Source organism: Paroedura picta, chromosome 12 (assembly GCF_049243985.1).
Source record: "Paroedura picta isolate Pp20150507F chromosome 12, Ppicta_v3.0, whole genome shotgun sequence".
NCBI classification, from domain to species: Eukaryota; Metazoa; Chordata; class Lepidosauria; order Squamata; family Gekkonidae; genus Paroedura; species Paroedura picta.
The window spans coordinates 24,612,953-24,715,088 of record NC_135380.1 but is presented as its reverse complement, the minus strand read 5'-3'; the positions used below and the strand labels follow the sequence as shown (position 1 = coordinate 24,715,088).

General features: G+C 42.3%; 1 protein-coding gene across 2 annotated transcripts; it reads left to right on the top strand.

The window, feature by feature from the left end:
• The first annotated feature begins 18,037 nt into the window (after positions 1-18,037).
• SLC23A2 (solute carrier family 23 member 2) lies at positions 18,038-95,020 on the top strand. 2 transcript variants are annotated; one of them, XM_077306796.1, is made up of 16 exons: positions 18,038-18,197; positions 51,569-51,824; positions 53,340-53,438; positions 58,703-58,819; positions 59,834-59,991; positions 64,263-64,351; positions 67,673-67,743; positions 68,943-69,124; positions 74,273-74,393; positions 77,225-77,381; positions 78,961-79,108; positions 80,514-80,619; positions 84,768-84,897; positions 86,083-86,220; positions 87,611-87,706; positions 88,634-95,020. In XM_077306796.1, the coding sequence occupies exons 2-16, from the start codon at positions 51,720-51,722 to the stop codon at positions 88,852-88,854; spliced, it is 1,938 nt and encodes a 645-aa protein (XP_077162911.1). In that variant the 5' UTR covers positions 18,038-18,197; positions 51,569-51,719; the 3' UTR covers positions 88,855-95,020. The 2 variants fall into 2 exon arrangements, with proteins under 2 accessions (XP_077162911.1, XP_077162912.1); XM_077306797.1 differs by lacking the exon at positions 18,038-18,197 and adding an exon at positions 28,341-28,385.
• The last annotated feature ends 7,116 nt before the right edge of the window (positions 95,021-102,136 follow it).

The window sequence follows — 102,136 nt, the reverse complement described above, 5'->3', positions numbered from 1 at the left end:
GGTGTGAAACACTCCCACCTGCTTTTAGATAACAGACCTTGATTATTAGAGGAGAAAGGATGCAAGCATTCCCACAATGGCTTTTCTGGCAGCCTGCCCCTAAAAATATGAATAACACAGCCCTATTCAGTAGGCAGTGCCAGTAGATAACCTTTTGGCTTGGTTTGGTTTTATTCATTTTATTGGCTTGGCTTGTTTTATTGACATTGTAGTGGCATGGTTGGTTTTTCTTGACTTGGCCGGTTGATTTTGTGTTAATTTTGGGAGCCGCCTAGAGAAAATACGGGGAGGGGGGCATGCATTTTCTAAATAAACAAATGTTCATTGATATCTGCAGGCATAGCACAGAACAGCCAAGCCGATGAGAGGGAGTTTCATTTATTTATTTGGAACCTTTATAACCCATTTTATCTCTTCAGACTCCAGCGTGGCTAACAGTGTAGCACCAGAGTGGAAGGACACAGCAGTGTCTGGCAGCAGTCTTGAGGCAACTAGCCATTAAAATTCAATACATAAAATATAAAACCAACTACACTTAAAACAATCATTTTAAAGAAAGACAAGCCCTGTCACTAAAACTTGGTGACAGATGAATCAAAGGAGTTTACCACCCAGGCTTAGATGGAGCGGGGGAGAGAAGGGGGCCCCAATTCCAGATGTCAACGAATGTTGGCCTTAGCTTCAACCATATGCTCAGTGGAAGAGTGCCATTTTACAGACTCATAAGAACATAGGAAGAGCCCTGCTCGATCAAACCAGTGGTCCATGTAGTCTAGCAGCCAATGAGGTCCTCTGAAGGTCTAACAACAGGGCATACAGGCTGATATCTTCTCCAGATGTTGCGCTGGAATTGAGAAGTTTGCTAACTCTGAATATGGAGGTCCCCTTTAGTGACACCAGTGAAATGATAATAATGAAGGCCCTAGAGAAGAAGGAGAAGAAGAAGAGTTCCCTAGGCTGGGAAGGGCATTTAAACCAGCACTTGGAACTGTGCTATTAAATAGAAATGAATTCAATGTCTCTATTTGTATGGGAGAGGCCAACTGAGCATGATGAGAAGGGAAGTTCTTTGATATTAAGGGCTAGGCTGGAAGCCTGTAGAGGCTAGACTGATCCCCTGGGCGAACAGTTGCTAGTCCTGGACAAATCCATGAAGATTGGTAACCAATGTTGGTCAGGATGCTCCCAAGCATCCATCCTAATTTGTAGGTTCTGTCTGCATGGTTGAGAAGAAGATATTTTCTGTGTGAATATGGAATCCGTTAACTTCCCGAGTGATCTGGGCCTGTTACTTAGAACAGTGGCTCCCAGCCTTGGTGCATGGTATGGTGACCCATGCAGTGTTTTGGTGCTTTAGTTGAATGATCTTAGCACCTATCTAGTCCATTTTTATGATGCCCAACCAGAGGCTTTTGAGAAAACAAACATTACAGAAAGGGTGCAGCTGCCCTCATTATGAACTCCAAGCAAATGGGGGCTCATCTCCCTCTCTGCCAGCTGGGCCAGAGCTGGAGCTTGAGGAAGGTGGCTTGGGGTGCACTGGGTTAAGGAGATCTGTGAAGATCGCAGATGGCAGTTGAAGAGGTTAGCGACAAGGTGCTTGGTGCAGTACATCTCCCCCAGCAGGTGGAGAGTGGTGAGGCACTGCTGGGAAAGGTTTGGGCTGCTTAAACAGCAGTGTCAAGACAGAGCCCACTTACACTTCTTTCTGTTCTCTTATATGCTGGACAGCTCCCACTTAGTCTCTAACCCCCCCCCCCCACACACACACCTTTCAGTTTCTACCATGACATTTCTAGTTATATGACTACCCTCTCCCTCCCTTTGTCGTCACAAAGCGGGAGGCAGAGATGAGAAACTGAAAAGTCAGTGAGGAGAAAGGAAAGAGAAGGAGGCAAACGGCATGAGCTGCCATTAGGGAAGGCTGGCTTGCAGCCCCCCTTTCAGGAGCTTCAAGACCCACAAACTGAGAAATACTGAGAGGGTGCCTGGATGGGGTGGAGAATCATCAACCAGCCCTAATGCAGCTGTCGTTGCAGTCTCCATGCTGCAGGATTGATGAAATAGGTGCAGTATTTCTGCTGCCTCAGTCTATGATTAGGAAGGAGAAACATGACGCAAGCCACCGCATCGCATTGACCTACTTTTCCCATTCATGCCTCTTTTCTTTTTCCCGTATCTGATCTCAGTGCTGGTTCCCAAATGCTTTTGCTTTATTGGCATGATGACTGCAAGTCATTGAGCAAAAAGCACTCCGGGGAGTGGAGCTGGCAAGGACAAGCAAGCAGCTGATCCATACTGCTGAGTCAGGGTCCCATCAGCATTTTCAGCCAAGCTGCACAACGTCCGCTTCATGAGAAGAAGTCTGTGGGGGGGGGGGGGAAGAGATTCTTAAATGGAAAAAACTGGGAATGGCCTATGAAAGAGCTTAATGTCATAACACTCCTACATTAAATAATGAACAAAAGAAGCCAGTGTAAACAGCATGCAACTCAGTTGCCAGCTTATTTATTCATTTGTACCCTGACTTTCTCCCCAGCAGGAACCCAAAGTAGTTTGCATCATTCTCCTTTCCTCTATTTTATCCTCACAACAACTTCTGTGAGTGAGGTAGGTTAGAGAGTGAATGTGATTGGCCCGTATTTACGCAGCAGGCTTCCACGGCAGAGTGGGGAGTTCAACTTGAGTCTTCCAGAAACTAGTCCAATGCTCTAGCCACTATACCACATGGGCTGCCTTTCCATGTCAATACTGGGAGCCTCCAAGGCCATTACTGGGTTAGGATAGTTTGACTTGCAATAAGCAAGCCCCACAACCTGCTATTTGTCCAGACTTTCTCACTGGAAATCTTGACTCTGAAGTGGCCAAGGGCCCCTCTAGACCAGGGGTGGTCAAACTGCCAGCAGGGGCTCATGGGAACTGTAGTCCATGGACATCTGGAGAGCCACAGTTTGGCCACTCTTGCTCTAGGTAGGAGAAGCAGACCTCAGAGAGATGACTCAGCCTTCACACTTGCAGCATCACTGCTGGGCAATGCTTAAAGTTATTGACCTTTAGGGGAAGTTATGACCGGAAACGCTGGTTTGGGGGTAGTAAGAGAGCTTGCTAATGGCAGAAAGTGAAGAGGAACTAAAGAGCCTGTTGATGCGGGTGAAGGAGGAGAGTGCAAAAGTTGGCTTGAAACTCAACATCAAGAAAACAAAGATCATGGCATCCGGCCCTCTCAATTCCTGGCAAATAGATGGGGAAGAAATGGAGATAGTGACAGATTTTATTTTCCTGGGCTCCAAGATCACTGCAGATGGGGACTGCAGCAAAGAAATTAAAAGACGCTTGCTCCTGGGGAGGAAAGCTATGACAAATCTAGACAGCATCCTAAAAAGCAGAGACATCACCCTGCCAACAAAAGTGCGTTTAGTCAAGGCTATGGTATTCCCAGTTGCAATGTATGGCTGCGAAAGTTGGACCATAAGGAAGGCCGAGCGTCAAAGAATTGAGGCTTTTGAACTCTGGTGCTGGAGAAGACTCTTGCGAGTCCCTTGGACTGCAAGGCGAACAAACCAGTCAGTCCTAGAGGAGATCAACCCTGACTGCTCTTTAGAAGGCCAGATCCTGAAGATGAAACTCAAATACTTTGGCCACCTCATGAGAAGGAAGGACTCCCTGGAGAAGAGCCTAATGCTGGGAGCGATCGAGGGCAAAAGAAGAAGGGGACGACAGAGAATGAGGTGGATGGATGGAGTCACTGAAGCAGTAGGTGCAAACTTAAATGGACTCCGGGGAATGGTAGAGGACAGGAAGGCCTGGAGGATCATTGTCCATGGGGTTGCGATGGGTCGGACACGACTTCGCACATAACAACAACAACAACGAAGAGAGCTTGCAAAAGAGGCTAAGTAATGTTTTCTCCCGGTATGAGCAGGAGAGATGTAGATAGTCAGGCTTCCAACCCTCGCAGCATGCTGGGAAGTAATGTAATAAAGACACAAAGAACTGGAGATTGGCCTCCTTGGGTTAAGGTATAGGCTGCAGAGCAAAAGTACAGATGAGAGAGGGGGAAAGAGTGAGGCACAGAGCCCTCTGTTTTCTCCTGGTCTTTTTGGACAAATGGGCTTTGGGCGTCAATCTCCTTCCAGGATTAACCCCAGTTGAAGAACAACATTATGGGATGTGGGCTGGTTAATGAAATGAAGGGTGTAAAATTAGCAGTGTCTCTAATCCATCAACTTCCACCAGTCCTAGCTAAGGGGAAAACACAGTACAAATCCACAGACTCTGATAATCTTTTACCCTTCATAAGTAGGACTCAAAATACAAACAGGCTTTATTGCACAAAGGGATAGGAAATCAAAGTACCTCAAATGTAGGCAATGCAATTTAAAGCTGAAATGACACAGACGATAAGAGTATTTTACTATCTGCTGCCTCAAGGAAGTATCTGATATTAGGCTCTTTCCTGCAGCTTGCCTGGCTGTCTGTGGTAGTGCTTCTGGTATTAATGCTCTCTAGGTGGTTGGTGTTGCTGTCAGCCTTCAGCAACACTCTTTTGCCTCCTTATCAGACTATGAAGCTCTCCACATACAGCACTGCCCTCACTCTCTGTAGTTAGGCTGCCTTGAGAGGATACTGGGCGGTGGGGCTTGTAGGGTTTGGGCCTAGTGGACCAGGTGATCCAGCAAGGCAGCTGTGGAAGCCTAAACCAAATAGACTGGGAGGTAAATAGGCTCAGCTGCATTGCTGGCATATGCTGAGCTCCTGTGGCTGCATGCTGTGCTTTGGCCATGATCCTGAGAAGAAGTGTTGCTTTCCCTGCGTGGCTCTGGGATAGGGTTGCATGCAGCCAATCTGGCACTTCTGCTACTGCCATTTTTGCAGAGTGGGAATGGCTTCTAGGGGGCTATGGGCCCCATGTTCACATCCTGCCCAGTAGAGGCCTGGTGAGTATTTGAGAGGCCAATGATGAAATTTCTCTTGCAGGCTCTGGAAGAGTGGCCTGTGGAGCTGCTGCTGAAGCATTATCAGCAGTCACCTCTGTATTGTTTGGACCCTCCTCCTTGGTTTCTGAGTCAGAGTCACTGGGCTGATCAGAAGTGGCTAGGAAGATGGGTGTTTCTCCTGTAGCTGGCTGGACATGCTTGTTCCCATATGAACCTTTCTGCTCTTTAAAGTTTGCTGGCAGCACATCTTCCAGGAGCAGGGCATTTTAGATAGTTACATGAAACTGCCTTATATTGATTCAGAACATTGGTCCATCAAGGTAACTGACATCTATTCCGTCTGGTAGTGACTCACTAACATCTCAGTCTTTCACATTGTCTGATCCTTTCAACTGGAGATGCCAGGGACTGAACCTTCTGCATGTAAAACTCTACCACTGAGCCACGGCCTTTCTCCAATATAGCCCCAATGCTGTGGAATATATTCCCTGGTGATGCTCACCTGTCCTTGGGTTCTCTCCACAGACTGTTCAAGACTCAGGACTTCAGACTGCTTGTGACCTACACTTGTGAGAATGATAGCTTTTTGCTGCTTATGTTCTCTGCGCTATTGCTGCTGCCTTGATTCTGTTTTAATATCTGTAATAGGTTGCAATGAAAGTATACCTTTATACTTTAAGGGTATCTGTGAATAAAATGTGGGTGAAGTTTTGTTTCAGCTATTATGGAAAGAACAAGCCACAAATGATAGGATTTTGAGGACAGGATGGAGTTGGCTCAACTGTATATGAAACAACTTTTCCAGGGAGGTGTCCCTAGCCCCCTCACCTTCAACCTTTAGGAGCCAGCAGAAGACCGCAGTATTGAAGCCTGCATTTAATTAAAGCAATCCTAAACCAATATTTTGATTTTTTTTAGAAAAAATGTTTGGGAGGTATTTTATTAATATCATGAGCTGCCTTCTAGCAAATATTTTACATAAATTAATGTTCCTGAGATCATTTCTCAAGGACACAGTGAAATGATCCAAAAGGGTCAGATTTCATATAACCCAACACACAGGATGCTGAGGGGCTCTTTCCACATGGTATGGTGCTGCTCCTAGGTAAGGGCAGTAACATTTCTAGACGCAGCTCTGAGAAAGCAAATGACTCAAAATCTAATCTAGAGAGTACATTTCTGGCACCCTTTACAAAAGTCTGAATGGAGGACCGCCTGTGTTTTATAGCTGGTGATTAGTCATATCTAGCTCTATTTGCCATCATGGGCTGAGAGCCTGGCAGCTATTTTTAAAGCCAGCATGGATTTTGCTCTGCATAAATAAGGACACAGAAACCTGGAGGACAGGAAAAGATGACTTGGCACTCCATCCTTGTCTCTTCTTGTTACATTTCAGGCCACCAGATTGTACTCTTTCCCCCTTTTTTGAGGTCCTTCTGAGAGCATCAAAAATAATAGTGCTTTCTGGAGCTTTTGTGGTTGTTTGGGAAGAGGTACTTGACAGACTAATAATATTAATGAAAGAGACAGCTGCAGAATCTGTTTCAGTTTTTTCTTTTATATATCTCTGCATTGACATTACTCACTCTTCCAATTTCCATCAGGTAACAGGGGAAGACTTAGCATGGGCTGCACAGAGAAGACTGCAACAAACAGCTTTTGCCCTTGAACATGTGAAAACTGCCCTGTACGGACTCAGTTATGTCTACTTTGATTGACAGGGGCTCTCAAGAGTTCGCCTCACCTACTTCATGATAATTTAAGTTGGAGGTGGTGAGGATCAAACCTGGGAGTTTTGGCATGCAAAACAGATGCCCCACCATTGAGCCATAGCCCCACAAGCAGTCTGCCACTGAGCCTCCTTGTTTCTCCTTGTTCTCTCTGAGTGGCCAGAAACAGAAGGGGTAGGGAGTTATAGACAGTTCCTGAAAAATAGGTTTTCATCTCAACACAATGTGCAGCAGTGTGGGCAGCTGTACAGATTTAGATCATCCAGGATATTTTCTTTCCAAGAAGACAGAGAGTAGGAGTTGTAGTTTTCAGGGGGTCATAATCATGCTGCAAATAAGATTATAGTGACTCAGTAAGAATGCAGGAATTGCCTTGATGGATCAGACTCAAAAGTCATTCATGTTCTTTCCAGCTCAGACCCAAAGCTCATAAACAGGCTATCCCCCTGCTGTTTAAAGACTTGGCACAATGTAAGAATGGTGGAACACTTAAAGGGGCAGTTGTACTCTGCCTTTGGAGTGACATCATGTACATCCTTTGCAGGGCCTGGGCTTCTTTTTGCTGTCAAGTTGCAGCTAACTTATGGCACCCTGTGGGGTTTTCAAGGCAAGAGACATTCAGAGGTGGCTTGCCATTGCCTGCCTCTGCACGGCAACCTGGGTATCCCTTGGCAGGATCCCATCCAAATACTAACCAGGGGCAACCCTGCTTAGCTTCTGAGATCTGACAGCATTGGGCAAACCTGAGCTAGCCAGAGGTCAGGGCCTTGGTTTCTATAGCATGTGCTAAAAACTATATGAATCTCAAAGCCAGCCTGACTTTCTTATATAGAGACAATTGTGGAGAGATCATAGCCTGCTTTCTCTGGCAAACTGGCTTCTGTCTACCTAGCATCACCAACGCCTCTGATTCTTCTGATAGTAAGAGGAGCTCTGGTGTGATTGCTGTCATGCAGATTCAAGGTTCCTTTCCCAAAGTTTACTATTTACACCCAACATTCTCAAAGTAGCGTCTGCGCATTTGTGAACATGCATGCAAGATAAATGGCAAGATGGGTCAGGAGCAATCTCTAGATGATATTTGAAGCAATCTTTAGTGAGTAGAACTTCAGCTGTGCACACAGATAAGGATGATAAGGGAACCCCTCCTTCCAGAAGATTATAGTTCCTTCCTCCAGGCCCAGAGATCTTCATTCACAGCAGTGGGCTGCAGACACATAGAATTGTTCACAGGGTCTTTCGAAATATATATTTGGAGGGATTGGAAAATACAATCCAAATTAGAAGGGGTGGACTTCAGAGTTCAAGAAGCTCTGGTTGCCTCTCTTGCTTGCTTGTAAAGTTTTTGGCACTGTTGACTCTCAGCACCTGATGGACTCCTCCATAAGACATAAGAGGTGACAGTTCTGTTGTATTGCTTTATTGGCTTTGGCAGACCATGCCACATCAGGCTGTGTTACTTTTAAGTCAGCTCGGCTGAGAAACCTTTTCCATCAAAAGGCAGCCAGCCAGTCTCTCAATTGCTTTGTTTGAACTACATGGAACTGGCCATGATTTATCACACTCTAGAAAAGCTGCATTTGGCTTTTTCCTCTCCCAGAATGAGAATAAGGGAAACTTGGGGGAAATAACTCCAGGGGACATACCAAATGATAAAATAAGGGAGTTTACCCTCAAGTGGCTATTAACCTCCCTCCTTCACTTTTCCTTATGTCAGAGATAGAGAACCCTATTTGCAGGTATATGAGTTCTGGTCCTTGAAATTAAAATTTTCTGCTGTTCTTGGTGTTTCTTCATATTCTTTCCCCTTCCTGCTTCACTTTGTTGCTTTCTGTCTCATCTCATTAAATAAAATATTAATCTTATCAATCTTCCAGTCCCTTGTGCTATTTCTGGTCTCCTTGGGAATGAACTCTTTACCTTTAAAAGAATGGAGGGTTGGTTTTTATACTCCGCTTTTCACTACCAGAAGTCTCAAAGCAGTTTACCCCACAACAGACACCCTGTGAGATAGGCGGGGCTGAGAGAGCTCTGACAAAAACAGATCTAATAGGACTTTGTCTAGCCCAAAGTCACCCAGCTGGCTGCATAAGGAGGAACCAAGAATTCAGCTCTCCAGATTAGAAACCACTACTCTTAACCACCACAAGCTGGCACTTAGACATTTGGCTGCTTCCTCTTTGTCTCATTTAAAGAAACCATTAAAATGAATTTCCTTTTCTTTCATGTCCTTCTAGAGGTTCTATTTAACTGCTATTGTATCGTGGCTAGCGGCAGGCAAGGCCTGGAAGAGCTGAATTCATATCTGTCAAGCTCCCTTGGTAAACTTGGCCCAGTCACTAGGGTTGCCAACATCCCCCCAGCACCTGGAGATCTCCCATTATTACCATTTCCCAACACAGAGCTGGCAATGCTACCAGACCTAACCTCTCTGTTTAACCCTGCCTCACATGGGTGTTGTGAGGATAAAATGGGGGAGAACAACATATGCCATCCTGAATTCCTTGGAGCGGGGTGGGAACAAAATGTACTATACAGGTAGGAAGATCTTGAGGGCCTTTCCTAGAGAACTGAAACCCACATTACATCTTGGGCTATTAAAATGTTCTCTCAGCCAGGTGGGAATGCCTTCTTGCCCAGTTATGGTCTCATTTAAAGGACCCAGATATACATCATAAGTTATGTCGGATCCAGACCAAGGGTGCATTTAGCACTCAGTTTGCAGCAATGGCCAACTAGCTGCCCACAGTAATAATAGTGGGAAGGTTAGTGGCAAGGTTTACAGCTGTAGAATTTCCACCCCCCCAGAAAAAACAATGTTTGTGTTGGATGTACTTTGAATTTTATTCATGGGTTGGTGTGTGCAGTTGATACTGGTTCTAGTTTGTTTATTTTGGTTGTAACCAACGGACAAAGCTACCTTCCTGCAATTATTTTTAGTGCTGATTTGCTAATCCTGTGAATTGTCTGGACTAGAAGAACTGGATTGATAGGATTTAAATAAATAAAACATAGTTGGCCCTTGAGGATTTGTTGGCAGTTGCCGAAGTGTCACTGAACATGGCAAAGGAAGGTCCTCAAGCACTTGACTCCAGTGGGCCAGAGGTTCTTCTGGATTCCTTTAGCTTTTAAAGCTTAGTTTAAGGAGCTGGTCTTGGCCTATAAAACCCAAAATAGCTTGGGTTCCTCGGTGCCCTTAAGAAATCCCCTCCTTCCACATGTTATTTCTGAAATATACTAGACATGTTTCATCCATGAAACATGATATCATATGGCTAGGATTTGTTTGGCCATAGTTACAAGTGTGTACTGGGTCCAGATAAAGGATCTGGTAGTTTACACTGAAATAGCCATACCTGCAGTGATATAGAAGATAAAGTGTTTGTTATTTTGGTTTAAATTTCCCTGTTTTTTTTAAACTTTCAGGCTGCATTATTGCAGTGCATTTACCATGGAGTAGTCTTCATTTATTGATTGATTTTTTTGATTTGATTTGATTTGTTTACCACCACTCCTGGACTAGTGGCTCATGGCAAGTTTACAAGGTGGTTTAAGATGCCTTGAAATCTTTAGTTAGTGCACAATGTCAATTAGGGGACACCAAGCCTTTGTTTCATAACCTCCTCTGGCTGCCTGTTTTCTTCTGGGCTCAAATAGTGCTGTCTTTGGTCTTTAATTCTCTACTTGGTGTGGGACCCACAGCCCTGAGAAACTATCTTGTTCTATACCAGCCTTGCTGCTAGTCAAAACAGGTGCTGCTTTAGTTGCTATCTACCACCTATATAATGCAAGAAATGGCCACAAGAATCAGGGCCTTTATAGCTTCAGCCCTGAAGGTGCCATATCATAAGTGAGGCTCAGAGATGTGTAGATTTTCAGCAGTAACATTTATTTTATGCTGTTTCATTTCATTGTAATATTGTGTGATTTGTGTATTTTACAGCCTTTGTATGGCTTTAGTCTAAATAAAATATTATAAACATCTGTTATGTCCACCACTTGTCATCTTTTTTAAAAAACTGAAAAGCCACAATTTCCTTAACCTTTTGTCATAGGGAAGGTATACCAATTCCTTGATTGTTTTGGCTCCACTTTTCTTTCCTGCACCTTTTCTAGTGACCAGAATAGTATTTTAAATGTCATTTATTATTATTATTATTATTATTAATTTGGATTTATATCCCACCATTCCCCTAAGGCTCGTGGCGGGTAACAGCATATAACCCCCCCCCGCTAAAAAACCCTAATACATGAAAACCATGCTAATACATAAACACATCAACCAACCCAATACGGCGACATTACCCAAGGAGGAGACCAGAGATAGCCTGAAAGGACTGCAGAAGAGGGGGACCCGATCTCATCAGGTGGCGCCGGTTTACAAAAGCAATATAATACAGTCTCTATTGTCATAAAATGTAGGATAAGGTTGACTTTTCTCACTGAATCAACATTCCATGGATGATCCTCTCCACGAGATCTTGCTCCTGGTTAGTCAATGCCTGCTCAGACATCATCATTTATCCCCCACTCACCTAATCGGAAGAGCCTCTTGTGGCGCAGAGTGGTAAGGCAGCCGCCTGAAAGCTTTGCCCATGAGGTTGGGAGTTCAATCCCAGCAGCCGGCTCAAGGTTGACTCAGCCTTCCATCCTTCCGAGGTCGGTAAAATGAGTACCAGCTTGCTGGGGAGTAAATGGTAATGACTGGGGAAGGCACTGGCAAACCACCCCGTATTGAGTCTGCCATGAAAACGCTGGAGGGCGTCACCCCAAGGGTCAGACATGACTCGGTGCTTGCACAGGGGGTACCTTTACCTTTACCTTTTACACCTAATCGGAAGAGATTGATTTGAAGCTATGCACAATCCATTTTGCTTTTCACCATCCAAAGTAACTGGTGTCATCCACAGTCTTGACTCCCTTGTTCTCTGCAGGCTCCAGATAATTTATAAACAAATTAAATATCACTGGTCCTAATGTAGATCCCTGGCAGACCCCAAAGTTGACTTCTGTTCTGAGAACTGTCCATTTATCCCTGCTCTCTGCTTCCTGTCATTTAACCCATGAGTCTTGAATCAATTAACTGTGCAAATTTTATTGCTGCTTGCTTTATTGAATTCTTTTTCCTGCATTGCCTGGTCCATAAGGTTAAGGCAGCGTCATCATAAAGGCCAGCTTCTGACGGAAGTGTCACGGTGACTCAGGGTGTTGTTTTTTAAATCCAAGCTGACTTTGTCAACCTGAAGCTTCTACTTGCAGCAGAAAGTGCTTTTCACAGTGGCCTTTTCCCCATGTCAAAAAGCTACTATAAGGGTGTTTGTCTTGAGGGAAATAAGCAGGGCATCTCCTGCCTAATCTCATTGTCTCCTATTTGGCAACTGCCACACTCTCTCCGTCTCCACTTATCTACCCGTAGACTGGAGATAACACATTTGGCTATCTCTTGATTGCTACCTAACTACTAGGAGACCTTTAGACACAAAATGTTCTTTTCAGGATGTCAAATTAACCATGAGCTAGGCTAGATTGACATGGGTATGAATACTACTAGTAGAATTCTGTAAAATGTTGCTGTAGTCTAATTAAGCTTAGACATGAATAACCCTGCAGAGGGGAACACTGCAAACCACAGTGACCTGCTGGTGTAGTTGACCCTAACAGAATGGCCTATGTAAGAAGGGCAAACGGACAGATCTGGAGACTTGGTGCAGGGGAGACAAAGCTTCTTCAAAGCATTTTGCTAGATTAGTCAGTTTTGCTTCATCAGGACAAAATTATGCCTGCAGAAGTTGAGGTGTCCCTTTCCAGTGAATGGATAGTTCCAGGTAACTGTCTTCCACTTTCTCCTCTGTGTTTCTGCTCCTCATCATCACCCCTGGAGAACAGGATTCCAACTAACTCGGCGGCTAATCATAGCACACCAACTGCAATGCAAGAGTCCTCATATGAGAACACAGTTCACCCATCTTGATAGATGCACTGCATGGAGATTACCACCACCAGCCCATCCAGGACTAAACACTATGGGCATACCAGTGAAAACTTTGGTGAAAGGATTCTTTGCACAAACAATGGATCTATTACTACATTTTCCCCCTTTTTATTGTACAGGCCATAAAAATTCTGATTCCTTTCATTGTACGATTTTTAAAAAATACCTACATATATGTTTATTATAATTTTTAGGATTTTCAGAATGCTCTCTCATCTCACTACAGTTAATTTGGTTCTGGATTTTTATCCTGCCCATTCCCCAAAGAGTTTAGAGTCTGGTGAATTGTTCTCGTCCATACACCACAGATTTCTTTCTTTAAAAACTGTAGATGTGCATGACTGGTATAAAACATCCTAGTGTAATTATTGGAAAGTGCAGTTGTATCACAATTAATGCCATCCTACCAACAGAAAGTGGCTTGAATTAGAAGATGACGGTTTTGATTAATTATTTTGCCACAAGCCCTGGCTGAGGTTAGTCCCTGTTGTTTTTGTTAAGCTGTTTTCATGGCTTTTTATTCCAGATCTACCATTTGATTCTGTGGAGTTGCTGTTTTGATTTGTTTGTTCGCTGCCTTAAATGAAGATGTGGAATATAAATATTTTAATACATGACAATGTGTTTTTATACAGAAGAACTGATGTGGTTTTGCATCCGTTTAATAAAACTCCTCCCAAGTTATGCAGTCCTCAGCAGATTTGCTTGAATAACTTTCACTTAAATTAATGATACTTACTTCCAAGTGAGTGCATGGAGAATAAGGAATAAATTTGAGCCCATTATTGCTTATCCCAATAAGTGTGGCCAAAGGTAACAGTTTCCAAAAATTAATCAAGTATAGAAACATTACAGTCTCCAAAACAAACCTATCATTATGGTCATTTATCTATTCAATTTCTTTGCTTATATCTACTGAGAAGAGAAACATCTGTTTCTATCTATCTATAAATCCAGCTGCATTCTAATTTATCCTGAGCAATATGGTCTACCTCTTCCTCCATATGGTAAAACTAAACCATTTTTTAAAAGCTTAAAAAACAGGATAACTTTGACAACTAAATAATAACCAAAATAAAACATAAAACCTGAAACATTGGAGTGTATTTTTACATTTTTCTACTGTACTTGTTAAGGTATAAAATTTTTACTATAATAATAAATAATGCTATAAAAGACAACATAACCATACACACTACCTTATTACCCCCACTCAAATGAATTAACTGAATTAAAAAGTAACAGATTATTCTGATGTTTTGGTTAATAATGTGGGTCAAAAATAGACCTGCATTTCCGGTTTTAGCTGATGGTGTTTGATGGGATACTAACCGATGGTAAGATTTTGAAATGATACTTGAAATATTTAGGGTGTTCTTGCTAATGAAAATTAACATTCTTTTCCTTAGAACAGACACACGCTAATGCAGTCCTCTGTTGAGGCACACACACACAAAGAGAACAAGCATTATAAAATCAGGCAATAACAGGGAAGTTTAAATGAATTTGATTTGAGCCGTCTAATATGTGATGATCAAGCTCAGAGTGCGTGGAAAGATTCTTATAATGTTGTAGAAATGGTAAGCAGTATTTTTATTTTTTTTGACTGCCAATTTTCCCACCTAGTAATCAAATCAGTCTTCAGTCCAGAAGAAATTGCTTTTGTTCTGTCAGTATGCAATCCCAACTGAATACTGGCAGTGCAGATGAGTTAGAATCTGCTATTTGCATTTTAACCCTGCAATATTTGGAGCAATATGCAATGCAGATACTCCTTTGATGATGTCTGCACAAATATATGCAGTGTGGATTATTCTTTGTTTTGATTTATAAAATAGTGTTCCCCCTGCAGATGTCACTTGCCCCATATCTCCTGTTCAACAGAGATGAGGAACATACTGCTTCTGATGACCTCATCGTCCATGGTCCGGACTCCCAACCTCTGGATACCCAGCAACTCAATTGTTTGTAAGAAGTGAATCCCTAATTATAGGCCTTGCAGATATTATTCTATGTACTGTTAAGCAGCCTTAGCGCCTGCAATTAACTGTACTGCACAACAGTTGATCACACTCGAGAATAAGATTGTTCCTCATATGACATCACATAAAGGTCCTTTTGTGTATACTTTGTGTGTTATCCAACTAGAGAGATTCTCTTCCTTTTCTGGGAGGAGGATATCCAGATAGCTATGGCCTCTGGTCACATCTGGCTCTCAAGCTGACCAGATCTGTCCATCTCTTTTTGCTATCTTCTCTCTCTCTGTCTGTTGTGAAGATTTTTATTCTCTGCCAACAGCAAGCCTTTAGCAATGGCTGAAAGATCAACTGAATGTTAGAATCAAATAACATTGTGGACTGAAACGAGTGTCACTGGCCTAGAGAGCATTTCTTATTTTGTTTCCTGAAGGCCATTTCAAATATCACAACTCCTTTGTAGAGACCATATCGAAGTATGAAAATTAGCATTGTTTGAACTGTGGTGCTTAATGAGCAGCCAACACAAAAGGCTGTTATGAAGTGCCATATCTATACCACTTGCATGGGAAAGAACACTTGAACTATGCTTCAGATTATATTATGTGTACTCTTCCTCAGTGATGAATCTGCCTCTGATTTAGTATCTAGTAAACACAGATAAGAGAACATCAAAGGGCAGATTCAGTGAAAGAGCTGAAGTCAATGAACTCAATAGCTTTAGAAGGGTGTAACTCTTTTAGGACGCCCCTGTTACGGAGTGCTCCAATCCTACGGTTATTTACTTGTAAGTAAGTCCCACTGGATGGAGTTAATTCAAAGCTAGTATATTTAGGACTGCAACCCTCATAGCTCAAATGGCTATGAAGAATATGAACCACATCTTCCATTGTGAACCCCAACCTTTCAGATAACTGACATGTTCACTTTTACCTTTACTCTGGCTGAATTGGAAAAGAAGGCAGCCCTAGCTTCTCCAACCCATTTTCTGCCACTTCTACCTTGTGTAAAAAAGAGGGCTTTGGGTGTGTTGTTGCAAGATGATGGCATGCAGCTCATGAGTGTGAGATATCACGGCTGCCTCACCTCCTAGCTCAACAGCAACAATGGGGTAGGTTCTGGCTTAATCAGGAGATACAACATACAGATTAAGACATTTGCTAAAGGGCACTCAGACATGGAATTCTCCAAACCTGTTTGGCTGGTCAGCCATATAGTAAGTCAAATATACCTTGGAAAACAACGCCTCAAGTGTGGCCTAGAGGAAATGATCAGTACTGAACTGGATTCTTTGAGAGTACTGCTAAACTGGGAAGGGCCAAATCAGAGGTTATCTTGGACTTTTCATTCTCTTGTGCAACTTGAAAGTATACTTTCGAGTATTTGGGACTGAATTGCCCTAAAAAGGACAATTTCTCACTTGCTTAGTGTGCAATACTATATTCTATAATCATATGGAATGCTCAGAAATGGTCATAGGAACATAAGGAGAACACCGCTGGATCAAGCTAGAGGTTCACCTAGTCCAGCATCCTATCTCACACAGTGGGCAACCAGTTCCTCTGGAGGAGATCCAAGAACAGGCCTTCCCTTGATGTTGCCTTCTGGCACCAGTATTTAGAGATTTACTGACTCTGAATGTGGAGTTTTCCTTTGGTCACCATGGTTAAACTCCATGAATCTGTGCTAGCCCCCTTTAAAGTTGTCAGTGCTGGTGGCCATTGCTCCATTCCTCTGGCAGTGATTTCCACATTTTGCTTGTTGTATAAAGAATGGTCTGTCTTGAATTTACAGTCGATCTGCTTCTTTGGATGATTTTGAGTTCTTTGGATGATTTTGAGTTCTAGTATTTTGAAGAAAAAAGTTCTATATGTCTGTTGTCTACCTCATGCATTATTTTATAAATCTGTATCCTATTCCCCTTAGTTGTCTCTTATCTAAATCAAACCCCCCACACTTCCCATAGGAAAGGTGCTCTAACCCTCTAATTATTTTGTTACCGCCTTTATTTATTTATTTATATTATATTATATTAACGTTGCAATGTTCTTTTTGAGATATGGTGATCAGAACCTCATTCCAAATGAGGTAACACTATAGATCTATAATGAGCATTATAATAGTGGCAACTTTATTTTCAATCCTTTTCCTAATAATCCCAAATGTAGAGTTTGTCTTTTTCATTGCTGGGGTACATTGGGCTGATACTTTCATTGAATTATCCATTGTGTGACCCCAAGGTTTCTTTCCTGTGGTCTCAGCATGTTCAGACCCCCTTGACACTGAAATGTCTTATTCCAACATACATCAGTTTACCACTCAATTAGCCCACTCACCCGATCTGAAAAATCTTCCTGAGCTCTTCATAGTTGGCCATGGTTTTCACCGTCCTGAAGAATGTTGCTCACCCCCAGATCATTCATGAACAAATTAAATAACAACAGTCCCGAGAATTATCCTTGTGGGATCCCGCTGCCTATTTTTTCTTCATTGCAAGGCTTCTTTTTTAAAGGGGGACGGGCTTAATATTATTTGTGCAGTACCTGCGTCTTGAACAAATGCAACCTAGGCTGGGAGACCTAAAGGTTGTGTAGGAATTCTGGGCCAGGTGAAGCTTGCAGACTTGAGGGAAGAATTTTGACAGGTGTTTCTCCACACGAGCCATGCCTTACCACAGCATGCATGTTGGATCTGTTAACATTTCGAGCCCAACCTTGAACATTGCTTCTGAGCTGTCACAGCTACTGGCCTCTTTTCTGGGAGGATGGCTACGGCAGATGTGCTACCACGAGATTCGACGGACCAAAAAGCTCGGACGACGCGACTTCCCGAGACTCCGCACTCTATTTAGCAAGGGGCGAAACTCTAGTTCGTCTCACAAGAAGTCGCATTTTCCGCCCCTTCGGCTCCCCCTCGCCTTCTAGCAAGCAGACATGCAAGCGGCCTCTGCTTCTCAGTGGGCTCGTGTGCTTGCTTCCGCGGCTGCTGAATTTCGGGCTGTCCACGATCACTCCGGCATCTTTCCAGGGAAAAATAACAGGCCTCGACTCTTTAAGCCTCGACGGAGGCAAATTTTAAGCTGCCGTCGCCTCGGCTGACCTGGGAATTCCCCCAACTAGCCGCGATTAAGACAAGAAAAACCCCACCCTCAGGCGCGCAAGTTCGAGCCTGAGGCCGGCGTCGCCTTTCCCTGCTGGAGCGCCAGCGGCGGCCGCCTGAGGGAAGAGAGGAAACGCGGCGAGAGAACCTCGCGACGGGCCAAACGCGCCGCCGCAGGTCACCATCACAAAGCGGAGCCCGGCCGAGCGCTCCCCCCGCCGCCTGAGGACCCGCGGCGGGCGCCATCTTGCGAGGGGCGGTGCTTGGCCGGCCTCCCTCCTCCCCCTCAGCATCACCACCGTCTGCCCTCCACGCCGCGGCCGCCAGAACCGCTCAGCTGCGCTCGCTCGCGCTCCCGCTCGCGCCGCCCCGGTCGCCGCCGCCGCCGTTTGAAGGAGCGCAGCGCCAGCCCGACGACAGGCCTCCCTCCGCCGCCATTTCCAGCCGCTTCCAGCCATGGCAGGTGAGAGACGCCGGGCAAGGAAAGGGCGCTGCGGGCGGAGAAGGGCAAGTGGCGGAGACTCCCCGCCCCTCCGCTCTTAGGAGCGCCCCCCGCTCACCTGCAGAAAGAGGGGAGACCTCCCCAGGTCCGGTCTTCCGCCGCTCCGCGTCCCTTCCCTGCCCCCGAGCATCACCCTGGCCTGCAGGACCTGGGCTATTGAGAGACCTTCGCGTCGTTTTCTGGATCAAGGTCCCTTCCTGCCCCCCGTCGCTCACAGTTCGTTCCTTTTTTTGTCTCCATCCTTCTAAGCCTTGCTTTGTCTTAGAATATTGCCCCCCGACCTTAATGCTGATTCCCCCCCTCCCCCGCGCGCAATTGTATATCTGCCCCGTATATTTGCACATTCCTTTCTTCCGCTGGTTCTTTCTGTTTCCTCTCCTGTTATTATCCTGGGAAATATCCACTTCCTCACCCCCATCTGAATGTGCATCGCTTGGTCCTCACCTGGGTCAGTAGTATGAATCTTGTGGGGGATAAAAGCTTCCGTAAGGGAAAAAAGAAGCCCTCCCCCACATCTGTTGGTGTGCTGCTAAACTTCATGCATGGATATGGCATTGCAGAGCTGTCCCACCCCTATTGAAATTGCTGTTCACAGGCTGGCTACGGACGCTTATTATCCCATCTCTCCTCCAAACCACGGGTGTCATGGCATCCCTCCTTCTGTCAGCAGGTTTTGAAAACGCCAGAGCGACTTATGCCAAATTATATATTTTTTTCTGGCACTACTTACTGCCCCATCACCCCCCCCCCCAAAAAAAAAGCAGTGTCTAGTTCCTTTTGCCACCTCCCCTACTGATTATAATTCTCGTTTTCTACTTTTACCAACCTGCCTCCTCTGCTGAGGGTCACTGGAGCATTTCTGTTTTATTTTATATTAACCCACAATGTTAACTACCAACAGAATCTAACCCCAAAACCTTTTGTCCTCTGGTAGGTTGCTTGCTTTTGCCTCTTCTCTCTTCCCTTTCCTGGCAAATATTTATATGCATACAGCATTGATTTTTAGTTTTCCATCAGATATTAGGCTCATTTTGCTCCTTTGTCGTTCGTAGGTTTAATAATAGCATCGTAGCCTTTCTCTGTGTGATATAAGAGCAAGCATCTAGCTAATTACTGTGGGGATGCTGCTTTCAAATTATCTGTTAGAAAGGATAAAGGGATTGAAATGAGTTAGTCCCAATGAGAACCTTCAGTTGAATTACGATTGAGATCCATTTTTAAAACATTGATGGATGTAACTTCTCTCACTCACTTGCATCTCTGCTTTTCTTTGGAACAAAATGGGTGTGTGAGTCTTGTAAATGTAGGCTAATGTATGAAGAGCTAGGCTGCTTTCCTTTTCTGATTCCTTTCGGGTGACATGATGAAACCTGATTTGTGATAGGTGTGGATTAAAAACAGTGTTCTCCTTCCAAAACATTGAAAACTTGATTCAATTAATATTTTTTTAATTTTCATTTTGAGGGCTAGGAATTAACGGTGTAAGATCTCTTTCTGACAGGAGCATGAAGATAATGTAGCCAACTTGTAGATCAGATGTATTCTGTTAAAGCTGATGCCTAGCGGTGTTATTTTATTAATATCCTTGCTTTTGAATAATGAGTGCACACATTTGTTTGCCTTTTATTCCTTTATTTTGAAACTGACATTGTAATCCCTCTGGTCTCCAAAGATAAGCGCTTCACACAACCTTGATCTGTTCCTAAGTCTTGTTTTTTTCATGGACAGAAGTACATAATTTCTGAGGCAAGTAGTTAGTGTACTGTAGAGGTTATAATTAGACTCTGTGGAAGATTCTTGGATAAAGCAACATTTTCAAATTGAACCAAGGTAGATCAGACCCTGGAGATTTAACACTTAAAAAAAATCAATGTTGGTGTTCTGTGTGTGCAATCATTTATGTCTGTTAATGCAGGACTAATTACCACATTCAATTTTCAAAGTTATTTGTGCAGTTCTCGCACAAGTGTGTCACTTTTTCATTGACCGTGCAGCCCTGTCTAGAAAAGAAAGGGTCTGGAAACTGAGTCTCCTAGGCACAGATTTGCCTTGAATGATGAATAATTGATTCCCTCTGTAAGACCCAATTGTATTGCCTGCCAGGGGTATTTGGATCTTATGCAGTTATTGCTTTGATCCCTCCCTTAAAACTGCAAGTTCAGGGGGACTCCCAAGGGCTAGGAACATTGTGAAGAAAACCAGAAGTTTAGTACAAACAGATTTGCATGTTCGGAGGTGGTGGTTCAAACAGCTGCATAGCCTTTATTCAGCTAAATATTTGTCTTCTCCTGTCTGACCATGCTTGGCCTTTGAGAAGGCTTACACAATCTGTAAAACAATACAACAGATTAGCAAAACAAAACACAAAATTTCTCCAAATCTTGTTCTGCTTCCAAAGTGATGACTTCATTTGTTAGCTCAGTACTGACTGGAAATATATGATGGGTAGCTTAGGAATTGATAGGTAGAATGCTACACTACCCTGAAATCCTGGTGACTTGTTTATATACAGTAGTGCCTTCAATGTCTACTCTACCCACTCTGCAGCAGTAGTAGGCTATTAGAGGAATCATAATCTATGACTTGTATACTGAAATGCACAGAAAAAGATCAGATTCCCTCAGGGTGCTTTCCAATATCACCAAGTATGCAAAGGACCATTTACTTATTGGAAGCTTAGTCTTTGAAACAAAACAAAAGATATTCCAAGGACAAGAATCAAGGGTTTCCATTTGGTTAACAAAGAGGCCTTCCATGAGACAAAGCTGGAGGACAAAAGCAGATAGTGCATGGATTTGTTTGGGCGATTCGTTTTTACTTATTTGCTAGTATCAGGTTGAATTTTTTCAAAGACAGAAGTTTCACAATTTTGGATTTATTTATGTAAACAGAGGATAATGGCAGGGAGACAGTGGCAGTATTTGAGAGCATAATGCAAAATGGTAGAAATATAGCACTCTTTCCTCAGTTGGTTGCCCTCCGTCTATTACTATCCTGTTGTATCGTTTTCCTTAAATCTTGGAATAGGTTCAGTTGTTACCAGGTAATCATGTCTGGAAGCTTCACCTTCTCTCTCAAGCAGATAAGCTGCTCCCCTTTAATCGCAGAAGCTCAGTTGTTGCCTTGCATCAGTTGTTTAAGAAACCATGGCTTTGCTTTTAAAATTAGGCAATGTAAAGTCTCATAAAAGGGCCTCTTGTGGCGTAGAGTGGTAAGGCAGCAGTCATGCAGTCTGAAAGCTCTGCCCATGAGGTTGGGAGTTCGATCCCAGCAGCCGGCTCAAGGTTGACTCAGCCTTCCATCTTTCCAAGGTCGGTAAAATGAGTACCCAGCTTGCTGGGGGATAAACGTTAATGACTGGGGCAAACCACCCCGTATTGAGTCTGCCATGAAAACGCTAGAGGGCGTCACCCCAAGGGTCAGACATGACCCGGTGCTTGCACAGGGGATACCTTTACCTTTTTAAATTCTCATATACATGATCAAATGACACCAGATCAAGTGATATATGAAGACAGTGGCTGAACAATTGACTATGGTAATACTATTGATAATGCCAGATGGGTAGCCAAATTAGCCTGTAGTAGTAAACTAAAGCTGAAGAGAATTTATTCCGCTATAAGCTTTTGTGTATCAGAGTTCATTTCATCAGATACACTGAAGCAGGGGTATTTTTCAGGTAACTTGTATAAGCTTCTGCTGCTGTAGGGTAGCTTGTGTATCCCTTTGAATATCCATGAAACAATCTGCTGTAATCTTTTAAAAAACTTTTAGTTCATAGGATTTTTCTCTTTGGTGCTTAGCTAATAGCTTTATTGGCGTTCTTCTAAGTCAGTAGTCTGTATCTATAACAGAACAAAGGTTAGTAACAGGCCAGGGAGAGAGGAAAGTAGTTTGGGATAATTTTAATTATTTCAATTCCATTTCCCCCCCTCCCCCCCCAAGTCACAGCTGTCTTATGGAGACCCTGTAGAGTTTCAAGGCAAGGGACATTCCAAGGTGGTCTGTCATTGCCTGCCTCTGCATTATGACCCTGGTATTTCGTGGAGGTCTCCCATCCAAATACTAGCCAGGGTCAACCCTGCTGAACTTCTGAGATCAGATAAGATCAGGCTAGCCTGGACTAACCAGGTTAGGGCTATTCATAGATTAAAGAAAAGGTTGGTGACTCTTGTGCACATCCTTAACACTATTTTGCTCCCTTATATATTTGGGAAGCAACCTCCTGGGATGAGACTGTCCGGGGCCCTGTCCATCCAGGTCCACCCTGATTGGCCCTCCCCCTTCAGTTCCCACCCTTCCTCCTTGCCTGCTAGAAGCCTTGTGGCTGCAGCCTCCATTGTCTCCCACAAGGAGAGAGGCAGCGACAGGGCTTTGCGGCCTGCAGGTACACTCCTGCTGGGAGGGAGCCAGGGTGGGGGGTGGGGAGTTTGCAGCCTCCCTGCGGGCCGCAAAGCCCTGTCACCGCCGGTGGGGGGGTCACTTTCCACTCCCTTTAGCCCACTTTGCGGCCCAAAGGGAACCGCAGCCATTCTCTCACTCCCTTCTTCCTGCCGCCCCTTTCAAAGCCCATTTTTTAAGGGAGGAAGGGAAGGGAGGAAAGTTATGAAGAGGGGCCATTTTAAAACAAGATTTAATCAAGCCACAGAGTAGGTGTGGACCATTTCCAGCTGTTGATAGATAGGCAAAGTGGAATTACTGTAAAAACTGATCTAATCAGTATAATGGATAGGCACCTCAATACGTTAGGTGAAGTGAGCTCTGACTGTCTGCCCCTGAGGTCTGCCATCCAAATGCTAACCAGGGCGACCTGACTCAGCTTACAAGATCTGACAAGATAGGCCTAGCCTGGGCTATCTGGGATGCATGTAGCTTATGCCAAAATACATCTTGTACATCTTTAACGTGCCACTGGTGAGTTAACATATTTTTGCTTGTGGCATTCTCTCACCCTCCTGTGGAAGGGCCGTGCTTGTCAGCATTCCTTCACCTGTATTACAAATGCAGTCTTGCTTGCATTATAAGAAAATGCTTACTATAAACCAGGGATGGCTAACTTTTGAGTATGAAGGCTCTTATCACTTTAACTGTAATGTAAATGGAGTCAACATCAGCAGATGCATGACCAGGTTTGAAAAGCTGTATTTATCAATGTTTGTGATTGTAATTCCATGTAAGTAACATTCCAACAACTACACAAACCAGTGAAATATATTGACATTCCTATTGGAAGTGAAGCCAACTTTCTGTCCGAAACTTTTTGACTAATATTCTTGAATAAAGAACCACACATGAAATGTTGTTTTAGGAGGTAATATGTACATTATGTTTGATTCACAGGATTGCCTGCTCTGGGTTGGGAAAATCCTTGGGCGTTTGGGGGTGGAGCCTTTGAAGGGAGGGGAGGAGCAAAGCCTTAGTAGGGTATAATGCCATAGTGTCCACACTCCAAAGCAGCTATTTTCTCAAGTGGAACTGATCTCTGTCACTTGGAGATTACTTCTAGTCTATCCAATCCACCCCCCCCCAAACCTGAAAAATACTTTACCTGTTTTTTTTCAAGTATTTTAAAAGCCAAATATAGATTAGAGATTCTGAATGGTCACCAGTACAGTTGATCCTAAAAATTGGAGCTTTTGGGTTATATTTGTCTATACCAAATGACTGCTGGTGGAGAGGTTTAAGAGGCTGCAGATCGACCTTCAGTTCTATCTCTTCTAGAGGTCTTTCCCACCTTTGCACTGGTTTGCAGGGCAACTGGAGTGAAGAGGGAGAGGCATCTGTGCAACCCAAAGGCAAAAGTATCTTAGGGGGCTAGAGCTAGCCATTGCAATGATTTTGCAAATGGCATGGCATTGCAGGTTTGTAACCTGCAAGGTTGTTGGCAGTTGTGGGAGAACTGTGTTCTTCATGTCTGCCGTCTAGACCTCAGCTCAGGTGCACAATGCGTATCTGTTGCTGTCTGTGAACTGGTGGTAACCCTTGTGGGGAAACTAGTATTAGGCATGGTGGGACCTGCTCGGGTGGCTATGTCCAGGTTATGCTCCTCACTGAAGTACTTGACAGGGTGCACAGAGTGGACATTAATTCAGCCACCATCGAAAAACAGTGGCATGGATAACCAGGGACCTCTCCATGGGCCTAATGGTAACTTATTATGGGATGAACATGGGGGCAGTGGCACAGACATTGGGCCTCCAGTGCATTTAACTGTGTGGCCCACCTTTTCTACCTGGTGATTAAGGATACTTTGGGTCTTGGTTCTTTTGAGAATCCAAGTTTGGATGCTGAGATATGTGAATTCAGCCATCTCCAGAAATGCTTCCTCTAGAAATCACAGGTCGCTTCTTTTGCAGTATGGCATCCATCTTCTGTGCAAAAAGCAAACAGTGACAGGCATGCCGTTGTACCATGTGATCATTGATGTTAGCATTTGGTAGAACTTCACCTGTGCCATGCTCAAGTGCTTGGTGAAGCAGAAGAGATTGCTGCCTGCCCTGATCTCTGAGATTGGGATAATTCAGGAAGACAGCTTACCTAGGAAGAATGGTTGAACATCTCTCAGACTGTTGAAGTTCTTGGGCCCTTTAAGAGCAACACAGAGATACTCTGGTTTCCCACATGATCCAAATGGCTCATAAGGTCTTGGTGAGGGAATAGCTTATGAAGCCTTACATGCAGGCCACCAGTCTACCAAGCTACTGGGCCTTGAAGGAGATGATTTTGCTGCTCTGCCATGACTCAGAGGCTCCTCTCATGCCCTCTGATGAGCGTGCACATTGAGCAATTCCCCCCCCCCCATTCAGGTGACATAGTCAGCTCATATTGCTCATGAAGGTCAACTTGCCACTGTTTGGCTACCCAGTCCTGGACTCTGAGGGTGACTGAAGTGAACACATACTTATATTTGCATCCTCTCTCAGTCTGTGCTAGAAAGCTGGGATAAAATGTTTCCAAAATTAAAATAAGACAAAAAAGAAATAGCAGGGCCATTAACTCATTGGACTGGCACATAAATGCTCCACTAATCTCCCCACTGCCATTCTGAATCCACCTGCACCAAAATATCTCTACAGAACCCTAGTAAGAGTGTTGCACAGGGTGATGTTGAAGGCCATGTGTTCAGGTTTATTCACTGATTCACCAGCCACCTGGAAGCAAAATTACATGCTGAAATTACAATACAAAAATTGTTCCTCTTGATGGAGATGAAAGGTTACAGTAGGATAGTGCAACCTGTGTGCCAAACAGAAAGCAGCAGAATCCACAGGAGCACCATGAATAATTAAGCTAATTTGCTATGAAGCATTTTTCTTTGCAGGGGTGGGAAGTGGGAAAGGGAGAGCCCATGATGGCCTTAAGGATGGTTGCTGTTTACTGGACACAACCCCCTTCTTCTTACTTTTTGAAGCTTCCCTGGGGAAATGGTGTATGGAAGAAAACAAAACGTCACTTGGCTTCTGTGTATTGGTCTGGCCTTGGTACAGGAGGGCTAGAAAAAGTGCTTGCCCTCCCTGCACTTTTGAGTGTTCTGCTGGACTTCTACAGCTCTTGCTTTGTTAAAACCACCAACAACACCAATAAAACACCCTACTGAGATTCTCTGATGTCACATTGGTTAGATCTGTTGGGTTTGTACTTGCCACATTAGAACTGTGTTGGGTTACTGGGTATTGTTGTACTGCTTCTGCTGTCCTTGCATTAGTACATTGTACTGGTATGGCTGGCCATGCATAAATACCCCCTCCCCCCACCCAGTTTCTACTTCAGATATTCTTAGAAATGATCTTAGTCCTGTTGGGGTTTAGCACAGTCACAGTGGCATTGGTTCTGCTGGTCACATTGCACTGGTTCTGCTGCTGGTTTTGCAAAAAGGTTCCCCACATTTCATTCTACTGCAGAGATTCTCTGGGATATTCTTTTGGGGTTGTATTGACTTGCGATTTCCCCCCATTAGAAACGATGGAGGATGGTGGCACCTTCTTTTGATGTCCATAGCATTTGAGCCCTTGAAACTTGGAGGTTCTTTTGAAGAGAAGCTCCAGAAACTATGCTGACAATTTGATGCTTGCACCCTGCCCCCCTCCCCAGGACCATTGAGTATGTCCCAGGATAGATTTGCCATTGACTTTAATAGTCCCCATAGGGTATGATAGACCCCCCCTCAAAATTAGGAATCCCAAATATTTACTGAATCTGAATAACATACCGGTACTGGGATTCAAGAGTATCAGGAAATATTAATATTTTTCAGGTCCGCTATATATCTGAATCAAATGGGAAGTTTTTTCCTTGCACATGTCTACTGATAACACTATTAATTCAGAATCTGCAATAAGGTAATATTAAGTTAGATAAGTACGGGGATGCATCTTTAAACGTCCCGCGGCGCCCATGGCGCCGCGGACTAAATAAAATAGTAAGGGCTGGTGGGGAGGAGTTAGGGCGGGACCCGTCCAGGATAAAAACTTGGAGGGGTCCAATCAGGAGCCGCAAAGCGGCTCCTGATTGGGCCCCTCCAAGTGCCACTCGAGGGCCAAGTGGCCAATTGGGAGGTGCGCGTAGCGTGCCTCCCTATTGGCCACTTGGCCCGCCCTGGACTGGCTGCCCATATCCACCATTTTACCGCTTGCCTCCGATATGGACGCGTCTCCAACAGGACCCACCACCGCCTCAAGCCGCAAGCAGCCCGCCTCGCCACCGCCCCACGCAGCTTCTCCACAGTCGCTGCCGATACAGCCGCCTACCGCATGCTCACGCACCCCCCTCCACCGGCACACACTGCTGCGGCCGAGCCGCCCCCGCTTTCCCCCGCCCCAGGGGCCCCGATCCCAGCTATGGCGGTGGCGCCAACAGCTTCGCCCTCCCCGCGGCCCTGCCCAGGCTCCGGCAGCTGCCGGCCGCTGCCGCGCCAGCTACGACTGACCCGCCCGCAATGGGAGCCATGACCACCCCGCCAGTCCCTCTGCCGGGAACGGCTGGCGGCGGCACACCTGCTGGCCGCAACGCTGGAACTGCGCCAAGAACTACGGCCCCCTCAACTCGCTCCTCACGACCATCAGCCCCAACAATGTCTCTTCCCTGCCCTGACATCCAGCAGGTAAGGCCCGCGCTGGGGGGAGGCCTGCCCGGGCCGCCAGCCCATTGGGGAGGGTTTCAGGCCGCCCCATCTACGGCCTCGGGTATGCCGCCGCCCGCCACCAAGCCATACGGCCACCGTCGCCTTCCTAGCGCCCATTTTATTGCTCTTTAAAATGGGCTTTCTATCTAGTTATTATATAAAGAAGGTCAGGAATAATAGAGTAGATTTAAAAGTTAACCTTGCTACCATTTTCCATTGCTGTTTTCAATGCCCTGATTTAGTGAAAGACGAACCTATTTTAGTGAGGAAGCTCATCTTTAATTTAAATAAGTCCTGTAAATATTCTGTCCAGCAGGTTTTGTGTGGGGAAACTGTAGAGTTCAAATGACTATAAGCTCCTGATAAAAACATCTTTATTTCCTAGGTCTTTTGTTCCTGTGGTGTTTTTTTTCTTTCCTGCCCCGCTAGTGTTGTGTAAGTACTGTTGAGTTGCAGCCAACGTATGGTGACCCTGTACAGTTTTCAAGGCAAGAGACCTAACAGAGATGGTTTGCTATTGGCTACGTCTGTGTAGCAGCCCTGGAATTCCTTAGTGGTCTCCCATCAAAATATTAACCAGGCAACCTTGCTTAGCTTTTGAGATCCGACAAGATTGAGCTAGCCTGGGCCATCTGGGTCAGGGTGTCCTTAGGCATTGATTATTACAACTTCTTATTTCATTTTTGACTTTAAGGGTTTTTAAATCAGTTTTACTTAGGGTTTTAATAATATTGCTAGAGTAGATTTTTTTTGAAAAGCTATACATTGTCTCAATAGTAAATTTTACTACGAACATGGGGTAGAAATCTTTGTCATTAAAAAGAATCATTGGTTCCTGTCGTTCAGAAGACAGCTATATATAGATATTCACAAATTACTCTGTGACCATATTCAGATGTCACAATGAACCTTTGTTCATAATGGGCATAATTTCTGCTTGTCTTCCATACCTGTGAACTTTGTTCTGTTTCCTCTCAGGTTTTGAAGCCTTCAGTCAAACTCCAGTTTGCTGTGACATATGAATTGAGGTGGCTGAGTAAAATTGAGCTTGCTTCCTCTCTACCAATTTGGGATTCCTAACCATGCGGGTTTGTGGGGAAACCTTGAGATTTACACAGCCAAACAGTGATGATCTGGGGGGCAGCCACAGGAAAGACTTTGCTTTTATGTCCTTTCTGGGCCATTTAGTCATCTAGTGTGGAAAGACAATGTATTAGATGAATCCAAGATGTGATGCAGCAGATGAATTGTCAGGTTAAAATTTCCTTGTGTTATCAGTTATGCCTCACCTTTTAAAAGGATATTTATATGTTCAGATTGTCTCTATGCAAGGATTCAAACCCTGGACTTCAACTTCCTTCTCTTTAATAATAGCATGGTAGAGGTCATGCTCTGACACTTTTAAAAATCTTTATCCATTGGTGCCTATATATATTTGTGAAACAGCCTTGGGGGATGAACAGTCCGGCTGTCTGAGCTGGAATATGGCCAATCAGGGTACAGCCAGGTGCACCCTGATTGGCCCTGCCCCTACAGCTCCCGCCCTTCCTCACCGAGCCCTCGTCTCATAGACATGCCTGCCTGCTAGAGCCAGGCACGTCTGTAACTCTCTGCCGCTCCAGGACTCCAGGTAAGAGGCTCGGCTGCCGGGGCGTGGGAGGGGGGAAGGGAGCGCTTCCCCGTGGCTGGGAAGCGCTCAAGCCGCCGGGGGGGAGAGGGAGCGCTTCTCCGCGGCTGGGAAAGCACACGCAGCGCCTCTGCGAGGCACCGATTGTGCTTTCCCGGCGACGGGGAAGCGCTCAGGCTGCCGGGGAGGGGGCCGGGAAAGGCAGCACTTCTCTGCAGCCACAGAGGAGGGGGGCCCTTCACTGTGGCCCCGCAAGCACACCTGGCGCCTCTGCTGAAGCGCCTGCTGTGCTTGCCGGACCCCAAGGAAGCGATCTCTTCCCCCCTCCCCCCCTTGACCGCTTCCAAGGGAGGTCCCTTTCAAAGCTCGTTCTTAGGAACAGGCTTTAAAGCTAATATAAAATATAAAAGGTCTGCGTTGCACAGTCTATGAACACATACCTCTGAAGATCATACTGTCTTTTCCATGGAGCTCCTGTAGTCTCCTGAAGGGTGGGCAGCGTTGAAATTCTGGTTTAGGGATTTCCTCGAGATTTGGAGATGTTCCCTGGGAGCAGAGTTTGGGGAGGGGACATAATGCCATAGAATAGATACATACCAGTATCCAAAGCTGCTGTTTTTTCCAGGTGAGCTGATCTCTCTAGAACACCAGGCCCCACCAGGCAACCATAAAGGTGGGATCAGAAATATTCCTGGACTATTGCTAGTATTTTGGATAAATAGTGCTTTCAGTATTTAGAATAGAAGCCTGTTTATCTTTCACAACTTTGACCTATTCAAGTTTGAGTCCAAGCTGCCTCAATAAAGTAAATATGTTATAACTAAAACATTTGAGGCAGTTATAAAGGATACGAACAATGATTGACTGATTGGAATAGCTCTTTGCATCATTTATTTGTATTGTTATATGTGGTGCTCAAACTACACAGAGGGGGCACTACATATTGTATAGGTGGTACTTCATACCTGTGAAGATCAGTGAAATGTATATTGCTACCTCTGCAACTTGTTGGAGGAGCTGTAGTTCAAATGAAATGTATTTCTGTATGGTTTCATGATTAATGTCTTCTGGAATTCAGTGTTTTTAGAATTTAATAAAATTATCAAAATAAAATTATCACTGGACCTTAAATTAGAAATACTGAATTGGTTTGGAGATAATTAAAATTTGATATATAATTTTTTTAATTTTTAATTTTTTTTGCCTGTTTAAAGTTTTATATCAACACCGGAAACCAGCAGTTATTAGGCATGCAACAGTTTGTGATGAAATGTATGTTTGTGGGTGTGAAGTTCCCCTGGCAACTTCAGCAGGGCTAGCTGGAGATTAAAATTTAACTTTTTTAGGTGATATGAATGAGCTCAGAAAATAGATGTTTTACAGAAATCATACTAATAGATTAAATTTAAAAGCAGTCACACAAGTGCAGAAACTTTTTGGAAACTGCTCTTTTTAATGCCAAACTGTAGCAAAACATTCACATGGAATCAACAAAACTTTGTGAAAGTAGCATCTGCCCCCTGAAACCACTATGCAAATATTTACAAAAATGCTTAACCTTAAATTTTGGAATTTAAATTTCCAGTGCCAAAATTGACTTTGTTTTTTTGGATCTTGATGCCTTATTCTCAGTCTGTTGTGACATGTTCTCATGTTTTTGTTTCCAGCAGTTACATTCAGAAAATCATGTTTTCTTTTGTTTGAAATTTGGAATGCAGTGAACTCTTCATTTTTAAGTTCTGGTAAATTGGTTCAAACCAGATCTAGTTTTGTACCAGCTACTCCAATAACACGGTGTTCCAGTGCCCCAAAGTGATCTTGCTAACGTTGGGGTTATTTAAAGTGGATCAAAAGTAATGCAGATCTAAATCTGCCTCGCAGGCATTGTAATAAGATAGGCCTGGGCTGATTGTTGGTATGGTACTCCTGAGGATTAAATTTATTTTCATGGTAAATCAGAGGATAGTCTTTATTTCTTTGACAAGTCCACATTTCTCAAAGCCAAGAACAGCAAGGCATGAAATACTATATAAATATAAAATATTTTTCCCTAGCACTTTTTGAACTTTGTTGCTCATATTTTTATAGTGTCACAGGCATATCTAGTCTTTTCTGCCTAAGAAAGAGAAACAAGTAAGAGAGTCAGACTTCCTCTTTCTGTTGTTTAAGGAAGTTAATGCTTAAAGTTACATAGGAGTAATGGCTTGAGCTCTGTAGTTACAACCATTTCTGACCGTTATCAGCATACTAATGGTACATATGCCAGTTGTAACGACTACTTCAGCAATGGCATGGTGTACAACAGTCATTGTTACTCCTGCTTCTATGGGATATTTGAGAGTATTTCCATGAACCCAGGTGCCACAGGAACAGCACATTGTATGCAAGTCAGCATCTTGATTATCATTAGTGATAATGTTGGCAGGACTTTCTCTCCCCTTTCTGTGAAGAGGGAAATTGATGTTTTGATTAACAAACTTGATCAAGCATTTCTTGGAGGAATTATGTTCAAGGGGGACATTGTAAGATCCCAACTGGAAAATAATTTTAGCATTTGAGACCAAAAGGTTTTTGGCTCTTTCAAAAATGTGGTTCACTGACATTGACTTACCATAGGGTTGCACTGTAAAAAATAAAATGGAGTACTTGAAGCATAATGGGATTAAAGTGTTGTAGTTTCTTAGATGAAGGAGACTTCGGGTTCACGTCCTCACTTTTTCTTAAGTACATCATAAGGTGGTTTTGAAAATAAAAGGGGTAGGGAGAAACAACATATGCACTCTGAGCTCATCAAAGGAAGAAGCTCTATAAAAGTACAGTCTCTGTTGCTGTTTGCCCCTAATACAGATTTGTGAAGCCTGATAACAAAATATCCTGTCTAACTCATTGATTTTAGTGTTTATTTGATGAGTAAAGATTATATTCATTTTTAGACTGTATTTCTCACTAAAAGCAGATTACAAGTACGATAAACTTACTTAGCCAGCAAGTAAACTGATTACAAAATATGATGACATTTGAAGATTCCTAGTGAAACATTACGTCAGCTTGGTATAGTGGTTAGGAGCACGGACTTCTAATCTGGCGAGCTGGGTTAGATTCCACGCTCTCCCACATGCAACCAGCTGGGTGACCTTGGGCTGGCCACAGCACTGATAAAGCTGTTCTGACTGAGCAGTAATATCAGGGCTCTCTTGGCCTCACCTTCCTCACAGAGTGTTTGTTGTGGGGAGAGGAAAGGAAAGGAGATTGTAAGCCGCTTTGAGGCTCCTTTGGGTAGAGAAAATCGGCATATAAGAACCAACTTTTCCTCAATGAGGCTGGGGTTGAAGAACACTAAGGGAGGAAACACATTATCCCAAACACAGGGCACTTGCTGAGCTGATTCGTTACTCTACAGCTCTTCTCATTCGACAAAAAAAATTATTTGCATATTTTGTTAAACAATAGAAGCAAGGGGTCCTTCCTAACAGCCTCAAGCAGGCTGTTTCACAATGTGGAAACCACCATGGAGTATATGTGTGAGATGCAATTTTGCCTGTTTGCAGAGTGGGAGAGATATGCAGATTCTGCTTGACTCTCAAGAAGATCTAGGCTGTGGCATTGTGTACCAACTGGATTTTCCAAGTTGTCCTTAAGGATAGACCCATGTGAAGTCCATTATAGTAGTCTAAGCCTTGAGATAACCATCGCATGGATCCACATGGCCAGGTCACCTGAAGGTAGGAGGTCCTCTTTCAAGCTAAGTCGAATTGGTAGAACACCTTTTTTGTTTCTCCAGCAATGAAGCTGAATCCAGAGTCACCCTGTGGCTCTTAACTGAGTTGGTGACAGAAAGGAGTACTAGGAGCCCCATGTCTTCCCTTAGGGTCTTGGCCTTTCCACTCAGCATTACTTCTATCTTGTCAAGATTGAGTTTCAGCTTGCTTATCCTTATGGCAGTCAGGCAGTGGGTTCAGAGGCTCTATAGCATTGTTAGGCAATGTGGTTAAAGAAATGTAGAGTTAGGGTATCAACAACATATTGATGGTACCCTGTTCTAAAACCTTGAAATTATTTCTTCTAAGGCCTTCATAGAAAGATTGAATAGCATGGGGGATAATACTGAACCTTGTGGAACCCCAAAGCAGGTCTATAGAAAACTTGTCCTACTGTAATCTTGTTTATGAGGAATGACTGAAACAAATCCAAAGCACATCCCTTAGTCCCTGCTTCTACCTTTAAACATCTCAACAGGATGGCATTGCCCTCTGTGTCAAGGATTGCTGACAAGTCTAGGAAAAGCAGCAGAGAAGCATAGCCTTTGTCCATAGATGAAGGTCATGTACTTATGCCACAGGCACTGTCTCTGTCCCATAGTCTGGACTGAAAAGGATCTAGGGTTGGAAATTCTTCTGGGAATCTGGTCCAGCTTCCTGTCTGCCCTATGGTTTTTGTATAGCAATACATAACTGTCAAAGTCACCTCTACTGGTTCAGTAATCAGCTGCTGACCTACCAAGTGAATGTCATCAATCATACAAATCTTTACTGAATGATGAAGACAGGCATTCTGATTTAAAGTTAAATCTGTAGGTTCAGAGGAATGTTTTGTAACAATACTAGTTGGCGGCGACTTCCAGGCAATGGGGGCCCCTCTGCGCATGCTTTCCGATTGGCCTCTTGGGGTTCTGTAGCCTAGACACCCTGCCCCCCCTTAACCAATTATTTATACTGCTGCCCGAGCAGTGTACAGATTTGTAGATGGTTGCTTTTCAACTGGAAGTATGGTGCTTCTTGATGTTCTGATATATGTTACTCAAGATATTATAATTTGTGAAAGAAAAAGTATATGTGCCACTTTAGGAGATCAGAAAACCACAGTACTGAAGTCCAAGTGTTATGCTTGAGAGATGTTCTTGATGGTAGGGGGTTACATTCTCATTAAAATAATCTATATTGAGTTTCTAAGCTACTTAATAGCTGTGGAGTAGGGCTTGTTTTAGCAGTGGAATACAATTTTCTTAGAAAATCATTTGGGTAAAGTAGGGCTAGCTGTAAGATATGCTTGTTGCTAACTCTTCTAACTTTGTTTCATCACCACAGTTTTTTCAGTTTAGAATAAGCACAGATCTTGAAATATTAATGAATGCAGAAATATACTTCAGAATAAAATGTGGCTTTTATCAGAAGTTTATGACATGAATTTATGCATCTCAGATTCTGGAATAAAAACAATACTGAAATAATTGTTATGTCTGTTGTGCTAATCAAGTGTTATGACTTTACATTTTTCACAGATATGAAATTTGAACACATTTCTTTGCTTTTATTTTACATAAGCAGGAAGGCTGCTGCCTCTGGCATATGTAGAAATGTCTTTTGTAGAATTTGTAAAAAACAGCAATTTGTATCCAGGATTGTTCCAAAGTGTTGGGGTGCCTGAGCATTAAATATGCCTTCTATTGGCTGTGTTTCATGCACTGAATCCCTTGCCTTTCACTTTGCTGCCTTCACTAAGACCCAACATTGGGTGCAGGTGGCAATCACTTTACCTTGCCTCCATGGTGGGACTTTCTCTGTCAGCATCTGGCCTTGGTGGAGTTGAGCAAATAAAGAAATACCTCCTATGTGACACATTTCACCACTGGCAGATTTTACTCCCAAGATGCTGTGTCTTCATCTGAGTTGTCTAATAACGCAAACAAGGTTGGTTGTGATTATGTATTCATTTTCATTTTTGGGAAGACAGCTGTGTATCTTTCAGCCAAGGACTGGCTTGCATAATCAGTCTTTATTAGGTCATTGCATCTGACCTGCATTTGAAAAGATCTCATATTTTCCTTGTAATCCCGCTATGCTGTAAAATTGGGGCTGAATGAAATATTTTCTATGTAATGTATCCTGATGGCCTGGGAAAAGAGATCAATACATTCTCCTGAAATGAATGTAATATATACAGTGTCAAAGTCAGCTAGTTTGACTTCTCTAAGCACTGACTGTCTTGGTTCTGAATAATTTATTGTTGTGAGAGCTGGCCCATCACTTTTGACACATTTCTGCTTTGCTTTGCTTGGATGTTGGTGCTGTTTCTGAGTGTGGTTCTTGATACATGATGTGTTGCTGGTGAACAACTTGATTAGCACATCACTCCTTTTTTCTTGGAAAGAGCTTAAAGATAACTTTGAAGACTGCATGCAGTTTCACCACGAGAATTTATTTTTAAAAGAGCACTTTACCTACGTACTTATTTTTTGTTTGTTTGTTCTACAGTATGGTCTTATGTCTGTTTTTATACATCATTCAATAACTTTTTCTGTCTTGGAACAAAGCATCTGTTCTGCTAAATATAATCAAAATTAGTTTCTTCAGAAAGCTGTTGTGTCAACAAGCAATTTGTAGATGTCTAGAAAATCACTGGGAGGCAACACAGCATGTGGGTCTCTTCCAAGAAGGGTAAATCTAATTTTTCCCTGGATTTGGAAGTAGTTGGAGAAAATCTACATGTACAGGTTTTCTCAAGATAGAATAATATCCCAGTTAAATATGTGAATGCAGGCGGGGGGGGGGGGGGGGAGAGACAGAAATCTCAACCCATGCTTTTTCCCTTGAATATTTTTTCAGGTTTTTTAACAGGGAAATTGGAAATTTGGGACAGTATTGACAGCCAAGGTTTAGCACTAGTCTGTGGCTGGAACTGTATGGTTGGTAGCAAACCTGAGAGTCCTGATCCTGTGTTTGATTTCCACATGTAATGTGGGGTAGGAGTGGAGAAGATCATTTGCCAGAGAGAAGTGGTGGTCAGGAGATAATATGCTTCACCCTTATCCTGCTTTTCCTTTGTTCCCCCTCCACCTTAGGAGAAAAAATCCTTCCTGTTTTTCTATTTCACAAGCAATCCAGGGATTAGGAATCTTCTGTTTTCTAGATATCTAGTTCAGGTTTGAAGGCTGATTTGGGCACTTTGCTTATCAGATATATACATGCAAACATGAAAAGGTTTGAGAACTCAAGTATTACATAGATATTCTCATGCTTGTCCCAGTTCTGTCAGAGACAAACCTAAATTTCCCACTGCTAAATTTAAGAAGCAGCCCTAATAGGGGGGTGGTCTTAATGATTCTGGAGTGCAGGACAAAAGTGAGGGCTAGAGTCCCCCCACGTCCTCTATTTCCATCTAGTCACTCTGAACAAGAATACTTATGCCCAACTTACAAGTGGATGTGTTCTAGACCAGGGGTAGTCAACCTGCTGGCAGGGGCTCATGGGAATTATAGCCCATGGACATCTGGAGGACCACAGGTTGACTACCCCTGGTCTAGACACTTCTAAGTCAGGTGTTTGGAACTCAGAATGTAGTTTCCTATAAAAGATACATGTATTAGATGGTGATTAGCTGCTCCAGTTGCTCCATAGCTGCCATTGCTCCAATAGCGATTCTCAGCTTGTCTCCTGAAAACTATCCAGAACTCAAAAGGTGAATCTCTTCCTAACCTACAGGAATCTTTGAAGGTTTTCTTTTTTAAATGTCCTTTGTCTAGTTGCCATGCATGTTTTGTAGAAAAAAAGTTTTGTATGAACCATATTGGTTTCCACAAAATCTGGAAAACAAGATATTTAAAATAGCTTTTATTAGGACTAAACAAATTGATCCATGGTACTGCAAGCTTTTGACCTTATCAGGCTAAAGAAGGAGAAGGACATCTACAGTAAGAGACCAATGGTTGTTCTGGAATGCTCAAAAGCTTGTACCATGTTTTCTTTCCATGTTTTCCCAATAAAACCTTTTGCATGGGTTTTGTTCTTATTTTTGGATACATCTTTGTAGCCTTGTATTCTACTTTACCATGCACTGTCCTGATTGTGCTTCACTTAGGTCAAAGCCAGAGGTGGGGCAGGCAATAGCAAACCCTAAAGGAGAGGATGATCTCCCAAGTGCCAGAATCTTTCAGGTATTCCCAGCTGTCCAGCATCCTGCAAAACCTTGTGACAGATTTTGATTTTCACTAACTTCTAGGGTGGAAGGGAGTTCTTGAGCAGCCAACCATGCATGCTACTGCCAATGCCAAGCCATATCTTTATTTTTGCCATCTGAAAAGTAGGGGGGAAATGTGAAACAGAAAATACAACCCTTGTTTTAAATAACAAAATATATATTATTTGGTCAGAAAAAAAGAGTCACACAAAGAGTCAATGATAATCGCTGGACAGCTAGATGTAGTTCCTGCTAGATGCCCCCTCCTTCTGTAGCTGCTGGTTAGAGAGAGCTCAGGATTCAGTGAAACTTTCAAAGGTTTTCTCTGAGGCCCTGGTGCAATTTCTGCTCCACCTACTTCTGATCTTTTGTCCTTCTGACAAGGTAGGGGGCAGTAAGCTAGGTGATACCCCATCTGTGGGTATGTGTGTCATAGTGGTTTGAAGGAGAGGTGGTTAGCGCCAAGGCAGTAGTCAGGCCGAAAGGGCTACAGAAGAAAACCCTGCATGCTGCCCTTATGAAGATCAGGTATCCTTCTAGGTGCTGAAATGCACCTTGCATTTCACAGCATTTCACTAAAGGACAAAATATTGTACTAGGGCTTTTTTCAGTACTTCCCCAGATTTCCAATTTTTCCATAAGAAAACCTGGTGTGGGGGGAAGTGGCAGGTACACTGCAGGGTGGGGAGATAAGAAAGCCTAGTCCCATTGTGCTGCAGGCCCAGTAGGTCCCCTGCAGCATTTTGGAATCATCCAGGTTCAGCTCTAAACTGCCAGTATCCAAGGGTCAGATTTGTGGATGCCATAATGTCTAATTTGGTCCTCAGGTAGATATGTTACTGGGAATTCTGAGAAGCGTCCTGTGTAACTTTTACTCTAAAAATGAGGGCCCTGGTTCTAGGGGTTTTTAATTTTTCCAGCCAGAACCAGCTTTGAGGAATTATAGCTTGCCCTGTTAGGGAAGAATGCAGGTTTCTGCATGTTTACCCAGATGAGGTCAGTAGTGACTCCCTGGGACCATTTCCAATTGAGAAACCGGTGGAGGGGAGATAACCTGAATTGGACCTGTCTGTGTCTGATGTTTTAGAACTTCCAGTATTGCGTCCTGTCACAATGTTTATTCTGTGATCTTGTGATGGTCATTCTCTCAGCCTAACCTACTTCACAAGATTGTTGTGAGGATAAAGGGAAAGGAGAAGAGGCACACCATGTATGCCACTCTGAGCTCTATGGAAGGGAGAGAGGATCAAACCAATAATAATTTTAAATTTGTTTTGAGTATTACAATAAGGTGATGTATGTGAAACACTTTGAGTACTCTGAAGCAGTGGTCCCCAACCCCCGGTCCAGGGACCGGTACCGGTCCGTAGATCAGTTGGTACTGGTCTGCGGCTCCTCCTCGTCCTCCTTCCCTACTGCTGCCTCTGGGACTGCCCTGCCACTCTGCCGCCAGCTCACCTTTGGTGCTCTCCAGTGGCTGCCATGGCTGGAGCTCCCCCTTGGCATGGCACTGCGCAGCTGCTGCTGGCAGCACCCCCCAGCGGGTGGTGGGAAGTCAGGGGCACCGGCGGGAAAGCAAGTGGAGCAGGGGCTCAGGTGGTGGTGGCGTCCCTTGGCAAAAGACTACCCCCCCCCGGGCCTCAGTAAAATTGTCAAGTGTTGACCGGTCCCCAGTGATAAAAAGGTTGGGGACCACTGCTCTGAAGTACTATGAGAAATATTATAACTCTTTGTGATACAGTGATTAGAATGCACGTGTGTATACATGCAAAGTACAAACTTTTAAATGGACTCCACTGTGTGTGGGATATATATTAAGGTAAAGTTATCCCCTGTGCAAGCACTGAGTCATGTCTGACCCTTGGGGTGACGCCCTCTAGCATTTTCATGACAGACTCAATACGGGCCTTCCCCAGTCATTACCGTTTTACCCCCCCAGCAAGCAAGCTGGGTACTCATTTTACCGACCTTGGAAGGATGGAAGGCTGAGTCAACCTTGAGCTGGCTGCTGGGATCGAACTCCCAGCCTCATGGGCAGAGCTTTCGGACTGCATGTCTGCTCCCCTACCACTCTGCGCCACAAGAGGCTCTTGTGGGATATATATAAATATATTTAAAATCTTCTCTGAGATATGTGTGGGAATCCGAGTTCTCATCTTGCTGTGGATGGAGCCTCAGCGTCTTTCTTCAGTTACCGATGGATGCCGAAGAAGCTAGGAACGGAGCTGTTGCATTCCAGTTTGTTTCAGATTTTCTGCTGCTTAGTGCAATAAGAAATCTTCATCTGTTTTCAGCCTTGTTTTTTCTTTTAAGAAAGCCAAACAAAAAAAGTCCTAGGGCATTTCTTTTACCTCCACCTTATTCATTCCTATGTTGATTTTCTCCGACCACATCCATTTTCCGCAGCGGCTGCCTTTCAGCAGAACTGATCTGTGGCTGTGGGAAGTGCCTGTTCCTACAGGTCTTCCTTGCTGGTTGCTCAATAGTAGATCAAAAGCCAAATAATAATTAGTGTCAGTGAGCACCACAAAGGTGATTCCTTTGTGTACTGGATATCCTTCTACGTGCTGAAGGTTGCAGCAGCAGATGTTTTAGGAGCTTTTGAAGTTCTGTGTTGTAATAGTTAATGGTAAACTTGATGTGATATAATATGCAGTTTGTGTCAGTTAACATTTACAGCTTATCTGTTTCAGGCCTTTTTTTTTTTTTAGCTGTCCCCATATACCATGTTTTATTCTGTGTACACAAATGCATGCCACTATTTATACAAATACAGTTATGACTCCCTGGGAAACCAATAAAAGCATGAATAATATGGCTCAAGGTATTGATCATAGAACACATGGTTCTGCCAACATCTTCTCTGTGCCCCACCCTTGCCTCCAATTAAGTAAAACTGTCACAGGAATTGAAAATCAGAGGGTGGCAGCTAACAGCCAGCCTATTTTAATTTCTGTTCAGCTGCAGCTGTATTGGGCTGTTAATATTGTCAAAACCGGCACACAATTTATAGAAATTACCCTCAGTCCATTCGAGCAGCTTTAGTCCCTGAAAGGATGGTGTATATTCTTCTCACTGCTCTTGTGTAAAATATCAACATGGGGCTTTGGGACGGAAGGGACCATGATCTGTTGGTGGCAAGTGGCTATGGATGAGGAGGATAGTATTTATTTGATACGCTCTCTGCTTCCCCAGTGTTTGCCTCAACTCCTGAGTGGCTTTGCATTGTTGCCAGTCCCAGAAATTCACAATCATATAGGACAGAGGTTATAAGGGGATGGAGGAGGGTGTGTAAACTGAAAACAGCAAAAATATGATATTGATCTCCCTTCCTTCCCTCTATACTCTTCTTATGTATAAAACTAGGGGCCAAGCCCATTGCATTCAGGAATATAACAGGTGCTAGATTGTGTGTGTGTGTGTGTGGGGGGGAGAACTCTGCGGATGGCCTCTTTCTACCCCCCCCCCCGGGACCTGGAAAGGCCGCAGGCAGCTGTTAGGGAACTCACTGGCAGGGGCAGCTCTCAAGCAGCAGGGATCTGCAGCCTCTGAGCCTTGGATGGAAGTGGAAGGAGGAGGGGGGTGGTCAGGAGTGGGGGACGGAAGGCAATTGGCTGGCCACTGGACAGACAGGCAAGCCGATTGGAGGAGGAGGCACTCACGGGTGGGACAGCTGCCCTGAGTGGGTGTTAAGCACTGAGTGTCACTTAAGCCATAAGACATGGTCCTCCTCCAAGCCCTTACCCAAAATATATTATGTGGAACAGATGGGAGCTGTTTCTCTCTGTACAACTCAGAATTCTTCCCTCATTTGTTTAATCATCTAGAAACTGAAAAGTTCACTGAGTTCTGCAATTCAAAAGCCTCTCATAGAGATTGTTCACCCAATGCCACCCCAGATGATAGTCATCACAATGGGTATGAAAGCAGTTTTCAAGCTACCCACATGCAACCAGCTGGGTGACCTTGGGCTCGCCACGGCACTGATAAAACTGTTCTGACCGGGCAGTGATATCAGGGCTCTCTCAGCCTCACCCACCCCACAGGGTGTCTGTTGTGGGGGGAGGAATGGGAAGGCGACTGTAAGCCGCTTTGAGCCTCCTTCGGGTAGGGAAAAGCAGCATATAAGAACCAACTCTTCTTCTTCTTCTTCTTCTACTGGGATGTTCTTTCCTCCCACTTCCAGAGCTGGCAAATGTCAGTGGGAGACTGTTCCCAATCTAGGAATTTGTAGAATTTCACACTTGACTTTTGGTAAAATTTGTATGATAAACATATAGAAGACTGACAAGTGCTGGAGTCTTCTTGTTTAGAGGATTCTTCCTCTTCCTGTGTTGCTTTATCTGCCAACTGAGTTTGCTTAATAATAGCTTCAGCTCAAATATGTGAAAAAATATAATCTTACTTTCAGTTGACAAATTTGTTGAAGTACTAGATACATCAAGGTTGATGGCACAACAATATGTATAATGGCATATTTCCTAGTAGTGCACATTTGACCTCCTTTAGTTTGTTTTTTCAGAATGCCAAACACCCAGATTTCAGGGCTTTTATTTGTGTTGTGTTGACTGTTTGGATGGAGTGTGTTTATAACCCAATTTAAAGAATTTCTTGCAATGCATTGGAAGCAGGAAACTGGCTAGGGAGACAGTAGAGTTCTTAGATGACATGAAAGGATTGCTCCAGGAGGACTGGGACATCTCAGAGAAATGGAATGAATCATTCTTAGCTGTATTCACTGTGTATGGTGATTACTTACAACACAGCTCTGTTTTTAAGGACGGATGCCAGAAAGACCAATTCATCTAAAGGTGACTAAACTGGCATGGATTGGCTATTCAACTTATAGGAAAAATTCCCAATTGATCGTTATCTTGAAGGTCACCTACCTTCCTTAACAAACACAAGATCAAGATAACTCAAATATACAGATATAATGCTTTTTCAACTTTAGTAGTCTTCTTTAGTGGTCTCTTAATTGTGAAAATAGCATTTTACCAGACAGACAATGTCAGAAATCTAAAATACAATGCCATCTTATAGAAAAACAGAAATTAAACCTTTTCAGCTAATCCTTTTCTGCAAAAAACTGTTTCTATGGCAAAATAAATTTTCAGCCCTTTAAAAGACCATGTAATATTTACAGTGGCTGTTACAAGTTCCACCCAAAACAAAGCAATGGAAAAAAACTGGCTCATAGGTACTTAGGTTGTACACATACATCCTAAATGCATCAATATATCCTTTGCCTCCAATTAAAATAGGTTTGTTTATTGTACCAGTCTTAATCTCTATAAGGTGACTGAACTGTGGGCTCACTAGATGGCCATGGACTACAATTCCCATGAGCCCCTACCAGCCCCTGCCAGAATTTTATCCATGCCATCTGGAGTGCCACTGTTTGACCACTCCTGCTCTGTAAGATGGCCTGGTCAGTGGTACCAACAATTGGTGTCAGCTCACTTGTTGCCAGCTGATGGCAATGGAGAAAATACAACAGGTAAGCCAACTCCCGTAGTTGAAATTGCTGGCCAGATCTGAGTTAGTCTATCACTATTGGCTTATAGTGCTTGTTTCTGGGACATTTTACCTGTTCCTAGTGACTAGAGATGAAGTTCTAGGGTTTATGGATAATTAAAAAATTAAAAAGTCACCAGGTTATGATGGCATACACCGCAGTTTTAAGGAACTCAAATGGAAAGTTATCACCTAAAAACAAGTTATTCCCAAAAATCTATTTAGCTTCCAGAGGATTGTAATGTAAACAATAGCAAATGTAATACTGATTTTAAAGAAGGAATCCAGAGGAGATCCAGGAAATTACAAGTGGGTTAGCTAATGTTTGTTCCAGATAAATTGGTAGAATCTATTATTAGAGAGAATTCTTAAACACAAAAGAAAAATAAGCTCTACTGTGGAAGAACTGAGACAGCTTCTGTAAAGGGATGTCCTTTACAGGTTAAGAGCCTCTTGTGGTGCAGCCGTCTGAAAGCTTTGCCCATGAGGCTGGGAGTTCAATCCCAGCAGCCGGCTCAAGGTTGACTCAGCCTTGCATCCTTCCGAGGTCGGTGAAATGAGTACAGCTTGCTGGGGGGTAAACGATAATGACTGGGGAAGGCACTGGCAAACCACCCCGTATTGAGTCTGCCATGAAAATGCTGGAGGGCGTCACCCCAAGGGTCAGACATGACTCGGTGCTTGCACAGGGGATACCTTTACATTAACCTTTTACAGGTTAACAAGCAAGATGATAAGGGTAATCGGATGGATGTTATATACTTGGGCTTTCAGAAGGCTTTTGAAAAGGACTTCACCAAAGATTCTTGCATAAATTTAGCTGTCATGGGATAATAGGGTGGATTAAATAGGTTATATAGCAGATATTAGGGGGGAAATGGACAGTTCCTGCTGTGAAGGAAAGTGAGCAGTAGTGTCCCACAAGGGTTGGAGTGCTGTTATTATGCTCATTCATTTTTTGGAATTGGAGTGAGCATTGTAAATCCAAGATTGCAGATGACACAAAATTATTCAGAGTGTTGTAAACCAAGGTGGATTGTGAAGAACTGTTGGAGATTATCTGCTAGTTGGGTGTGTGGGCCACAACCTGGTAAATTAAGTTTACTGTTGATAGTGTTGATCAAAACATTAAAAAAAAAACTTTATGTATATGCTCTTGGGGTCTGAACTGACCGGGACTGAGAATGATAGAGCTCCAGTGATTGTAGTAGAAAACATGATGAAAATGTTGACTCAGGATGCAGAAGCAGAGAAAAAGGCACGTCATGCTGTGGCTTATTAGGAATGAGGTTGAAAATAAAAAGACCAGTATTGTCTGTTGTGTCCTTATATAGGGCTACATTGTGTCCTCATTTGGAATATTGTACACCTTTCTAGTTGCCATATCTCAACAAGCATATTGCAGAGCTGCCAAAAGTATAGATGAGGGTAACCAAATTCATTAAGGGTTTAGAGCATCTTTTCTATGAATCTGGGACTACCTGTTATAGAAAGCTGAGGGGAAACATGATAGAGGTTTATAAAATTATCCATGAAGTGTTGAAAGTGGAAAGGCAGAGCTTTTACTCCCGTAATACTAACTCAGGGCACACAGTTAAGTTGATGGGCAGGCAAGAGTAGTTAAACTGCAGAATTCATTGACAATGCTTAGATGGCTTTAAAAGAGGGTAGATGGCTTTAAAAGAATGTTAGACAGATTAATGGTGGATAGGTCCATCAGTGACTACCAGCCTTGTGAATTAAGGGTAACTCCATATACAGAGGCAGCTAACCTTTAATCTCAGTCCTTGGAAGCAGCTTCAGGTGGGTTCTCCATCTTTGGAAATTTTTGAACAGAGGCTGGATAGCCATCTGATGGAGAGGCTGATTCTGTGAAGCTTTAAGGGGGTGGCAGGTTACAGTGGATGAGCGATAGGGTTGTGAGTGTCCTGTGTAGTGCAGGGGGTTGGACTAAATGACCCTTGAGGTACCTTCCAACTCTATTATTCTATGATTCTAAGAAGAGGAAGAGCAGGAAGAATTGGTTATATGATACTTTTCTCTACCTGAAGTCTCAAAGCGGCTTACAATTACCTTCTCTTTCCTCTCCCCGCAATAGATACCCTGTGAGGTAGGCGAGGCTGAGAGAGCCCTGATATTACTGCTCAGCCAGAACAGTTCTATCAGGGCTGTGGTAAACCCAAGGTCACCCAACTGGCTGCATGTGGGAGAGCAGAGAATCCAACCTGGCTCTCCAGATTAGAAGCTTCTGCTCTTAACCATTACACCAAGCTGGCTCTAAAAGCTTTGGCCATTCAGGACAACTGGTTGATTGCTGTCTGAAACAGCATTCTGGACTATATGGGCTTAAATCATGTTTTACCAACCATTAGAGTTTAATAAGCATAGAGAAAAGCGTGATACGGTTGAGTTGTTAGTCTGTCATCTCAGGAATCTACCTGCCAATTCCATGATAATTTGATGTGTTCTTCTTGTGGCTGGTGGCATTTTGGACATTTGTGTTATGTTCACGAAAGATGATGTTTTCAGCACTGTCATATAAACTGGCTGGACACGATATTCTGATTTCACATGATGAGAAAGAATGGAGACTGTCTAGCCTTCTGCACTTCTTTGAAGAATTGGCTTTGGACATAGATTCTGCAGTTTAAGTTAGAGAGTTAGCAATGAGTCATGAGGATATGGAATTTCCAGAAGCATCACAATGAAAAAAGATTTTTGTTTTAAAATCCTTTTCATCTTACAAAGCATATTATCATCTGCAGGGAACAACCATGTAGCAACTATTCCCACTGCACATCACCCATGAATGGAGTAAGCATAACATTTAGACCAGATGTAAGCCACTGTGTTATGTTATTTGCTGTGTTATAGTTCGGGAAAGAGGTTCCTGGGGGGCTGTTTGATTAGCAGTTACTTGTATGTGCATTCTGATATGTCTCTCTTTCATTATCAAAGAAATTGAAAGCAAATTCCATTGATTGCTAATAGATCTCATGTGCCAGACTATTTTGCAAGATTCCCTGGGGTGCATTATATGCCAGTGAGCTGACTGGTAAATGTTTTTGAGGGTGGTGCTAGATTTTGAACATTGTACTGAAGCTTGTTGCAAATAATCCTTAAATAGCTCCAAAGTTATGATTGGTGGATATTTGTTTGTATATTGTGGAGGGGTGGAGGTACTCCCCGAATACTGATGCTTTGAATATGTGTGTCTTTTTCTACACAACAAAATGGAAATCCATTACCACAATGCCACTCTTCTGCAGTAGGCAATTAAATCTGCATGGTTTAATTATGGTGTGAGTCTTTGATAATTACACATTCTTAAGCAGTGTAGAATCCATAGTGAAACAAAGTTTTCTTGCAGTATTAAGGACTACAAATGATAACTTGGTGTACTTATTCATTAAAATGATTTTTGGACACTGTACTTGGTACAATACTAAATTGCAGTTAACAATTTTCAAATGGCTTACTTTGTTGAAGCAGAAGTAAAACACTATAAAGATTATATTCTTAAAGCTGTTTCTTGTGGTCATTGGTATGTTTTGCATGTTCCTGTGAGAACCTAGATAATTTACAGCGATTAGAATGTCTACTCTACATTCTCAGCAAGCTTGTTTAAAATCGCAACCTTAAAAATGCAACATGTTAGGTATTAGTCTGTGGAATTAATTTCATCTGAAGTTTATCTTCATTATTTTTGAGGTGGCTAACCCTGTTTAGAGCCTCTTGTGGCACAGAGTGCTAAGGCTGCAGACATGCAGTCTGAAACTCTGCCCATGAGGCTGGGAGTTCAGTCCCAGCAGCCGGCTCAATGATGACTCAGCCTTCCATCCTTCCGAGGTCAGTAAAATGAGTACCTAGCTTGCTGGAGGGTAAACGGGAATGACTGAGGAAGGCACTGGCAAAGCACCCCATATTGAGTCTGCCATGAAAACGCTAGAGGGCGTCACCCCAAGGGTCAGACATGACCCGGTGCTTGCACAGGGGATACCTTTACCTTTAACCGTGTTTGGTTGGAGAGTGTGCATATGTTTATATGTGTGCTTGCTCCTAAAATCCAGTTGTCTCTCCTCCTCTACTCTTGTATACCTTAAAAGAAAATTATTGGTTTGCTTTGTCTACAATGTACATCGCTGAAGTTCTAGGAAAAGAGAGATACTCATGGACTCAGTATGTCCTTTATGGAAGCAAGTTCTTGTGTGTTAATTGTTTCCATTATAATGGTCTTGCACCATTGTTTACCAGAAAGCTGAAGAAGATATGTCTTCCTGCAGTTGGTAAAGTATGGATCCTTTTTGTAGCTATTTTGTTCTTCTTAGGTATGGATGTAGGGCACTGGAAATGGAAGCTAGGTGGCACTATTGGCTTGGGATTGTCTTTTGGTGTTGATTTTCCTTGCCATCAAATAGTCTTGGCTAAAAAACCAAAATGAAACTATGGGTGCTATGTGAAAAAATATTGCATTCTGGACTGACTCTTCCTGTAAATATAATCAAACAGATCTTTTTATACTCCCATCGCAGATCTCAACAAAAGCCTCAAAGCTCCATTTTGATTTCCAAAATTGGACTGCTGTCCAGTCGGTTTCTTAATGAATCAAAAATAAAGACATTTGTACTCTGTTCCTTCTCCAAGGAATTCAAGGGGTTTTTTTTGTTCTTTTTTCCTTTCCAACCATGCTGTGTGAATTGCCCAAGGCCACCAAATTTATTTATTTTATTTACATTACTTATAATCCACCTTTTCACTGGGATTTAAGGCGGATTAAACGGAATAAGTCAGTACAAACCGCAGCATGAGACATCCAATTGAAAATGCAATAGGATTTGACATGTAGAAAAGTGGAACCAATTATAGGTGGAGCAAAGCATAAGTATGAACGTGACAAGTTAAATGAATGCTAAAATAGCATAGTCAGAACCTACTTACAACAACAGATTATTTCCGTAGTGCTTCCTTGAATTAGTAAGTCGTAGACAGGAAGTTTTAATATCTTTAAACAGCTCCGCGGCGCGACTAAATAATAGAGTAAGGGCTGTCTGGGAGGAGTTAGGGCGGGCCCTGTCTGGGATAAAAACTCAGAGGGTGTCCATCCCGGGGTGTCCATTCCAGGCCAAGCTGCCATTGGCTGCTTCGCCCGGTCGGGGAATCACCGCATAGACTGAACTGCCAGCCGATGCGGTGAGTCCTCTGACCGGCCTGCTCCTCCTCCTGCTTCTCCCGGCCGCTCCAGCAGCTGGGAGAAGGCCCAGCCTTGCTCCGGGGTGGGGTGGGGGGCTTTCTGCCTTCTCCCGGCCGCAGGAGCGGCCTCGACGCGTCTAAGGCCCAGCCATGCTCCGGGATGGGGGGCTTTCTGCCTTCTCCCGGCCTCAGGAGCGGCCTCGCCGCGGCCAGGAGAAGGCCCAGGAGAAGGCCCAGCCTTGCTCCGGGGTGGGGTGGGGGGCTTTCTGCCTTCTCTGCTCCTGCGGCTGGGAGAAGCCCCGCACGTCCCCCGATGGCGCCCTCTCCAGCTTCTTCCGGCCGCAGGACCGGCCGGGAGAAGCCCCGAACGTGCTCTGGGGGGTATGGCCGAGCCCTCTCCTGCTTCTCCCGGCCGCGCTTCTCCGCCCACTCTTGCCTAGCGCCCATTTTATCTCACCATAAAATGGGCTTTAATTCTAGTTAGCTAAATAAAACGTGACTACTTTTGTTCTGTCCAGATTGCACATTAGCAATTATGATTACAATCAGTAGTTTGTGCTGTTGTATGGATGCTACTTTCTTGAACTTTATAACTGAGCTTTATGGTTGTGACTTTTTTGTGATGACCTGCAGTTTCAGTAATAATGTTGATGGATTGGACTGTGTAAAGTGCAATTGACAGTAGGTAAGGCTTACTGACGTGACAGTAGTTCTTCAGCACCTACATGTTTTAAGGATAAGGCTACTTCAGTGGATTCCTACTGTATGTATTCAGGATACATACATCAGGTCATGATCTGTGGCCCATCTAGCACTTCTGCAACTTTATGTTTAGGTGTCAGCTGTATTTATTGCTACTGTAATGATTGCTTTTGCTTTTCTAGCTATGTCAGAGGTATGTAGTAAGCCTTGTGACCATGTGGTATGTCTTGGTATTTTTAGCAGTTGTGTAATATAAAAACAGTTATTCTGTTATACAATCTCTAGTATTGTAAAAAAATCCTTTCTCATGTCTGTGTTGCCACCGAACCATCATCTTTTCAACTGAGCTGATAGAAAGCAGATGAAACTGGAGCTTTGCTACAGTCCTGGTACTTTTGAGGTAAATGGATTAATCAAATGAAGAATTTAACTAATGCAAAGCAAAAGTTCAGTTAGAAAGTTACGGACTCCTAATTTATCTGTGGGTTATGTGACAGAGTTGTGGTTTGACTTTTGAAAATGTTATCACTTGGTACATCTGGATTTTCCTAATCTGAAGAGGTTTTAAAAAACTAGCTCAGAAGTGGTCTGCATTAGAGTGTTTCAGTGTTCAGAGTACAGTATACTGACATTAACACTGTCTTGTGAATCTGGTTTAATAAATTAAGTGCCACATAATGACTGGGTTATAAAACAGGAAAAGTTTAAATTTTGCCTCAGCCATGGACTTGCTTGCCTTAGTGTCTTTATCAGCCAACTATCTGCAATATTGGAATAATAATACTTGTTCATTATATAGTAACAGGGTAAAGCAAGTTAATTGTTTCAACCAGTGTGAGTAAAGCATTGTAAAATAAAAAAATGTTTTATAATCTTAGACATAATTTGTTTGATGTTATGAAGATAAAACTGGTAGACATGGTGTAGAGTGGGGTACAGTGAAATAGCATGCAGGTGGGGTTTTGGAAGAGACTGTATAAAGGTTCTAAAGTTTTCTGAAATAGTCATTCCTTGTTCCCAAAGGTAACAGGTAAATTGACTATGAAAGAATGAGGTTTTGGTAACACAGAGAGAACTGTGAGCCTGCAAGTGGAGGGAAGAAATTGTTTAAAGGAAACTTTTTCAGAAACTACAGTCTATGTTTGCATTATTGGCTGGGTCTTAGATGTTTAAAATTTGCCCTGTTCACTACCTCTGGACCACTTTATAGAACAGTGCTGCTACACCAGGGGTAGTCAACCTGTGGTCCTCCAGATGTCCATGGACTACAATTCCCATGAGCTCCTGTCAGCAAATGCTGTCAGGCGCTCATGGGAATTGTAGTCCATGGACATCTGGAGGACCACAGGTTGATTACCCCTGCACTATACCACACTGGCCCTAAGAGAGGGAAACATTACCTGTTTCAACTAGCGTGCAAGTAATACAATCAATGAATTCAGTAGAATTGGCCTTTTAACCCTTGCTTAATTCATAATTTTCCTATTCAAGATTAATTGCAACTTTTGAAAAACCTTAACTTTAGAATACGTATTCTTTATTGCCTACAGCAGTAGCTGCATTAATGGACAGTCTACCCCCCACAGGTTTTACAGGAATAAATTTTTAGTTTCTTCATAACTGTGGGCTTCAATATTAGCCTCATGCTAAGTTTATTGAAAGACTGGCTGGCCTCACATTAGTGTTCTGACCATAAGCGAATATAAATGGAACTATTATTGGATAGAGATCTACTCAGTGGCAGTTTACCTAGTCATGCAAGAATAAGACAGAGGAGGCAGTGTAAACTGAGTTATCAACCAAGGGAGACTTATGTGGGCATAGTTGTGGAAGGGGAAAAGGAGTCTTCTCGGTGAGTCACCAATGGTCATTCTTTATGGGGCAATTGTAAGAAGGCTTGAGGAAATTGAAAAACCAGTTGCGTAGATCAAGCTCAGCAGCTGAATTAGAAAGCACACCCTGAAATGCTGCTTAATCATTGGAACAATCTGGAATATTTTTTTTCTTTAAAGCAGCCTATTTTTCTTCTTTTTTGCTTATGATACTTGTATATGAGTTTTATATGCTTTATAAATAAGCCTTTATTCAAAGGACTTTTTCTCATATAATATAGTACATTTTGTCTTTTTTGGGTTTTTTTGCTCACGTGAACTTTGTCTGGTTTAATGTTCTGTTTCATCAGTCTGAAATACTTTCATCAGACCAATGTTTAATTGAGTAGTTTTTCCTTTTAACTTTATTTCATAAATAAGACGGTTTAGGGCAGCTTGTTCTGCAAGGTAATGTTAATAAATGGATGAAATGAATGAATGAGTCTTTGCATGGAAATTCTCTCTGTCTTGTTTGTGCCCCCCCCCCCCCCCTCAGGCCACCTAAAGACAGTTTTAATATAAATCATCCCTGGTTTGGACTGACTGCTTATCCACACCACACCAGCTTGGGTATAGTGGTTTAGAGCAGTGGCTTCTAACCTGGCAAGCCGGGTTTGATTCCCTGCTCCTCTGCACGCAGCCAGCAGGGTAACCTTGGGCTAGTCACAGTCCTGCTAAGAGCTGTTCTCACAGAGCAGTCCTGTCAGAGCTCTCTCAGCTTCACCAACCTCACAGGATGTCTGTTGTGGGTAGAGGGAAGAGAAGGCAACTGTAAGCAGCTTTGAGACTTTCTGGAAGTCAAAAGTAGGGTATAAAAAAATAACTTTTTTTTCTTCATTAACTCAGGTGCTAGTGGTAATTCTGTTTTTACATGGCTTCCCAAGCTTCTGTACAACTAACCTGTCAGTTCTCTTACTAATTTATTATGACATCATGTTTCCTTACAAATACAATTCAGACTGGTCCCTTCCACAATCTAAACTTCAGCTACCAGGAAAGGCAAGGAAGATGGGGGAGAAAGTGTGTTCAGTTTAGTAGTTATATACCTGCTTAATGATAATTTAATGGAAAGGAAATACTAAATTGAAAGCTGCAGAGAAAGTTATATTTGAGCATCTAGGCATCACTCCTGTATACAGCTGAAAAAATATTTTGGATTCCTGAAGCTAGGATCAAAATAGGTTTTTCAGCTCTGTTGTGAATGAGGGGGTAGATAACAAGTGGCTGTGTTTTGTAGGTAACAGTTCCTAACTGAGAGAAGTTTTTAATATAATAAACTTGTCATAATCTTGACTTGCGCTGAGTCACACTATAAAAATACTTTATTGGTTTCTTTTTGTTTCATTTCTAGATACTATATAAACTACAGTGACTTCCAGGACCTAATGTTGCATGGTCCACGATGCTCTTCTGACTGTTGGAGGTGCTGCCCTTTTTATTGAAAACTTCTGTACTGGCAACTTCAGTAACTGTGTGAGTTTCCTCAGCATTTGGGGGAAACAATGGGGATTGGCAAGAACACCACTTCTAAATCTGTAGAAACTGAAAGCTCAACAGACGGTAAATATGAGGATGAACCGAAGCATCCTGCTTTCTTCACACTACCGGTAAGTAAAATACTCTTCTGTCTTCTGTCTTAGTGTCTTACTTTCTTTATTACGGTAAGTCAGTCTTTAAACAGTTCTTGTTTGCATTATTTTCCAGTTCTGAAATCCTAGTCCTACTTGCACTGTTTATGGAAGGTCTTTGTTTTAATTCAGTTTTATATTTTGTTATCTGTCTTGAATCTCTGAGAAAGATGGACTGTAAATAATAATACAAATGTTGACCTTTAATGTCATAGGTGCAAAACCACTAAGAAATATTATAATACACTTAAGATAATTTTGCTTGATGTATAGCTTTGCTAGCTACAGAGGTGCTAGGCTGATTCTACATGCCGGGATTTGGCTAGCAAAGTAAGTAAATAGGCTGCTTAGACAAGGGCATTGTTGTCCAGATGCCATTTACTGTACAATCAACTGTAGCAAATAATGTGTATGTATGCTTGTCCTGTCCTGGTAGCCCAGGGGTAGTCAAACTGTGGCCCTCCAGATATCCATAGACTACAATTCCCACGAGCCCCATGCCAGCGAATGCTGGCAGGGGCTCATGGGAATTGTAGTCTATGGATATCTGGAGGGCCACAGTTTGACTAACCTGTAGCCTAATGTCAACTGAACTTAGAACCTGAGCAGGGTTGGCCCTCACCAGTATTTGGATGGGAGACCGCCAGGGAATGCCAGGATTGCTACACAAAAGCAGGCAATGGAAAACCACCTCTAAATCTGTCTTGCCTTGAGAATCCTGTGGGGTTGCCATAAGTGAGCTGTGACTTTAATTCTGTTACTCCACCCACTGAAAGCTACAAGATGGCCAGCTGTTCACTTCTGTGGTAGAGAATATAATTAGGTTAGATCTTCTCAAAGATGGCAATCAGACATCCACAGTTATGCTTCCTGCTGCATTGGAGAGCACAAGAACAAACTTGGTTTCTTGGAGTATTGTATTGCATCTCTTTAACTTCCACTCTGAGCTCCTCCTGGCCAGATGGCCCAGATGTTAAGACTAACACTTCCATTGCTTTCAGTGAGAATAGACCTAAAGGTTCACTAGAGGAAGAGCTATTAAGTTGAAGGAAAGCTCCTTCAAGATGGCATCAAACTTTGTTAAGGAGAGTGGCTGTATCCACTCCAGTATCTTCCTGCGACTGTCTCTTCAGCACATGCTCAGGACTTCTAGTCAAGATAAGCTTATTTTTCATGTGTATGTATGAGGAAAGCAAGTTAAAGCAATTTCTTCTTCCTCCTATGTTTCCTTATTGCCTAGCCAGTGCATATTTACTAAGCTGATCAATCAATTAATCAGGCAATTTCCAGACAATCCTAAAACATTAACCACAAAACTTGCTTCCAGATAGGGAATCAAAAGAGTCTTCCAGTGATAGATTTTGTATAGTTTAACTACAATCTGGCAAATCTTCAGTATCGTAAAGAGTTGTTTACTGTTTATTATAATATGTATCTTCATTCTAAAAGGCAAATGTCCATATATGTAAAATAATGCACTCCTCTTTTTATTAGGTTGTTATAAACGGTGGCGCAACATCTAGTGGTGATCAAGACACAGAAGATACGGAGCTTATGGCAATATATACAACAGAAAATGGAATTGCTGAAAAGGTATCTTAACAATCTAAAGTATAATTGGAAATGCCGTAGCCAAATTAACCCTCCTGACTCATTTAACTCAGGATGCTTGCTCATGAAAGCTTATACCTTGAATAAATTTTTGTTGGTCTCAAAGGTGCTACTCGACTCAAAATTTGCTGCTTCGTACCATCACAGCTACTCACAAATCTACCAGAATAATACTGTGACTCTGAAACAATCTGCAGCTAATTACCTGTTTTCGTCAGAGGGGCCATTTAAGGACATGTGAGAGGAATACCTAGGTGTTATGATTATGTCCCTGCTCCTTTCCCCAGTGTGAAGGGACCCGGGGATGCGGCGGGCCTGCTCCTTTCCTGCCCAAGACCCACGGCCCGTGCCCGCTGAGGCTGCCCGGAGCCTCCACCCACGGGACCACCCACCTTCGCCAGGGAGGGGGGGGCTGCCTGCGCGCCCACCAACAGCTGCCGCCTTCCTACCTTCGTGAGCCGGGGAGGGAGGCCCACCTGCCCGCCTGTTGCCGCCTTCTTGCCGTCGATTGCGCGGCCGCCGCTCCCTTCCCCATGCGCCCATCCTTCGGGCCACCATGGCCACGGATCGTTCGCTGCTGAGCTGCCCACCTGCACCAGAGACTGGCCAAGGGCAGCCTACACGCCTGACACTGGCCCCGGCCTTCTACTGCGCCCACGCGCCTCTGGGGGGGGCCTGCCCATCCTTCGGCGGGCTCCTACTCTGCCCATTTTTACCCCTAGTAAGATATAAAATATAGTAAAAATCTTTCTAAAAAGAAAGCATGGTGGCACCAGTACCCTATTTCTAATCCTAAAGGGTTTTATGCAGATTTTAATTAAAGTTAAGGAAAAGGTTGAAAGGCAAGTCTTAAAAGCAGCAGGAACAGTGTGTTTTTGGATGCTGTTATGTTGTGTACAGCTGTCCACCTCATGGGATGTACCTTGCTGCTCATCCTTCAAAAGGGCCTCATGCCTGCACCATAAATATTTCTCCTCCTGAGGCAGGGGTGAATCGTCCCTCATATTCACATTTGCTATCTGTTGTACTTCAACTACTTTACCAATGGTGGTATTCAACACTATCCAAGCCAGGCTTTCTCAACCAGGGTTTATGAAACCCTGGATTTCTTGACAATCCTGGAAGGGTAAGAGTTAATTTATATCTATATTTTAAAAATGTAAACGTTTATCAGGTGATATGCTGCCCATATATTCTGCACAATTGTGCCATTTCTGGGGTCTCTTGAAGCCTGATGAATGTTTCAGGGATTTCTCAATGGTAAAAATGTTGGGAAAGGCTGATCTAGATTCTTGGCTCTTCTTTGCTCTTTCTTTCCCGTGGCTTGGCATTTCTACTTTCTAGCTTGTTTTCCATGTGATTCCTGGCATCATCCCTTTGTTAAGGCTCAAAGACCAAGTCTAGATATGATAAAAGCCAGCAAAACATCCAAGTCCCCTAAATTGTACTAGCAGAATGAATTATGCTGCTCGTGTCGTTTTCTATGAATGTGCTGAATTCGCATGTTCATTCCATATTTGTTTTTTGCAGAGCTGAAAACATTTCAGCAAGGAATGGGGGGTGTAAAATGCAAGGAAGCAAATTTCATTTCCTTGAGCTCATTCTTTTCAGAACTCCTTAACACTTTTTTTCATTATATTTTCAAGCGTCAATGTGGAATCGTGCAGGAAAAATCTTTAATCAAAGAGCTGAAATTTTTCAGGACTTCAGAGACAAATGCAGGCTGTGTAATACAGATGACCTGAAAAATTACACTGCACCTAATTTATTTTCAGCACTGTGTCCCTTCTCAGTTGGGATGATCATTACAACAATATAGAGTCAGGATTGTTTTGCTTGAATATAAGTTATTATTAGACAAAAACACAAAGTGGAATGCCTGAACTAGGTGTTTTTCATGCTATCAACCATAATAATAATAATAGTAAATTTGGGGGGATTATATTGCATTTTATATGATTGCATGTTCTGAGGTAAACAGACTGATATGCAGCCTTACAATATCAGTAATTGTCTAGTTGCAGAAAACCTTTTTTCATAGACCAGTTGTGAACACTAAGCTTATTCAGGAAGGCAAAATGCCTGAGTACTTCTGTTCCTAATGCTACCTTTGTTTCAGAGATTAATTTTGGCAGCCAGGGAGCTAGAAGGAAAACCATGCCAGCATTGGACCACCTAGATTACTTTTGAGATTGCTGCCTTTTACAATCATAAAGGGATTAAGTAACAGCGGCATGTGTAACTAATAGGATAAAGTTATACAACTGGGTTACTGGGCTCCAGATTCCAAAGCATATATTTTGACTGACTAATCTGCCTAAAGTAATATTTTTGCTTGTTCTTCAGTCCTTGACTCATAGCACAGAACAGTTAAACACAGAACAGTTGAAAGTGTGTCTGAAGTCTCAAGTTCTGGCTGTGCGCCTCTGGTAGTGGGAAAATTATTTCTGGCCCCTTATCTAATGGATCATGGTGGGTTACAGTATTATTCTCCCTATGGAAGAGAGTCACCCACATCTCAACCCTATCCATTACACCCCACACCCCACTGAGTCTACTTAAAGAAGTCTCCTTTATACTTCTGTGCCCTGCAGACTCCCTGATAACTTCCACATGGATAGTGGAATGTTTTTTTAAGGAGCAGTATGAATTCATCCTGCCCTAATTTTGTTTGTGTCCTGTTGGGGCAGAAAGTAGAGATTCGGGGATTTGGGGCTCCTCTACATTGAGGTCATTAATGGTGCTAGAGACCAATATAATATAACCTTTGCCACTTTTGTCTTGAAGTTTTTGTTACTTGGGTTCTTCCCTCATGGACCCCAATTTTTTTGTTACTTGGGGTCCTCCCTCATAGAACCTAAATCAGGTTATGGACCATGTGTTCATCTCCTTTGTTCATCTTTTAGTTTTTGTATTTGAGATTTTCCTAGTACTGCTCTAGGATGTCAGAGACTCACTAACAGCTCCTGAAAGTGTTGTAGAATTCTGTATTTAGATTGGCTTTTATGAACTCAGAATTAAGGGGTGGAGGGTAGTTCTTTATTAAGCTTTTTATTTGAATCTGCATTTGGACTGTTTGCTCTGTTTGTGTCCTAATATGAGACAGGCTAGAAATCCAGAAAAAGAAGCCCTGCCAGTGTGATGCTTTTGCTCTTCTCCCTGAACCTTAAAATCTTGAAACCCTCTCAGCATGCAGAGGAGTTAACCGCTGAGTCTTTTCCAGAATAAACTAGTTCAAATGAAAAAATGCTGTAACCTGTCCACATAATCTTAGCCTTTTTGACTTCACTCAGCCCTAAAATCTGCTCAGTGCGTTTAATCCTTGGCAAGCTGGAACAGCCTCCAGCAGTCTTCTACTCAGATGTCTACATTCAGACAGCACCTGTGTTCACTTCATTGTGCAAAAGGAGAGCCTCTGAGATGGCAGAGTAGGTAACAGAGAGAGACTCCAAAGAGCCTTTTTCCCAGCATCAACCTTGATTTCAGTGTCTGTATCACAGGGCAAGGAAGAAGGGATGCCTTACACTCCAAAAAGACTGTGCACAGTGAGTGGTGGGGTTCTTGCAGTACAGAGACAGAAAAGAGATGCTGCTTTCCCCTGTGCCCCCAAGATACCTGCATTCCTCTTTTTCATTGGAGAACTGTGACATTGGTGCAGTGTGGCACAATCCTGCATGCCTGGCCCAGGTCCTTTGAAGCAATTCCCTGTGGCCTTCTGGCAGTTTCAGTTGCAAACGCTTACCATGACCAAAATAGTTACAGCCACACGGAGAATTTTTAAATATGTTCATAAAGCCAAGACATTTTTGTTGCTTTTTACATAATTATTGGAATTCCTGTAGAGTTCATTGTATGCTTTGCTAGTAAAGCAGTAATATGTTTGGATTTATCATTGTTTTCTCTAACACTAAACACAAAATTAGCTCATTAGAAAGTGGATGTAACACAGGTAGAAAATTCACTATACATAGCTTTGTGTCTCAGGCAGTCATGAGGTTCTCGTCAAGAGAATTTTTCCTGACGCCAAGTATGGATTAGTTTAGCACCTAATCTGTTATAAATTTTTCTTCCTGTAAAATGTGAGATGGGCAAATCAAGTATATTCTTGTTTCTGAGTGTTGTTGCCAATAAACTATATTAAGTAGATGTTTTGTTTTCCTATAACTAGCCTGCTTTTAAAATATTTTTTATTTGGCTGTTTATTACTAAAGGTTTAAAACAGCTTCTTGGGAAAGGGATTGTGGCTTTCTTCAAAGATTTAGCTTGTTCAGATCAGTGCTGAGCAACTGCTTTAGCCCATCTTTAATTTTTCCTTATTTCTTCCACATTATTTTTGCATTTACTGTATGTACTTATCTCAATCTGTCCTTTCTAAAACCCTGGGGTTTTTTTCCTGCCTATCTCACTCAGTTATTGCTTCCCAAGATAACGATTGCTGATCTTTTGTACACTTGCTAATTTTTCCTATGGATTCCTGAGTTGTTGAACAACTGGCATCTCTCACTTTACTATGAATGAGCAATAATGGTAAACTCTTTGAAAATATCTTGAAAGATGCACAGTTCATCTAGCTATGTAAAAGTGTTTTCTTTTGTTTCCTTAGTGCTTGATCCTTGATTGAAAATGTTTTTTTCTATTGAGCTCTGAAATGTTTTTGCAATGATAAGTAGAACCTTATTTTTTTGTTTGTTTAGAAAACAATGTTTGGATCTCAATTTTTTTTCCACCAAGAAGTGATCTCTCCTACATAGCGTGTGGTCAGATTTTATACTCTTCTGCCTCTGAAGGAGCCCCAATTTAAATCTTTCTTTATTCTCATTCAGATATATTGAGAAAAAAACCCCCACAATAAGCAGAAGTACTATGCTATATTGTGAAATCTGGGTCTCTTATACAATTTTAGCTGTTTGTCCCTTATTGACTTATGTGGTTTGGTGATCCTTGCCATCTCCTCCTCCTTTGTGTAATCCAGTAGGTCATCATAATCTTCCTTTTGGCATAATCTTCTACGGTTATATCACAAGCATTGAAATAAAGACCTACTTATATGAAAAGGCAAGAGGTAGTTTACTGAAAGAAGGAATTGCACAGTCTATCATTTTGAAAGGTAATACATTTCTTGATGCTGCCTTTGAAAGACTAGAGACTTTATCAAAGGCACCCTGGAAACCAACTTGCATAGCATGTTGAATCTGAGTAGATTGTTCTTCAATATTAAATGGTTATTGGTTTATTTTCCCCAACAGAGTTCTCTGGCAGAGACGTTGGACAGCAGTGGGAGCTTAGACGCACAAAGAATGGACATGATATACACAATTGAGGATGTTCCTCCCTGGTACCTCTGCATATTCTTGGGCTTACAGGTACATTTAAAAACATATCATGACAAAGGTATGGAAGTCTCAATTCTTTTAAATGCTTCTCAGCAGGCAAAAAGGCACCTGGCACAGAAATGAAAGATTGCAGCACAGATGTTGGACTACAGATACCAGTTATCGTCATTTCTAGTTCACTGCTTTTAATTACCAAACTGTGTTGGGAAGATGAGAAGTCACCTCTGCTTTTATATCAGTTCATTTTAGCCGCAAAGGATAGGTATATGAAAACCTGAGTACTTTGCGCATGTTCTGCTCCTGGAGCCTTGGAAAGCAGGGATGCTTTTGTGCCAGCTACTTAAATAGAAAGTTTCTACACAGTTCTACACAGGATTCAGGTTGCCAAAACATCCCCAGGGTAGCCGACTGCTAGGTCCAAATCATAAATGTAAACCATACACTGTTCTACCAAGAGCTGGCATATTGTAACCACAGGTTTTGTCTGTGAAGCAGCAGTGGACCCACCATGAGATAAAGTAAGATTTTGGGCATCATCGAAGCTGGCAGAGTGGGAGATGGCTTTAACCCATTAATGGAACTTATACAAGATAGGATCCTTCACCAAACTCTTTGAAATAAATGAAACTGCAAACGTTTGTTTCAGTAAGACTGGTGCAGGATAACCTGCCCTTAGAATTGAAGAAAGTGTGATGGTATTTGGATTTTCTGGCTTGGAATCTAAAAGATCTTGAACTGCCCTGATGAAAAGAACCTTGCCTCACTGGACTGTGTACAGTTTAAGAACAATGCTTTAAAAATTGTTTGAATTGGAATGAAATAAAATCCATTTTTGCTTTTGTACCTTATCAGGAACATGTCATAAAGAATTATCTTTTTTCCTCAGAAACAGTTTTAGTCCCTGGATGCAAATATTAACATAATTAATTGTTCATAGGTGATCAATCATGAAATGAAAGTAGTTTTAACATGATCGGAGAGTATGAAAAACACTGGAGAAAATTATGTTGGGTGTAAACAAGATTGTTCTTTCTGTATTTGCAGCACTACCTGACCTGTTTTAGTGGTACAATAGCAGTGCCCTTCTTACTAGCAGATGCCATGTGTGTGGGACTTGACCAGTGGGCTACCAGCCAGCTGATTGGGACCATATTCTTCTGTGTAGGAATCACAACTTTGTTACAAACAACCTTTGGGTGCCGGTGAGTTTAAGTAGAATGTTTGATAGCCTTTTTCAAGGTTCATATCTTCCTGTCTCTAAGCAATTTTCAAACCGGTCAACAATTCAAGAGTTAGTATTTTCAAAAACTTCCACATATCCAGCGCACCAGAACATTCTTATGAACATTTTCATTTGTGGCTTATTAACAACCTAAAAGATGTTAGGATGTGAAAGATAGGGTATTCTCCAATGTCAGAAATTATTCTTTGTCTTGCTACATCCTTTAAATATGAGCTAGAAATAATTTTATTTTCTCCCTAATTTGTATTATTCTATTCTTGAGAATACAAGGGATTTTAAAATCAAACTGTTGCATTGCTGCACAAGTGTTGCATGCTGCAGATACCCATATTGTATTCATCCTACATGGAACCAGTTAAACAAAACGTACAATTCTTTGTGCTAAGGATTTGTTATCTTCTTCCATGGATCCCATTTTTCCAAATAACATCAAATCTTGAAGCCTTCCCTTCCAAAACATAGTCAGTGAATTTCTTCATGAAAGAAAATGTTCAGTTGGACGTGGTCATTACATGAGATAAGGCAGGTAAATCTGGAAGAAAATTCTTTTGAAGAACCTTCAAGCGCCTGTGCCACACCCTTTAACAATTTAGCTTCAAAGGATGTGCTTTCTGGAGCAAACATTGTCCTCTCACTTAATCTTTGAGGGAAAATGCTTTGTCCTTTGCTTTCTCTCCACATGCCAAAAACGCTGTTTCTTTTATCAAGGGTCAAGGTATGTAGTTGCTAGCTAGAATTCTCAGAAAAGACAGCTTGCTATTCCTAGTAAATTTGTTGGGGCCTCTAAAACAAAAGAAAAGAAACAACAACAAAAACAACACTGTTCTGCCACTGAATTGTCATACATTAGTCCAAAATGTAAAGCAAATCTTAAGAATGTCTTGGGTCAGAATTAAGCCAAATAGTGCTCAAACTGTGAGAAGAGAAGCCTGAATGAGATCTGCAAGTTCTGCCAACGACTTCCTTCAGAGACCAACAGGATTTTCAGTAGATAAAGTTTTGAGAATCAAAGCTCCTTTTGTAAGATACAAACTGACTCTCAAAAGCTCATGTCCCTAAAATCTACTCAGTTTCTATGATGCTACTGGATTCGAATCTGGCTCTCCTACTGTAGATTTCATTTACCCTCTGAAACTGACTTTGTTCAGTTAGGCCCCTCCACAAGTCCCCCATAAACTACACCCACAACTGTCCTCCTAGAGAATTTTGTTCAAATTATTCATATAGAATACATTCCATTATGGGGGAAAAGCAGGTCTTAAAATACTGTTCAGACTATATATGGTACCAAGACTGACAGCTTCCTATTCATCATTAACTGCAGCTAAACAATTGAACTAAGACCTTGCTCACATTTTAAAATTTTCTGTTAATCAGCAACAGTAAATAATAGAATCTTGGCAATCTAGTAGCCATTCTGATTCTAGGAATCCAGGCTATTTATTAATCTAAAATCTTTACGAGGAGTAACTCGCATGGTTTGGAAAGCTTCTGTGCATACCTGAAATTATTCCGTGTTTCAGAACTGTAGTGATAGTTACACCAGGAAGCTGATAACATTAGGCTATAGCAGAATGATAGATCTGTCTAAGCCATAGTAAGTTGGTTCAGATAAACTTTTGTTTTTATTATGTATTTGAACACAGTATATGCAATAGTGGAAGTATTACCATGCTTAATCTTCGTATGTTTTCTTTCTTAAAACTCAAAGTGCATCCCATTATGGAATGCCTTGCATGAAATCTTTCTTAATAATACATTAGCACTGAATTTCTATTGAATTTCATTTGTGAAGTTCAACTAACAAAGTAAGCAAATACGCTTGTTTTATTTTTGCATGGACAGACTTAGGCAAGTGATGGCCAGAATGTTGTGAATGAGAGATGACTGAACTGTTTGCATTTAGTGATCTGTTCATGCAAGGATAGTAGGTCTTCCCAGATTTCTTCCCTCCCCAACAGTTCCTTGTGACCCAGGGTTGTGGGACTCACCTGTAGTAATAGCCATTAACCACCCTGATTCATGGGCTGCTATGAGATGAGGAAAGGAGGCAAAGTCGTTCCTTCATCTTCCTTCTGTCAGCAGAGTTAATGGATAGGAGGGGCAATTTCATTCCCTGCTGCCCCCTCTCTGCAGCCCACTGGCCTACAGAACTGTAGCTCTACACAAGCCAGAACTCCTGAAATCAACTTTCCCCAGGGTTTGAAAGGATTTGGGGGTAGGGGGAGCAGGGAAGTTGAGCGACTGGCTGTGTGTTCTGCTCACGGATCGCTGGGTTCAGTCCTTGGGGGAAAGGATGAAATATAGTTGTTAAGCCTGATGTTTCTAAGGTGTCCTGAAAGAATTAGCAGCAATAGGAACAGGTACATGAGCCTGTAGAATGCCTGTGGATATCAGCCCTTACCATCCTAATAAATGAGCTTATATCCTAAATGGTTCAGTTTAAGTAGTGCAGTTTAAGGAAGCAAATTTTTTCCCCTCCATTACATGGAAAAAAATAACAATCCGGAAATCATTTCTAAACACTCAGATGTGATTTCACTTTTCAAGAATGTTTTTAATTGCATCAGTTTAATTAAGGTTGTTTTTTTTTAAGACAGAGTAATGCGTACGTGAGGGAGAGGAGCAGCAGTTTAGTACTAACCTTGCTGAAGGCATGACACATGGGCCAATAAAACACCCAAGAGATTGAATCACCCAATTTGAATATCTCTGCTTTGTTTTTACCAGGAATAAAGTTCAGCTTTACACCTGTGTTAGATCTCAGACACAATTTAATTTTCCCATAATTTGTACTCACAAAACTGTTTTCTTTGCTAATGGCCATTAGGTTGTCCTTCCCTATATGATATGTAAAAGTGGGTAGTTTGCAGGTCACTGTTCAATAGACCAGGTTTGCAGTTTACCTCCTATGCAAGCATGTACGTAAAAAAAAATAGTGATCTTTGCCAAAGTAATGTGTGTTACAGAATTCATCATTGGACATCATACGCATTTACATATAGAAACACCCAAGTGAGATTGCAAATACGTTACCTTGATCACAGGATGTGGCTGCCTGTGGCTGCCATAAACCTCCCAGAGGTTAAAAGCAGAGGCTTCTAATCTGCCAGTTCCTAATGCTTTGGGCAGGTAGCAAGGTTTTTTTTTTTTTTTTAGTACAATCAGTTCAAACCTCTAATAACAACATGCTTTTCTATACTAATGTCTGGGAGACAATGATTTTCTGAAGATCCCTGGAAGAATGGATAGAGCATAAAGGCAAGATTTTAGAGAGACATTTGGAACATGTGGAGAGACATTTGGAACATGTGATTGAAAGTGAGAAGGAAGAAAATGGATAGGGGGATTTAGCAGAATAATCAGAGAAAAATAATTGAGAGAAACCAAGGTACAAGCACAAAGAAAATGAAATGCACAGAGCCAGAATATTTGGGCTTTTTGAGGTTTAAAATCCAGTATGTTTGAATTATGCTCAGAAGAGGGCATTGTTAAAATATTTACTGCTTTCTGGCGATAAAGCCTTCAACATAGGTTAAATGTGAAGTAATGTTGCTTCCCTCCCTCATGCATCATGGTCAGCTTCAGTAAATGGCAGGGGAGCAACCCAAAAACCATCACTTGGTATTCTATGCATTGTGTGCATGATCACACTTCTGAAACTGTACTTGGGAATGCATAAAATAAAATAGCCATGTGCCAAAAGGAAGCCATTCTTCAATCATCTCTCATTTTCCTGTCCTTGCAAGAGCTGTTAACTTAAATTTTTTATGCCCAATTAGAAAGGAACATGCCCCTGAATCTGAACCACCACAATTTAATTTAGGAGCTTTTTAAAGCAAAGTAGCACGGTTCTAATGCACGGTTGGAATGAAGATGGACAGGGGAATTAAACAGAATAATCAGAGAAAAATAATTGAGAGAAACCAAGGTACAAGCCCAAAGTCAGGGTAATATTTAAGTGTCACACAGTATGCTGCAATGCTACAGAGCCCATAAATGCATGTTGCTAATTTCAACACTCATATATGCCCATACCAATACATATCCATATAATGTACATCTCACAGAAAAGGATGAAGTTGAAGTGAAAACCAAGGGACTAGAGGGAGGTATTACCTATGATCCTTTTCTGTGTTGCAGTGCTGTTCTCACATTCTATGGTCCAGAGATTCAGAATCTTGGACCTACAAGATATAAATAAAATAAATAAATTGTTGCTTCTTTTAGGTTACCTTTATTTCAAGCCAGTGCTTTTGCATTCTTGGCTCCAGCCAGAGCGATTCTCTCCTTGGACAAGTGGAAATGCAACAACACAGGTAGGTAGACAGTGCATGTTAGTCTGCGTTTCCCCCTCTTCTGCTCTATCTTGTGCCTCTTTAGAGACTGAACTGATTCATTGTGGCATAAAACCTGGCGGACTTGTGCCTTTTAGTCCACAAAAGTTTATGTCACAGTAAATAGGGTAGAGATACCACAAGAATTTGTTTTTGTTCTGTTTTAGCGGTAAATGAAAGTGGGAAATCCTGTATTTAATTCAGAGTTGGAGCATAAATAGATGGAAGTCATCCTTTTTGAAATCAGTCAGCTCAGGAAGGTATAAGATTACATTGCTAGTTATTTTATTGAGGGTGTGTTGGATTTCAGAAATATCTGGAATTTGGGGGGACTGATGTGCTGTCCAGAAAGATCCCTATGCTGAACCTCATCACAGCCTACTGTTTGTTTGCTGAAGAAGCAAACTAGACATCCTCCTTCCACCAAAATAATTCCGTAGGTCCCAATTATATTTGTCTGCTGCTCATTTACGTACGGTGGCTCAATTCTCCTACAGTCCTTTGGTGGCATTTTCTATAAAATGTTTAGTTTTATAGTTTTGATTATGAAAGCTCATCTTATTTCCATCGAACAGTGACTTCTGCTGTCCCTTGTGAGTTGCAGCAATCTGAATGCATTTGGGCAAGTTTAGACAGCAGGAACCTGATAGATCCTTTTACTGGCATACACTATTATGTTTGTCTGTTCTTTTTCTGGCACCCATCGATGTTAGCTGTATTGATTTAACAAGATAAACAAGTTAAAGAGTGCAAAAGTGCTTCTGGAAAAAAACTGGGCCATGTGGATGGCTGGAGGCTGGGAACAAATCTGTTACTTTAGAAGGGATTGTATTGCCATCAATTTTAAGACTGACTGCACTTTCACAATCAGAGCTGTTTTGCAGGGAGCTTTAAGTTGCAAGAGCTCTATTTTTTTATCAGCCTGTTCTGAATATTGTGTAGCCTGGAAAAAACAACATTTTTTTTTTTTTTTACACAGAGGTGGGGTAGGGTGGAGTGGAAATTATGGGAGAGCCTGAATGGCCATGTGATTCCTTGGTTTTTCCTGTTCTGTAGTTTTGAATGCAGCAAAGACCTGGTAATGTTTTAGAATAATGTGTAGAACAATATTTTAATACATAATTATCAAGCTTTGATGTCTTGGTGCTGATGATTTTGTATCTCTCCTGGAGTCAGAATATTTGTCAGGTTCCCAAGAAATTACAAATGGATTACTAAAGTCAGTTGGGTATAAACTACAGATGGTGGTTCATTCTTATGAGCAAAATGTGTTAAGGTTCTTGCTTAAGCTTCCCTACAACATCCCTGTGAGCAGAGTTATTGCTCCTATTTTACAGCAGGCAACTGAAACTATAAATAGGCGGCTTGTCTAAAGCCCATTATTGAGCTATAGTTCAAGTCCAGCATTACACACTATGTCTTTCTGGCTTGGAGGATACTCAACAACATCTTAGTAGACATTATGCTATTTGAGAAGGGGTTTCCTTCCCGTAAGCAGCTAAACATTTCTTGAACAGATTTCCAATCAAATTTCATTTAGAATTCTGCATGTATACATAAAAAACCCTTGTTATTCATTTAATGTCTGCCTTTTTGTGTTTTACTAAGGACATGCCTGTTTCTCCTTTTCGCTCAATTGGAAAATTGAGAATTTCCCAAGCAGTCTCATTCATGTCTCCTGTTATAAGAGAAAAGCTTGCGTATCAAGCTGCCAGTCATAAACTATGGAACTCCTTCCCATTGGAGGTCTGATTGTAACAGGCCTTTCAGCACCATTCATAAACCAACCTGTTCCAGAAGGCCTTTAGAAAAATTTAGTTCTTTACCTTGAGTATTGTTTTTGTTTTTAAAATTCTGATGCATGTTTCCCTTATTTGCAAGCTGCCTTGAGCATTCTATTAAAAGGAAGACTATTTTCAGTCTTAATAAGTAAGACATTTAAAACTTGGAGGCCATACTTTATCTGGCTAACTGTTATCCTGCAATTTTGTGCCCGTTCAGGAGACACAAGGCAGTATGTAGTTCAGCATAGGTCCCAGTTACTCCACAGTGACCTAAGAGTAGAAACCTTGCATCTCAAATATATAGCGATACAAGGATAAAAACTTCAATGCGAGAGTACAAAATGTTCGAATACAATTTTCTAATTTTCTTTGTACAATTAGAATTGCACACTTTGATAGCAGACTTTTTTTTTTTTTTTGGTATGGAACTCCAGATTTTTCTGGGCATAGATCAGACTTGAGTATGCATCATTGGGTCTTTGTTGTACAATAGGTCAAATAGCCCGATGATAGAATATCATGATTACATTCCTGTGTGTCTTGGGGAAGAGCTGCTGTGTCTAGATATAGGGAAGTTAACTGATAGTAAACACAGAACTTTTTGTTTGTGAAAAGAGCCATTGTTCCATCTCCTTTAGCTGTTTCTAACCCTCATAAAGCATCAGATGTACTCTAGTCAGCCAAATTAACTGGTGACAATTTTAGACGGAGACTGTACAAAAGTCCAGTTATCCGTGCTATGAAGCCTTCCCTTTGTCACTGTCAAGTGGTCCTGTGCCTCTTAGTGCTGATTGGCGTTACCCACTCTAGTTGAATTTCTCAAGCGCTAACCACTGATGCCGCATAATGTGAAGCATTCGTGGTTAGTCTTTGCATAATGCAACTTTAGCACAGGAAATATCCTGTTGTGAGTTTCCTTATAGATCTTGTAAGGAATTATGAAGACCGATTCATCTGCTGAGGATGGTATTAGTCAGGGTGTCCAAAAGAAAAGTGGGAGTAATGTTCATCCTGTCTACTTGAAATAAGGCAACCAAGCAGCTAGGTTAAAACTGCTGGAAAGTATATGGAACCAACTGGAGAAACAGGTAATGTGACTATAAGACTTACCTGTGCCAGCTGGAGTCCAATCCCAACAGCTATGCTCTAAGCTGGCAGCTCAGAAGCAGGACACAAAGGGGATGAATTTCACTGTTGCTTATACATCTGGCATTCCGGAGCAGACGGATTGTAGTATTTAGTTTTCTTTATCCCTGAAGTTCAGCAATCTCGCCTTCCTTGGACGTTTTCAAAGAAAAGCTTGGGGTTGTTTTAGGCAGAATCTCCCTGCTAGTAATGTTTTCGGGCTCAAGGCTCTTTGGATCCTTTTCCTGTTTTGTGATTTTGAATGCAGAAATCAGCAGGTGGGAAGGGAAAGAAAGTTTCCAATATTAGTTGAGATTAGACTGTCTCAAAATATTTAATTTTATGTTGCCATAATGAAAAGGTTTTTTTGTTTGTTTGTTTTTACCCTTTCAAGCTGTAATGGTTACAAACGGAACAACAGAGCTGCTGCACACAGAACATATCTGGTATCCCAGGATACGAGAGGTAACTTGCAGAGGTGTATTTAACATGCTGTCCTCCCTCCAGTGAGCAGTTCTCATTTAGGCATCCAGCTATTTCAGAATTGCTAAAATTGTCTCACTGCTTCCTTGCTGCCTTTTTTTCTGCCGCTTCATTGTGCAGATTTTAAACCTTTTCTGTGTATTCATTGGTGGCCAACAAAGCCTCAAACCCTGGTGAATTATATTGCAGTGTTTGTGAGACCATAATGCCTTATGCCAGAGACTTGGCATTCTGCATCTTGCAGCATGTGCAGCTAGTTAAAATCAGTAATGAGGTGCTATCAGAACCCTGGATGTTATTGCATGGCAATGCAGTCAACTGATGTGCAGAAAAATAATCAGTATTTAGTCTTCAGAGTTTTTTTCCCCCCCTGAAAACCAGGGATGGTTGGAAAATCACCTCTTAATTTAGCTGCTCAGTTTTTTCCTTCCTCTCTAATGTCCAGTCTTAAGATACAAATACCATTTATCTTAAAGAACCCACAACAGTTGTCTCATTACAGAGGGGAAAAGTAGCATAGACCCTAGTTCACATGTTTGTCATGGAACTTTTCTCCCATCCCATTGCTTTGGGCTGCAAGTTGTTCCTCAATTTAAAACATCCCCTCTCTCTTCCCCATCTTCAAACCGTAGCTCCATCCTGCCAAGAGGCCTGCAGCCAAGGGGGGGCTGGCAGTCTCCTGAGACCACTGCGCTGCTCTATGCCAGCTTCTAAGGAGCACATGTGACCAAATGCATCATACACTCTGCCCCTAGGAGCTAAGAGCATCACCTCCGTGGCGCCACCAGCCCTTGCCGGTTCGATCTCAGAGCTTTAAAGGTTAGCTTGGAACCCAGGTCTTCCTATATGACAGTGTGATTTGCTGTAGACACGACGGCCAGAGTGGTCTAATAACCCTGTTGGGTATTAAACCTAAGCAATGTGCTTAAGCAGTAAGAGGGATCAAGTTGGTAACCTTTTCTATTGGATTCAGAATGTACCTCTGAACGTCACCTACATTCGTTAATCTGGAAGACTTGCTGCTTAAGCACTGCACTGAATGACACGTCCTATTGTTCTGCGTAGTCACAGAATTCTTTTGATTTGCAGTTTATGACCCACTTGAAAAACCCCTCGATAACGTAAACGTCATGATTTTTAAAAAATCTAATCAATCTGTTTCTTTTTCTCTGTGTGTTCAGATCCAAGGTGCTATTATCATGTCATCATTGATAGAAGTGGTGATTGGGTTTTTGGGCCTGCCAGGAGCACTCCTGAGATATATTGGGCCTCTGACCATCACACCAACAGTGGCTCTCATCGGGCTCTCTGGTTTCCAGGCTGCAGGGGAAAGAGCAGGCAAACACTGGGGCATAGCCATGCTGTAAGTATTTACAATATTTCACAGGCCAACAGTCTTTGCCTTTAATCTGTATGTGCCTTTAATCTGCTTCACTAGGGCTAATGGCATGTCCTGTGTTCTTCTTGCAACTTAATTCATCTCTTGATAAGCCTGGACGTAGGAAACAGCCAGCATCCATCACCACTGGTTGTTAAACTTTTGCCCCTTTAGCGCTGTATCCTAAAATGGAAAAATATCCAGAATGGAGCCCATCTGCATGGCTCATCCTGGATTATTCTTTTACACTTAAAAAAATGCATACTGTCCTTCCTTTCTGTAAAACAGGCACCTTGTGAGGCTGGTAGGGCTGAGAGAGCTCTGAGAGAACTGACTGGCCCAAGGTCAGCCAGCTGACTGCAAGTGAAGGAGTGGGGAATCAAACCTGGTTCTCCATATTAAGAGTCCATTGCTGTTTAATCACTACACCACACTGGTTTGGCTGGTGCCATCTGTGATGCTTGGATCTCTCAGTTCACTCGTGCCGATTCCTAGTCATGGTAGTAGCTTGCTACTGCTGCTAACTACCAATACTTGCTCATGCAGACAGACTGAACAACATCTGCAGAGGTTTACTGCCATTATTATACTTACTGGAAAAGTGATTACAAATGTGAGGCCTGGGGCAAGCATTTTGCATACAAGAGTAGCAGCATATGCATTTGTTCAGAATTACAGCAGAAGAAGAAGAAGAAGAGTTGGTTCTTATATGCCATATATATGAAATATATATATATATATATATATATATATATATATATATATATATATATATATATATATATATATATATATATATATATATATATATATATATATATATATATATCAGTATATTATAGCAGTAAATATATATAGCAGTAAATATATATAGCAGTAAATTTCATAAATCCTCCTTTGCTCTTCATAAGCATTCCTGATCACCAGTAGGTTCACAGTCTATTGCAGGTTTTCTTAACCAGGGGTCTTTTGTTAATATTTATTGGGTGTTATGACCATATGTTGACACACACACACACACCCAATGGCCAATGATGGGTGTGGAGGGGATGGGAAGGGAAGTGGCCCTGGGGTTTCTCAAAGCCTGAAGAATGTTTATGAGTTTCTCAATGGTAAAAAAGTTGAGAAAGGCTGATCTCTAGTGGAAGGAATTTTGATTTGGGACTTAGAAGTGTATGTAATTACCAGAGAAACACTGTGTCAAACTTTTTTATTACACTACGAGATTCAAAGCCCGTTCGTGAGAAACCCCCCCCCCAATCATGGCCGCCCAGCAGACACATAGAGACAGCATTGCCCCTGGGTGCGGTGTTTCTGAGCCTGGTGGGAAGGCCTGCTTCCCCCCCCCCTGCCCCTCAGCGGCGGTGTGGCCTTCCCCTCAGGCCTAGAAGCACCCGTGCTTTTAGGCCCGAGGGAGAGGCCTCCTTCTTTACTCACAGTGACCTGCCGCTTTCGTGTCGCTTTCTGGCCTGTCCTGGTGAGGGCCTAGATTGTGCCCTAACCCGATTGGCTAGAACTGCTGTCTGTCCTGGTGAGGGGCCCCGCCCACTCTCCTCCCACTTACCCCTTAGCAAAATATGAAGGTGGAAAGATCTAAGGCTGAAGTTACCCTGTCCTCTTTTGAGATGCCTTGTGCTTAAACTGAGTTCAGGGAGGATCAGTCTTTGCTCTGAATTAGATCTGTGCTTGGAGGAGTTTTTCCGCATGCATGTAGCTTTCAAGATAGACTAGGTGGGAAGGTTTATTTCATTGAAGAAAGTTGATTGGGCTCAGGGTGGATTACATAGAACATAGGAAATGATAAGATAATAATACATTATAATTCAGAATAACATAAAATTAACAGTAGTATCAGTGGTCGCATAATAATTCATAACTAATATCGCTAATATAGCAACGTTAACATAACTATAACCCCAAAGGTTGGTCAGTTGAGCATTCAGTTCAGGGAGGGGGGGCATTCTGGGGGGAACCAATAGATAGTTGCTGGTTCAGTCGATCTCAACCAAATGCCATGCGGAAGAGCTCCATTTTGCAGGCTGTGTGGAGCTGAGCTACCAGGACAGCTTCACTTGGGGGTCTGGCAAACTGCTAGCCCAGAAAGAACTTGGTATCAATTTAAAAAATAAGAATGGGTGACCCAGGCTTCACCTGACCTCCTCAGATCTCAGGTCAGCCATGCAGCCAGGTCAGCCATGCAGAAGCCGGAAATGGCAAACCACCCCTAAATGTTTCTTGCCTTGAAAACTCTACGGGGTAGCCATAAGTCAGCTAAGACTTGACGACACTTTGCATACACACAGTTTAAAAAGACCAATAGTGTAATTGCACTTCATAGTGTAATAAGTATAAGGTTATAGTGGGCTTTAAAGCTGTCTGTATTTAATAGGAAAGCAAAATAAACCTATTAGAAAAGGATTTTTCCCCTTTTGTCCAGCATTCTATGTTACAGACAAGTGTAAGTAGATAGATTGTTCTGGACATTGCCAGAATTGGACTCCGGACTTGATGTAGTCCCGTCCCCCCGTCCCCGAGCCATTTTGTACAATCTTAGGGCATTTTGCCTAGAGCATGAACCTGTCTGCACAACAAGGGGTGGTCTCAGTTATTCTGGGACCTTCAACAAAATTCAAGGATGTCCCCTACCCAGAACCCATGTATTCCCACCCAGCCTCTCCACTGCCTGGATGAGACTGGCTGGCTCTGCAGAGGAGCAGAAGCTCAGCAGCACCCTGTGTCAACGTTGGGAGATATTCCAGGCAATGTGGGTTTGCTGTTTGCATTGCAGTTTGCTTTTGCAAATTGCTCACACGTGGGTGGGATTTTCAGGGGCTCGGGGAGGATGCTGAGGGGAGGGGATTGTTGGCTAGTTCGGAGGCTGAATTGATATCTGCTGTTAGGGAGATGGTTAAACACATGCAGGAGAATGAGGCATAGAATGCTGAAGGGGCAGAATTTACTGCACAACAGTTGATAAACTGATTAGTTTCATCATTGAAATGCTGCTGGAAGAGAGAGCATGTCTTTACAGAGGTAGTTAGTCCAGTGCTTCCTTGGCATAGTCCAGTTGCTTTGACAGATACTCATCCATACCTATGTAATGCTTGCAGCTTGTCAACTTGATGAGATAAGGGTGAAAGAGCTAAATACCACAGCAAAGGGGATGCATCACCCCCTGCCCACAAGGGCACTGTAAGGGATTTGTTCATCCTCGGGGACGATATTGTTTAGCCAGATTGGATTGGATACATGACCCCTGTGGTCCTTATGCCCAGATTTTAATTGGCTGTAGTAATGGCTAAAGCGCACCTCCCAATTGAGGAGACAGTGGCTGCAAGCTTACATAGAAGGGCAGAAGGTAAGATTTTGGCAAGCTTCTCTCCTATTCCCATTGCCACCTCCATCTAGCGTGGCTTCAACTTTACACTGAAAACTGAACCCTGAATTTGGCACAGCACTAGGTCAAATGATCTCCAACAGAAACCGTATTTTAAAACTATTGTACATTTTTGAAAGAGATCTAGATTCCTTTTTAGTGCAAATAAAGTGTTGGGTTTTTTCCCTTTTATTCATATTTAACAGAAGGGTCATGGCATCATGTGGTGAACAAATCTTTGTTCCTGAAGGGAACAAAAGTCTTGACTTATTTTCTTTGGATTAGGAAGGAGCTTTGCTCTCTGATCTGTGGGCCTGTAACCTGCCCTCCTAGAATTTCAGGAAATTTTATTTAGGATGTCAAGGCTATGTTCTTGATGGATTAGTTTTTCTCAGGGCTGTCTTTATGATGAATGCCAAAGATATCCTCTTGTTCCAGGATTGAAAGTTCAAATATGTGTAATAGCTCATAGATGTTTAGTTAGTGTGCTCCAATGATTTGACTACACGAACTGGAGTATGGGGCTTATTTGTAGAGGTTGTTTATTTAGGATTTCTTGCTCATTTATTGAATTGGTTAGTTGCAGTCTTTTTGCTCCCACATTTTCCCCAAATATCAAGTTTTCTTATTCACAGCCTAACTCATCTTGAGTTTGCTACTTAAGGCTTTTGACTTATGTACCAAACCAGGAGTTCCAATATATCAGGCAGGCACATGGAAAGATGCCACTCTAATCTCTCTTAGCAGAGACAGAATGGGTCTTCTCCCCACCCTTTGTATTCAGATAGTGGTCACACTACGGTTTGCTTTGGCTGAGATGACACCCTTGCTGTTCATGGGATCTAGTCTTCAGTTTTTCCATGTGTGTCACATGCTGTCAAGGGGATTCTTGTTTATGGTAACCATATGAATTCATGACCTCCAAAAAGTCTGGCTCGAGTCTTGTAAACTGAAGGCTGTGACTTTCTTTATCAAGGCAATCCATCTCATGTTGAATTATCCTCTTTTCCTAGCATCATGTGCAAAGCCAAGTTTTAAAAGAGTTGGAGATAATGGTCATGTTGCATTTAGTTTAATGATAGCTTTAGCCTCTTCTTCTGTTCCATTGGGAAGAAAGGTGAGGTATATATTAAATAAGTTCTTCTTTGCTGGATTCTCAGGTTTCAGACTATTTCCTGTATATTATCTATTTTGTTCTCCATTTTGATTCCCCTTTGGCATGATACACTATAAATGCACAAACATTTTAAAATATGCTAAGATTTTTGTAAGTTTATTCCTAATTAATATTTCATTTTGCATGCTTCTGACACAGAAGAGATAAAAATACTCATTAGACTTCTCCCTGTTGATTGGGCAGGTTGTTTGGTTCTGTTTGATTTCCCAAAATGAGGCCTTATCCAGGACGCCAGTGCTGCTAAAACAACCTTCTGTGAGAACTTTGCCTTCTTCAATTATGAAGGCAAATACATAGCGATGTTTTAAAATGTAGAGCTTAAAAGTAAAGCTTGTTAAATTTTGTTCTTGTTTGTAAAGTACGTTTTGAAACAAAGGGGCAGCATGAAATACTGTTCCATTCAAAAGGCTAACGTTTTGTTTTCCGTGACCCTAAAACGAAAAGGTCTTTCGTGCTAGTGTTTTTTCCGTGTGGTTAAGTTTACAGGTATGCTTATATATAGACTATCTAAATGCATTTTCTGAGTTAACTGACTAAGCACTAACCGAACAAGTAAAAGTTATTTCTCTCTCTTCTTTAGAACTATATTCTTAGTACTACTGTTTTCTCAATATGCTCGAAATGTCAAATTCCCATTACCAATTTACAAATCTAAGAAAGGATGGACTGCATATCGGTTACAACTTTTTAAAATGTTTCCTGTAAGTACATACCTAAGTTTTCCCACTTAGTTTTATTGGATCTCCTATGCTTTTGTTCTCTTGAAGTAATTAGCCAAATGAAAGCTTCCTAGTTTTTTGTTATACAAATTCAAAGGCTGTAATTGATTTTCTAATATACAACCACATCCCCAAATTAATACTGTGAATAATGGGTAAGCTCTGAGGCCTGAATGGTAGCCTCTACTTCCTGGTTGTGTTGTTGTTTGTGTTGTAATGCAATGAATTTCAAGCACGGATTGTTTTAGGGTGCCCAAGTTTTTACAAACAATTTGAAGTAAAATTGGTGATCCTTGTTCTGTAGCCAGCTGGGGAAAATCAAATGCTTTAATAATTAATTACTGTAACTAATATAATAAAAAGGATAGATATAATAAATAGAAAAAAAATGAAAGCTTTAATACAGGAATACAAGAAGAAATTGATCACAGACCTAAATAAGATGTGCTGATAATCATAGGTGACTAGGATGTAGAAGTAGGAAAGAGAAATATTGTCAAAATATTTGGGTTAGGAGCATGAAATGAAGCAGGAGAGTGACACATAGAAGACACCAAGGTGTTCATTGCAAACACATGTTTCAGGCAACTGAACAGTTAACTGTATATGTGGGCATCACTGGATGGGCAATACAGAAATTATATAGATTACATGGCTTGGAAGCAGAAGAATCTCTATTCTCCGCTAAAACAAGACCAGGGAACTGATTGTGGTACAGATCATGATCATAATATTGAAAATTAGAATAAAGCTGATGAAAAACATAGAAATATTCATAGTGCCAAGGTACAGTCTAAACAATACTCCTGAATATTTAAACAGCCATGTAAAGAACAGATTTGCACTGCTAACTACTAAGTGAATGTGGTCCACAAGATCTGTGTGTTGGAACCAGAGATATTATCAAGGAAGAATGAGCAAAGACTATTCCTGTAGTTAAAAGAAATGAAAAGTCTCAATGGTTGACAGATGAAATGCTTAAAATTACTAACTGTAGATGCAAAGCAAAAGTAAAAGGCAACAGACTGAAAACACTGGAAATAGATATCACAAACTGCAGCAACTATCAGACCATTGCAATTTCTCATGTAACGAAAATCATGCTCATAATCTTATAACAAAGATTATCATATATGGAATGAGAAATGCCAGATGTTTGAATTGGATTCAGAAAAGGAAGAAGCAAGAAGAACCAGAGACTGTATTTCAAATTTACATTGTTGCTGGAGCATATAAGAGCATATTTTCAGAAGCAAATCACCTTGTATTTCATAGATTACCACACAGCTTTTGACTATTTGGATCATGAAAAACTATGGTTGGTTTTAAAAGAAATAGGTGTGCCACAACATATGATTTTGATACACTGCCTATACTCTAGATAAGGGGCTACTGTTAAAACAGAGTATGGAGAAACAGAATCAGCAAGGATCTGTTTTCTCTCCCTATCTGTTCATATCATAAGGAAAGCTGGATTAGATTCATATGAAGAACAAAGATTCATATGAAGAACAAAGCAAGCTTGAACTCTCCCTAGAATGACTAAAGAGACCATTGTCTTTTGGTCAAATTATGAGAAGAAAAGGCTCACTGGGAGAAAATAACGCTACAAATAGGTGAAGGCAACAGAAAAAGAAGAACACCCATCATGAAATGGATGGACTCAGTAAAGGAAGCCATAGCCCACAGTTTGCAAGAACTGAGCAAGACTATTAATGATAACAATGTTTTGGAAGTCATTAATTCATAGGGTAGCCTTAAGTCAGAAGCAATATGATGGTATTTAACAGACTGTTTTAGTAATTATTGGGGAATGGAGTTCAATTGATTTATTTTATTTACTTAATTTACACTGCGTATCTTCCCAATTTGGACCCAAAACAAAGTTACTTTCATCGTCACCACAACCCTATGAGGTAGGTCAGATTGGGAGTGTGTGACTGGGTCAAGGTCACCCAGTGGGCTTCCATAACAGAATGAGAATCTGGGTCTTTCAGATCCTTAATTGATATTGTAGCCATTACACTTTGGTGGCTTGCATTAGGTAAAGCTGGAATGTTAGGTATATTTAGAATATGAAGTGTGGTTCTGCTTTTCCCACCTCCAGAAGGATATTGTATAGCTGGAGGAGCTTGTGAAAGGGGCTACACAAATCACCAGTGCCATGAGAGCATCTTCCCCATGAATTTCAAATGTTCTACAGAAAAGATTGCTGAGGGGGCACATGGTGGCAGTTTATTAAATGTATTACCTCTCAAAACACAAACAGGATAATTAACAAAAAGTTTAGTAGTACATTTGAAACAAAATTAAGTATTTCCTCATTGCGTAATTTAATTCCAGGAATTCATTGCTATGATATATGGTAATGAATATTTTTAAGTGGTATGAATGGGTAAAAATTATCTACCTATCAGGGTTGATGCTGGTGATTAAATTCACCCCACTCTACACAAGTACCTGCTATCTTAAAAAAATACATTCTCTTATTTTCTTGTTTGGCTCCTGAGATCCGTTGATTTTCCTTTCTGAGTTGATGCATATGTGTAGTGCTTAGCTTTTATATTAAAAAGATCAATGGCAATCCCTCAAGTGTTTATCTGGAGAAATTCCCAGTTTTTGAAATTGTAAAATATTCCCTTTTAAATAGGAGATGTGTTTTTAGAACAGTTCCCTTTTAAAGGGGGAGACTGATACAATTCCTTCCCAGCTGAATTTTTATTTTGGAAATGTTGATAATGTGTTCTTCTGAGCGCATCAACTTTCAGTGTTCCCTTGCAACAGTGTGTCAAGTTCTCTGTCCCCAACCACAGATCATTCTTGCCATTCTGGTGTCATGGTTGCTGTGCTTCATCTTCACCGTGACAGACGTCTTTCCTCCTGACAGCACAAAGTACGGATTTTATGCACGCACTGATGCCAGGCAAGGAGTCCTCTCAGTAGCACCATGGTTCAAGCTTCCCTATCCATGTAAGTATATGTAGCAAACTTTCCTCCCCAAGATAGTACATTGGGTGCTTTTTATAACCACTTTGCTTTTTGTCATGCTTACTCCAACTTTACTGGTTTCTTCTTTTGTGTGCCTTGCATCAAGACAATAAAAATACTAGTTCACTGGCACGTACTTATAGAACGGAGTGTTTGGAGTTGGATTCTGCATTGTTTCTTATCATTTTCTGGAAGTGAAAATAGAATTGTTACTTAGCCCCCATCATAAACCAGTTTATTGTTTATGTCCTTGGCTTTAAGCCGATTTAATACATACATGCCAGTTGGAGAGGGCTCATAGCCCAGTGGAGGAATATATGCTTTGCATGAAGTAAAATAGAATGACCATTGATAACTTACTGTGAATGGTCCTTCTTCTTTGGAGTCAGGAGGACACCTTGTCCCATCCTTTCATTGTCTAATAGTCCATTTGCAAAAAAGAAAAGAAAAAGAAAAAAGAAAAAAAAGGAAATGAAAAACGATAATAATAGCTTAATGATTAATCTGAAAGGCAGCAGAGAAGTAGAAGGTTAATCATAGAATAAGTTATTTACCCTGTTTTAGGGAGGTTATTATTTTCTATTAGCCCTTTTTAGTTCATAACACACAACAAGTTATATTGTTAAGTGAGTTTTAGTTAAGTTTTTTAGCTCGGACAGTCAAGACTGGCAAGTGGCAGGAAACACCCAGCAAGACCTCCTCGTGCCTCAACAGGGAGAATGGGATTAGCTCCAGGTAAATCTCCAGCTTCTAAAGGGTCACAGACAAGCTGGGCAAGATTCCTTTTATGAAACCCTTAAAAAGCCACTGCCAAGTGACTCTAATACATCCTTAGATATTGCTGCAGCAATAATTTTGGGCTGGATTTCTTGGTGCAGACAAGCCAATCCAGTTATGAATGACTGAAAAGTTTATGATACAGTTAATAATGCAGGTACCCTTCTTCTCTGATTACTTTGTTTATCAAATGAGTATTGAAGTTTGAAGGTTGATGGTAGCCTAGGATGGGGCCAACCGGCTGGTCCAGTCACTAAAACTATTATCTGGTCTCTGGTGAGCCTGCTAAATACAAATCAAAGAATGTGAGGGAAAAGTTTTGTTATAGTTTAATAAGAAAAAGGGGAAAGACTGCCTCTGCTATTGGATAGCCACAACACACGTGTCTATGTATTATTTTTATTTTATACATAATAATATACATGGGATGCCTACATGTATGTTGGAAACACTGTTATGCAGTACCCACTTGATGGTGCAGCCAAAACACTATGGAAGAAGTCACATTTTTGTGTGTCTAGAGCAGGGGTAGTCAACCTGTGGTCCTCCAGATGTCTATGGACTACAGTTCCTATGAGCCTCTGCCAGTGTTTGCTGCCAGGGGCTCATTGGAATTGTACTCCATGGACATCTGGAGGACCACAGGTTGACTACCCCTGCTCTAGAGGACAGTGTGACACCCTAGAAAAAGAGGCTAGCCCTCCTTCATCTTAAGAGACTCTTGATATCTTAAGAGATAATGTTTAAATCCACCAAGAGAGATTTCATGGTTTTTGCTTTGCAGTTCAATGGGGATTGCCTACAATTTCAGCTGCAGGCGTCATTGGGATGCTCAGTGCGGTGGTTGCTAGCATCATTGAATCCATTGGTGATTACTATGCCTGTGCAAGGTTATCTTGCGCTCCTCCACCACCAATCCATGCAATAAATAGGTAAGTTTTCTCAGAAAGACTTAAAAAACAAAAAAACAAAACTGTGCCCTGTCTGTTCTGTGGCAGCAAAGTAGGTATTGATATTTCTGTCTGATTTTGTGAAAGGATTATACAGAGTTCTGTGAGGTTTCTTTTTTTATATTACTATTTTATAATTGCAGGTGTTTATATTAATGTTTCAGCATCACAGATCAGTTACCACAAATGACTTTTATTTCATTTTGCATCACCTCAAGGATCTTTTTTTCCCTTGGAGGTGGTTCACACTTGTATCTGCTCGTCATAAGGCCTTGAGTAATCACGAGTTTATGATGTACATGTGACTCAGCCCCGAGAAACCTTACACAGCTGCTGTGTAGGGCAAAGCATCTAAGGCAGGTGGTGGAGTTTCTCCTCAGGCCTGATCCCTATTACTACTTTTGATATTAATCACTACTAGTTAGAGAGGTACATCTGTTGTTTTGGGAATTTTTTTTTTACTTCTGCACATTCCAACTAAGTTTATTGGACTCAGGAATCTCTTACAACATACATTTCTGTGACCTGTTGTTGCAGTGTTGAAAGTACCACTCAGCCAGCTGTTGTATTTTTTTAAAGTAGATGTTACAGTTAAGATTGGCAAGATAAAAGCTTGAAGAAGCAGATGGCTTTTTTTTGGGGGGGGGGGGTATGTGATGAAGACTAAATCTGAACAAAATAAGACCCACCCACACACATACCTGAAGCAAGAGTATATCTTAGACAAGCCTCTTGGCCCCTGCTGGGGTTAATTCCCGGAAAGGAATGGTGAACCTCTGCTATATATACTGTGAACCTCTGATATATACCTAGTTGATAGCCAAGGAATCTCTTAGCCAGGCCCCTCCATCGAAAAGCAGACTGGGTACGTACAGGGCCACACTCTGACTTGGTCTGCTTTTCAATGGAGGAGCATGGCTATGATGTTCCCCTCCCATCGGGTGGTGTCACACTTCAAAAAAAGAAATGTGTGTTTAGATTTCCCTACATTGGTCTACACCAAAGGAAGTGGCAGGAGATGTAGAAAGTTGCATTAGATTGCATTAGCCGAAAGCACAAAGACCAAGTAGAGGGCATGAAGAGTTTTGCTTTTTAATATAAAAAGGGACCGTTTTTTTCTTGGTTGCTTGACTTGATCTGTTTTTTACTGCAAGTGGTTGGGTGTGTCTTTTTCCTTTTGTTTGTGTGGCATAACATTTTAAAGATCCCCCTAGTTATATTTGGTTTATTCTCAGTTATGGAAGAATTTGAAACTTCCTCTTATTTTGGCCGCTGAACATTCAGTGCATATTACAGTTTGCTGCCCAGCCTGCCATGAGCACCTGACTGGCGACATCTGCTTTCTGACTTATTTGCATATCTTCATCTCAGTTTTTATCAATTGCAGGGGCATTTTCATAGAAGGGCTTTCGTGTGTATTGGATGGAATATTTGGTACTGGGAATGGATCCACTTCTTCGAGTCCTAATATTGGAGTCTTGGGGATTACAAAGGTACTCGGTTTATTCCTTTTAGCATTTTTCTTTGTCCATCAGATGACTCATATAGGGTACAACCCCTTTGGAAGTTTCACCTGCAAGCACTTAAGACAAAGAAGAATTAGAGTTGTACAGAAAAGGCATGATTCTGATCACTTTGAATTGTGAGTCATGTTCGAGTTCCAGATAAACCATTCAGGTTTCATCTGCAGGTTTCAAACTTCAGTAGGGGTGTGCATTCAGATCTACCCAAGCTGAAAATATACCTGAAAAATATCCTATCAGTATTTGTGGGGTATATTTTGCCATCCTAAATGTACCTGCATTTTCTCAGGGAAATTGGGGGGGGGGGGAGATCCCAGATATATTTTGGAATTACCAGTAGATCTGAAAACAGCTGTTTACTGGGCTTCTATAGTCCCTCAGCTGTAGCTGGCTCCTCTTAATCAGAAGCAGACTGCTTCTGGTGTGCTCCCCCCCCCCCTCATTCTCGGGTCTGTTGGACCCTCCAAAATTCAGGATTTCCAGAAAATCTTGGATCTGATTACTGCATAAGTGTTGGGATCCTTATGTTTTTGGAAAACAGGGGACCGGGGGGGGGGGGAATGCACAGCCCTACCCTTCAGCTGCCATAGAATGAATAAATTACCTCTTCTTCTTGCAGTCATGACAGTTGAAGATCAGCCAAAGGATGAGTTATTTCACCCATTCAATTTGTGAGTCAAGATGAAATAGGAATACTGCTTGCCACATTCAGCTCTGAATATAGATGAGATTCATTTATTGATTCATTTATTTATAGCCCACCTTTCTCATTGAGGCTCAAGCCACATTACAGAATTAGAAAGCAATGCAATAGAAGCCAGCAGAATTCATAAAGCAAATGGTGCAATGAAACCAGAATGCAAAATTAGAGACCAGTGAAATAAGTACCGTATAATAAGGGGACACTTCATTTTTTCCAAAAGTTGGCAGTGCAATTTTAAACAGAATGACACCCTCTAAGTCCATTGCAGTCAATAAGCTTAGAAAGATGTAACTCTATTTAGGATTCCATCTGCAGTTATATTCCTTTGATAAAAAGAGTCCTCTTGAGTAATTCGGTTTTATTGAGTTTCCTTTAATTAAGCAGAGTCCAAAATCATGAGCCTTTCTTTCTGGCATCCATTGTCAAAATCTGCGTAAGAAGTTCTTTCCTTTGGCTGCGGAATATTTCTGAATGTCTTGGGGCTAAACCCTGTGAAATTTTGGCCCGCCCTGTTGGTTTCTAAAGAATACAGGTGTGTGTACAATTCTAAAGCGTAAACGTGTGCTGGTGAGGAGAACTAATTCCTTCCTCCTTTGCCTGCCCCCCCCCCTTCTCCAGGCCAGGCTCCCATCCAGAATTTAAGTGCTGAAGTGGGGAGAGCAGTGGGCTAGGTGGGGCGAATTCAGTACCTCCTATCTGCGCACTTTTCTCTGCGTCACCACCCAGCTCTGAACGTTGTTGGGGCATGCCTTTATTAAAAGGCACAGAGCTGTTGCCGTCATGTACTATTTGGCCCTTGGCTGCTTTTGTTCCACGGAGGTATCATGGTAATGTTTGAAAGTATAAACTGCCATCTGCTGGATGCATCTCTTTTGGTCATTTTAAGAAAGAAAATTGCTCAAGAAAATGAAATTAGACCTTGTTGTTGCACCTTTGTTATTGGAAAGGTGCCTGTACCTAAATACTAACAGGTCTGTTTAGCCTGGAGAGGAGACGACTGAGAGGGGATCTGATAACCATCTTCAACTGTTTAAAAGACAGCCCTATAGAGGATGGAGCAGAGTTGTTCTCTCTTGCCCCAAAGGGACGGACCAGAACCAATGGGATGAAATTAATTCAAAAGAAGTTCCGTCTAAACATCCGGAAAAAGTTCTTGACAGAGTGGTTTCTCAGTAGAACAGGCTTCCTCGGGAGGTGGTGGGTTCTCCATCTTTGGAAATTTTAAAACAGAGGCTGGATAGCCATCTGACGGAGAGGCTGATTCTGTGAAGGCAAAGGGGTGGCAGGTTACAGGGGATGAGCGATAGGGTTGTGAGTGTCCTGCATAGTGCAGGGGGTTGGACTAGATGACCCAGGAGGTCCCTTCCAACTCCATGATTGTATGAGTCTGTGTTTCCATAACCTAGTTATCCATATAATGAGAGGATTATTAAATATGCACACATATTTGGATCCCCCCCCCATGTGGAATGCCAAAGCACTCCCCTGAGTGCTTTTTCTCACAAAAACAGATGTCACATGGACATCTATAGACCAGTTGTGGGATTATATAATAACAATATAGAAATGAAAGCTGTTTTAGAAAATATCTCTTTGGAAACCATCTGCCTTACTGGGCCATGATAACTGTAGCAGCTAAAGAAACAAAAGGAGAAACAATTTAAAAGCTAGTTTTAATTCTGGTAGCATCTTAGAAACAACAAAGTTTTTTCAGGGTATAAGTTGCCTATTTCAGGTCTGATGAAAGCTCATGCCCTGAAGAAGTTGCTGGTTTTTAAGGTGCTAAAGGTAAAGGTAAAGGTATTCCCTGTGCATGTACTGAGTCATGTCTGACCCTTGGGTGACGCCCTCTGGTGTTTTCATGGCAGACTCAATACTGGGTGGTTTGCCAGTGCCTTCCCCAGTCATTACCGAGCTGGGTACTCATTTTACCGACCCCGGAAGGATGGAAGGCTGAGTCAACCTTGAGCCAGCTGCTGGGATCAAGCTCCCAGCCTCATGGGCAGAGCTTTCAGACTGCATGTCTGCTGCCTTACCACTCTGTGCCACAAGAGGCTCTTTTAAGGTGGTACAGCACTCAAATTTAGCTTTTCTACCGAAGACCAACATAGTTTCCCTCTGAAACAATAAAGCAGTGAAAGAGACCTTTCCCCACTAGAAGGGTATGCCACTTCAAATGAAACATGATTGTCACATGCACTCTGATGCTAACGCCTGAAACTGCCACACAAAAGCTTTTTGAGAAATGCTTTGGTCCTTCTCCTGAGACTGCTTGTTTGGAGTGAAGCATGCTGTTATCAAGTTACACTCTTGAAAGAGTGTAGCCTCAAGCGTGAAAATGTCTGTGCTTTATTTGCATTCTCTTACATAACTCTACCAGAATAATCTTTTGAAATGAAATTTCAATTAAGACGGTATTGTGAAGTGTATGCAGTATAACCTCTGCATCACCTTTTCCCCATTCAGGAATACTGGGATCATGTGATAACAGAATTTGGTAATAGCTCATCTACAGTTTCACCCACTCAAGCAATCACATGATAAATATGGCCATAAGTGCTGTCTTTTAAAAATCAGGATGGTTCCACATTAATCTGGGATTCTCTCTCTCTCTCTTGACTAAGTTTTAATGCATAAGCAGAGGATGATATTAACATGTTACTTTCTTGTACTTCCTGTGTTTTTCTTTCTCTCTCTCTAGACCTAGCTCACACATATATATATATATATATACTGGAAAACTAGTTTTAGCACCAGGATTTCTTGTGTAGATGATGAGAGTGCCACTGAGGTTCCTTAGGACTAGTGTCCGACATTTCTCTCCTCCCAGCTTAATTGATTGCTTCCTGTATCTCAAGCTGGTCCTTTCTTATGAATTATTCAGGAAATACTTGTAAACAACAGTTCTTGTTGTGGGCAGAAAATCCAAGTCGTTTTTTTTCATTTTGCAAAACAGCCAAAGCAACTTCTTATTTTATTTTAGAATTACCAGTGTTTTGTAATCACTGTGACAATAATAACAATAATAGCATTGCAGAAAGAACATGAGTAGTGACAAACCATATACGAGCACCTCCTCCCCTGACTTCCCTAAAAAAAGAGAGCACATAGAGAATGCAGGAGCATATTGGGACATTACATTCTTGCTTCTGCACAGACTCAAAACACCCATTTGCACCTTTGAGTGTTTGTGTCCCTAAGCTTCTCTCCATGCAGAAGGGTGTACTGCTTGAAAATGATAGCCGTCATCAAAGTTTTCAGTGTGACAGCAAAAGATTAATAGAATAAAATTGCAGCCATTTAAATCTAGCAGAATTTTTTCAATGATTTAGAAATCCTGTAATGTCAAAGGAAAATTTCATCATTCTTTCATGGGGAAACATCTCTAAAGTATTTTACTTTTCTTGTGTTGCAGGTTGGAAGCAGGCGTGTTATTCAGTATGGAGCAGCCTTCATGCTGCTGCTTGGAATGGTTGGCAAGTTTAGTGCTTTGTTTGCATCACTCCCTGATCCAGTGCTTGGCGCTCTCTTCTGCACCCTCTTTGGTAAGGGATTCTCTCCATATTATTTTATGTACATCATTAATCTCTGTAGGTAGCCATGCCAGCAAATCCATGCCCTGCCTTCAGACATTGTCTATTATTTGGGGGATCCTGTGTCTCAAGATACACATCAATATCATTTTTGAATGGCATCATAAGTTTCATATCTGTTCTAGCATAATATTCTAGTAGTAAAGGCATCTGACTGAAAGTAATACAACCTTGAAAATCTGCTGCGAACTTCCAGTTTACCTGTGATGATGCAACTTTGTTCATCTAATGAGTGTTTGAGTAGCCCCAACCTCTTTTCCTCTTCCATCTTTGCAATGTTGCTCCTCCTTGCCAGTCAAAGCAAGCCGTCTTCCTTCAATGTCACAGTACCTTCATGTACTGTAGGTCATTTTCCTTAATGTTACTGATCTCTGTACTGTGATATTGCTAGATTCAAGTCCAGTAGCATCCTAAAGACCCACAAGATCTCCAGGGTATAAGCTGTCAAGAATCAAAGTTCTTATCATCATATACAAGTCAGAAGGGTGATCGCTGAATCTTAGATCCTGCAGCACAATTGATATTGGCACACTTTGATGTAATAAGTTCTGACAGACAATCCAGCCATTGGAATAATACTATTTTAACCAGGCTGGGGTTATTGTATTAATTCTTCTGGGGCAATTACATGGCTGCAGCATGATTTTCTACAGCATGGCTGTCTTCAAGAAGTGCCTTGTTATGGGAGAGCTAGTTGTAGGTCCCTATTATTCCTATATCACAAGTGGAGCAACAGAGGCCATGAAAGCTTTTCCAGGGCCTGGCATATCACATAAGACAAAGCCCTTAGGCTTCCATGGTATCTCCTTTTAGCAGCATGATTCAGTTGGCCAGTTGTCTTCACAGAATCTTCGGATAGCCTTCCAGCAGTAGGCTTTGGAAAGTTTTAGAGTAGTGCATAATATTTCAAATTGCACAGAATGTAACAACAAAAGGCAGGGTTTTTTTTTCCCCCTGAGCAAATTCCCTTCAAAGGCCTTCCTCAGCTGGAGTATGGTTCGCTTAACACATCTTCTGTAAATGCTGGACGTTTCAGATTAATTACTTCAATAGAATTTAAGATTTTGAGTTTAAGGTACATATATGGAAGTAGCCGCATCAAGACTTTATATCTAAAACTTATGTATCCTTGTTTAGGGATGATTACCGCAGTAGGGTTGTCTAACCTCCAGTTTATAGATTTGAATTCTTCTCGGAACCTCTTTGTGCTTGGCTTTTCTATCTTCTTCGGATTGGTCCTTCCAAGTTACCTTCGGCAAAACCCATTGGTTACAGGTACAAAGTTTGTTCTTTTTCTTTCTTTTTTCTGCTATGTATATTAAAAGCTTCTGCTCAAATAATGACCAGAATGTTTTTTTTAAATACATATTTTGAAGTGTGTGCTCTCAAAAACCTTGTCTCATGATGTATGCTACACTCAAGATATCAGTCTGTGTTCTGCTAGTTAGGACTGCTCTTATTAAACAGCAGAAACTTTAGCTGCATGTTTACATTTGGCTTCTAGTTCTTGGGATTCCTGAAGCCTTTGGAAGTGCTGGCCAGAGGAAAATGATGGCTCACTGTTTATCTGTGCCTTATGCATTTAAAATACTTTTGTAAGTCTGGATGTTCCACAATACTGATGGTGCTTGAGCTCTTATTATTTCTTAAACTATCTCGGACCTGGTGAAAACTTGCAGTGTTAGTACAAAAACAGTTTTATCAGCAAGAAAAATAGCCCACATTTTAAACAGTGAACTGGATGGTTAAAATAAGACAGCGAATAGGTTACAAAAAGAAGTTGAGTCAACTATGAATGATTATGTAATTGGATTAGGGTCTGTATGAAAGTTGGGTTTTGTTACAGGCTGTGTCCTATTGGAATCCAGTTGTGGTGCTGGGATTAGAGCTGATAGATAGGTAGATAGGTAGGTAGGTAGGTAGGAAGGAAGGAAGGAAGGAAGGAAGGAAGGAAGGAAGGAAGGAAGGAAGGAAGGAAGGAAGGAAGGAAGGAAACTAACCAGGGTCATGTCACTCTAGTCCAATTGACTCTCCCAGCTGTTCCGATGAGGAAATCAAACATAATTGCCCTTCTGTGCACTATGCCCATATGCCTTAGATCAGTGGTCCCCAACCTTTTTATCACCAGGGACCGGCCAACGCTTGACAATTTTACTGAGGCCTGGGGGGGGGGGAATAGTCTTTTGCCGAGGGACATCGCTGCCGCCTGAGCCCCTGCTCCACTTGCTTTCCTGCAAGTGCCCCTGATTTCCCGCCGCCTGCTGGGGGGCGCTGCCAGCAGCATCTGCGCAGTGCTATGCTGAGGGGGAGCTCCAGCCATGGCGGCCGCTGGAGAGAACCAAAGATGAGCCAGCGGCAGAGTGGTAGGGCAGCCCTCGAGGCAGCAGCCGGGGAGGAGGACGAGGAGGAACCGCGCCCCGGTACCGACTGATCCACAGACCGGTCCCGGTCCCCGGACCAGGGGTTGGGGACCACTGCCTTAGATCTTATTCTGGGAGAAAGGTGCTACAGAAATATTTGACTGTAGTGGCATATACGTTTATGCAAGCATTAAGGTATTTATGCTGGCTACTTCTCTGATGTTGACTCCTCGGATAGCACATATAAATATGATTGTTCCCAGGATTCTGTAGTAACTTCTTTTCCTCCTGTTTTGTTTATTTAGGGATAGCCAGCGTTGATCAAGTACTCAATGTTCTTCTTACTACAGCCATGTTTGTTGGGGGTTGTGTAGCATTCATTTTGGATAACACAATTCCAGGTTAGTCATGCAGTATGCCTGTCCCTGGCCCCTCTTTTCTGTATGTCTCAAATATATTTTTATGCTTGTCAGACAATCCAAATCTCTCCTTGCCCGCCCCCCCATCCCAAAACATAAATACATTAACAGTCCAGGAAGCTCTTTTTTACGACTTTGCTGAAAAGAATGGGAGTGGGGCACTCTTGAGCAGCTTCTGTTCATTTCATTGATTGCATCCTGTGAGACCGTCTTCCCTTTTCCTGTCTCTAAAGGAGCTAAACAACTCACCTGCTTAGGTGCCTTCCTTCCAGAAGGGCTGCTTTGGTTTGGAAGTGAGGCAACTGTGCCTGAAACCTCCTTCCCTCCCCCAAATTAAACGTTTCATACTTTGCATAAAGAATACAAATCTTCCATTCAGTTAAATGAGCCTTAAATCCCCCAGCTTCACAATTATAGCTCTAGAAAGCAGCATATGGAAGAGCCATTTCATAAGCTGAGGCCCGTGTTTCATGCTTCTTTTCCTTTCCTGGCAAAGCACAGCAAGGCAGATCACGGAGCCACCAGATCAAGGCGGGCTTTGAGTAGCCTGTTCAGGTTGTGGTGAAAATAATCTTTGTTCTTATTTCCTGCCCTTCCTAATAACTCCTAATAACCTAATAACCTAATAACCTAATAACCTAATAACAGGGAGGATTACAATACATTAAAACTATCTCTGCTAAAAAAAAAAAAAAAGCGTAAATATTAAATATTAAAAGCATCTGGAATTCCAGTAAACCTCATTTCAATAAAATTTTGAGAATCCCAGCTCTTTCCTTATGCTGGTAGATACATGCTTGACAGGAAGCAGACAAGCCCGTTGCTTTCCTTGTACAGAGAACTTCACTTTTTATGTCTTTAAATATGATTCTCAAAGCTGTTCTTTTCTTCCTTCCTTCAAAAATTCAGGAAGTCCTGAGGAAAGAGGAATCCGGAAGTGGAAAAAAGGGACAGGGAAAGGCAGCAAATCCATCGATGGCATGGAAACCTACGACTTGCCTTTCGGCATGGAAGTGATCAAGAAGTACAAATGTTTCCGTTTCTTACCCATCAGTCCCACCTTTATGGGCTACACATGGAAAGGTTTCAGGAAAGGAACCCAGGAGGAGGACTCGGAGGCTACCGTATAGCCCCTGTTGAAAATGTCTCCCTTCCATTCTTGCTATAGTAACAGACAGATCAGCAGTTCCTTGCTGATTTTTATTTCATTTTGTATATCTGCATTTTAAATTCTGGAACCAGAGCCGAGACAGATTCTAAAAATAGCTTTCCTGTTGTGGGCGGTGATAGCTATCTATAATGTCTCTGTTTTGTTAACATGATGTTTGGTTTTGTTTTTAAAACTTTTGCTAAAATAGTTTGTCCTAAATTTTAGGACAGCTGCTGTACTTTGGGAATTGTCAGTCCAACTCTCTAACTGGTAAACAGCATTTCCATAAATGCAGCACTGAGACACGGCTTTATCTTTCCCATTTGCACCAGATACATTCCATTTCTTTATCCTTCCTGGACTTGCAGTCAATTTTTTTCATTCTGGCAAATTACAGCGGAACCTGGGCAGTACTTAACATATTTTTTCCAGCAATAGGCCTAGAATTGTTGTACCGACAACTGGTGCCCTTTAGCACATGCTTTCTTTGCATAAGAGCAATATCCTGGAACTCTTTGTCCAACTGGCTGTTTCTTAGCACAGCAGTTGCTGGATGTAGCTCCTTGTCTTGAGCTGTCATTCAGTTGACACATCCATGATCTGACCATAGGAACACCTAAGCACTTCATGTATGGGTAACAACCCAGGCCTTATATAACTGAACAGCTATTAAGCAACTAGAGTCGCTAGTCCTCAGTATAACAATGCAGATAGACTGTTCATCTTGTCTCAAGATTGTTTGCAAATGTGTTTTTAGACTGTTGGCGGTGAAACAGTTCTGCCAGTCTCGAAAACAGCCTATGATTCACATTTGCTTTCTGTTTCTGAGCTGAAGTGAACACAGGACCTTTTAAAATAATAGATGAGACGTTATGTATGACATCACTGCCCACTGGGTGGTTCAACGGGTATCGGGGGCCCGCTGCGGGCGCCATTTGATTTTATTTTCCTGTACTAGTCTTGGCTCTGTTGTTTCGTGGCTCATCATGCATTCATAATTATAAACAAGTTATTCCAGTTTACTGTTCTTACTATTGCAAGTTAGTTTTTAGACATCAATGATTTGTCTGTATGTGTGGCTTTCCCCCCTACTGTGCCCCCCCTCCCATTTTTTAAAGTCAGGGAGGCGTTAGGATATGTGTTATCTCAAGGCCGGTCTGCTCTGAGGTGTTTGCTTTGCTGTATATTTTGTTTTCAAAGCAAACACTGTAAAAATGGGTCAGTTTCTCAAACTTGGCTACTAAAAAAGAGCAAAACAGCCTTTATTTTATCTTTGAAGCTTTTGAGGGTTGGGGAAAGGCAGCAAAGAGCCTCTGTCTATCAGTATTGAAAGGTGCAGAACGGAAATGAAGCAGTCGATTGTTTGTATGCCAGCATGTTCCCTACCATTTCTGCAGCATTCACCTTGTCAGTTTTTGTCTTGTTTGGATCCAGATGAGTCCCACATTCTGATCTTCCTTCAACTAACTTTCAGTAGTTTGCTGTCTTAGAATCTAATGATGTGATGCCTGCCCCAAACGGTTAAGCTAAGGCTGGCTCACAGACCTTCGGAGGTACTCCTGCGACACTGGGAACTACTTGAGCATTTTGGTTGACAACGGTGTAGTAACAATTCTGTGCAAACCTTGATAGAACTACGTTCCACTGAGGGACATGCCCCTATGTAAATATATATAGGCTGGGCCTGCATACTGCTCTTTTCCACCTTGTATTTTAAGTGCAACCAAAGAAATGGGGTAGGACAGCCACCGTGACTGAATAGTGGCTCTATAATCAAGTCTGATGCCAAAGTCTATCCCTTTCTTCTTCTTGTCTTCTCTCCCTCTCTTTCTCACATACACGTTGACAGAAATTAATTTATGCACGTTTTGGTCATGGCTGGCCTTTCTTTTCTCTCGTCCACCCACTCCACTCTTTCTTTCTCTTTTTCTCTCTTTTGGCTGAAGAATGTGTTGTTTCTCAGTACAGAATCAAAGTGTCACTGATTGTGACTTGCTGCAGGGTTTGTTCATGCACAAGTCCCCAAGAACTTGGGCACAAATAACCCGCAGTGGATTGCATCCAGCATTGTCAAATGAGCTGTGTAGAGGCTTAGGCAGGAGTTAGGACCAATGTGTTTCATGCACCTTAATACTGTGCTATTGTTCATCTCCTTGCTTGACTGTATTTATTGCAAAAACTTGTCCTGGGCTGCAATGTAACCAACAGCCGGTTCCTATACTGCAGGGGTAGTCGACCTGTGGTCTTCCAGATGTTCATGGACTACAGTTCCCATGAGCCCCTGCCAGAATTTGCTGGCAGGGGCTCGTGGGAATTGTAGTCCATGAACATCTGGAGGACCACAGGTTGACTACCCCTGCTATACTGCACAACAGTGACAGATTGCTTGTCTCGCTTCAGCTCTGTACTCAGGTACAGCATCATGTTTTTAGGGGGTTCTTCACCCTCCCTAGATGAAGGTTTTTAAAGGGCAAATCATGTAAACATGTTTTTGACTCAGACCCCATTTCTCTGAGGCTCTCAACTCACTAGAAAGCCTTGCAACCACTGTTTTACTTGCTCCAAACAGGCAGTATGCAGCAGAGGCAAACCAGTTTGCCAAAGGTCTGCATTGCTTCCAAACAGGATCTGGTTTTGAAAAATGGTCTCTGAAGGGGGGGGAGAATACCAGAGTTGTGGGAAGATGGACTTGCTTTGATTTAGAGACCGTGATAAAAGCCAAGCCCTCTGATCTTGCAAAATCAACCACAAGAGGGCGGTGCAGATGCTGCAACTTAGGAAAGAGTTTAATGGCATGGATGTTTGATCATGCATAGGCAGCTATCTCGAGAGCGCTCAGAATGTTTCTAAATTTCTAAAGCAGAGATCAAAACAGATGAGAAGGTGATGTACACCCTTATTTTGTCTCGTGAAGAACAGACACACACACACATACCCATGAGGAAGCTGCTGATCAAATACTTAACTGTGAGATGGTCAGAGCTGGCTGTAGCTTGAAGCAAAGTCTCCTTAGGGAACAGCTCTTGGGTGGCCAAATCACAGAAGAGAGAGAGAGAGCTAATGGGGCTCAAGCTCCCAGGGAAATGCTCTCGCACAAACACCATTGAAATGAAAGAACACAGCTCCCATTCATTTTGAGAGAGCTAATCCACAGGAGGACGTCATCCCAGTATCCTTTGCCCACATTAGTTGGAAAGGGGTGTCATCATTTGCCTCCTCCTGCTCTGCTGCTGGCATTTGTGCAGAGAGAATTCTGGAACCTCCTTTCTCTGCAAAGATCTGTTCCAGTGTTTGGAGGTTAAATGATGTGTGAACCTTGGCCGGTGACTCATGGGCTTTAAATGTTTATCACTCTGAATGGAACTCATAATGGCTGGATGCTTACATCTATCCTGTTGTTATATGTAACTGGAAGAGAGTAAAAAGGTTGTGACTGCTTTCGATTATGTCTTTGCATGTAGCTGCCTGGCTTTTTCTATCAGCTAAATTAAAGCAGATTGTCTAGAGAGGATGCCTAGTGGAAGGGCTAGGGGGAAAGCACTGACAGATTTCCATGTAAAAAGCAAATAACCGTAACAAAATATAACTGCGTTGTCAAGCAAAAATCAATTTGGGGGCTTTTGTATGTGAACTGTAAAATTATGTTAATATTTTGGTTAAATTAAGAATTCTGGCAAAGATCTTCGAATGTGTCTTATAAAACGATGCCTCTCGGATTTATATTTCATTGATAAATTTTGTCCGTGGTTGACAAAGTGTTCAATTCAAATTGGACGAAGCTGCGTTAGGGGTGGCATTTTTAAATTTACACAGTCCATTGGTTTTACACCGTTTAATACTAACTTTCAATAGGGTAACTTTGTACATGAATACTTCAGTATTTTATTTCCATAGACTTTGAAAAAAACAACAACCAACCAACCAGTAACATTTCCTCCCCGGAGAACTGCCACAGGATTCCTGGGTGGGAGTGATATGATTGTCATGACAATGTCATGTGGTGATAGAATTTCTTCATTGACGAATGCCTAGCAATTGTGTATACTTTATTTACCCATGCTTATCTTAGTAACTGGAAATAAAAGGAGCGCTTGATCATCTCCTTACTTAAAACATAGGATACCGGCAATGGAGCTTTCAGTAGCTGCAAAAGAAAAAGTTGAGAATGGTTCAGCTTCCAAGAAGGCGTGGTTGGTAGATTTGGGCGGCACCATGGGAGAGGCAGTCAGGTTCTGACCCATGGGGTCCAATCCATGGGGAAGTTCTCCGGCGCAAACCTCACAAACATTAACTGTAGTGCTTTCATGCAGACTCCCGTCTGTTTCGACAGAGGCTTGTCTAAGAGAACTTCCCTGCAACTTGCATCAGATTGATTGGTGTGTGCTATGTGCGTGGGAGGGGGGGATGTTTTAGCCTTGGTCACTGTAACACCTTGGGCCTGCTCTGACTGGCAACCAGTTATGCTGCAAGAGATGTTAATTAGATGTGAGATCAACCAGTCAGACCAAAATGTAATAGCTGCTTAGTAGTGACATAAACTAGACTATGAATTTCTGCCATCTGTGAAGTGCCAACCTCCAGTGATGCAGTTTTAGGCTGCTTCCAGCATAACATCTGAATGGTGGCGAATCTCCGACTCACAAGGCTGCGACCCTCTCCCCCCTCACCCTTTGATTCCACCTCACTTCCAGCTCTGCACTGATCATCACAGTGGCACGTGGGATTAACAAGCATAGGGCCTGGTGATGTGTCAGTGGGGAAGAGCACAGTGGTAGGAAAGGCATGGCATTAGAAACGTTTTGGGTTACACCTTTTGCTCACCTGCTGCGTATTGTTTTTTGTTCAGTTTGCTCAAAGGAGGGATTGGATGAGTGCAGGCAGATGAGAGGGGGCTGCTTTTTCCTGCCGGAAGAGGAGCAACACGGTTTGCTAGTGTCAGAATGCTTGAGAGGTTCGGTTTTTACATAAGATATATTGTTTTTAACCCACTGGCCAATTTAAAATCTGGGTCTCAGTTCCCCAGAGGCCTCCTCTACCCTTGCTTTAGATATCAGGTCAAACCCCTTTCACCATTGGCTCTCGCCTCTGTTGAAGCTGTGCGTCCCACTTGGGGGAAAGAACGCATGCAGACTGTTGTGATGAGAAGCACTGAGATTCGGCAAGGAGGCACTGCCTGGTGGGAAACTCTTAATGTGGGAAAGCAGCCCTTTGCCGTTGGATGTTCCCTTGCATTCCAAAGCATCTCAATATGGATGACAGGCCAGCACAAAAAAAACCCCAAACCAAACAAAAGCTCCTTTTTTTCTTCTGTGGCCTTCTTGAATTAAAAGCATTCAGTCATTAACCACCCGGAGGAAGCGGCATGGGGGAGCCAGTCCCCGCAGAAAATATATACGCCTCGGTTTTGTGTCTTCGCATGGTGCATGTTGCATATAAAGCTGCTCACTCAAACATTTCTTAACATACCTGGACAGAGGACAGCAATTGTGGTGGGGACTTCACCTTTTGCAGTGCTAGATCCTTTGTCATTTGTGCTATGAGGAGGCCACGTATTAGCCAGTATTTAGCTTCTGCCTATTGGTTGGTCTCTCTCTTTCTCCTTCTCCCCCCGCTCCCCATAGTAGTGCTGGGCTGCTTTAAGTATTGAGAATTCATCTTTGGCAACATCCAAAACATTCCAGTCTGGTTATGATTTTATTGTGGCTGTGATTAGTCATCAGTACATATTTGATAGAGACTTGCCTTGTGTTATTGTTTGGCATATTTCCAAATAAGTCATCTTGCCAATTCAAACTATACTGTACTTTTTGTTTCGGCCTCTTCATAACAACTTTTGATGTAACAAACTTGACTGTTTTTAGACAGTAGGGATAACTTTTTTTTTTTCTCCCATGAGTTTTGTGAATGACTTTGACTGCACAGTCTCATGTTACATACCAAGTTGGGTTTTTACTTTGAGATGTGTAATTCTTTTATTGAGATTTTTATGAATTTTTTTGGGTTTTTTTCTAACATGGCTTTATTAAACGTTGAAATATTTAAAAAATATGTTAATATTTGGACCAGATGTTGTTAATAATAGTAGATAAAAGCTATTTTATTCTGTATTTTTAAAAGCTGTTCAGTATAAATAAAAACTGACATAGATGCAACTTTGCAACTGGATTACTGAGCTTTTTTTCCTCCTAGGTAGCTGGGAATGTACATATGTAGTCTTTATTGCTGTGTATTCGCTAACATTTAGAAAACTAGAAAACCCGTTTTCCTTTCTTTCATAATAAAGGTAAAGGTAAAGGTATTCCCTGTGCAAGCACCGAGTCATGTCTGACCCTTGGGGTGACGCCCTCCAGCGTTTTCTTGGCAGACTCAATACGGGGTGGTTTGCCAGTGCCTTCCCCAGTCATTACCATTTACCCCCTAGCAAGCTGGGTACTCATTTTACCGACCTCGGAAGGATGGAAGGCTGAGTCAACCTTGAGCCGGCTGCTGGGATTGAACTCCCAGCCTCATGAGCAAAGTTTTCAGACGGCTGCCTTACCACTCTGCGCCACAAGAGGCTCTTTCATAATAATGCACATCAATACTCAGACAACCACCAATATAACATGATATTAAAGCACAGGTGATACACACAGGAAATGCGTAAGAGTCAGCACTGGAACTTAACTTTGCCAGCTAACTCCTTGGATATACAGGTGCTCAGTAGTCATCTGTAAGATAAAAGAAAAGGCCGCAAGAACTTTCTTTTGGGTACCACTTTGGAGAAAGCTGTGCTCCTTGGAACTGCTCATCTAATTTCAGGAGCTTTTCGCATTTGGAACAGCTTCTTGCAAAATAACAAGTATGCAGGAGTATGACTGGGAAGGAACTTCAGAAGTGATCCTGGGACTATATCAGGGCTGACTGGAATGTAAATATTTTTAATACCCACATTGTTTTAGAAGTTTCATTTTCTTTTAAAGACCTCAGCTAGGTTGGGGTCATGGCTCAGTGGAAGAGCATCTGCTTTGAAAGCAGAAGGTTCAGTCCCTGGCACCTCTTGGTTCAAGTAGGTAAAGTTGAAAGGTCCTGTAGCTCCCCTTGCACCTAGTGCCACCTACCACAGCACCAGCCAAATCTACTACGTGACTAAACTGTAGGTAGAAACTCACATGACGGAACATTCAGGCATACAAAAATAAAATAGTCCACATAAAGACATCAGGAAGTAGACCAGTCTTCTCTCTAACAAGCCTCTTTTCTCTGTGAAGACCAGTGGGGGAGGCGCTTGCATCCCTGAGTACAAGGCCCGAGGGTCTGACTTGAACACAAATCCATGCATCATCAGCATTACATTTGTAACAGCTATTCTGATAGCCTGGAGGCTCAGGAAATCCATACCCTGAAACCTGAATAATAAGCTTGCATGTGTTTTTGAATTTGTGAAATATTTCAGCTCTAATCTATGAGCGCCTCTTGTGGTGCAGAGTGGTAAGGCAGCAGACATGCAGTCTGAAAGCTCTGCCCATGAGGCTGGGAGTTCAATCCCAGCAGCCGGCTCAAGGTTGACTCAGCCTTCCATCCTTCCGAGGTCGGTAAAATGAGTACCAAGCTTGCTTACTGGGGGGTAAATGGTAACGACTGGGGAAGGCACTGGCAAACCACCCCGTATTGAGTCTGCCATGAAAACGCTAGAGGGTGTCACCCCAAGGGTCAGACACGACTTGGTGCTTGCACAGGGGATACCTTTACCTACCTTTTTAATCTATGGATAATCCTAAAATCTACATGATTTCAGGCATATATTGAATTAATCTGGATTGGAAGTTGTGCTGCTGGGATGTTTTTGCTTTGTTCTGAAAGGAGAGTGCAACTTGCCAAGTACATGCACTTTTTGCTCTATTTTTGTGCTGCTCCACCTCTAAATATCTTTCCCCTCCTTTTGACACAAGGGCTCAAAATACATCTATCTACCTATTCATAGCTCACACCTTGTGTTTCTTGTTTTATACTTGCAAGAAAGGCTGCATGGCAGGTTGGTATTATCCACATTTTGCAGACTGTAAAGGTGATTGCTTGTCTCAGGTCTATAGGTGGGTTCATGACGAAAGCAAGATAACTGGACATTTGCAGTTTGCAGTGATACCAATCTCTTTCTAAACACCTGCCAAATGCAGTACCTTGGACAGCTACATGAGAAGAAGCCAGAAACTCAGGCTGATTTCCTTTTTGTTAACCCCTTCAGTGTTGGCTAGCACCAAACCCAGATCAGTAACTGATTTGTGAGGCTGAAAGTTTTGCTCAAGTCCTGTTCTTGATTTGGAGATTTCAAGCCTCAGCTCTTACGAGCAAATAAAATCTTTTAGGGCAGGGGTAGTCAAACTATGGTCCTTCAGTGTTTGCTGGCAAGGGCTCATGGGAATTGTAATCCATGGACATCCGGAGGACCACAGGTTGACTACCCCTGTTTTAGGGCATATCACAGTGGCTCATCACTTCAAGGCTAAATGTGTCCAAACAGTATATCTGACCTTTGCAGTTTATAGGCTTTGGCCTTCAATCAGAGTTTTCCCTACACCTCATGCTCAACCAGAATGCTGCAAACATAAGGCTGTATCTTGAGAAAATGCAGCATGCACTGCACAAATATCAAGCCCTTTAAGCAAGAGTGCCAACTGATCCTGACCTTTGCAGCTTTGTTTTCTAATAGATTATGAAAGCTTCAGTAACTGCATCTGGAAAATGATATTTGTGGTCAGCTGGGGGGTAGCCCAATGTCTGCTTATAATCAGTACACACATTTTCTTTCCAATTTATCTCCTCCTTTACTGCCCTCCATCACTCACTAGACAGCCTCTTTCCAATGGGGTACATGGTGAGCCACCCATGACATTCTCGGTGAGCCCCTTATCTACATTTTAACATGCATTTAAGTAGATGCTTGTGCTGTTTGTTCATGATCTATAAGGTCACGCCTTAGGTGCGGCCGATTCTGTAGAGCCAAAACTCAGCAGATCTCCTTCCAAGTTCTAATCAGTCTCCACTCCTGGTTGGAAGGGACTTTGCACTGGAAACTCAAATTTCCAATATTCATATTGACCTGGGTCTCACAGTTTGTCTCCCACCTAAAATTATTTGTCTTGGAAAATAAAGCAGTCCAGTTGTATTATGACAACATTGTTAGGCATGCTACTCAGTTCCCTATGACCCATCTACTGATTCCAAGAGGCCATCAGCTTATCTTCTGGCTGGTGCTCTGAAGGGGGTCTTCAGTGCAGGGGCTGCTAGCTCTATGAGCTCCCATTCTTCAAAAAGAGAGAAGCCAGTGCTGTCCCGTTCCTCTGTTCTCATGTTGCTGGATACGCACAAGAAAGGTTTGCTTTTTCTCTTTAAGAAGGGACTTGCAAACTTCCTAGAGTGCCCTCAGCTATGCCCAATGGTCTTGGACTCCAGCCTGAGAAATGCTTGGCTAGTCTCTTTGGGGATGGTGTAAAGGAGCATTTTTGCTGCCTAGTAGGAGTGTTTGCTTGCGTGATGCTTTCTGTATTTGGCAATAACAGAAATAGTACAACCAATAAATCTCCAGAGCTGCCTTGTCCAAACTTCTCAGCTTCCCTCTCTGCAGGACCAGCTCATTAATAAATCCCCAGTTTTCTATGTATGCTGCAGTTTTGTGAGAACTGTGACTTTTCTAAAGATGAGGCACCTTGGGACGTGGGGTCCCCCTTTTAAAAATACTCGTGTTTTATTATTATTATTATTATTATTATTATTATTATTATTATTATTATTATTATTATTATTATTAGATTTATTTCCCGCCTCTCCCGATAGGCTCGAGGCGGGTCACAACAACTAATCCCATTAAAATTCCCATTAAAATATCAATCTACTAACATGGCGGCTAAAAATCCCATCCCTCCCCCAATTATTAAGAGGTGAAGAGGAAAGGATAGGGGAGTAGCGTACACTCCAACTCCTAGGGGGGGGAGCGATGTCCCTAATTTGCTGACCCCAGCCTCAACCATAGACCTGGTGGAAGAGCTCCATTTTACAGGCCCTGCGGAAAGCTGACAAATCCCGCAGGGCCCGCAGATCACCTGGGAGCTCATTCCACCAGGTAGGGGCCAGGACTGAAAAAGCCCTGGCCCTGGTCGAGGCTAGGCGCGCTTCCTTCGGGCCGGGGACGACCAACAGGTTCTCACCCGCAGAGCGTAAGGCCCTGCGGGGGGCATAGAGGGGGGCATATACATTTTCTCATGTATAATCCTTCCCTTCAGCCAGAAGGGCCTGTGTAGTGTTTCCTGTAGACTTTCCCGGCTGCTTACTTCAGGCAGAGACCCTGCACTACCAGGAAACGACTTCTAACCATCAGGTCTTGTTGAAAACCTTCCTTGGCTGGAAAACAGAAGAGGCATCAAGGGCCCATCTAGACCTTCATTTTCATTGGGTTTGGCATAGGTCCATGCCCTCCCACATCTATATGTGGCAGTGCGCTCCTCCTATCCCATTGGTGGGCTCAGTCAAGCCTCCAACCCAGACATTTGCATTTTGCTATGGAGGAAAGAGGTAGGCAGGTGAATGGCAAGTCACAGATGCATACCCCCCTCTCCCAATCTGACTTAGATGGGTTTGACAAATTTGATCTTTGGTGTTAGGCTTGTCAGGCTGAGGCAGAGAAAGAGGCAGAAGTATCCTGGCTGGGGGCAAACAGTATTAGCCAAGCCCCTCCTTGCTGCTTTCATGACTTTGTCAGATATGGGCTGACAGCCCTATATATTTGGTCAGAACTCAGCTGAAGCTGTTCCTGAAATTCCTTTGGTTCTAGATTCAAGTCCAGCCACACAGGGCTACATGAACTCACAGCATGCTTCCTCTCTGCCTTTTGGATCTTGGAAGGATGCTGTGAGTTGTGATGGCCAAACCCGAATATGTGACACCTGCACAGGCTGCACACCTGTTACACAACTCCAAGGGGTGTCTTGTGTGGGGCTGTCTCAGTAGAGAGGGTTATCAATTAGTTAACATCACGCCTTTAATAATTTCTTCTATGTGGGAGTTGGCCTTGCTCTCTTCCTTGTGCCTAGCTGCTGAAGCCTTAAATAATGCAAAGAATGGGCCAAGTTATAGATATGAAACTGATTAGGTTCGGCATGCAAAAGCCACCAGGATTTCACTGTATCTTGAAGCGGCTATGCTGGAAGAAACACACTCAAACAGGTATGTATTATGTTTCATATTATACTATTTCACAAATCAGAAAACAGCCCTTTGTGGGGGAAAAGAAAAGCTGGATTTCAGCCCCCGGTAATTGGATACCTGATATTGATAGCTGTCAGCATATTAATGATAGTGAATGCTTTGCGCTAACTCAGCTGAAGGGCACAACACCATAGGTGAGGAAACTCAGGTGCAATGTTACATCTAGCCGGGGGCTCCAGAAGGCAACCAGTTTAAGATCTCCAGCCTGTTCTGGGGAGCCAAGGAAAACAATATGTTCTGGATCACTTGTGCTTCCATGGGCTTACATGAACAGGTTGACCATCTGGACCTATCCATGTGGAACTTTTTTGCATCTGTTAGGTGCTTTAGTGTTTGAGCCAGCATGGCTAAGAACAGTGGCCTTGAGTCTGGAGAGCTGGGTTTGATTCCCCATTCCTCCTCCCCATGCAGCCAGCTGGGTGACCTTGGGTCAGTCATAGTTCTCAGAGCTCTCTCAGCCCACCTGCCTCACAGGGTGTCTATTGTGGGGAGAGAAGGGACAGGCGATTGTAAGCCACTTTGAGACTCATAAGGCCTGCTGGGTGACCTTGGGCCAATTACGGTTCTCAGAGCTCTCTCAGACCCACCTATTGTAGCTGCTTTGAGACTCCCTCAGGTAGTGAAAAATGGGCAATAAAAAACCCCAACTCATCTTCTTTGTACAGCCAAGAAGCCCTGGAATAAGTTGCTATAGCATTTGAATGTTTTGTATATGTCTTGTAATCTGAGTGAAACGAGGCTTTTCTCTGAAACGTTCTCAAGATGCAAAGAGCTCCTTCCTCCTTTCTGTTTTTTTCCCACCCAAAAAAACTGAAGGAGAGAGGGAGAACTGCCAGAGGAGCACAAGCCTTAGAATAAGAGCTCCCCAAAGGGCAGGCAATTGACAAATGCCTCTGACATGTAAGTGTAACTCTGTTTTGCAGGGGCAGCCCCCCCCCCACTCTGGCCCATAACTAGATATCCTGTTTCCAGTACAAAATATAGCTTTTAGTACAGGATGTGGAGAAGGAGAGAGCAAGGACCAACCTGTGACCAATTGTGAACTACCATTTAATCCAGGGGTAGTCAAACTGCGGCCCTCCAGATGTCCATGGACTACAATTCCCATGAGCCCCTGTGGCAGGGGCTCATGGGAATTATAGTCCATGGATATCTGGAGGGCCGCAGTTTGACTATCTCTGATTTAATCTAACCCACTGCCTTCAGACAAGGGACTTCCTGGTTCCTCCCGTTGTCTCTTGGCCACAGTGCTATCTCATCTTCTTCCCAGTTAGACTGAGGATGGACATAAGAAGAACTCTGCTGGGTCAGACCAGTGATCCATCTTATTCTATCTAGCCATTACTTTAAAGAACCTCCTTTATACTTCCAGGGTTGTGCAAATATCTGTCAGGATCCATAGGATGGTTGCCAGCCTCTAGGTGGTAACTGGAGATTTCTCACTATTGCAATTGATCTCCAGGAAACGAATCAACTGGAGAAAATGGCTGCATTGGAAGATGGACTATGACATTATACTCCACTTAAGCCCTTCCCTCTCCAAACCCGACCCCCACAGGCTCCACCCCCCTATTTCCCAGCCCTGAACTGGCAACCCTAATCCACACTGTCATGGAAATTCTCAGGGCAGCCTCAGGCCCAGCACAATCTTTCAACCTGTCCTTCCTCACAAGGCTGTTGTTCTGAAGATTACCAGGAAGAAGAGAAAATGATAATATCTCCAAGCAAGCTTCCCTGGCAAATTAGGGATTCAAGCCTTTATCTCCTGTACCGTAGTCTTGCACTCTAGCCACTACACCACATTGTCTCTTGTTTCATTTGCAGGCCATACATGGCCATTGATTCTGGACTATGCTGTTTTTGTTGCTGCAATGAATTATTATTTTGCTTCTCTTATGCCAGGCATACATGTATGCCATTTCCCCTCCATTGATAAATGTAACTGTTCAAAATAACACAGAAAAAGGCTCCTATTTTCACGAACAAAAGTTCCTAAAATAAAGTTTAGCGCACCTGCTTCT

Excerpts from the sequence above, each read along its gene's own strand:
- SLC23A2 (XM_077306796.1), top strand. The coding sequence starts at position 51,720 with ATGGGGATTGGCAAGAACACCACTTCTAAATCTGTAGAAACTGAAAGC. Across the intron at positions 51,825-53,339 it reads CTGCTTTCTTCACACTACCG|GTTGTTATAAACGGTGGCGC; the intron begins GTAAGTAAAATA and ends TCTTTTTATTAG. Across the intron at positions 59,992-64,262 it reads CAAACAACCTTTGGGTGCCG|GTTACCTTTATTTCAAGCCA; the intron begins GTGAGTTTAAGT and ends TGCTTCTTTTAG.